At 46.8% G+C, this 144,179-nt stretch overlaps 2 protein-coding genes and 1 long non-coding RNA gene across 6 annotated transcripts in view; all 3 read left to right on the forward strand.

Annotated features, from left to right (window-relative positions):
* Positions 1–31,276: 31,276 nt before the first annotated feature.
* Positions 31,277–117,432, forward strand: LOC126536540 (sialin-like). Of its 4 annotated transcripts, XM_055074073.1 has the most exons (13): positions 31,277–31,577; positions 31,670–31,717; positions 32,773–34,559; positions 64,114–64,259; positions 79,500–79,762; positions 91,922–92,155; positions 95,615–95,798; positions 97,077–97,207; positions 100,593–100,742; positions 102,169–102,301; positions 103,184–103,342; positions 109,830–109,915; positions 112,299–117,432. In XM_055074073.1, exons 4-13 carry the CDS (start codon positions 64,172–64,174, stop codon positions 112,545–112,547), a joined length of 1,677 nt encoding a protein of 558 aa, XP_054930048.1. In that variant the 5' UTR covers positions 31,277–31,577; positions 31,670–31,717; positions 32,773–34,559; positions 64,114–64,171; the 3' UTR covers positions 112,548–117,432. The 4 variants fall into 4 exon arrangements, with proteins under 4 accessions (XP_054930048.1, XP_054930047.1, XP_054930049.1 ...); XM_055074072.1 differs by having other exon boundaries at positions 31,277–31,717; XM_055074074.1 differs by lacking the exon at positions 31,670–31,717.
* LOC126536541 (clathrin light chain-like) lies at positions 104,040–107,991 on the forward strand. The gene is made up of 2 exons (XM_050183553.3): positions 104,040–104,584; positions 107,434–107,991. Exons 1-2 carry the CDS (start codon positions 104,292–104,294, stop codon positions 107,807–107,809), a joined length of 669 nt encoding a protein of 222 aa, XP_050039510.1. The 5' UTR covers positions 104,040–104,291; the 3' UTR covers positions 107,810–107,991.
* A 25,215-nt stretch (positions 117,433–142,647) lies between the features above and the next one.
* Positions 142,648–144,179, forward strand: part of LOC140217355 (uncharacterized) — a 255,033-nt gene continuing 253,501 nt past the window's right edge. Inside the window, exon 1 of the long non-coding RNA XR_011893886.1 lies at positions 142,648–143,126. This is a non-coding gene — a long non-coding RNA (uncharacterized lncRNA). The remainder of the gene's footprint in view (positions 143,127–144,179) is intronic.

The following is a 144,179-nucleotide window of genomic DNA, read 5'->3' on the forward strand; positions in this document are numbered from 1 at the left end:
TTCTTCCAGTACGGAATGTGTGAATAAAAACAAAAACGTTCAACTTTTACTTGTGTTGAGTTTTGGCTGACTGAGAAATTTGCCAGCTTTAGTCGATTCAATTGACAACACACGAACAAAATTAATGATTGATGGTGCCAGGAAGTTATTTTCTTTATACTACCCCACACTATATCTGCGGACTAGTTGAATTGTAGCCCTAAACCTAACCACAAGTTAGGAACTTCAAAGCGACTACTTTCACGAAATTACGAAATTTAATATAGTACCTAATATTCGTAATTAACGACGGTTTGAAATATAAATATTATTTATTATATTTGCTTGGCACTGGTGTGTGCGAGCGCTGTCTGAGTGATTTAAAAATGCATAGAAGCTTCCAAGGTAAATGCTGCAGAAAAATTATGCAGATCCCACGCACTGTGGGAATCGATGTAAGCGAAGTTTACCGTGCTGGATGCTTTGATTAACAATAATTAGCGATGATTTTGACGGTTAAAGCTTAATTTAATCAACGTTTAGGCTAACATGAGAGTGGTGAGTTGATGTCAAACGTTACCTATCGTGCACCACTGCTGTTTGTCTGCGTAGTACACAGAACACACAGGGAGCGGTGTTTGCTTGAGGCGTTGTTGTGCGCCATATTTTATAACCTCTGAGAGGGTTGAGCGTCATTGCCTCACATGACACATCGCATTGTGGCAGAAGTATTACACTTGAATTGGATTGTGGAGCTGTACGTCCCAAAACCACACTCGGATTATGAGGCACGCCGTAGTGGCGGGCTCCGGATTAATTTTGATACCGTGATGTCCTTTAACGTGTTCCAAAATCTAAGTGCACGTGCGTTTTCTATTTCGCCCCCGTGGAAATGCGGCTACCGCGACTGTGATCAAATCCACGACCTCTAGCAATGCCATGGCCGCAAAGCTAACGCGGCGGGCACAGAAGTGTTGATTTGACGGTCGACAGCTTCCGTAGTGCCTCCTGGATCCTGTGGTGCGCTTGGCGGCTCTGCTTCTGCACGCCGTGTGTAAGTTGCCCGCTTGACATATTTGCATGGCGTTTATTTTTCAGAAATAACAGCAACGTACTGTACCGTACCTTGAACTTAAGCTTATCCTGTTTCCCCGCTCTTTGCCTTCTTACGTCACCTCCCCACTCTCTTCTACGAGAACTGCCTTTTCTCCTCTCTACAGTTATATCTGCGTCACCTCTGGCCTCGCACGTCACCGTCCCTCTCCGGGCGGATTCGCCGCGAGTGAAGAGGGAAACGGCGATTGTATTGAAATTTCAGGCCTTTCCGCGGCGAGTAGCGATGTAATTCTTTGCAAACACGATCGTTGGCGCGCATTGTATGCTCTGCGCCTGTCAGCTCAAAATGGCCAGACCTGGTGAGGGGTCCTTTAAAGAAGCGCTTCGTAACCACGGCACATTTCAGCGGGTCCTGCTCCGCGATTTGGGCAATGTCGCCGAGCGGCCAAAGGACCTGCAAGAGAGCGCGAACACAGCTGACACAGCCGACACAGCCCGCTTGCATGCGAAGTGGGAAAGGAGGCTTCGCGGCAAGCCTCCTCCTCCCGGTGGCACGCCCTCTCCCTTTACCTTCAGAATTCATCAGTGACGTCACTGAGGCATTGTTTTGTTTGTGAATTATTTCCAGTTGGAGATCCGGCAACCGCCAGCGCTGCCGCCGCGTATCGGCTAGTATCGGCATGGGACCAAATGTCCCAAGGGAGGTAAAGGGAGTTTCCGCACACTGGTTTGGTTCCAATAATCGCTGGGTGTTACATCTGAGAGGCGCAGAAGAAGTTTTGTTTGCTTCGCAGTTTTTATTTGTTTTTTTTTTTAATCTTGACAAACCAGGCAAGTAATAGCGCCAAGTGATTATACTGAACGATTTGCGACCTTGCTGTAAAGTTCTAGCGATAACGCATTAGCGGTAAGCGCAAGATATTTTTATATGATAAACACATGTACCAGTATTTAGGGCTCTCTCAAGTTTGCCAGTATGTTTTCTAGGTTACCGAAGTACTGGACCCACATTTAACGCAAGAACAATGATGAGTCTAAAAAAATTCACCAGCGATTACGATACTCTCTTATGCGAAATTAGAGCGCAGCTCTATACGTGTTTTCATTTCGCGATATATTGGCTGGCGCGGACAATCTGTCTCGTAAGGCACGTTTCAATCGGAGCTAAGTTAAAGTGAATAGGAGTGTGGCGCGAGTGGCGCGCTTGTCTGGAGATCGCGAGAGCCAGCGCGTGGGTGACGCGATCAACGGTGACGCATGCGCGCGATTCACAGCAGCCGCCGCCGCCGCCGACAAACCTGCCAGACGACGCGCGCTACTCTGGCACCATCTCGTAGCCATCGTTGCCGCACAACGTTTTCCTTTTTACGCTTTCGCCATACCCTCCTCCTCCGTTTTTCACTTCATGGTTCCGCTGCGCCCTTTTCCCCTGTTTTCCTCTTCGCGCCTTTTATCCCCATCTGCGCTCCGCGTTCACTCTCTCATCCTTCGCTGTGCTCGTTCGCTCGGTTACGCCGACGCTCGCTGCAGGAACGGGCGCCTAATAGCTGCGCTTTATTGTTATGTCAGAACTTCTCTAAAGGCACCCTTTGTGACAAAATGTTTCGTAATTTCCGTAACTGTTTTATTGCGGGAGGGGAAGTCGCCTGTTCCAGGAGCGGGCGACACGCGGCAGCCGTCCCTGAACCGCTGCTTTCTGCACATGGTGGCAGGTGGCGACACAAGTTTATGCTTGCGCCGTCGCGGCAGCAGTTCGCGTCCCCATAAGCGAAGGCAAATTCGCACTTTTTTCTTAAAAAGCAGGCAATTAACTGTGCCAAGTGTTATACTAAACGAAGTCGACGCCAAAGTGCGATGGTTCTGCAAAATTTGAGCAAGAACAGCGCAGCGGTGAGCGCAAAATCTTTTTTCGAACATGCGTAGCGAAATATTCAGGACCCTGATATAGTTGCGAATAGACAGACATAAGTTACCGTCACGGCGAAGCACGTCCGTGTTCGAACAGTCTACGAGACAAGAAAGCATGTCGCGTCGGACGCATGACATCGCTCTGCTTGTGCTTGAATTCCTCAGTGGCGTGTAGGTAACAGTTGGAAATTCGAAGTTCATGGTTTATACGCTAAAGCCTTTCCAATGTGCCAGCTGTACTCAGGCACAAAACGGGGAAACTGTGTCGTCTAACAAGCCTCCTAAAGTCCGCGCTCTTAGACCTGCAGTCATTAGCATTCCACTGAAGCCCAGCTTTTAGAAACAGTTGTCCTTTCTACGAGCATACAACTATTTTTTTTTCTTTTGCAGGGCGAGATGTTCTAATGAAAGAACGGCACTCACCTCGGGACAGCTATTAGCTTGTGGAAAGACTCGCAGAGTCGTCTTCAATGCGATGACAACCGGCATACCATTTCGATGTGGGTTGTTTGTGATGCACATTACTTATGTCTACAGGGATTAGGACAGGCGAAAACAGTTCGCTCATGGAGGTTTTGAGTCGTTGAAGATCTCACTGCCTTGTTATCGCGTCCTTAACACTTGGTGATCGCCATCGACGATCCACCTTAGCGCTACGTTTGTTCTTCTGTTTCATGGTTGCCATCGCATAAGACAGCGGAGGTGTTTTCTTATGTTACGTTGAAATAACAAGAAGTAGATTCATGGTTTGGATCAGGTGAGCCTTGTTTTAGAGTCTTTCCCAGCAATCTCTCCTGACGTTTGAGTTGAGAAGCCGCCTGATGTTTCGCACACTCAGCATACAATGGTGTATATGGTTGAAATTTACAGTTTGCACACTTCGGCTGGTTTCCATGCACGTTGTAAATGTGTTCTAATGTTGCTTGCTTTAACGCTAGCAATAGTTCTCCAGCTTTCCCTACAAAGATGGTTCGGTGAAACTCAACAGCTCTGCGGCTGCAGCCATCCTGTATAAATCCGAAAAAAAAAATATCAAGTCATCGAATACTTTATGTATTACCACATTGGGGACGGGTACAGAGCTTGCTGCATTTCGTACTGTACCAAATTCACCAGTCAGGAGCCACCGCAACTACAAGCAGTTTTCTGCGACTCCAAAGCAGCTCTCCAAAGCATACAAAAAGCAAAGTGCCACTGACCCAATAAACAACATGTCCCGGAGATTCGACATGCCTATAGTTAGTGGCGTAGCCCCGAGAAACGTTTTTAAGTATGCCACTTCCTGTCATCGTAGCCATGACAAATGAGCATGACAATTTTTCCGTGGATTCTGGGACACTGCAATTTCAGCGGAAATGATCATCCGCCCGACTTGCACGTGAGAGCGGTCGATGAGTTTTGGTTCCGCTTTCTCGAATATAAATGTGCGGCTGTGCTGCGTTCGATGTCCCGTGAACTTACATTGCCTCTGTGGGACTCGAATGTATTCAGCATGTGTCGTTTACGTTGGTTATCCCCGGATGCACAGCTACATTTTCCAATTGGGTTACCACGTTGCGAACATACCATGTATCGTTTATGGCTCGGCATCTCATTTACTACTCCTAGCTCAAGATGCCTTCTTTGTTGGAATGCCCGACAGCCACACCTGCGACACATGCAGCTGTGACGAGACACATCACGCATTTTATCTGTGCCTGTCCACGTAGTTCCTAGGGGCAGGTGATGTGCACAGCGCTGGATCGACTGGATAATCTCTTCCTATCAGAAAGAAAGGTTCTAGGGCAGTGCTCCCAAAGAAACTCCACGCAGTAGACTTTGTTCACGCTCATCGGGTGTCTGAGGTCTACGGGGCTTCACGATTATTATTATTATTATTATTATTATTATTATTATTATTATTATTATTATTATTATTATTATTATTATTATTATTATTATTTAATGGCATCCCGGCCCCTTGAAAGGGGGCGGTGACAAATAGTAACCCTGCCTGCACGATATTGTTATTTGTTACGTGTAGCTGATGCACAAGTCTGCTTACAATATCTTTACACGCAGACCAACGGTAGCCAAGATGGCGGTCCTAAATCAATCGGGAACACGTCATCTTCCTTCTCTTCAGTGCAGCCACACTGAGCCGGCTGTTTCGTATCATCAAAATATACTAAGAGCGCCACCTGCTGCTGCTGTATAATTACCTTGTTTGTGCTAATCTCTCTTTCTTTCTCTCCACTTCTGTCCTTTCTCTTTTTGTCCCCCATACTCCTTCTCCCTGTGCTGGGTAGCCACCGGAATTACTACTAGTTAACATGCTTGCCTTTGTATGCATCCCTACTTTCTCTCAGCTGGTTTTTAGTTGTCTCAGCGATTGAAACGATACTCGATCGGAGCGCATGGCTGTGGGAACTTCTAGCGCCTCCGGTGAGCGCTCGATGATCCCGAGGAGCCACATTCATTCACAATGTGCCACGAAGGCTCTCGCTTTCATAGCATAAAAAAAAAAATATGCAGCTTCTCGGTGTACCCAACGCCAGCTGGTGACGCGAAAAGTGCCGATAGCCCTGCGTTCCGACTCCTTACCTTTTCTTTTCCGCTCTCTCGGTCTATTTTGTTTCTTCCGCTTCTCTTGATCCAACTTGTGAGTTCGCCAAATCTTGCAATGAGCAGTTTCGCTGCAAAGTCTGCGCAGGAGCACACGACTACAAAGCCGCCAAGTGCTCACCCATAGAAACGCGATACTCGGAGGCGTGGCTGAGCACTTAGGGGCTTCGTAATCGCGTGCTCCTGTGCAGATCTTGCACCGCAACTGCCCATTGCAAGCTTTGGCAAACTCGCAAGTTGGATCAAGGGAAGCGGAAGAGACAAAATAGACCGAGAGAGCGGAAAAGAAAAGGTAAACAGGAAGAACGGAAGAAGGAAGAAATGAAAGCGACAAGAAAATGAGAAGGAAATAATAAAGGAGGAACGCAAGCATAGTTGGCACTTCCTAGCGACAGTGCATGTGCACGAGGTATCTTTACACCGACCGTTGCGGCTCGTATCACTTTCAGAGAGAAGGCTCACCTCATTTTGGAGCGCGATGCTCGGCTGTTGTGCAAGGCGCATATCGTCGCTCGCTGTTTATTCCCCTTTTTACGAGCGCGTTCTCCAGTTTCCGCAGCTGCTGTTCGCACGGTGTCCTCGTCGAGTGGAATTCGCACTTTCAGTTTATCCACACCCTCACGCTACGGAATGACCTGTGGGCCATAGACAAGCAAGAGGAAAAACACCACTCCTCATGATAGGGGTCCTGCCTATACAGGCACGAGTAGGTGCCCGTAGCGAGGAGCCTGACCTTCCTTCTACGGGCAAAGCAATCGGCGACGGGTTGGCTTCGTTTAATTGCCTCGCTTCAGGTGCCAACAAACCAAGATGAGCGCGGACGCGTAGCTCGCTAGCTGTTCCTTCTCGTGTACACAAAGGCACGCGGTTCGTGATGCTGTGCGTGTTTATGCATTGTCCACGATGACGGCGATGATAACAAACGAGCTTTTCAATCATGAACGCATACACTGGGAGCTACATTGCAGTAGGATGGGGAATCAAACTTGAAATCTCGTGCTCATCAGCAGAAATCCATAGCCACTACGTGTTGCATGGTACGTGTTGGCTAAATAAGTTTAATCCGGCAAACTATTGAAAGAAAAAGCGAAACGAGAAAGAAATATTTGTCAGTAATTCTCCATGCTGTACGGTATGCGAAATGGCCAGTTTGAATTCACCTTAAAATGTCGCGATACCATAGAGAAAGCAGTATGGGGTTCCATTGAAATTTCCTGCTATACTTTCGGAAAGATTCCCACTCCTTTTTTGGTTATGCGGAATATGTTGTGTGAGGTATGAGGTCAGCAACATGTGCGTGCTATGCGAACGCTATACGAACTTCTTTTGGTTTACCCTGTCGACCACTTAATCACCTCTCATGTAACTGATTTTGAAATCTTCCTGGATATCGCCTTGCCATATCTTCTTTCGCTGATCTGGGTTATTTCGTCACAGTAACCACTGATATGCCCTAGCCCTCGTTCATTCTCATGACTTGGCCATATCGCCCCAGCCTTCACGTTTGAACCTTTGCTGCAGCGTCCGCGACCTTGATCTCTCATCGGAAGTGGTCGTTCCCGGACCCTGTCGCTTCTTTTCGTCGAACACGTCCACCTCAGCATCATAATTTCATCCACTATAGCGTCCTGAGGATTTTATGATTTCGGGAAGGGCACCTGCTGGTAATCTGTGAAATCTAGAGAGTGAAAATTGGCTCTGCTGTTCAATGTTAATTTTTTTCCCTGCACTTCAGTAAGACATCACCTAGCTATCGCGGCTGCTGCAGTCTTGCTTATAAACAGTTTTTTCTTTCCCCTTACGTTTAGAGTTGAACAGTCGCTTGCAAAATGGAACAATGATGGACAGTGCCAAATTGCAGCAACTACTAAACCGAATTATTGAGCGAAAGGCGTGGGAACTAGCCTAAGTTTATAAATGCACCCATATTGCAGACTATTACCTGTACTTGAAGGATGTAAACCCAAACATCGGAGCAGATAATCAGTGCCAAAAGTGCAGCGTTTACTTCTATTTCTTCGCGAGCAGTGACTGCTGTTCTGCGACCCACGAGAAGGGAATCACTGATCTTAAATCTTGAACCTTTTTTGAATTGACAATGCTGTGCTGTGCTTCAATCTGTGTTTGGAGGAAGTGTGACTCCGTCTTCCTTCCTCGAAACGCGCAATGCTGCAGTCGTGTAAGTGCAGCAGGTTGTCAGGACGTAAATCTATTTAGAATCTTCGTATTCAATATACAGTCCGATCCAGAATTTTTATCCCGGATTGCTGCCTAAGCGGTGAATGACGCCGCTCTTCATCCTTCGCGAAAACGCAAATCCCACCTTGTCGATATTTTCGCAGGTTATTAATTTGGTTAATATTGTATCAGCCTTCTCTTTCTTCTCCACACTTCTCCACACTTCTTAACTCGCTGAACTAATCCACCCTTCCTTCCCTACACTCGGTACAGCTGGACCACTTCATCGCAAGAGCTATGAAACTATGGCAATTTCTGGTGACCCACATGAATCGTGTTAATGGCTGCAGATGAACGAACTCGGCACCCATACCAGGAATCTTGCTGGACTCTAACAGCGACGACTCGGACTAAGAGTCGTCAAGATGTCGAATAATTCAGCTGTACGCTGACACAATATTGCCCTCTGATCATTTCAGCTGCAGCATACGCAGTTCGCTCAGTTGGCACAGAAAACGAGTTACAGCGCTGAACAACGGGACGTGACTGCGACACACAAGCGCTCACTTTCAACGAATATTTTATTGCGCACACAGCAATAAATACAGGGGCTTGAATTGGCAGGAGGGATATGAGAACATATTATAGTACGAGCGCACTGTCAGGAAGATAGCCACGATGGAGAATGTAAAAACAGCACAACTAAATGGTCGTCACCATCGACGTGCAAGGTGCGCGAGTTCCTTTGTGAGGAGCGATATCGAAGGCACACTCACGCACATATCGCCTTTATTGTCAATGCAAAAGGCCTCGTATATCTCGCATGCACGATGGTCACCATAGCGCCTTAATATTTCGCATTTGTCAAACAGTGCACGACAGCCACTACGGAAGCTGTGCACGGCTAGGTGGCTGCCAACACACCCCTTCATTAAATTGGAATGTTCTCTGAGGCGGTCATTAATACAACGGCCAGTTTGGCTGATGCAGCATCCACTGCACGAGAGGGGAATTTCGTAAACCACGCCGTGGCAACAATGAACAGGCTTTTCAGTGTTTCTTATCACGTGCGCGAGGCCCCGTGTCTTCCCTAGTCACTTTTTGGCACACACTGCAGAATTTCCCAACCGGACTCTTGACTGGTTAACATCCCTGCTTCCTTATATTCCTCTCTATCTCTGGACAACTTGTATTTTGCTGAAAAAAAAAACAAAAACGGCTCTAATGCCTGCGTTATGTGCTACCTTTTTTATACAATGAGACATTTGGTGCAAATAGGGAATGACGATGGTTCTTCAATGCGAACTTTTATCTTTTTGATTGTTATGTTTGTCAGGTTTTGGCTGTTTTAAGTATACTGAAAGACATTCGGCAATGGTGGACAGTAAATTGTCCGGGTAGCCTGGCATTCGCAGTCTGAACGTCTGGGAATCAAAACTGCTGCGCATTGTGTGAAGGCACGACCGCGAAAAGGCAGCCCCTAAAGAAGATTTGGCAATCGCGCGCTTCACAAGTTTCGAATGTGCCGAGCTGTAAGGTAGAAGGCTTTTCTTGGAGCGGTGAGCATACTGCCGGCACACATGGTCAGATAAAATAGTTCAAGGTCAAGGAACCTAACTTTGTTATTATCGTTAAATTGCGTAGTTAGTTCTAGTTTCTTCATGCAGGAACGAAACACGTGAACAATTTGTCCAGCACAATGCTGAGTGTCACAGGGATATGGAAAAAAGAAGTTGTCAACAAAGCTGAACACTTTTACATCGCTTGTCTGTTGCAGGCATTCCATGAGGCATCTGCCATAACTTGCTAACAGAAGGTCGCCAAGAATCGGGGCAAGACATGATCCTATGTATACACCGTATTTCTGAATAAAAATTTGCCATTGTCCTTTGTGAAGGTGGAACGAAAATAAAAATTAAGAATTTCTAAAAAGTTACCAACGCTGATTCCGCACGAGTCCTGGACACGGACACATCCACAGTGGTCGATGCACTCGCTCGCGTCAATGCAGACTTGGTCCAGCGGTAATGAATAATACAAGTCTTTTATGTCGACTCAAAAGCAGCTCACCTGTGGCGGACACTCGTGTTGAAGATAGTCGGACACTTCTTGTGGCTTCCTGATAAGGCAAAGGTCTTCCACATCCAAAACGGATATGGAGCGCTGTAGGTAAATTCCCGCAAGGCGCTGCCAAATGCCTTGTTGAGTAAGGGAACCTCTGCTTTGTGAGTCTTCGCCGAGAAGAAGACTGATAGGTTCAAGCCCTTCGTCGACCACACTGAAAACGCTAGCTTCTTAAGTCCGGCCTCGTCACAAAGGTTGGCAGCAGCCACCTTGACCTCTGAAAGCTTGACGTTGGCGACTTGGAAGTTGCTTGCAATGGCAACGTCAACCTTCCCGTTGTATGCGACAGTGGGCTCAAGAACAAAGCCGTCTTCCTTATCCGCTAGGGGTAGCTTGAGATCCGCTGCACGTAGCGACGTGATAACGGAGGTCGGGTGGGAGGCACGGACTTGCTTCGTGTGTAAAAGGCAGTCGACACCCTCTTGAACACATCTGTCTCTGTCTTCAACTGTCGCACGTGCAGCAGTGTTCCTTACCAAGCAGGGGAACTCTACCTTGTCAAGCTTGCTGGTTCGCAGAACTTGGGCCCTTTTTCCAACACACCTTTTACGCCTGGTGAAATGCTTCCGTTTCCTAGCATCACAACTTGATGTCCAGAGTGGTGCTGCAGCTTCTTCCTCGATAGACTAGGTAGCAACTACTTCCAAAGGAATTCCACCCTCTGTAAAGCGATACGCAGATCCCTGTGGAAATCCTTCAAGGCGCTGTCTTGTGGTACTTTTCCGTACTCACAGCGTACAGGCAGTCAACAAAGAGGCGTACCTGACGCCAGGCCTCTGGCCGGAGGATTCGGCGAATCCTGTCCTTTCGATGTGTCCTTTCGATGGTGTCAACCCACCGAAGAGCCTTAGAATACCCGGCGCTAATGCTGAATTCTCCAATGCGAATATATACGGGCGTGTTTTACACAATGCACCAACCAGTGCAAGTTAGCACGTTATTGCAGTTGGCACAGAGGACAATTTTTCTCAATTCTCGAGGGAGCCACATGGGTTTCTCATGCGGCATCTTCAAACAGAAGGTAGACGTTAGCATACTCTTCCGTGAAACCATCTACACCTCGCGGGTTTCCGGACATTTCGTTTGATTAGTTATTTTCGTTTCACCCAGAGGTATTTCGTGAAAAATAAGAGATCAAAGGAAATATCAAATATTTTTAAAGATTAATAAGTGCGACAAAAAATCACGAAAGCTCGACCGACGGAATTCTTTAATTCTGCTAAAAAAGTTCGGCAGCATGTTACACTCCCGTAACACGTGAAGGTGAAAGCCTGCTGCACACTTGGTAATGAGCCGTCTCGCATCGTCGCGTTGCGGCTTTCACAGTTCGGCTTCTTCACCTCGTTTTCGACGCTTAACTGAGGCTTCGCGCGCTCGTATAGGGGCTAAGACTCGCGCCAACGACGTTTCTCTTAGAGCAAGTTGCAGTGGCGCTGGCTCTGTGCGAGCCATTGCATTTTTAGCTTGCGTAGGGGGGCATGAGCCATTGCTGATGATGATAGTTTTTGTACCGTTGGACCGGACGATGGGATGCGTTTTTTTTTTTCAAGACCATCGGGGGTGTGAGCCACTTAAGGCTTTCGCATTAATTTGCGGATCCCACGCGCTATGGAAATCGATTTAAGCTTGCAGTGCTCGCGAAGGACGCTATTCTGATTGGCGACAATTCGCAAGTGTTGAGCAGGCGAACAAAGTGGACACGTTTTCACCGGGCACACCTCCCCTCGTCGCGCGTGTGCGCACAACGCTCATGCCTGCAGCGGAAGCTAGAACGCTGCCCTCAATCTGGCAGAGCCGATTTAGTGGAGCGTGAAGATGCGTCCATAGAGTTTCCTACAATATACTATAGAGGTAACTCTGGCGCTGCAGTCGCTCTGCCACCATGGGAATGATGGGAAGTACATGGATTTGTCTGATCTTCGTGCTTGTGGATTCAGACGTTCTTGTGGCCTCGTTTATTAGGCTTTATATGCCTTCATTGTCGTAAATTTCAGAGCAATCTATACTCTTCGAGATGCAGTAGACGCTGCGAACACGCACAATCGCCACTAATTGCAACGATTGAGCTTGTTGAGGTGGTCGAGCTTGTCGAGCGTCTCAAGGCACTGGCTTGCCCGTGATAAATGCATAAGGGCGTTTCATATCACTTGAAATGGTTTAAATATCGGGATTCTGTGCTAGAGGTCTTGTGTTCGAATCCTTTCGTCGGATAATCTTAATAATTCTTATTTAATTAGTTATTGCGCAGTACATTGTTGAAAAAGACGAGTTTACAAAGTCACGAAGCCATTTGAAGCCAGAAGGACGAAGTTTAAGCAAATCCATGCACATGCATAATTACCACGTTAGCTCAACCGCTTCCATTGCAGCTCCCGTAGACACTAGTACCCCAGTTCTCTCTAGTAATTATTATATGAAACTCCATGGATGCGTCCACTTAGCCAATAGGATGATAAAATTCGAGACACGCGGCCATGCCGTCGATGCACCATCGAACTACCGCAGTGCCTCTCTCCAGGGGCAAGCTGAAACCTATTTGCTGTGTTATTTTTTTATGCAACAAATCATTACTTCTACGTTTCAGTTTTGTTCACCGACGTGTAACACATATTAAGCAGTTCCAGCCGCAGCTTTAGGTGCACTTGTTTTTTTTTTTTTGGGGGGGGGGGGGGGTCGTGAGCGGCTGGAAGCGCTACATAGAGTAACATAGTAAACGACAAGAGTGGACACTCGAGCCGTTTCGCGGCCGAGCTATGGAGCTTCACCGATTCCGCTAGATGGCAGAACACATCAAGAAAAATGCGGCTGCGGCTAGCAGCTTGATAGGCGGCACGACCACTGGGCAGAACCCAACGCGTGCGAAGCCTAGTCAGGCCGCGCCGCCGGGCTCTTTCTGTAAAATGCGCCTGAGGATCGTTGTCGGGTTCTTCTGCCAGCGTCTGCTTCGTCGCCGTTTCATGGTAACGCCACAGCAAGTTCTTTTGCGCGTTGTTAACGACTTATTCTCTTCGCATTTCGTCATGTCACTGTTAGCCGCATGAACGAGTGACGGCGGCCTTGCAGCCATGAACAGCTGCTGAGCATTTGCTACGCTGACTTTCATTTCACATGTTTCTTTTTTTTTTTTTATGCGCAGCAACGAGCGCTGATGCTAGCGATAACAGCGACGCGGTAGCGTCCGAGCTGCGAGGTACGTTTGATACAATGACAGAAAATAAAATGGTTCGTTGAGAAATGCGGCCTATGAACACATGCCGTTCGTGGCAAAGAGCCTTATGTTACGCGCAGCGACTGCTGAAAAAGCATGGTGCTCTACTTTTTCAAAAGAAATATAGCTATTTCTAAAGCGGTACACGTGCAATATTGCAGTATGGCAATAATGCACTCTCTCTCAACCTCTGTAGCAGGCTATGTGCGCTGGAGCGTTGTTAGCTGTTCTGCATTAGGCTGAAGATACGTGTTTTCATGTTTAATTGTGTATGGAGTCGTTACCGTAGAAAGTTCCTTGTTTCTTAGCATTTCTAACAGTGCTTCCTTAACCAAAACATATGCATTGCATGAACGAACGCAGCATCTCCATCATAAAGCTTTGCAGGCTCCAATATTGCTTATACGAAGGAACGTAGCGTCTACATTCAATAGCTTTGAAGCCTCCAATATTGCTTATCTTCTGTCTGTCATTCTACGTATTGCAGGAACTTCCATTTCTTCAAAATACACTGTACAGCGACAGGACATCACGCATACTCAAGGGCAAAATTCCAAGTAACGGAAGACTTCGAAGGCTTCGAAGTCTTCGAAGGCAAGGCTTCGAAGACAGCAGGTGAAGACCCCAGCACAAAGTTCTTAATTGCAGCTGTTTTAACGACGGACATACTGGCTTACACATTCGAGATAAGATGTTGGTGCGTGCTCAATTATTTTTGCAGCCATTTTATTGCGGCACGCAACCAATCACATAATTTTGCTACCCTAATTCACCCTCCTTTGCAGAAGTACAAGAAAAAATCATTTTTTTCCCTTCTAAAACAATCCCACTTTGAGCAAATTAATTGCTGGCGTGTATGTGCAGTCTTTCTTTTTTCATTGTCTGGATAGTTGCAACACGTCTTCTATGTGTTTTGCTTGTGCAAAGGTATTGCCATCACGCCATTAATTGCCGACTATTCTTCATTATACCGGTGTCACACGACCTTTTTCGATCGCGATCAAGTCCGATCCGGATCGAATTTCTCCACTGCTATTGGCTCCATCGCGCAGCTTGCGCAAAAGAACCAATCGCGACCGAGAAATTCAAATCGGATTGTGCTTGATCGCGTTTAAAAGTGTGCCGTGTGACACGCGTATTACATGCATTTCGCAGTTTCTTCCCGTTTTCATGTATTTACCTCTTACCATCTTGTTGCAATAAATTGTTTGCTATTTTCGTGTTCTTGACTGTGTAGCAAGTTGATTTATATTCAAGGAACATGGCACATTTGTTTACGATACACCTTTTGGCGTGCACTCTAAAAAAAGTTTGCACCCTTTGGAGTGTATCTCTGCCACACAATGATAATCGTCATCTGCCTCGATGCGTTTCCTTTCTTGAAAACGCCGCGGCCGCTACTTTCCTGTCGGGAATGCTATGTCATGCTGATAACGCGCATGCCGTTCGTTACTGGAAAGTACCGGGCTCGCAGCGTTAAAGAAAGGAAACGCATCACGTCAGATGACGATTATCGTTGTGTGGCAGATATACACCCCAAAGGATGCAAACTTTTTTTAGAGTGTGAGTTACTAGACGCACAATATCATGAGCGATAAAGTTCTGCTTCCCCAACAGTTGGCATGCTTGTTGCGCTAAGTTGCAGCTTGAAGCAGCAAATATCAATTTTAACGAAACTAACATGAAGTGAAACACCTTTGCGCGCTCGCCGTCACGTCGTCACAACATATAAGCAGCGGCACAAGCGCATCCATTAAATCACTCGATTTAAGCGACGTTATGGGTCATAAAAAAAAAGAAATAGAAGAAACAAAACTGAAATTAGGACCTCCGAGATTCGGCGGCGTGCGCGACCATCTTGGAGGCTGGTGCGTTTCGCCGATTCCGCTAGGTACGCTGAGAGCCAAAGTCGGCTAGTGTTACTGTATATGCTACCTTTGGTAGCACATACAGTAACTCTAAAGTCGGCCGCAGGCGCCTATGGGAGTGTCCACATTTTACGTTTACTCTGTTACTCTATGAGCGCTAGACCACCGGCGGCACTTTAAACGGGATGAGGAAGTGAGCGGGTGACGCAGCGATGCACCCTGATATGGAAAGCGGCAGAGCAGACCGCAGAAAGAAGGCGTGGTAGGTGACGCAGACAATTCGCCTTATCGCTGCAGTTCCGCGTTGACGAATGTTTCTGTACCGGGTCATTGCCAAAGCTTAAACGGTGCAGCTCGACTAGCTTTCTTGCGGGCACGGACGCATTTACCACGCGTACTGGAGCGCATAGTGGTGTGACAGCCCCGAAAGACGACGGAGCAAGCATTTCTTCAGTGTTCCCTCGAAGTGCAGGTGCGTAGTGACATTCTAATTATGAAAAATGTACACAGGACTACGCATTTTCACACGTAGATATAAACAGTTTATTACAAGCGCCAGATCTACCGCGTTATTGACACTTTACCAGCACACCACCAAAGACGTTGTGCTGGAAACAAGATATGCACGCGCCTGCGATAATGAGATAATGAAGTACACAGCGACATAGCGCGAAAGACGTAACGCAAAGCGAATGGAAGCGCCGACAGAAGCGCCGACAGCACGAGGACGGCGTGGCAAAGGAGCGCGGCCATGTTGGGTTTGTTACGGATTTTCGCGAGTGGACTCGGCTATATACGTTCTCTGCTATATGCCCACAGTTTCCTAAGTCAGTTTGGTGTAAAACATGCATACGAAGCCCAATGCGCCACGGACCAAATGAAAAACTGGCCTCAGAAATTCGACACATATATCATCAAAGTCATGACAAGGGACACAACCTAATCTTTCAATTGCTTCCAGGGAATTGTAACATCAGCGGGAATGACCACGCCGACGAAGCCGCCCGATCTGCGCATGAAAGTGGTTAACGAGTCTTCATTCCACTTTCGCGAACAGGCGCTGCTGCTGGGCTGGGATTGATGTCCTGTGATTGTACTTTGTTCCCGTGGGACTAGAATGTTTTCACCATGTGTCGTTTGCGTTGTCTCCGGATATACGGATGCACCTCCCGCCTGGGTTACCACGACGTGAACACACCATGCTGTACCGTCTGTGGCTAGGCGTTGCCTTTACGGACTCATATGCTTTCCTCATTGGAATGGCCAACAGCCCCACGTGCGACACATGCAACATCGATGAGACGCTCGCACATATTATCTGTGTCTGCCGGCGATATAGCGCCCAGAGACAAGTGATGTGCAGAGTACTGGACCAGTTGGACAATCGTCCACTATCAGAACTCAAAGCTTTAGGTCAGTGCTCCGAAAGAACATCCGCGTTGAAGGCCTTACTCGCGTTATTAAGGTTCATGCGGTCTGCGGTGCTTCACGATAGATGTTAAGGACGTCGCCCCCTTCTATAGTGTACACGCTTTGTTCGTGCTTGTCTCTCTTTCTCTCTATCTCCCCCTTCCACTCTCTTTCTATGCCCCCTTAACCCTTCCCTCCGTGCAGGGTAGCCAACTGGAACTACCTCTGGTTAACCTGCCTGCCTTTGTCTGCGTTCTTCTCTCTCTCTCTCTCTCTCTCTCCTGTTGTAAAACATAAAAACGAAGCCATTGACTTCTTCCAAGCACTGGTAAACTGAAGAGACAGTTATAAGGAAGCAATGAAACCAAATCATCAATAAACTTACTCTTTGACAGAATTTATGCGTTTGCCTCTGCACCCAGGAGGCGCTCGTGGCATAAGAAATATCGTCACCATTAGCTCTATGAATACGTAGCCAACCGGACTCAGCCCTTGTTAATCTTCCTGCCTTTCATTTATCCTTTTTTTTTTCTCTCTCGCTCTTTCACTCCCCTGACTTGGCTTCGTTGCTTTTGCAATCAAAGGCACTACGCGTCCCTGGAGACCTTCACTCTCTCCAGGCGCGGGGTGCGCATGCGCTGTCGATACCGTGACAGCACTGCGACGGTGGTAACGGATATGGTGCGAATGCTCCTCGAGCGTATCCTATAATAAACATTCTTGATGACTACAATGTTTGCGATGACAATGACGACGTCGGTGTGTGTGTGTGTGGGGGGGGGGGCTGTTTTCGTGAGTTTTATTCAATATTTTATGCTTATTTAGTTTATTTCGGTAGCCCCTCAACATCGTCGCCACGATGACATGGTAACGATAGTATGTTGAAGCTAATGAACAGGCATCACCGAGAGGCTAAAGAATCCACAACAGGTACCGTCTTTTAAAGAGTATCGCGATGCATATTGACCATAAAACACGTGACCATGACCTACGGAGCGACCTTATCAGCGAGTCTGTCTGTGTGCGCTTCGCGCTAGAAGAAAAAAAGCAGCGCAAGCTAGCGTATACACGGCAGTGCACCGTCAGGATTGTTGTCGTCGCCGCTGCCGCTTTAGTGGCTTCTTTTATGCCTCTGCATACATAAAGATGAAATTCTCGACAAATGTGATAGCAACCGTCGTAGCTTGTTTTGCAGGCGAAGTGTAGACGTCGTGATTTCAGCCGTCCCGTACATGTTCTTCGAGGTTCTTTTGTTTGCTCCACAAGTTATGCATGCAAACACAGGAAGGCCAACGTTCGATAACTGTGTAAGCAAGTCGGGAAGGTCGTATGCATACCTTTGCCCACGGGCAAAATAGCTAATAAAGGTGACTCTACATGTTGCCGCATACAACGGTTGATGCGTGAGAAAAATAAAAACAAAATTTATTGCATGCGAGTGTCGACCCTATACGTTGCTCGACAAGTTACTGGGAGGCAACCTATTGTCATTACTTCCACTTTCGGGACGTTTCGTACTGGTGGTGGTGAAAAGCTGCCCGAGATTCTCTGCGGGGTCTGTGGCAACGTCCGCGGTCTTCATGATGTCACTTATAGTGGCTATCCGCGCGGAAGCTACTCCCGCCACATATTGTGACTACTCCTACGACAAATATTGCACGCATCTCGCACTTAGTGTAGCTTCTCTGTGTGTGAGTTTCGGCCTCGGAAAATGGCGTCGTGTGAGCATGAATTTCGTAGGCAAAACTGAATAGCACGCTCACGCCGACGTCGCGGTGGTTGCCCGAAATTTGTAGAACTGGAACTACTGGCAATCGCGTATTATTGGATGAGAAGAAAACAGGAAGTCGAAGGTTACAACTGCCACCAGGATGCAAACGCCCATCGGCTGATTCCACCATGTCTCTGCAATGACCTAATGACTTTAGCACAGACGACTTTCAACGATCGCATGTTTCGCGCAGACGTGTACATGTTATAGAAAAGAGTAACCAATTGCAATTACAGTTACCTCATTAAAAATGTAATTGATTACAGTTACTAATAACTGACAGATAAAGGTAATTGAGGAATAACTAAAAAGTAATCGATTATTTCGGCGTTACATTTATCCGGAGCTTCAATAACATTGGACACATACTGCAAAGAGAATGAGCTAACCTCAGCATCAAGTGCGTCCTATGCAGCGCTTCATACATCGCTTATCTTTACAAACACTATAGGGTATATGAGAAATTCCGCAAGCAGGTTTTCCCACGCAGCTACTAGCGGTAACCAAAATGGCCGCGTTTCAGCTAGTATTACTGTTAAACCTGACACGCCTTTTCTGAGCTAGGATGATGCGAGGAAAGGAAGGAATAAGGAATGGTGTGAGCACAAGTCCGCCATCGTGGTAAGGCCAAGCTATAAGCTTACAGAAAAGCGCACATGCAGAATTTTCATATCTCCAATTGCTTTAAAAAATTTCATCGGTCATCTTCCCTCGTTTTTGTCGTGAAGACATCAGCGGCGACACTGAAAAATTGCTCGATGAGCGGGCTGGGAGGCAGGGCGGTGTTGTAATGTACGAACATCTTGCGCACAAGAATGTTGTTGCTGAGCGTCAGATTCCTCTGTAACGCGCAGCGTTCATTGTTGCTGTTACTTGAAGGAGGCGCTTCTGTTTAAGCTAATGAAAAGCTCTAAAAAAATAATCGTCCGTAGGTGATACCTTGACACTAACGTCCTAAGCGGGCTTCTCTATTGGGACATACCCGCACCAGTTCGATTGGTCGGTCAGCATCTGGTGGAGCAGTTAACATAAGGAAACAGACATTGAACTCCCGGTTTTGCCTGTTGACCGCTGCGCGGCACGATCTACTGTAGTTCCCGCCAAATTCAGGTTCCCCAAACTACGTCCCTTGCTACAGCTTGCCTCACCAATAAGGTAACTTACATATAACCGGTTACTGGAAAAAAAAATTTAACTACAGTGAGCGTTACCCGGCAAAATATATTATCGTTAACATACAAAATTACCAAACGATGTAATAAATTACAAGTCATTAACTACATGTAATTCGTTATGTGCAAGTCTGGCCTCGCGTAAGTGCATTCGGTGTGCCGCAGCATTCGCGCAGGGCGCTTACGACTGCCGAGCGCTGGCTGTGCAAACACAGAGGCGAGGGAGTCGAATCGGAAGCTGAGATGACGCGACCCGACTCGCTAGCGTCTTTTATGAACCCGACGAACGGTTTTAGGTCGGACAAGCCGACCCGATCAGACCCGACCCGTCTTTATTACGTGTAGTACAACGCTATCGACTTGTACTATATGTTTCATAAAACATGTATACGACAATGACGTTCAATAAGGAAGTGTTTAATGCTTACACCTGCTTCCGTGTATACGGTGTTAGCTTTTGGCTGATGTGTTTGCGCACACCTTGAAGCAGCAGTATCGAAAAACGGCTCTGGTGAGCTTGATGTCGCAGGTTCGATTCCGAACGCGGCGGCCGCATTTCTATGGGGGCGATTGAAAAAAAAATGCTCGGATTTTATTTATTTATTTATTTATCATACCCTCAAGGTACGGTTGTACATTGCAGAGGGGAGGGGCAAAGTAAGTAAATACAGAGGCAATCACAAAATAAGGAGGGAAGGCAAACAACATGGCAAAAAACATCGTATACAAAACAAGAATGGTAAATAGAAACTTGTGAGCGTGGCAAAAATACATGGCGGAACAAAATAAAGAAAGGAAAGAACATACGATATAAAAATACAAGCAATAATGTAAAACAATGGCATAAAAGCAGTTATTATACAGAACAAGCAAACGCAACAATTATTTATAACATGAAGCTTTGAAGTGTGCTTTTAAAGTTATTGGTGTCAATAATGCTTGTAAGTAATGCGGGTAAGTTATTCCAATCTTTGCTCGTTTGCGGAAGAAATGAGTATGAAAAGCCGACGGTGTTGCAGTGCGGAATGTTTACCTTTTGGCGGTGGTCTATGCGAGATGAAATGTATGGTGGTGGTTGGACAAAGATAGAGCGTAAATATGTGTTATGGTAGTAGATTTTATGCAAAAGACATATGCGAGATAGTTTTCTACGGGTTGATAACAGCGGGAGGTGAAGGAGAGCTTTCATGTTAATGACACTCGCAGTTCTTTGGTAGTTGGTGAGAATGAAACGGGCTGATCGATTCTGTATTGCCTCTAGAGAGTGTATGAGGGTGTCATGACCGGGGTCCCATACTGATGACGCGTACTCTAGTTGTGGGCGAATGTAAGTTATGTACAATAAGAGTTTTAGTGATGATGGTGCTTGAGAAAATTTTCGACGAAAGTATCCCAGCGTGCGAGTGGCCTTAGATGTTATGTGATCAATGTGAGTTTTCCAGGATAGATTGCTGGCAATGTGAACCCCCAAGTATCGATATGACGTTACACATTCTAGTGGGATGTTATTTAGCGTATAGGTGGGGCAGATGACGTTAGTACGAGAAATCCTCATAGTCTTACACTTTCTAATGTTTAATTCCATGCGCCATGTACGACACCACTCATTTATGTTATTGAGATCCTCCTGAATTAGTAGAATATCTGAAGAATTAGTTATTTTACGATACAAGACGCAGTCATCCGCAAAAAGACAAATGTTCGAGGAAACGTGAGTGGGCAAGTCATTAATATAAATTAGGAATAATAAAGGACCGAGCACAGACCCTTGCGGGACGCCGGAGTCAACTGGGGCTAAAGGTGAGTTAGCGTCATTAGTGGTTACATATTGAACACGTGATGTCAAAAACGCGCGAATCCAATCAATTACGGAGGGGTCGATGTTTAGAACGCCTAATTTATGAAGAAGCAATGCATGGTTCACTTTGTCAAATGCTTTAGAGAAGTCGAGAAATATACAATCTGTTAAAAAACCAGAATCTAAATTGGCATGTAGGGCATTAGTGAAGAGGATAAGCTGAGTATCACAAGAGAAGTTTTTACGGAATCCATGCTGCATAACTGTGAAGAAGTTGTTATGTGAAGAAGGTGCATGTTAATTAGAAACAGTAGGTGATGAAAATTAGACTGGAGTGCCCCACTACGTCGCGCCTCATAATCAGATCATGGTTTTGCACGTAAAATCCAAGAAAAAGAATTATTTCTGACTGTTTATTTTTCCTAGGAAACATAAGGGAAGATCAAAATGCGGATAACTGCTGACAAAAGTGTTTCTAGGTTCCTTATAAGGCTTTTATTTTGTTGCATTTTGTAAAGCAAATTATGCGCATTTGCGGCTTGTTCCAACGGCTGGGATGATTCGTGACCAACAAACTCCAGAATAGCACTGATGTAGCTGTAGCTGAATAACAGCTACAGAATGTTCTGTAGCTGTCGATGATGTAATGTGAGACCTTTTGAATTAGATGATGATAGACTTCGCGGGACTTACCACGGCTTCAGCTGAACTTTTGGACGAAACGAAACCGCCCGTGTAAACGGGGAGGCATTCTCTGTGCTCCTCATGCATGAATGAAAGTACGGTTTGTTTCAGGGCGAAAGATGAAATCTCCTTATTCTTTTATGATTAATTATGCACATCAGGCGCATTTTTGTCGTCGGCGTCGGCGTCGCCGTGATGTTCCACATAAAATCCAAGGGCGATAATACCGTCGCCACGCGCCGTATGCTGTATGTATACTAGCGAAAGCTTGCGAGGGTCAGCCTGGGGTCGTGGCTCAATCTCGAGCGCGCTCAAGAGGAAAGCGGGCAGGAAGCGCTCGGTCTTCCGTCGTGCGTGAGGCACCGGGGGAGGATGGCAGGTAGGAGGGGGGGGGGGGGTGTTCTACTCCAGCGGCTGCTGCGTACGGCGCGGCGTGCGGGCGCCCATATCTTCAAAGCGATCTGCCATGTGTACAAAGTGCGCCGAGTGCTGGTAGCTTCATATGCCTGTGCTTTCGGCGCTTAGTTCGCGTTGAAGCGAGACGCAGCATGAAGGTCAATTCGCTCACTGCTGCTGCCATGCTCCTTCACTCCAGCGTCTTGACAGCAAGCATCCGCGGTCATCGAGTGAGATGTGTTCATGTTTACCTGTGCGCGCGTGACACCGTTCTTGTTAATTTAGTTATTAAGCGAATATGTACAAGTTAATACAGCCGATGAATCGACTATCCTTAGTTCGTATAGCTGTCTACTAATTTGCTATCGCAATAAATGCTTCGCCTTTCGGGAGAAACAGCGTTTTTTTAATGTTGAGAATGACAAGAAGGGCTTGGATCGGGTGCAGGCACCACAGTAGAAGAGATGGTCGTGCTGCAGTAGTGAAGTTCGCCGGTAAAGTTCCACGGTTGGGGGCGATAATCTTGCTAAACGCTGAACGAGGTCTAGCGGCAGGAAGGCAGGCGTGATGATGTGACGGAAGTCCGGAGAAGGGCCTGACGTGCATCCTTCAAACGTCTACTTGAATATGCGTATGGATGACGTGGTCATGCGCGATGGCTATTGTTGCTGCCGTGGATGCACACCTGGGAAGACGAAGACATAGTCGCAGAGCTTGAGTTTGCACAGACTGCAGGGCACAGAGGTTGATCGTACCGGTTCCACCCAGTACAGGCAAGCTATAGCATACGAGACCCATGAATAGTGCGTATAGAGTTGGAGCATCGCTCTCACAGACGCACCCCATGACTTTCTCGCAAGAAATCTGAGGACGTGGGCTATCATGGTTAGTTTCTTTTTTAGGTAGCAGGCATGCGGACTCCGGGAGAGGTCTCGATCGATTATCACTCCTAGAAAGCGGTGTGTCTCCTCGCAGGTGATTGGCTGTATATTAATTCTGACGTCGTATAGTCTCTTTTGTGAGTGCTCCAGTGTCCGTTGTCCCCTTTCAACCATGGACCTAACGTGCAGTTAGTCGCAGACATCCGACTACTTCACCATCACGCAATCGACAAGGGGCACAGCATCATCTATGAATGGTTACAGGGCCACTGCGGAATTTGTGGTTACAATAGTGAGGATGACGCTGCCCGACCGGCCCACGAAGGTGTCCACTGTATACTGTTATGTCGGCAGACAAGATGCTGTTTGTCACGCGTTAAGAGTCGAATGCGAGAACTACGCTGGGAAGATAATCGGAGGACAGTTCCCACGCGATGCCGGGCGTGCTAATTTTTTCGTAATGAGCTCTCCTTGTCAGAGAAGAAGCGCCACAAAGGGAAGAAAGAGTTGCCACTACAGGGGAGGCCCTGCAGATACGACGCGAAGGACTCATGAACTCCCGCGGAAGAAAGCCGCCTCGAACTGGTGCCTGCCTTGTATACTGAGAAGCAGCGGAGACCAGTTGAAAGTAACAGATATCCTCTCCCATTCCCACGGCCATACCCTCTCTCCGCCTTTGCGCCAGCTGAAACTTGGTGGGGCCGCCTTGTCCGATATTCCGTCTGCAACAGCGTTTGCGCTTCGTTGTGATTGGCTGTCGCCCTAGTGGGCTATGACCTGTGTTTGATTGGCTACCCTCAGGAGGGAGGGTTAGAACAGAAGGGTCATAATGACCGTGCGGAGAGAAAACAACTGCTCTGGGCCAAGGAGACGAGGCTCACCCAGACGCTTGTTGCTAAGCACTTGACCTTTTTGTGTTTTTCCTGTTCAACGATGTAAATGTTTTGTTCAAGTTGCAGTAAACCTGTTGGTTGTCAATTTCCCAACTTCCGAGCTTCTGATTTCCTCAACACGAAGTCTCCGCTACTCTGCTATATGGGGCCGAGTTCAAGACATAACCTAACGCCGCAACAACACCAATACTTCGCGCGCGAGCTCACACTGACACAGTGTAACTCAAGTGAATTTACCAGCGCACGTATACACAGGTTGAATCCACATCTGCAGCACCGTCTTCCACCAGGGATACCACGAGTGGAAGAAACATTGCTGTGCCGCCTGTGGCTCGGCGTGGCATTCACGAATGCCTATTACTTCCGCATCAGAATGGGCGACAGCGCTGCATGCGACAATTGTGGAGACGAGGAGACTATCAAGGACTTCTTCTGTGATGATCCTCGTCACAGTGTGGCAAGAAAAGTGCTCGAAATGCTGGACGATCACCCCTTGACGGAGGAAAAAGTTCAAGGACACCGGTCCATAGGGGTTTCGTCACTCAATGCCTTAAATGCCCAGCTAGGGTTATTAAGGACTTGTGAATGATACAACTGACTTTGAAAGCTATAGCGCGTAGCATCGCGTTATTATGTGCATTTTTCTCACTTTATTATTTTGTTCCACACTTTTTATTCCCTTAAACCCTTTCCACAGCACAGGCTCGCCAGCGGGTACTTGCACTGGCTAACCTCACTGACCTTCCCTCCCTTCTTTCCCTACCTTGTTCCAACGAGTGGAGCTGAAAGATACGTGAGAGCCGAAAACATCTATTTGGGAACTCACGACACCGCCTTATCTGCCTGAAGAACAATACAAACGAGGGTTCGCGGAATGTGCGCCAGCGGTGAGGCAACGGCGACGCTGATGCAGCAGGCGAAAAAAAAAAAAAAAAAGCGACTCGCAACAAAAATGCACCGGGAAGCAATGAGAGGGACCCACTGCGAAAGGGGTGTAATACTTGTGTATGAGTGCGGCGGGGGCACAGGAAGAATGCTGGCACTCGCGTTTACCGAGCCGGCACTTTAAGAGACACTGCTATCTCGCTCTTGTCTTGCTGACGGTGGCTCGTAGAGTGCGCAACGTTGAGGAGACAACGACTGCATATCAGGCCGATACGGGGATAAGAAATCTGCGGCTCGTTTTTAACGCCTTTAATCGCACGGTCCGCGCACGTGGAATGCACGCAGGGTCATTGAAGGAATCCCCGGCTCGGTGGACTCCTTTGCGAAACCGGGAATAACGTAACGTTCCGAAATAACGTGTACTTCGCGAGATTACGCACTTGAGCGAGAAGTACAATTCGGCTCGGTCAAGTGGCGGAGGTGCGTTGTGTAGTGCGTTTTTTTTAAATATAGCATGTTGACATGTACATTGCAAAAGGAAACACGTAACAGTGAAGGTGACATTTACTTTTTTTTTCTATAGGATGTCATACGTGCCAAGGATCACGCAATTACGAAAGAGTCCGCGTAATGAAAGTGAGTTTGAAGGAGAACTGTGAGAGTTTTACCTAAATCTCAATAATTTACTTGTAGGTACTGCGTCGAAAACGATAAAGCCCGCACCCCATGATGTGTTCTTTGTCGGAGTATCTCAATTCTTAGACACTGTGCCAGGGATGCTCGCTTTGCAGTTGAGGAGTTTCGGTTTGTTCCAAGCTGGTTTCTTTCGTTTCTTTGTTGTTTATTTTGCTGTTGTCTTTCTTCGACCACCTCCCTTCCTCCCCGTAATTTGTCCTTGCTTTTCACTTCTTAATTTGTTGCTAATAGTAGCTGATTCTTGACCAACTCCCGATAGGCGATATGCGTCATTACCAGAAGGAAATCAAATCAAATCATAAACGTTCTCTCAAAGCTTGGAAACTAAACGCCACATCCTGAGTTTTCCTATCTATTTAATAAATTCCAGTCATATATAATTGTTCATGTTATGTGTTTCTGCTCATGGAACGAGGCAATGTTCGGTGTCCTCAAAATAAATGGCTGAGCTGCGGGCACATGATAGGTCCAGGGTTAAAGAGTTTACCCCGAAAAATGTGTCCAGTATTGGCTTCCTAATTTTTTTATGTAAGTCCTTGTTTCAAGTGCATTCGGGGCTACGAATGCACTCAATTATCTTGAAATTATCCTTAGGAACGCGCGTTTTCCTTTTGTTTAATATATGATGTTCAAGGATGTGTTGGCGCATTTAACTGGCGCCGGTTAATCTTTGTAGAAATACGTATATAACCGTATGGCTCAGGTATGGAGAAGCCACTGAACTATACATTCAAATGTACAACGTTCACAGCAGCTGTGGGCGGATGCCCGTGCGTGCATGAAAAATGATTAACTGCTCTAAGAGAAAGTTTCAGCTCTGGACCAGGCCTAGATTTCTCTGTTCAAATACATGTGAAACGCGGAATGTCATCCATTCTACAACCACTGAGTTGATTTGAATGAAATCTGTCGCATGCGAGAGAGAAAGCATGCAGAATTGTGGTGTTTCTAGCAGTGAAAATTTTTATTTAGTGCCTGAAAATGTTTCTACGGAAATTGCCGAAAATGAAGGAAACTAAAAACGAAATTGAAGCACAAAATTTACTCTCCCATAACTCTGCACCGTACAGATATCCCAGTTTTGTAAACTGCATCTGCCAGGTCGTCTAAGAAGATATATAATATGTATTAGTTCAGTGGTTACTTGAAATTGTTACACTGTGTGCGGTTAAATGTTGTTCACAAATTTTTCATATGCTTCAGAGCGGGGTCAATGTATCGACTTTTAGACATTTAAATGTACCGCTACACGCTGCTTACACAACTGCGATATCACTGTTTACTGATGAGTCACCGAGCTGTGAACATGACAAACTTAATTTAAAATTGCAGTTTTCAGCAATGTTTATGGAGCAGTTGGTGGCCGTAAAAAAAGAATGGCCCCGCAGTTATAAAAAAGTAAAAATCCTTACACCAGACCATTTTGTAGGAGCAGGTATCCGCCGGTCGTGATGCTGGACATATTAGTGAGGATGGTCCGCCAATGGCAAACAGCTCTTACGGCAGAAAAAATTTGTGAATTCAAATCAAATCATGCACTTACACTTCCCAAAGCAGCAACACAAGTAGCACGAGGACGCCGTAATGGACGGTTCCGAATTGATTTCTAAGGTCGTCCTGGCCCACGTGTTAGGCAGAATCGCTCGAGACTTGGACAGAGCCACAACCATGCACCACTGAAGTGAATGCATTCTTTCTATACTTTTCATCATCACGATTCCCGCCTTCGTCGCCGTCTCCTGTTTCTGCTGGCGAAGACCAACCTCACCCGGTTGAGATCTTGTCACTCGAAAGGCACGAAACGCGACAACGTCCACCTATGCGTACGGACACCTTAGATGAGGGTGAAGGTGCAAATCAGTCTTTGGTCAACTATCGCCGCAAAATTATTTGCTTTGTACGGTCTGCGTATTGGGTGATATGGACACAGACGTTGCTTAACGAAGTGCTTTGTTTCTTTTTTCCCAGCGCGTGTAGCCTCCTGCATGCTCCTCCTAATGTCGAGGGGAGGGGTTGAGAAGGTGTGTGAGAGGGTGATCAGAAAAAAAAAAAAATCTAGCAAGAAAAGTTAAGAGCGCTACAAGAAAACAGACGATAACTGTATTAACCAGTGAAACAATCACAAATGTTAAGCGTGTTACACCTAGCATGAAAAGCTGTCACTTTACATGAGTTGTGTAAGCCCGTCTTTTTTGCTGCGCGCCGCTAATGTCGGAGACAGCATGAATGGGGAAAGGCGGCAAGCTATGCAAGTGAGTCAGAAGTACGGCATTCACTGTAACAGCTGCTCATCTTACATATATGGATCATTTCGCGATTGTAACGGTCTTTCCCAACCTTCACCCACTGCAATCCTGCGTTTCCGTGACAGCGACAGCTGCGCTGACTAGTGGCTTTGCGGCAGCGTTGCCAAAGCGAGAAACGATTCCATTTCGTTCCTCGTGCATGCGTCGATGCGCTCTCGCTTGTCTGCCGCAATTGACGGGGTCGCTTGTGCATGACGCGACTTCCCTCTTTGCAGCTAGGGATCTCATTGTGGCTTCGACCAATTGTCACGCGACGGCGACGGCGCGGCGCATTCTGTCCACGAGGAGATTCGTAGATTGACCGCCGTTGCTCGACGCAAACGCCACCGAACGCATTGCATACTTGCGCCGGCGATTGTCTGCCGCCGCTCGAAGAAGGAACAGCGACAAGAGCGAAGTGTCATATACATGTCGTCTGGGTGCAGTTATTTGCCACGACGAATAGACTCTCATATTTAGAAAGACTGGCTGTGACAGAGCATGACAAAGGAATGACTCATGTCACGTTCACAGCACGTGGCCATAGAAGGATATAAGCTGTTCATTGCTGGCGCTGGAGGTGTCTCGGTGGAACCTGCCACTTGGTGGCAGGTTCCACTGCTGGATTTCCATGATCTGACTTTTCAAATAGGACTAAATGGTCAACAAAATAAAAGTAGAAAGGTTTAATTGTGTGGAAAGATTATGATGACTACTTATCCAAAGGAGTGGAAGGCAGTTCTCCTCCGGTGCTGGCTGCTTTGTTTTGTGTGAAGTTATTCTGAGGTGTGAAACTTCCCATAAGTCAGTCTGCTGTCATTGCTAAGGAGATCTAATGACTTCAAAAACGTTTCTTCCTTGCTCTTATCTTTGGTCATCAGTGACATCATTTCTTTATGCTAACTATGTCTTTACCTGACCAATGCTGCTCCGCCCTCCTCTTGACTAGTGTCTTCCAGTACTTTCCTACATATTTCAACTATTTATCTTTAGAAAAGTCAGCACAAAATGCGTAATATAGATAACAGATAAGTGAACCAGAAAGCACCAGTCCGTGTCATCCGTTATCCTTAATGTGCGATCCTTAATGTGCAAACATTAAGCTCTCCATGAGCAGGCAATATTGAAGCGCACTTCATCGCCTATGAAACCAAAGGTGAAATCCAGAGTCAAACGCTTTTTGAGCCGACCACTAAGGACAAAAGAAACCATATATTTCAGTTTGTAATTGGTATAATTCAGATGATGCACATCAGTGTATATAACGCAATCCACGAGCAACAAGAACGGATATGTGCTGCATGCCGGAAGTGAAAGTGCTGACCTCGGGCTGACATCTTGTGGGAGGGTGAATACTGTCCCTCGCTTTTTCTACCACGTTGACGAGAACAGCGCATCTCTAAAGCGGTGCGCCGAGGCAACTGCGAAACACCGGTAAGGGCACCATGTGTTTGGTTACCGTTACACAAAACAGACCATATTATCGAACATAATTCCCCTGCTGACTTCTATTCAAACTTCCACAAGCCGGTATATATATATATATATATATATATATATATATATATATATATATATATATATATATATATATATATATATATATATATATATGCAAACGCTCCGCTCATCGAAGCTCGTATTAAATTGGCCATGCCTTTTGGTTTCGGCTGCAACAACTGAAGATTTTTTTCTGACGTTATACTATATCATGGCATACCTAGATTATAATATATGAGTTAACAGGAAGACGCAGGATCAAAGTGATCAACAGGTGGTCGAACACGGAATATCACTGCAGCGAACGTTTCGACAAAGGCACTCGTCTTCGTCAGGGCAGGTCCCACCCTTACCAAGACAAGTGCGCTTGTCGACGCGTAGGTATACAGCGACATTCCTTGTTCAACCTCTGTTTATTGCCTAGATTGAGATCATATTGCTCGGGGCTATAACCAAGGTTCACCTTTCGCTCAGTCGACGCTTAGTTCGTGCACATGTCACTGACTCCACGAAGGCGTGTCACCGAGATTACTTGTGCTGTCACGTAGTTCTGCACGAAACGTCTTGTTCAGGCTCGTATTCGATGTAGGCTCACGAGCGACCTCTGTCCGCCTCTCCGCTCTTCGTGTGGCGGTGATTCGGCCGAGAACGCGCTCCTCCGCTGCGGTGCAGACAGCGCCGTGTTCCTTATTCTATGGAGCCGTGCGCGCCGCTCTTCCTGTGCTTCCGGGCCGCCCGCCTGCGCTGTCGTGAGCCACAATGCACGAGCCACTTCCGCACGGTGTCTACACGCAGGAACCGGTGGACTCAGCTCGGCGATGCGGCTGCATGCTCTAATTAGCTCTGTTTTGTGGGATTGGCGGCCCCACTGTAGCCCGACACGTCGCCTCCAGAGTTCAGGCAGGGAAGACTGAGGTATGCCTGATACAGCAAGGCAGAAGGCGTTCTGTGAGGATATACAGATGGGTGCGCAATGTACTTGACATGACTTGACTGACTTACGAACGGATCGATAAATAGGCAGGTGAAACATACGAATAAAGGGAGTGATCGATGGTTGTGTTGAAGAATTATCAACAAGTGTATGTGCAAATGGACCTGGGCATGGAGTGGATCAGACGATGCTGCTGTTCATACCGGGCGGACATCGCTTGTGAATGGGCATGTTCTCTACGACAGCGTGGAGTGGTGTGACGTTTGCAGAGATAAGGGTTGGGAATAGGTGAGCTAATCTGCACAGACTCGCCGGTAGTTGGAGCCAGGTGAAAGATTGACATCTGGATGACGTAGAGCAATAGCCCAGTTCGCTATTTTTGGGCACTAGTGCCAATGCAGTTGTGCGAAGGTGTTTTCAAAGGCACGACATTGTTCTTAGCGGAGCCTTCAGTCGAGAGAGTACACAGGATAATTTCAGGGGTCCGCTGCTTTCTTTTGGGAAGAAGATGCCGCCGACAGATGAGCGGCGTCTTGCCAACTTGAATAAACGTACAGTATGCTCCAAGAACGACAGTGTGTAGTTTCATTTGATATTGACGACTTTAAGCAACGCTTTGCAATTTTCTTCATTCAACAGGAGAAGGAAGCAATGGCGAGCAAGAACATTCTGTGTGAACTTGCCACGCCGTGAAAACTGAACCTCATCATGGCGAGTAAACCACACTCTGGCTCAGAGGCGTCAATCCGGGACCGTATTCGTGATTCGTTCGTCTCACGGGTATCACATTCAGTGAACGTCGATTAGCTCTTCCAACGCAAGCAGAAGTGAGGAAAGGAGCTTGGAGAGGGGGCACTGTAAGCGTTGCTACTGCGTCGGTAGCTGTTAACAGTGCATGATATTCAAGGGCGTCGACAGAAGGGGCATCAGAAGGGTTAGTTCCCTCACCCATTCCCTTAAGCGTTCACTCAACGATCGCTCGTCGCTACATCGCTCTCCATCTTACGTCACGGGAAAGTGAAAGTCCAGCTGGTAGTGACCGGTTTGGGACACTTCAGTCAGTGGCAGTGTGGCCGAGTGGATAGGAAAGCAAGCAAGTCCGTGCCGTGGGTATGGTGCGACGTTCGGGAAGTCGTCGTTCAGCGTTGCACGAGGAACGTCGGGTCGCCAGCGAGCGGGAGAGGAGTGGACGCCGTTCTGGACGAGCGCACGGACGTGGCCGTTGTTATAGCGGCACGGGCATTCATCGCGCGATAATAGCCTGGCACGCTGCTTCGTGGAGCAGGCTTCGTCGTGTGGAAGGTTCCTAGCGAGGCATTCAAGATGTGCCCGCAAACTACGGGTGTGGTGAGGGGTCATTCGTCATGCTCAAAATTTGTAACGCCACGTTCAAACTATGATGCCTGTACGCAACCATTTACTGTGGAAATCCTTTCTAGTTGGAAAACCTTCAATTAAAGGTCATAAGCCGCTGAAGAAAAAACATGGTAAGTAATTAATGCGACGAATTGAGCATGTTGGTACATATTTGAAAAGTAAGCGTTTATATGAACAAAAGTCAGATGAAGAGCTTGATGAGCAATGGCGATGGCTGTGAATTATAACATAAAGGAAGTAGGGTAAATCTGTGTGTCGGCTGTCTGTACAGGCCCCAACGTTGAGCTACAATCACGTGATCAAGTAGCAGGTAAGGAAGGAAAACATGGAGAAGGAAAGGCAGGGAGGTTAACCAGTTTAGCTCAACCAAGTGGCAGGTAGATAGAGTATACTAGATACTATCTCCCTCACCGAGGGTGTGCAAAAGCCTTTCTAAGTGTTCAGATGAACCTCCCGCCTCTAGTGGGTGGACACGACCCAGGCGCTGTGCCTGAACGCAGGGGTTCTTTGGAACGCGGTATTGCATGAAATTATCACTGCAATATTTCATCGCGTTCTCTGTGTGACAATGCAGAGCTATTTCAACTGAAAGAGTCTGATACCTCACATTTGACGTATACAGCAGTGACGTCGTGCAGCATATGTGCCACGTCTTTTTTTTTCTTTTCTGATAATTTTTTTTTCGTTCAGCTGAAATCTCATGTGCATTTATGATGAGCTCGCTGGCGGGTGAGGGATGCCAGTCTAGACAGGTGTGTGGCACTTGGCGAATGCCAGTAAGGGTAAGGTCGGGAACGCTGACCACTTCAAAGCCAGCTCTCATGTACATCCGGCCGCAAAAGCTCACAGGACATGCGTTCCACGACAAATCCGAATTTCTGCGCTGTTAAGGCATGACGCCTCCAAATTAATGGGTCATTCTGTATAGGTTGCAAATGCTACTGCAACGTGAAACTTTGAATTCAAGCCTATGTACGCTAGCTACGCGGGAGTTAAACTTTCTTTTTTTGTGTGTTATGCAAATCTCGTGTCCCTTGAACTTTTGCGGTCGTCTTTACGTGCCGAATGGGTCAGTGGGCAGATCGTGCGCGGGGCTGTACAACCCTGTTGACACCGGCTCGCCGCGCACTTTTGCAACTTTTGCCGTTCCGACTTATTATTGCAGGACCAACATTCCTGCGTCGTCTACTTCCGAAAATGCGACATCGACGGACAGCGGCGGCAATGGAGGCAAATGCTTTCACAGATGAGTTCTCCTATTGCTAATTTAGCTTATTTTGTAGGAGGCTGTCACGCACGAAAGGCAAGAACTAAATCGGCAGGAAAGAAATTACAATTGCGGTTGGGTGGAGGAGGAGGCGACACTCACCTAAGGTGGCAAGTAACAAAAAGAAAGAAAGAAAGAAACAAACCTAGGGACTAAATAGGAAAGAGAGATATGATAGGGGATAGGGCACATTTAAATTTAGTATATAATCACAATATCCTTACTGCGCAAATAGGGTGCATGACAGACAGCAAATGGAGGTGCAATGAACGCCGAAACCTGCATAGGTTGTTGGAAAATGGATGTATTTATGAGTGGTGGTGAACGTTCATCTGAAGTCGCTAGCGAAGACGGCATTGCATATAGTAAACTATCTGATTTTTCTTAAATTCAAGGGTGTTTTTCTTTAGCGTTTGTAGAACCACCCTCTTTCCTACGGTGACCTGAAGCCGACGTTATCATGCAGCTACTAGTAGGTATGTGTGTGAAATGAGGCATCGCCTAGTTTCATTTAATTGCACGAGGTCGGAATGCCCTAGGAATGACAACAACAAAGCGTGATCATTCTTCTAATTTGCGTATGCTTCTGACCGAGGTAAGATGCACAACGGCAGGAAAGTCGAGAGCCTAATACACAAAAGAAAGACAAAAAAAAAAGAAAGAAAACAGGCGGAAAAGAAAAGCAGCACCGCTGCGCTCAAGATAACGCGGCTAACGAATTTCACTTAAATTAGGAAATTCTGCCCTCGCGTGTGACAATTCTTCTCTTGCAGTTCTTTTGCACTTATTTTGCACGCGCGGTTGTCTTTTGCTACTTACATCTATTTATGCAAGATTTTCGACTCTCCGAACTGGTAAGGGTACACGGCCCACGGTGCCATTACATTTCCTAGTATTGTCCCAACAGCTGCGACGTATCGGTACTGCACTAAATCGCGGAGCGACGCAACCAAGCGCGTTCTTTTCTTTTTCTTTTTCTTTTGCTGACGTGGGCATGAAGTGGAAACCGCGGCGAACGCTTTCCAGACATGCCGGCTCTCAAGGTTGGGTAAGCATCATCGCTCAGCCGTCCAGGTTAAGCTTCGGAAGCGCATAATCGTGGTATGCGGCGGAGCGCAATAAATGTGACGAACCGCGAGAAGCGAACAGTCGGTGCACCGCGAGCCTTCCCGCGAAAGTGAGAGCATAAAAACTCGCGCGAAAAAGAGCGAGAGCGCGCGTTTTCTCTCTTTCACCGATAGCGCGCGGGGACCCGCACGGTTAAAGCCACGCTCTCGGGCACTCGCGCCGACGTTGCGGAGTCGTCGTCGCCCGCTGTCGCAGTCGTCACAGGCGCATCGCGCCCGACCTTTTTCCTGCCCGCCTTCAGCGTCATCCTTTCTCCCCGCAGAAGGCGTGTGCCGCTCTCTTTCGCCGCAGCGAAGCGCGAAGCGTCGGCGTCGTGAGCGCGGTTCTCGGCTCCGTTCCCTGGAGCGTTGTCACTCTCGGAACGTGGAGGTCTCTGGCGTACCGGTGGTGTCGGTGGACTGCGTGCGACTGGTGGACTTCCAGTCTGCTTTTGGCGCCGGTGAAGTTTAGTGCGCCGTCCTAGCCCCATAGCTGTCTCGGCTGCGCTCTCCTACTACTGATGAAACGGTGACGCAGCCTCGCGGGAGCAACACCTGTCGACTCGAACCTGTTCGAAGGTGAGTTGTTGTTGTTGTCGTCGTGTGTGTAGCCTCTATCCCGCAATCGCCAGCGGCCGGATGCATAGCGCGAAAGTGCGATGGCATTTCGGCGCTACGGCGCATTGTGTGACATCGATTCGTAAGCTTGTGAACGCTCATTGTGACTAGACCTACGCAATTTAGAGCGATTCTGGCGCACCGTAAATGATTCAGAGCTAATCACAGCAAGTAGGAAGTGGAGTATGCCAAAGTGCGACACATATCTTCCGAATCTTTAAATTTTGCAAACGTCTTGTTAATATAGATCAATCACGCATGCGGTCGTTGCGGTGAGTTTATATATACGGTGTGATTTACATCCCGGAATAACGGATTTAAAACTTTTGATGCTACCTTTTATGTGTCCGATGAAATCTAATATTTAAATTAGGAGATAAAGATTAAAACAATGTTTCTTTGCTTCAGTTCCAAAGTGCTCGTTTCGAAGTGTGTTTGAACCAACGATTCCATTTAATTACGATTTTTTTATTTCTTCTTGTTTAACGCTGGTAGGGCTTCGACGCCAGATACTAGCCGGATCCGGAAAAGTAGTGTTGGGGTTAAATGCTATCGCATTCAAAAGAACGTGCCTAAGTTTCAGCTTGCGCGCCGATGGATCGCCGTCGTGAAACGAAAGTGATTCGGGAACCTTGAATAGAGAAGGAGTGAATAGTAACATCGCGGTCGCCTTTGCGTCATCGCCTTCATGCATCTTCTGCTTTTCGCAAAAGAGACAGCGGCCTCTTCATGCGGCCTGATTTGTTGGCTCTGTGTGAATGCTTCAGCCACTTCTAAAGCAACGTTTCCTTCGCGAACCCCTCCTGCGTTTCCTGACCGTGGCGGCTGGGTGCTGCTATTGTCTGGCTCAATGGTTCACACGTAAGTAAAGAAAAAAGAAAAAAAAATCATGAATCACGAGTCTGCTGGTGGGACCGAACCTCTGCAGCCAAGCAAAGCATGATGATGATGATGATGATGGAGTCTCAATTAATGGCACAAGCACACTGAGGGGGGATAGGCCACGAACCGGGAGGTAATGTTATCTAGAAATGAGATAAATTATTTAATAACTAAACAAGTAATAAAAATAAAAGTAAATGAATGATCAAAGATGAGGAGTGAACCAATAATAAATGAAATAAAGTAGTATGTGTATGTTAAGGTAGTCAGCCATGCTTAAATCGAAATAGTAAATAGTCAAGGATAGACCTAAAGATGAGCAAGTTAAATTTTGAATAATATTAATAATGTTATAACTGTGAATTGGTGTTTTTACTTTGATTTTTCTAAATTTCGAATTTATTAAAGGAGAAATAGATAAATCATATAATAAGCGAAATATTAATAAAGCAATCTTTTTGTGTCACAGAGGAATTTACAAAAGGCTAGTACAACATCACAATGCTCTAACCATTAGGACACAACCGCTTCTTCTTCTTTATTTTTTTTTTGTTTATCGTCCGTACAACTTCAGTGCAATACCTTCACAGTAACATACATATTTCCGTTCAAGCGGCTTTCTTCAAACGCACACACACCAACATAAGAATTGTTTCTTGCTTCCCTAGAGGCCAAGACAACGCATTTTTGCTTACAGTTATGCAGGTGCGACTGCGAAACACGTTGTCATAGTGCATTGTCTCGTCATGCAATACAACGGCCAGAAATGTCGCCGGGTATTTTGCACAAGTTCAGTCCTCTTTTTCGCATTCTCAAGATGCATTTCTCATTGCAACACCTATAGGGTCTGTGAATCGTAAGCGCCTGTATAAAGATCTCGTTAGTGCGTTACTGCCGCAAACGTCAGTGTATATAGCTCTCCACAGTGAAGGTCGAGGACACACGTTTTAAAACGAGTCAAGCGAATGCTAATCAAACCAGCGACTGAGGACTTTTTTATTTTGTGATTACATACCGGCACGATTCCAGTGAAAACTTGCTTGCAGGACAAAGGGTTCCTTGGGGCTTGGACAGTCAACAGCACCCACTGCGAAAAATTGAAAACAACAGGACGCGCATGTACAGGTTTCTGGGATGCAACCCTTCGTTATGATATACATCATCGTTCACTTACAAAGAACTTTCCAACCGCACCGAATCGTATTCCTAATTGTAGACAACGAGAACGGCTTCCACTACGGCGTGTTCACGCTCCTCGGCCTTCAGAGCCTCTGGAAGACAAAGAATGGAAGTGCGTCACGCTGACGTTAACGCACGTTCTGCAAGATAAAACTTTAATGAAAGCGCTGCGTATACATCCACGATGCTATACAGAGCTCAACCTGAGCAGCCGCACAGGCTCGCCGTTTTAGGGGAACTTGCATGTTTGAGGAAGTTCTTGCATTGTTTCTTAATCGCACGTATACACTTCTACCGTGCCAACGCCAACTGCCTCTTCGACCGACGGCGGCCACATTTCGATGGGGTGCGAAAAGCAAGAATACCCGTGCACTTAGATGTTGGGTGCAGGTTAAAAGAACCCTTGGTTGTCGAAATTGCCGGAGTCCCCCACTGCGGCGTGCCTCATAATCAGATCGTGGTTTTGGAACGTGAAACCCTGTAATTTAATTTAAAAACCTCTTCGGGAGAATCGCCGCGTGTGTCACATTGCGTATAGCACGAGTGTCCGAGAGCACACGGGACGCAAAAGGCACAAAGACGCAGGAACGAAATGGGCAAACTTATAGGGTTTGATCAACCCCTTCACGAACGTCTCGCTTCATGTATATTCCAAGGTGTGTGTTTGATGATGATGATGATGTCCTTGATGAGATTGGCGCTTACCCACTCGCGGGGATTGGCCAAGAGTCGGGCAGACTTTGCTTATTTGTTCAGAAAATGGAGGTAAAAATCTAAAATTTTGTTACATGAATTTAGGCGAGGGAAAATGGAAATGGTTCAGTAGATTGTCATGCTACGTAGAGGAAAAAAAAATAATTATCTATAATATATCAATGAGGCAGGTGTGTGTTTGGGGGTATGCACATTTAAAAAAAAGAAAAAAAGGTGTGTGTTTGGGGGGTATGCACATTTTTTTTTTAAATCTTTAAAGGCGTTTTGATACGGCCATTTACTAAAATATTTCTGTCCTGTTCTGTTCTTTTATACATCGGTTGCTGTAGAGAGATGGAGGTAGAGATTATTTCGGCTGCTCCAATTCTCTGTGTTCACAGATGTCTCTTTCTGTGGAAATACTATAAGCTCGAGTTTTCCGCGGCTGGAGCTGTTTTACGTCTGTACCATGTTTCCCGGTGGAATCGTTCCAACGCTTTTTTTTACTTCTATAATCACTTCTCTCTCTCTCTCTCTGTCTGTCTGTCTTTTAATACTGCCCCTATGGTTTTGGCTAGTATAGTGGCGCCGACGCCTTCCTCGTCTTTCAGATTCACTTGCACGCGCTTCTTCATGTGCCATGCTCGGGGCTCCTCAAGCGGCGCGCTCTCCCGAATAAATCAGTGGCTTCCGGTTGCTCGTCCGATCGGTCGCGTGTGCCTCGGCCTCGCGTATGCGACGCGTCATTTAGCTATAGGACCTCACTTTGGTCTCTGCAGTTAGAAGTCATAAGACCAAGTACCATACTCAAGACGCGCATTAGATAAGCAGCGCGCATAATAAAAACAAGCAAAAGAAGCGCCATGACAGACGAATCAATGACACGCAATGTCTTACGTCCCCAGCATCATCACTTGGGGATTCGACTTCCTGCGACAAGCTGTGGGAAAGAGCGGCTCGGACGGCACCCAGTCTTTCAAAATTTCGTCAGATCTCCACGCAAACGATGGCAGGCCTTTAAACGAACTGCTATAGCTTAAGAGCCAGCCATAGCATTAGAAAATACATCTGGTCTAGTTGGTATAGCTTCACCGTTGCTTGAAATTTTGATATCGATGTTGTTTTCTTAACACACGGCACTCGCCGAGGAAGACGATTGGCCACGCATCGAAAAATGAAGTGACTAACGGGAAACGGCAAAATTTCCGAATAAAGGAACAACAACAACAAAAAGAAAGATATTTCGTGCGGAACTACACGAAAGTCAGAAATACCGTTACGAAACAGTCAGGAGCACCGCAAAAGACGAAGTTCATCTGCAACAAAGAAGGCGATTTGGCGGGAAGAGCGAGATATTACTCCTGTTTTGGAAGCTGAGCTTCTGGCGATAACTCGCACTGCGCAAACTTCCTCTGAATGGCCACATTCATTGCTGTGATTGTCACAGACTCTCTTTCTATTTGTTCTTCACTCACAATTTCATCAAGATGTCCACCCTTAAAAGCATTCCTGTCATTAGTCTCCACTGAGCGATATATTGTCAAATTATGATGGATACCGGGTCACTATATGGGTTGCATTTAAGCGAAATCGCCGAATCATTAGCGCGAATATTCCTGAATGAACCAATAATGTCTATTCTCCTAGTATCGACGTACATCACAACGATTAGGCACCGAAAATTTTTCAAACGTGCAAATTCTATGGAATCATCAATAACGTCCATGGCAGCAATCAAATATATCAGGTCTCCCTGAAAAAAAAATCAGTGGTTCCCATCAAGGAATATAGAGGTTATGATTACTAAGTTAACGGTGCCGCATTCTCCCGCTAAAGGCATTTTTACGCAGGGCTGGTCTGGTGATATCGCCCATGCTAGTTCTGTCAGGAAATTGAATCTATTGATCATTATTTCTCAATCTTTCGACAGTTTATATAATAAAAAAAGGAATTTGTGAGGCGCCGCTTAGTCATCTATAGGCTTGAATTTAGTACTACAGTATTACTCTCTGTTAAGGCCTCGGCACTTGGTTTTAGTCTTAGGGACGTGTTTGACGCTGTGTGTGACTTTGTTTCAGCAGCAAAATATATATCATGCACACCATCATCATCAATAACATAATTATTTGGGACTCGTTTTGGAAGCTATCTTCATTTATGTATAATTGTCGAGCTTGTAAATAACTTGTATATACACCACTATATGTAATCCGTTCATTAGTACCGCCTTTTCACAGTTATATAATTACATAAGCTGGAATACAACCCGACACTCTTACTCTTCTTTCTTTTTTTTTCTCTTCCCACTTCCTTTGTTTCTGCTCTCGTTCTGGTAACTCGCTGCATCATAAAAGTGGCGATGAATAAAGTGGCCGACTTTGTAAACGACTCGGGAAACATTCGCTCACGAAAGACAGCCAACAGCCGGATGTACGGCGACACCTTCGCATTCTTGTTTTCCCGCAATCGTAAAAGGGCTAGCCGACGCCTTATAGTGGGCATTTGCCTGACTGTAATCTTTACTGCTCTGGAATTCAAATGCTGCATGTAGCTGTAATATGTATATGGTAAAGGGGACGTTTCAAGGATGCAAACAAGCAAAAGTAATTTAGACATGAAATGCATAGTTCCCTACGTTGGTTGAAAAAATCGGGATCTTGCAGTGATGGAGCCAGGAATTTCCTTTCGGGAAGGGGGGAGGAGTGTTCGGCTACCCTTTCTGCCCCTATTGGACTCTGAGACAGACAGACAGACAGACTCACTCACTCACTCACTCACTCACTCACTCACTCACTCACTCACTCACTCACTCACTCACTCACTCACTCACTCACTCACTCACTCACTCACTCACTCACTCACTCACTCACTCACTCACTCACTCACTCACTCACTCACTCACTCACTCACTCACTTATGGCCACCCGCTGTGGTTGCTTTGCTTAGTAGCTATGGTATTGGGCTGCTAAGTACGAGGTCGCGGGATCGAATCCTGGCCACGGCGGCCGCATTTCCATGGGGACGAAAGTCGAAAACACCGGTGTACTTAGATTTAGGTGCACGTTAAAAGACCCCAGGTAGCCCTAATTTCCGGAGTCCCCCACTACGGCGTGCCTCATAATCAGATTGTGGTTAAGGCACGTAAAACCCCACAATTTATTTTTTTAGACGTATGGCCGAAAAGACGGATGCAACATCTAATCCGACGCACAGACTGATCATCAGGTAGGCTGGAATAATGAAGTGGCGGTAGGACGGAGGGACGAACAGAAGGACAGACAGATTGGAGTCAGATGTGGTTGGCTTGTGACACCCATGATTTGGCTTATGACGTCGCCAGCATTTACTTTCAGCCAGCGAAACTACCGAACGGTTAACACAATCGCACGACAGCTGATGGGGAGTATGCGACGATTAGCGCTTATTTCCGAAGTACCTGTTTCCAAGGCAGTTGAAAAGTGACTTCTCATACCCCCTTCTACAAACTGAAAACATTGTATTATCACAAAGATGGGAGGCAGTCAACAAAGGGATCGGTTGATTGGCTCATTGGTTGGTTAACATGTTTGCGTTAGGCGGCGCTGAGCAGAAGGAAGCTAAAAAAATGTAAGCGGCGATTGGAAGATTGGCGGAAGAAAAGTAGGGAAACGACGAACAAAGGAGGCGTGCAAAAACAAAGTTCACTATAGGGATTCAGAAAGTTTGGTTATGAGAATGCATCGTGTGTTGTTTCTTTCCTTTTTTTCTTCTTTAACATAGGTAGGACATTAGGGAATATAATAACAAGAGCTTGGTGGCGCAACCCACAGCCCCGTTTCAAAGGGGACGCTCATAGCATCCATCCATCCATCCATCCATCCATCCATCCATCCATCCATCCATCCATCCATCCATCCATCCATCCATCCATCCATCCATCCAAACATCCATCCATCCATCCATCCATCCATCCATCCATCCATCCATCCATCCATCCATCCATCCATCCATCCATCCATCCATCCATCCATCCATCCATCCAAACATCCATCCATCCATCCATCCATCCATCCATCCATCCATCCATCCATCCATCCATCCATCCATCCATCCATCCATCCATCCATCCATCCATCCATCCATCCATCCATCCATCCATCCATCCTAAACATCCTAGTAAGTACAACCTATAAACAAGGAATTTTTAGAAGATAAAGGGGGGAGACATCGCGCAAACTGGGTGTAAGCAGTGACCCATGTAGGGGGGTGGAGGAAGAGATAACCGTACAGTCGATGCTCATATAACAAGACAGAAAGATATAACAATGAGCTTCGAAACCAAACCAGACTTTGAAACCAAAACTTGAACAGCGTCTGTCGTAAATGGTGATAAGTGGCATTGCACGCCTTCACAATCTCGAATGCCCTGAGAAGCTCTAGGTGTTTGGGTGTTTATCGACTCAAGCACTGTATGTCTGAAAATGAGGTGTCGAGGTTCGCAGCCTCCCTCTCTCTTTCCTGTAGGAAACCGTGGTGGGCGGACCTCCTGCTAAGAATTATGTAATGGCATCATGCATTATGATATGCGTTGATTGTTGATTGAGTTGAATCGATATGAACCATTACCGCAATGTTTGGGCAAATGACAGAAAGAATCACATTACGAGTTACACAGAGTAACCGGGAAATATGCTACCGGCGAGAGCAATTTCTCGTGTCATAAATTGTAGCTTCGTGCGTCAAATTTTTTGCTGACACTTTGTACTTAACTGGGTGGGCTCCCAAAATCCCTAGGAGGATTGGCGAAAAAAAAAAGAGCGTTGTCGTCGTAATAACTCCTTAGTTGATGGCGTCAAGCATAGTAGCGGAGTATTGTCTCCTGGCAGTGTTCTTTTTAATTGATTACTTACAACACACATGTAGAAGGAGGTGCCATAGCCTAACAACTGTATGGGAATCTCCTATGCCGAAAGATCGCGTGGGTACTACAACAGGATGCAATGGCATTGCAAGAAAGCAGTATAAGAGAATACGAAAAGCGAAAACTCAGTTTAAGATATGACTCAAGTGAAATAGACAGAAATAAGGCGCAGTTTCCATAACTTCGAATCCTGATGAAAATCCGTTGAGTCTTGTGGTGCCGCGTTATAGGCAAATGTGACAAAGGGGTGAACCTCGTCTTAGTCTGTGTTTAATGCCGGCGTAACATGGCGAACACGATTTTCAAATTCAGATTAACGGCTTTACTGAACAGTTGTTCAGTAAAGCCGTTAATTTATGAGTGGTAGGTTATTGTTCTGCGACGACTCGACTCTCGTTGGCAATTCTGTTTCTCTCTGAGTGATGTCTTGCGCTGTGCCTTGCTCTTCCTTTCCTTCCCTTCCTTTTTTCCCCTTCCCTTCGAGCAGTGGACGTCATGTGTTCCTTTCGGGAGGCAGTAGCTAGCCCTGCTTCTCTTTCTGTTTCCCGTGGTGTCTATATGTTTCGACGAAGGAATAATGAATTACTAGAGGAGGCTCAAAATTTGTTGCGTTAGCTCTGGCGTGAACTTCATTCCTTGGTCAGTAGCAAGGAGTTGCGGCGCGCCATTTCTCAAGACAATCCTCCCAATAAGCAAAGGCTGTCTAGATAGCTCGTGTATTTGTTAGTCTTCTGTCGACGATTTAATTGAAAGCGTTGCACCAATACTATCATTCATACTTATGTTTTTGGTCTAAAGTGCAAGTCATTACATATGATTCATTGATTCGGCAGAGATGACGATAGTCTCAGTCACCCGTTTGACAAACTTGTATACCTTACGGAAGCGACACCTTACTCTCCGCTACAACGATTCCAATCTGCTCCTAGAGGAGCGATCTCGCCACTGAGAATTGATCGCTTGATTACGCAACCAATGTATCGCTGGTGTATAGGCCGCATTAATTTTTGTGGAGTGCTTTACGAAGCGAGGTCGGCGAGACCGTGCCAGCTGCTACTGCGCGCGCGAATTCACGCTGCCGTGATTATATAGTCCACCGATTGGAACATAAATGGCTTTAGCACTTCGCGATACATTCAACAGGGTGTACTGAAAAAATAAAGCAGAAGAAAAGAAAATGAAAAGTTTGGCAGCATTCACAGCGCTGCTGCGCATACCCACTCGCGACGTGAGTAGAGTGTGATATAGTTGGAGCCGCAGGTAGCGCCAGACAAGCAAGCTGTAAATCAAGCTAAACTAACGCGTAAACCCGTAATTCTTTTACTACGACCGAGACGCCGCGTTCTTTTCGAGAACACCAGTCGACGAGGGAGCACGCGAACTTGTCTTTACCCGTAACGTAGTAGCCCAGCGGCTGTGGCGTCGCGAGCTTGAAGTCGCGGGTTCGAGCTCGACTGATGCGGCTGCATTTTGATAGGGCCTAAATGGGGACTAAAAGGTCGTGTAGTTTCACTCCGGTGTCTTTTTTTGAGTCCGACTTGCTGTCCATAGAGTCTACAGAGTTAATGATATGCAGTACGTATCCGACATAAAACCAAGGTTTGTATCTTCGCCATTGGGCGTAGAGAGACAGAGAAAGGCAAAAGAAATGCCGGCAGGTTAACCAGAGATTATCTCCGGTTGGCTACCCTGTACTGGGGGAGGGGCAACGGGATGCAATAGGTGAGAAAGAAAGAAGGATAAAAAAAGGAAAAAAAACACTAAGCACACACACGCACGTACACACGAACTATTTCTGTGGGCACTGTCACGCAGCCCGCAAAGGCGTTCCTAGTCTTACGCAGTGTCACCGTACAGTCCTACGTCACACAGTGTACAGTCACAATTTGTCAGAAAGTGCCGTGTCTTTCAAGTATCGCAGCAGCGCCTTCATAGCGGATCGCGCTGATGTTCGCGTAGGCCAGGTTCCAAGGATCTTGTTTTCTGTCATTGGGCGCTTGTCCAGTTTGTCTAAGGTGGCTGAGAGGACTGCTCTTTGTGGGTTAGAACGAGAGCACTGACAAAGAAGATGCTCGATTGTTTCATTGCACCCGCAGAAGTCACACAGTGGGCTGTTGGCCATTCTGATAAGGAAAGAGTAGGCATTTGAAAATGCTACTCCAAGCCACAGACGGACAAGAAGGGTGCAGTCACGTCGTGGAAGCTCGGGCGGAATACGGAGCTGTAAATTAGGGTCTAGGGTATGGAGGCCTGGTATGGTAAGCAGATAAGGAATGTGGCGTAGATCGCTATTGGGCGTACACGATCGCGCCGCCTGCCGCCAGCGCCTGAATGACGTGTAATGTTGGCGCTGAAGCGTCTGCTTCAGTGCCGTAGTATGCTTCGTGTTTTGTCGTACTGTCGCGCGGAATTTCTGCTGGTTGTAGCGGTTTCACGCAACAATGCTTGTTTAATTCGATTTTAAGGTTTTACATGCTGTCTGAGAATATGCAGCAGTTCTTCGTGCCAATTTGGGCGAAATTTCGCTCTACGAACAATCACACAGATAGAAAGCACGGTAACTTCTAACACCAATTCTACGATCGTTAAATACAGTTGGCAAATTTTGAAGCGCCTATGCAGTTGTACAGTGCTCAGTGATTCAAGCAATGTACGCGGAGTACATTGTTTCCGGCATTTCTTGCGTCACCACTGGGCACTGGGGACACCGACCTGATTATATGAAAGTGAGAGAAACAGAGACAGTGAATTTAATGCAAAGAATGGAAACAGAAAAGACCATCGATATTTACAAGAATGGGAAGAAAGAAATTAGAAGGGAAAATTTGTACGATAACACAAAGGGCTGTGCCTTGCTATTCGATGCACGAGCTGGTTGCCTAAGGACAAAAACATACCGGAACCAATATTCGCAACAAGATAAGGCATGCGTATGCTGCAGCATAAATCTGGAGACCACTAAGCACATCCTAATGGAATGCGAAGGGATTCAGCCAGTGAGACCCGGAAGTAACATACACCTTGCAGAAGAGCTTGGATTTAAAGTGGATGAAAGCACCAACCGGTCAGCAGTCGAGCTAAGTAAGAGACCTTTAGAGTATCGGGGGGGGGGGGGGAAATCAGGGAACAAACTGATACACAAACGGATCCGCTACAAGCATCGGTAGCGATACAAGGTAGAGAAAGAAGTTTAGAGGGAAAAAAAAGATTATGGAGGTGTATGTAAAAATTCTAGAATGAAAAACGTATGCAGTATACCTGAATAAATCAAGCGGGCTAGGTGACCATTCACCGTCCCGTTTCAAAGGGGATGCCAATAAATCATCATCAACCATACCTAGCTCAAATATGAATGTTCTGTCGAATTCATTATACTATAAACGTGGCCTGTATGTCTGAGTAGGGCGATGTTCTTTGCACAGCGCCGCTACAATGCAACGTCACGAAGTTTAGGCGTGCGATGAAACAGACCTGCTCGATGGCACAAGCATGCGATATTGCACAATGTATCAATTCTTGGTGACGCAGCGCTACTGACCTCTAGTGCCGAGCCTTGTAAATTTCGTACTCTCTCACTCTCTCGTGTCGCTGCACCGCGTACTGAATACCGCTTTCACATGTTGCGTCATTGTCTGCCCGCACTTCGTAGCATTGCTAGCAGTGGAATACCTTCGTTATTCTGCACCTGGTCGGATTGAGCCAACTTTCTAAATGAGTCATCCCTACCGTTATACTGATGGGTGCTTTATTTTAGTTCACTGTGTGTTTTTCGATTTTTGCATCGCTGCACTTCTTGTTTTATTTGTTCAGTTCGATGTGCCTGTGCCTACTCTTTGTTTCAGCTGTCTTGTCGTATTTGTTGCCCGGAAATGTAGGACTCGGGAGCCCATGAAGCGCTGTTGAACTTTTCCTATCGATGTCCCTCCACTGTTGCGAGTGGCAAGTAAATGTCATTCATTCATTCATTCATTCATTCATTCATTCATTCATTCATTCATTCATTCATTCATTCATTCATTCATTCATTCATTCATTCATTCATTCATTCATTCATTCATTCATTCATTCATATTTCATTCACCTTTTCGTTCAAATGGCTGGCGTCGACAGCTATAAGTGGCTAATCGTAGCCCCCTATGGAAAGCCTTGGCTGCTTAAGTGGTTACTTCGAAAAATTGACAAACATTCGCAGATATACCGACCGATTGATTGATCGATAGGGATTAACGCGCCAGATCAATACAGGGCTTATGGAAGTCACCATAGTGGATGGCTCCGGATTAATTTGGACCGCGTGTGGTTCCTTAACGCGTGCCCAAAATTTGGTGCGCGAGCGGTTTACTGCGCACAGCTGTAATTTCATACGCAACCGAATTTTTGCCACCCTGACGTCACGCCGTGGTGCAAGGCTCAACGCAAACCTCAAATTGTTCACTCACAGGCTAATAGAATTTGTATGCTGAGATTCAGTAAGCATAGAGATAGTTGAAGAACTGTAAATGAGATGTTCAAAATTTTGAGGTAGGTAAGTAATTAGCATGATCGTATACTCCACCCTGGCCCCATTTCCCCAACGGGCAGAGGATACACCGAGTTACGTGGCTTCTGCCGGTGAAACGTGTTCTGCGACAGGAAGCTTTGTGCCCACGAAAGGATCCACAGCTGAAGTGGTTGACTTGCTGTATCAGCACCTGAAACACACACACCGCTCATAGAAAATGGAGCATTCCTCCGTGAGACAGGTAGTAGGGGAAAAAAAACGAAAGAAAAAAAATCAGACTACTTGTTTGTTTATCAAGAGTATGGTCTCTTGGAGCAATTAGGAAGAAATGAATGAATGTGTGGTTTTTATTGGCGCAAGGACCAGGTATGGCCAAAGAGCGCCACGCTCTTTGGCCATATTAGGAAGAGTTTGCATGCCTGAGTATATTTTTCTTATTAACGACAGTACAGTGAGTGAGTTGCTGCGAATTCGAAATATGAAAAAAAAAAAGAAACTTTGACAGACATGGACTCAAAAAGAACAAGGACAAAACAAACGCCGTTTCTGTTGTTCTCTTCATTCCTCCTCTCTTCGTATTTCAATGCGATTCCATTGTGCGGATAGTTCAAGTCGGCTGGGCGTTGTGAGTTATCATAGAGAACAGCTGGGATAGAGGGGCGGGTTGTGGTGGTGAAGAGGAAGGAAGCTGGTTGGCGAGGTGAGGAAGAGGCGAGCGTAGGCGATTACGTCAGCGTCACGGAAATGTTCTTCTTCTTCTTCTTCTTCTTCCCTTCTTCTTCTTCTTTAACTTCATCCCCGATCGCGGGGTTTCGCCGGTCGCGTCTCAGAATGCTTCACACTCGTAGCTATGCGCGCTCAAGGCCGAAGACGAGGTGGCAGTTGCTGCAGCGGAGACGGCGTCGATAAGGCGAAGCGGCGCTCAGTTTCATGCTGCGGAAACGTCCGAGGAATGCGCCGTTCTCTTGAAAGTCGCTCGGGCGTTGAAGATGCATAGTGTGGAATATGCGACGGCAGAAGAAAGCGAAGCTCTTTGCCGTGTTGAGGCAGAGGCCACCAGGAAGCGGCAGCTACATGAGACTTCAAAGCTGCACGAACTTGTACACATGAAGCGTTACAGGCCTGCGAGGAGACAAAGAAATCAACGCACAAGCAACGATCCTTGAGAGTTTCCATCTACTCCAATTGAATGCAATCGTCGGCTCATGGAAAACGAATCCGACCGCGCCTTCGGAGCGTGTGACAAACTGTGACTATTATAAAAGTTGCTGTTTAACCATGAAATACTACTCGCCGAAAGGGATTCTGTATGAAATGGTGGGATTCTGGAGGAAAATAACTCACAGTGCATTTCGGGGAGAACTTGAGGTTTACTCAATGCGAATGTGTTGTGGGAGATCGTCGGTGGATAGAATCCTCCCATAAGCTATCGCATTACTTCTCTTTGGGGTGATAATACGAGGATTCCTTGGCATTCTTTGTCGCCTGTCCTTTGCTCTTTCCTTTTTTTTTTCAAATTCAGAACCCTGATCCTGATATCCTATAGTCCCGGACACAGCCATTGCAGGTAATGAATATCCACGGCAGGCGCACGGGCTGGGCACTTAGGACACATTCCAGGATTTTCAGCTGACGATCTTCAGGCCCAGGTGATAGCCGATGTCTGGGCGATTCCAGCCTGCAGGAGCTTTCCTCGAGCACGCGCACAGTCGACTCCCGCGACAGCGGGTATATACACATATCCGAGGACGACGACACGCCGCGCAAACTTTGTGGACTTGCAGTTGTGGCGTTGGTCGCGAAAGCGGCTGTGCGTAAAGGCTCGCGCCGGGCCATTTATTCATTACCCTTTCGTGTCGAGTGACGTAGGCGCTTTTGCCGTGTGCGACGTTCGTGTCTGAATGTCTTTCCGGAACCATCGTTCTTTTTCTGCGCCTCTGTTCGTTCCGCTTTCCGAACCTCGCGTGCAGCTGCACGTCTTCCACGCCGCACTTCACGCGAGAGCTCGCAGGGAGGTAAGAACGCGGCAAACTGCACAGCTGTTCGCTCCTCTTGCTGCCCCTGCTGCTACTGCTTTCCTCGCGTCGTTTCTTTTTGTTTTCTTGTTCCTTTATAATTTTTTTTTCGCGCACAATTCATAGCGTCTTAACTACTTCGGCTCGACTCATTCCTTTCGCACTATATGTTGCTGCTGGCACGCTCGCAGTCACTGTTTCATCCTCGTAAGCTTTCTTGATGTTTGCATAATGGGATTTGTCACCGAGTCCCTCTCTGTCTCCGGTTTGTTTTGCGGTGATAGCTGTTTGGATTCTTGGCCCTCTTTAGGCATTGCGTTTGGTGTCCGTTGGAGGTATCGCTCACGCTACGTATAGCCGTTTCAGAACTGCGTGACATTTCGTCATCCCGTGTCTTGCCTAGAGCTTGTTGTTTTGGAGGCCGCACACCTGTGGACACATGTGCGGACACTGGTAAAGACGAACGCAAGTGCCGAGTTTGTCTTTGTAAACAAGCAATAAATTGCCCGTGGTGTTGCACTGCGCTGTAGGCGCCCTGCAACGTAATTTATGGACTTTTCTAATGCGTTCCACACTGTTTCCACGACGCAATATGCCAAGACACCAGTTGAACGCCGTTTGTTTGCGGTGCTGAACGCGAGTACGCGACTTGCCCCACATCACTTCTCAGCCTCAACTAAAATGTGTACTCGTGTTGACCGACAGAAGACCACTGGACTAATTGGTTTACTTGCATCTTGAAACTGCAAAAGTTCACAAAGACTGGACGAAGACAGGACGAAGCGCCTCGTCCTGTCTTCTCTCTTCGTTCTCGTCTTTGTGCGTTTTTACAGTTTCAAGATGCTCGCGTAGACCTTTAGTCTATATCTCTGTCTTCCCATCTCTTTGCTTCTATAGCACAACGGCCATCAGTTATCGTATCGGAATAGGTGACAAGGGAAATGAAATGATGGCCACGAGCCGCGGATGCTTTGATGGAGTGACAAAATTAGGACAACCTTGCGCTAAAGGGCGGGCCTTAGTTGACGCCAGAGAAGGTCGGTCGGTGGTTGTTGGGACAGCCGCATCTTCCATAAAAATTAAAAAGAAAATTATGGGGATTTATGTGCCAAAACCACGATCTGATTATGAGGCACGCCGTAGTGGGGGACTCCGGAAATTTGGACCACCTGGGGTTCCTTAACGTGCACATAAATCTAACTATCTATATACAAAGATATATGTGCTACTATATACTATCTATATACTATCTAAGTAAAATCTATATATATATATATATATTGCCCCGTTAAATATGCATGCCTTGTTATGATCACTTTCAGTACATATTAATTCAGGCTGAGCTATTTAATTTTTTTTTCGCCCGTCACATAAGTTTATCATGCACAAAGTTAGAGACGAGCCACCAGAGGATAGTAAATTTGGCATATTTTAGTCCAATCCAAGAGGGCTGCTTGGTGTTTCTAGTGTTTTTTATTACAAATTTGAAAATCATATGGGGGGTACAAACACACAATTCGTGGCCAGTTGCCGCCATGGGTACGTGCCATGTCTTGAAGTCTCATAATCATCATCATCATGACCATAGTATGATAGCTCGCTTCAAAGTGCCGCGGCTGTATTATAATGATCTTCCTCTTCCTTAGAGTGAGCTTCTCACTGAGGTTTCCTTTTAACAACGCTACCAGCGAAGCTCTGGACTCAGTAAACTAACCTCAACTCTCAATAGGTTTTTCTTTTAATTACTTCAAACGAGAAAGGGACTTCTTTTTCTTCGTACAACGTGCATTCTGCAGGGCTCGCGCAGGAGCGTGGGCTGCAGCTCAGAGCCGCTTCTTGCCAATCTGCGACTTGGCTGCTTTAGCATCTCGCAATTCCGTGTACGTGAACCCTACGGCGACACTTCCAGGCTCCGAATATCATGAAACGCAACCAACAAGAGCGTCGTCACTCCTCAGAAGCACCACCTACCGCTTCGGCCAGTCTTCCGGACGTTTCGTCGCCGTCAGTAGCTTCACACCGCCGCGAATCGCTGTCGCCGGTATCCGAGACGTCCCCTCCAGTAGCTCCTGACCCACCACCAGACGAAGTCTCACCGGTAAGCTCTGAAACCGAGTCCGAACCGCCACCGATGGTTGCCCTGTCGACGACAAAAGCCGATTTGCATTACGACCCTCACCAGGGGCCACCGCCCGCCGTTCGCAAGGCAGCCGCCGCCTTCAAGGCCTTGAACAGCGCCAACGTGGCCAGCGCGTCTCATCAACTCTCGCCCCCAAGTCCTACATCGCCAGGAACGGCCATGGATATGTCTCCTTGCACGGACACCGAAGAACAGGTCGGCGAGGCGCCCGTAGACGCACTCCAACCAATGGCTGCTCCCGACGCAGTCTTCCGTCAGGTGAACCAGAGCTCCGGAGCAGCACCGTTCGTGGTCTGCTTCTTCATTCTGGTAGTGCTGGCGATCGCCGCAGTGCTGTCCGTCAAGGCGGTTTTGCAGTTAGGGATCGCGGACAGCGACGACGGTGGCTCGCACTTCTGCTGCGCCGAGGAGGTCAAGGCACTCGTCAAATACGTCAACGCGACGCTGGACCCCTGCGACAGTTTCTTCGAATTCGTCTGCTCGAACGTCGCTGAGCAGGGCGGCCTGAGCGAGGGACTCTCGCCGTTTATTGCCTTGAGCCCGGAATTCGAGCGCAACGCCGTCGTCGAGTCCAACACACCCCGCAGTCCGGTGGGCGCCTTCCTGAGGTCCTTATTTGATTCTTGCCTCAATGCCGGTTCGGACGAAAACGCCGTGACGGGTAAGCTGGCAGCATTCCTCGTCAGCGCGGGCGGAACCTACCTGCGACACGCGGGAACGGCGAACGCGCTTGCGTTCCTCTTGCTCAGCAACCTCAAGTACCGAATTCCCTCCGTCGTGTCGATTTCACTGACGGGACACGGTGCCATTTCGATTACGCACAACACAGACTATGATCTCAACGATAGCAAGTTCCAACAATGCCTGAATCACTCGTTGGCCAAGTTCAACGACTATGCTGAGAAAAATGTCCGCGTGGAAGAAGTGAGCGCTTTCGCGAAGGCTCTGCGCGCTCGTTACCCGGCAGAGGTCAGAACCGAGCACTACTCAGGGGCCAATCTCTCCGCGCTTTTTGAGAAGTGGAATCCTATGGCGGCTCTAAATATCATCCCCATAGGCTTGGACTACCTCACCGAAGTAGACGTGAGCGGCACAGTTCAGATAGACGCGCTTTTCGACGCCCTCAGATCTCCCGAAAACGGCACCAGTGGTGTCGGCGCTGCGTACCTCCTCGCGTGCAGCGTGTGCGGCGCCCTTGTGGAGCTCGCCTGGCCTTCCGTGCACTCCAAGTCGAACAGACTCGCTTTCTGCACGCGCCAGGTCGAGCTCATTCCCCTCGTTCGCGACGCCATGTTCTCGGACGAGTATGTCACGCCGGCCAAGAAGCTCCAGGTGACTCGCGTCATCAACGCCGTCATTGAGACCATCAAGTCGGACTGCGCTGCCAGCTCGCTCTTCGACTCGACCGACGCTGGACGGCTGCAATCCCTGTTCGAGAGCATGTCGCTAGTCGTGCCCGGAGAAACGGCTCGTCCCGACGTCAGGGAGGCAAGCCTGAAGGAAAGCTTTATCGAGAAGCTTCTCGAGGGACGCGCGTACGAATTCCAGGCACAGCTCGCCATGGCGCGGTTGGGCCTCCCGGTAAGGAACAGCGGCGCGAACACCGGCAAAGGAGGACGCCCGTACCTGTCGCTGCACAAGGGAGCGAGCATCTTGGTCTTCCCGGCAGCCTTTGCGCTTTTTCGGGACGACGCCGCGCACACCGACGCCTTCAACACACCAATAATCCCTTGGGCCTTGGCTGAATCCATCTGGCGGTTCATCTTAACAGAGACGACTTTGTGGTCTCAAGGAGCGACACTTCGCATTGAGAAGCTCGTCAACTGCTTTCGGGAGCGCTACATGGCTTCGCCTAGTAGTAGTGGGCAGGGAACCCTCGGCGATGTCGACATGGTGGTGGGTTCGCTGGGCCTCTCTACGGCGCTGAGAAGCTTCTCTGAGCGCCTCTGGTACAAGGTCGAAGCGGCAGGGAGCTTCTGGAGCTTATCGCACAGCCAGTTCTTCTACATGCGTGAGACCTTCTATCGTTGTCCAGACGCTTCTGACCCGGCGAGCAGGAGATATGTGGATGTGCCCTTGAGGCATGATAAGGACTTTTCCAGGACGTTCCAGTGCGAAAGCTACAAACGCATGGCCACGACGCATGCTTGCAATTTCCCTTGAAGTGATAATAATTAGTAAAATAACCAATTATGCAAAACGGCAGGAAAAGCCTCATGGAACTTTTTAAACATTATTTGAGACAGTCGATAGTAAAACCACAGCGTTCGCGTTCTGCTGTTGAAATTTGTTACTGGAAACCAGTGCACATTTCAGTTACGCGTACTCGCCGTATGTTGGACTAACGAAACAATAGCTGTCTTCCCTTTTGCTAAGAGTGCCTTTTCTTGTCATGGTGTCATGGGCAAAAACATGGTTTCACTTTTGAGTTTGTGTGCACACTATATCTGGCAGTTCACTGCCAAATAGAATTTTTGTGTCAATAATGATATAATCGATCACCTGCACCTAACTCACCGATACCATTACTGTGATCATATAGTTATATTCACGCATAGTCACCTGACTTATGGTGGTGACCTGTGCGTAGCCTGCAAAAATACTGCGCAGTATACAGGGTGTTTACATAAACCAAACTTTAAAAATATGCAAATGCCACGTAGCTGGACAGAAGCAAGGCAGCATCTGCGCCGCGGTAGCCCAGATGCTATGGGCTTGAGCTGCGTAGCTCTATACGTCGCAGATTTGCCGTCGCTTGAAGATACTCAGATTATTTTTTGCATTCCGCCTAATTACAGAATTAGTCTTAATTAATCAACTTCTCAATTAATATAACTAGATGAAAAGTGCCAATGGGAAAATTGTAGAGCAACATGAAAAACTTCCGATACAACTTTTTATTGCTCAATACGTGCCACATAAAAGTGTTTTTCAGAGCGTGAAAGAAGCTCGCGGATACACGCAAATTGCCTCGAGCGGCCAGTCACGCGGCAATTTGAGCCTCCATGTACCTGCATCCAGGTACAGGGAGGCTCCCTAACGCCGCCGCGCCCACTGTAGGTGTTGCACGGTCTCCGTATCGCAGGGACATGTTCCGTTCGACGGAACATGCTTCATTCGATGGAATGTCGCATTATATATGCCAAAGTACATAAAAGTGTGGTCAGTCTCCATATGGTCTTACAACTTAAAGTGCAGTAATGAGAGCGCATGCGCCGCGGTAGCCCGGATGCTATGGGCTTGCGCTGCGTAGCTCTATACGTCGTAGGTTCAATCCTGGCCGCGGCGGCCGTATTTCAATGCAGGTGAAAAGAAAAACGTACTCCTGTACTTGCATTTAGGTGCGCGTCATTGAACCCCAGGCGGAAAAAAAAAATTAATCTGGAGTCGCTACTAAGGCGTGCTTCATAATGTTTTCGTGGTTTTGCACGTAACACGTCAGAATTTAAATAATGAGAGCGGGAACATTACCGTGGCGATCTTAAGGAAGAGACGATGGCGAGATTGATGGCGCATAATTAAAGAAGAACAGAGTGACGCCGAATAAATATAGGTAGATTGCAGCAGGGTCACGTACCCATGCGTCCAAGCCTCTTCTTTCCTCCACGTGAAGCCTTGCGCTGTAAGCATGGAAAGCCCTCGGATGCGAGAGGCGATAGGGGTGAAGGAGTGAAGGAGTCGGCCACGCCCACCAACGAGATTGCTCTCTCTCCATGTGAATGGAACGGCCCGAGCAAAGCCTGCCAGCCGGCGCTAATTGCGGAGGTCATGGCGCAGAGCTAATACTACAGTAAACAAGTGCGTTCTACTTCGCTGCTCGTGTAAATTCTCGGCAGTGGCGTAATCGTGTTGCAGCCGAAAATTGACACCGATAGCTCGACAGGTCTCAAGAAACAGATTGGCGAAGATTGCAAACCAGAACGTTCCGAAACCCAGTACACTTAAACAGAATAAATTCAACACAATATCCAGACGCAAGCTGCAAGCTCTGCAAACACGAACACGCAGACATGGCACACATCTTGTGGAAGTGCATACAGATCTGTTCAGTATACGTAGAGGACAACATAGAACCGGACCTTCTCGAGGAGCGATGGCTAAGCGCTCTGACTAGCTCAGAACTACACGACCAATTATGGGCTATCCAGCGGGCCCGGGCAGCGGTGGAAAGGCTATGCCTCACCGCACACAATGCCCGGGTGGCCTGAGCCCGGGCTGGCAACCTCGCAGGTCCTTTTTCCATTAAAGTTTTTTCCGTCCGTCCACCGATAGCGAAGTAAAACACACTTGTTTAGAGCAGTAATAGAGTTTTCACGTGTCGGGTATTCCGATAAACTCAAGCTGACTCGGCGTTTTACCGGATGAGCGGAAGCACAAATGCGAGTGGGCTGCACAGTGTAGCCACCTGGTGGCGTAGAGCTTAACCAGACAAACACGGAGCTAGTATTGCAGTAACCAAGTGTATTTTACTTTGCTGCTGAGGTAAATTTTCGGAAGCAACACAGTTACGCCGCTACCGGCAATTTACGCCAGTAGCGACGTAGAAGACACTTGGTTACTGCAGCATTAGCTCTGTTGTTTGTCTCGTTAGCCCCTGCGCCACCAGGTGGCTTCACCGTGCAGGTCGTTCACGTTTGCGCCTCCGCTCATGCGGTAAAACACCCAGTTCGCTTGCGTTTACCCGAATACCGGACACACTAAAACTCCGTATTAGCGCTCTGTTTGTTTGAAATCTGCGCCACCAGGTGCCTGCAGCGTGCAGGTCACTCTCGTCACACACGTTTGCTCCCCCGCTCACCCACCATTTCGCCAGATATGGTAAAACGCCCAGTCCGCTTGCGTTCATCCGAATACTGGACATGACAAAACTCTCTGCTTCTGACAGCCAACGTTTTTCAACATTTCTGAGAGCGTAGGAACGCGTTATGCTGCGTCCGATATTGTGGCAGTAAATTGACAAAGATCAGGTATTTGTGCCTACTTGTAGATGTGACTCTCGTCTCTTCTGTATGGGCAAACCACCTGTCGGACTCCTTGAATATTGGGCGCGATGTTGGCGAGCTTGATGATAGTTTCTTGTATGTGGTCGCTTCTTAAGCTCTATATTTCTTTGTCACTTCTCACGTCAATCGCACCTCTACTAATTTGAGCCGCTATAACGTTCTGGATGTTGGAATTTCTACGTCATTGGTTTCCCATTTGTCGCTCCGAGTTGCCGTAACGTCCTTCACATTCTTGCGTCTTGCCTGGATTCTGCCTGCTCGCCGTTGGAACTTCCACGTGGCCTTGCCTTGCGAGGAGACTCTTGAACACATACTGTGTGACCGTCCTGGCTACAATAAACAGACACGAGGCCGGGCTGGCAACCTCGCAGGTCCTTTTTCCATTAAAGTTTTTCCCGTCCGTCCGCCGATAGCGAAGTAAAACACACTTGTTTAGAGCAGTAATAGAGTTTTCACGTGTCGGGTATTCCGATAAACTCAAGCTGACTCGGCGTTTTACCGGATGAGCGGAAGCACAAATGCGTCATTGGTTTCCCATTTGTCGCTCCGAGTTGCTGTAACGTCCTTCACATTCTTGCGTCTTGCCTGGATTCTGCCTGCTCGCCGTTGGAACTTCCACGTGGCCTTGCCTTGCGAGGAGACTCTTGAACACATTCTGTGTGACCGTCCTGGCTACAATAAACAGACACGATCGCTTACGACTGTGGTAGACCACTTTCATCGCAGGCAATTGATGGAAGAAACCATTCTGGAATGCCGTCCTCATAAGTAATCTCAGCAGTGCGTGACGAAGGCACTGCTACGATTCTTGAGAACAACAAAAGCTGGAGAGACATCAAGGAGAAAAAAGGCAGGGAGGTCAACAAGGCGAGCGCTCGGTTTGCTACCCTGCACAGAGGGTAAGAGAAAAGGGTGGATAGAAAGAGGAAAAGGCGGAGAAAGTGAAGAGCGGCAAGCCTGCAAAAAGGGCTTTAACCATTAATTGGTCGTTATTGTGCTCCACGTGATCTTGTGCTGTGATAGTGTGCAGTTATCGTTAGCGGCTGTCTCTCGACCCTCTGACTCTTTCTGTCTCTCTCTTTCTTCTTAAATTTCCAGCTCCCGTTCCCCCATCCCTCGGTGTATAGCGTAGCAAACCGGATTTTCTGGTCTGGTTTAGCCCCCACTGCTTTCCTCTTTTCCCTTACACTCTCGCTCTTCACGCGGCGAATTACACAAACCGAGTTTTGATCTCATTTGTTTACTGTCGAAATTAAAAGAAAACCTCCGTTGCACAGCGCTACATCGACAAGGCTGAGGAAAAGGAAAGTTGAACGTCCCATATTAGTGTTTGTCACAAATAAAAAATAAAAAATAAGAATAAAAAGAACTCTGGCTCACGTGTAGGCGTTAAAAGCGCCCGAGCTGCCTGCGACAGCCGCAGCTTGTGCTCAGTGCCCGTAAACCGATCGTCGTCTAACGTGGCCGCCGCTCGCTTTGCACGTCTCGTGCGACTAAGCAGGTGTGCCGAGCTTAAAGGCTTTCATTTTTTTTTTCTGCGAGCACTTTGTGCTCGAGTGGTTCGTGCTGCCCATTGCTGCATTTATGCCGGCGCGCGTCTTCAGTCGTATGATGTATGGCCAAGGAGAGCTGACGTCCAGTTTGTGCCCGTTTTACGAAGCCGCAAGCAACTGCAAAGGCATGGGCTTCGGCGCGCGTCTAGGTGCTTTCGAACGTTCCTTCATAGCGGATTGCGTGCGTTGCCAGAAAACTTCGGTCGATTGTGTCTTGTCTTGCGTTCGAATAAAACAAACTAATTTTGTTCATGACAAATTCGTACCCGGTTTCTAAAATGGTATGTTGAGCTTGGGGCAGCGCGGGGGATGCGTGGCCATGACGGTTATGGCGGCAGCCAACACATCCTGCATTGTGTCGCAGCCGTCATTATCATGATGCAGCCTGACACTGAACGTTCCACCCTCGAATGTGAAGTGGCACGCAGGAGCGGGAGCGATGAGAGAATGCGACCGCGTAGCGATGATTCATTTTATGACAAAACACGCGCTTCCTGGAGGGATGGATTCATCAGCCGATGAAGTTGCCCTTTCCCGCTGCTCTCACGGAGTGCAGCTAGTGCTTTCGACAATTACAGAATGGCATCGGAAAGGAAGTCGTAAAGGAGAAATAAATAAGCCTGAGCATGCAGCATTTGTATCGCTCCATGAAATATTATACTAAGATTACCCGAGGAAAATCTGGCACTATAGGTGGTTGCGTGCGCCAGAACTCGGGGATTTGCCAACTTTCTGCTTCTCTCTCCGAAAAACCTTGTGTATTCTTATATCAGCGTTCTTGGGAGGAGGGTTGTTGGAAGGTGTAATTGTGATCCTGTGCTCTGATCTTGTGTGCGCGCTTTCTGCATCCCTCTCTACTTTGTTCTTATCCATTTTCTTCTTCTCCGTTCTCTAGTGTAGGGTAGAAAACAGGATCTTTTTCTTTGGTTCCCTGCCCTTTTCCTTTTTTCTGGTTGTCTCTATTTCTTGGGAAGGGGGGGGGGGGGGGATTTCATTTCTTACTTCAGAATATGCACATAGTAAGAATGTTATTTAGGCTTTTGATTTCTGCCATGTTCTGTTTTCAGAGTATTCAAAAAGAAATCGTTTTATAGAATATAAAAATAATCGCAGATGGTGAGTCTTACACTCATCATAAAGTCAGCGACACGCATTGTGGTCATCGTTCAATTGTGCGCTGGAAATCAAACCCTAAAATGAATTAATTGTGAACAGAGACACCTACCGGCTCAAAATAAATGTTGCGACCTGAGCAGGCTACATAAATAACTGTGCAACAGCAAACAAAGAAAAAAAAAAGAAAAGAAAAGCTGCTCTGTCAATGAATTCTTGCCAAATAGTTGAAAAGAAAAACCATCTACTAACCCCAGTTTTCTTGGTGGGTGAAGGACTGGAGTGCCTGGTTTCTCTAAAATAATTTTAGTTTGAAATTTCACGTGTGAGTCACCTCCGTCCAAGTATTCATATCAGCTGCGAACTAGGTCAGTCGCTCCAAAAAACACTCGCTTTGAATGCCTCTGGCGCTCTTTGGCCATACCTGGCTCTTGCGCCATTAAACCCCAAACATCATCATTGAATACCTTAGCCCAGGTCTAAGTCACATCAGGATGACCGCAGACGAAAAGAGTTCCATCGGTATGCATTAACGAAGCGTGTTTATGAGCAAGTGCGTGCTATAGGGTGTATAGGCTGTAGTGGGCTGTGAGCAAACACGGTGTTACAGAGTATAGGCTGTCGTGGCTGTAGTCTCGGTTTGGAGGCGCTGACGCGCTCATCCACGAGATCCCGCGAACCATGACGCATGCACGTCGCGATGACCGATCGAACAGCTGTCTCTGTCGTCCGGCACATCCCGCGGCTTTGCTGCGTACACTGCTCGCACCGCCGACGGCGACCCATTTCTTTTTTCTTCGTTCGTTTCCGTCTAGCTCGTGCACGGCGGGCCTTAACATTCGCACTGTAGTCTTATTCGTGTCGTTTTGTGTGGCGTGCCTAAAGTACATCACCTGTTCGCGACCGTCGCCCAATTTAGACTCTAGGTCGTCGTGTGGGTTATTGGTAATGACTGCATGCACCGCTCTACATATACATCGGAGATAACCGCACTCAGTCGCGTTCAGCGCGTGACAGTGCGACGGGACGTATAGGAGCCCGATGGGGACAATAGACGAGGAGCAAATCTAGAAAGGCGGCGTAAGTGTGGCGCTTTGGGCGCAATGCGTCATCGCTTGCAGTTCCATGCCTTTTTCTGCTAATGAAAATCGGCGAGAGCCCAGAGTGCCGCCTCTCTCTCTCTCTCTCTCTCTCTCTCTCGTGTAAGTACAGAACGCACAGCAGCTGCAGCGGCGTTGCACATTCATGCGATGGCATCTGAGGTATACGATAACAGCCGTGTTTTCTTTTTGCTGTGTTTTTTTTTTCATCGCGCAATTTAAGTTTAGAGCGATGCTGCTGCTGAGTTCCCTCCTAACACCAGCGGGGCTGACATCGGTCGGCTAGTTTTGCAATTGGCTGTTGATCCGCTCCCTCAGCGTCGCCTACTTCTAGTTGCCGCGAAGAGGAGCAGACGAAGAAAATGGCCGGAATGGCGCTTGCGTTGCCGTATATTTGGTTAATTGTTCTACGACATTGCCTCGTAACTGCGCGTCTTATTTGTGAAGGCAATCTGTTACGGCTGTAGTTAATGTGTACGCGCCGCGTCGCCCCGTAGTTCGAACGTAGACACTACCCACACTACCCAACTAACGACTGACTTGCACTTTAACATGGACTGCAACCTTCAAACTGACTGTATCTTTCTTGATTTTTCTAAAGCTTTTGACCGCGTGCCCCACTGCCGCCTAATTTCTAAATTATCTGCCCTACGACTTGACTCTTTAACATTATCCTGGATTCGTAATTTTCTTTCTTTTCGAAAACAGTTTACTGTTGTTAACAATTTCTCTTCCCCGTCTTCTTCTGTTAGCTCTGGTGTGCCACAAGGCAGCGTCCTCGGCCCCTTACTCTTCTTAATCTACATTAACGACTTACCCACACAGATTACTTCCTGCATGCGCCTTTTTGCCGATGACTGCATAATCTACCGTCCTATTCACACGACTGACGATCACTTGAAACTTCAAGCAGATCTTAACCTTATCGCTAACTGGTGTAACAAATGGCTCATGACACTAAACTTTACAAAGTGCGAGTTGATGTGCTTCAGCCAAAAATGTGTAAATTCTAAATATTCGTATCACCTTAATAACACTATGCTTACCCACACTTCATCATATAAGTACCTTGGTGTTGTTCTTACAGATAATCTTTCATGGGCCCCACACATCACTTCTACATGCGCGAAAGCATCACGTTCTCTTGGCTATCTACGACGCAACTTGCGAAATTCGCCGCCAAACATTCGAAAACTCGCTTTCCAAACATTCATTTTGCCACAGTTAGAATTCGCCTCCCCAATTTGGTCTCCTCATCAAAATTATCTAATAAATATGACTGAAATGGTACAAAACAGAGCAGCCCGGTTCATATCCCGTAACTACAGCATAAACTAAAGCATTACACAAATTAAACTAGACCTACTGTTGCCGCCTTTAGATATCCGCCGCAACATCGCTCTTCTCTGCTTATTCCACAAATATATTTACACTAATAAACGAACCCGGTTACAACTACAAACACCCCACTCTTTTTCACGCAGATTACATAATCAGTTCAGTTTCATGCGCATATACGGTAAAACAAATGCATTTAATTCATCTGCACTACCACGTGCCATTTGTCTCTGGAATGACCTCCCCGATAACATAGCCTCCATATCTAATCCCGACACGTTCCGCTCTCAGTTACTCATGCTTTTCCCATTTAATTCCGTTCACGAGTAACCAATCTAGTGTATGTTATCGTGCATTTTTGCCATGTTGTATATCATTTTCACAAACGGTTTTCCTTTGCTCTGTTAACAGTAACAAGTGTTCGTGTGCCTTCAGATATTGCTTTGTATTCCTAGTGCCTTCAATATTGTGTAACACAGTAATCTTTTTATAGCACTGATCCTGTTGGAAATTTGTACTTTATACCTTTACTGTTTAATATGCCCCCCTTACTTTATGCCCTGCCATAGGGCCTGTAAGGTTCTCTGAAAAAAAAAAAAAACCGTTTTCTCTGTTTTTGAAAATATATGTATAAGCTATGTCCTTGCTTCTGTATATAACAACGTTGCACACGTAATGATGTGCTGTCGAAAACAGACTCCATGTACGTGCGCTTCCGGAGTGTTATTTCCTTTCTCTGCAGTGCTTATCGTACTCGGGTACAGTTATTTGGGTTATATAACACGAGCGATAGCGGTTGTACGAAATGTTATGAAATTTAAGCTCATTTTCTCAAGCCAGCGCCTTTTAGTACAGCTCTTTTTTATCAATCAGAGGACTCGCCTCAACATAATACAGGCATTAAGGGGTGTTATGCAATTAACATCGGCGCAGATTTTGCAGTGTATAGTAAGATCTCAGCTTGAACAAAATTGCAATGAAACGGAAAGCACGTTTATCACAGCAGATGGTCTTATTATAATTTGACAAATTGTTATCACATTTGTTCTGCGTGTTTATGGGAGTGCCTGTCACCAAGTACTTGTTACATAAATAGGCGACAAGTACTTATAGAAGTGTGTCACCACAAATGCTTATAGTTAGGCACCTCAATCTGGTGAGGTAACGGCCAGCTCCATTCGCTGGCAACCACTTCTTTTAAACTTCTCCTTTTTCTTTTTCTCTCTCCTTTTTGGTTGAGACGGTTACCGCTTGTTCTGGTCACCCTGCTCCCACGTGTTTTGCGCCTTACTTAAATATAAACTGTCAACTCATAATTCCTCTATTGGCACGGCGACTTTCTCCGAACCAGCAACGTTCAGCTGTGTAATCATGGTGACCAAGCCGTAACTGCTTCGATTGAAAGTCTCCAATACAACACAGAATACTGCTTAGCCTTTGTTGTCGTACATAGCTTAGTTCTGTAATATTGTTACGAGCCACTTATCCTGCGGACGAAGAAGACGTTTCGTTTCGTTTACGAACGCTGGCGCATATCCACTAAGACGTTGCAGAGCTGACGAGAAAGAGGACAAGCTGTTCTGTATTGTTTTGTTTTGTGAGATCTTTGTTTTGTTGCTGTGCCACTCACTGCCACTATGTAAATATTGTAGATAAGCCTTTTTTCACATCTCCCCGTAACATCTTTGGTGGAGGTGCGGCCCACAGCTCGTGCTCTTTTTCGTCTGCTGTGCAACGTCTTAACTAGTGGGTATGCGCCAGCGTTTGTAAACGAAACGAAACGTCTTCGTTGTCCGCACGGTAAGTGGCTCGTAAAATTAGCCTCCGGCGGCAAGAAGTGTTGGCATACGTGATTTCACATTCGAAAGAAAGTTCCTTATGTGACAAGCTGCCAGCTTGCACATACAATGCATTTAAAAATAATTAGAACACTTAAAAAAAAAGAGCCTAGAATTTTTACCGAATCGCGTACGTCACTATAGGTGAATTATCTGCCCAGGCGGACATCATTTGCTAGAAAAAACAAAGCAATTCATTCATTAATTGAACTAATTACGTTAATTAACTTTGTTAGTGAAAAGCCTTACGGTACATGTCTGCGTGGTGAAGTTGTAGGGAATTGTCATTAAAGGTATAGTAAATGCAGTCCAGCTCCATTGTGAATGCAGCCCACGGGCCGAATTCCCAATGCTCTTCGTTAGCAAGAGCTGTTAGCCGCTAGCCGTTTGCCTCTGCCAATTCGCATCACAATTTGCCATTGCATCACAATTTCCTAGCACATGCTTGTGCCAGCTGAAACCAGCCAAAAATAATGATTCGGGAAAGGCAAAAAGGGCGATGTTCATGCGATGGTCTAACTAAGCGAAAGTAGCGATGCAAAATTTACTGTGTATTCTTGAACTTCAAAAACACAGCGTGCATGCTATAGTATACCGTTGACATCGGAGCAATAAAAATGGGTCCGATTGACGTTTCCGGTTGATGGATCTTTTTGCTGCGTACTTCTATCTCTCTCGCACGCACTGTCCCTTGCATGTTAACAGCATGCGGCGGTATGGAGCGTTGCCATAGGTGTTCCGCAGTGCTCGGAGAGCTAGAAGCGTGCATTGTGCGTCGCGACGGGGCAGGAAAAAAGTGAGGCGGCCGATACGCGTCGCTGAGGATGCTGACTCGACTGTAGCTTCCACGATTTTGCGCAAATGTAGTACATAAACGTTCGACGTACCCGAGCGGCATGCCGCTTTATCCGTGCGACACTGGCACGTTGCTGTGACAACGACGACTGTAGGCAGGCAGCTGCTAAACATTCGTTCTGGATCGTCGCACGGTTGACGTCGCGTTGTCTGCTACGCTGGTTGCTTCACTTGTGGGCTTTGCTATACACAGTTGACTGTGTGTCCCTGCATAGCCTCGTGTCTCGTCAGGACTTCTCGGATAGCGCTGAATCTTTGCGGAGAGTGTATAAATGAGGAAACGTTGCTGAAATATTGCGACTGGACGCGTTTTTTTTACCCCCCCAAAGCAAGAAGAAAACGTTTTAAAAAATATACGCACCTGCTTGTGATAGAGAAAGACATGACTTTGACGTCTGGTCACAGGTCTTCGTCGGAAGAAAGAAGCGGAGACGTCTTCTGCTCTTCCAGCAGCAACAGCGCCATGACGGTAGCGGTCATCACAAAAGATGGCCTGGCGATCGGAGCACCGGACAGCGGAAATGGGAACAACGTGAAACATGGAGATAGACGTGAGTATACGATCGAAAATTCTTTAGACCTACAGTCGTTCAAGCTACTACGACTGCTGGAGTGATACATTGCTTTCAAACATAAAGCATATTTAGTACATCTCAGTCCAAAGGCTACAACTTTCTTACTTTTATTTTAATCCTCTTCTTATACATATAACACGGCTCTTCGACTACCTGCCAAATGTGCGACCTTGGGCCCACCAGAGAAGTGCCTCAGTTTTCGTGTAGGAAATATCTTAAGTAAATATCTGATTCGAGAGAGTTCGATAGGGTGGGCGCTGTGAAAGGCAAGTTATAACGTCATTTGTGTCGGCAACCGAAGAGCACATTATCAGTCAATTGCCTCAAGACGTTACGCACCAAAGCCTTCGTCCACGGTTTATCATGACAGCTAACCGCAGGTTGCTCTTAACTGATACGCGAGCAGTTAGTCCAGGCGAATTACGTTGTCTGTAAGATTGGAAAAAAGTATAGGCTGAACTTCCTGAATACAGACGTTACGTGGCAGGCGTAGCAGAAATGAATTGATAGTTGCACACACGTCAAATGTTAACAGTGACAAAAAAAGAAAGAGGTAAAAATAACGACTTTTCTTCCACGTTTGTATGAATGCTTACTGCAGTTCTCTCTGACGCTCTCCTCGCACATCTTTATATTTCAGTTTTATTCTTCGCAGAACAGTAGTTTACTAAATAATAAATCCTAAATAAATAAATAAATAGCTCGTGCAAGGAGAAAGACAAACGAAGTGCGGCGATCGAGGGTGCGCGGCACGGGAGTTCTTCGTTTTCTTTGTGGGATAACCGGCGGCGTAAGACGCCAATAGACACAAGGACCTCAGACCCATATCACTCACGTCGTGCGTGGGTAAGGCGGCGGAACACGCCGTTCAGAACAGAATCTCCAGATTCCTCGAAAACAAGGGACTGTTACCATACACCCTCATCGGATTTAGACCCGGTCTGTCAACTCAAGACACCATGATTTTAATCAAGCACCAAATCATTGATGACCTCATTAGAAACGCCAAGGCCATTCTCGGGTTGAATCTTGAGAAAGCGTTCGATAACCTCTCTCACCAATACATTGTGGACAGCTTTTCCGAACTCAACCTCGGAGCCAGACTCCACGCATACGTCAAGTCATTCTTGGATAACAGGACGGCTAGGCTCCGATTTGCCGACTTCTCCACGGAGACACTCTCGCTGGGGAGCTGGGGCACCCCACAAGGCTCGGTCATCTCCCCTATGCTTTTCAACCTTGCCATGGCGGGACTTGCTGAGAAACTCGGACAGATCCACGGGCTCGAGCACACCATATACGCAGATGACATCACCATGTGGGTCTCCAAAGGAACCCCAGGCATGGTGCAGGACATCTTGCAAGAAGCAGTGAACACCGTAGAAGAATTTCTAATTCCCACAGGACTCAGATGCTCGCCTACCAAGTCGGAGCTGCTCGAACGCAGACCCACGCAGAATGGCCGCAGACCATACTCGTCAGACTTCGATTATAATCAGGAAATTACCGAACGAACCAATTCGGGACACGCCATACCGTGCGTCGACAAAATCAGAGTCCTGGGTATGATCGTAGAGACTAAAGACGTCAATGCCTCTACGGTTCAGAAGCTCATCACCAAAACCAACAACGCTATCGGGCTCATCAGAAGAAGTGCCAATAGACACAGGGGCCTCATGGAACATAATCTCATCAAACTCATACACGTGTTCGTCACCTGTCACTTCGCATACGTTGCGGCAATGCTGAATTGGTCAAGATCTGCAAGAGACAGACTTAATGCCCAAATCAGAAAGGTCAGCAAGCAAGCCCTCGGCATTCCAACCAGCACCAGCAACGAGAAGCTGGGGCACCTAGGCATGCACAACACCCTGGAAGAAATTGCCGAAGCCCAGCAGCGCGCCCAGCTTGCTAGGCTTTCGACGACGCCTCCGGGACGCGCGATCCTAGGGAGGCTAGGCTTTGCTCAAGGAGACATAGAAAAAGACTCTGCGGACCTCCCACGGGACATTCGAACCAAGATCACGGTCCGACCTATACCCAGAAGCATACACCCCGAAAACAACATGGGCAGACGACAAGCGAGAGGACAAATCCTCTTTAACCAAGCTTTGGCGAACCGCGAACGCTCAGCTTTTGTGGACGCGGCGGTATACGCAGGAAACAAAGCTTTCGCAGTGGCGGTTGTGGAGGGCCGTGGATCCACAAGATATGCAGCCACGTTAATTGCAAAGAAGCCTGAACAGGCCGAACAGGTTGCGATCGCTGTTGCCCTCACCGACAACAATCTTTCCCATATCTACAGCGACTCCATAGCCGCTATCAGAGCTTTCCAAAAGGGCACGGTCTGCGCACGGGCTCTCAGAATTGTTACAAAGAAAGAGATTAAGAACCACGTCATATACTGGTTTCCGGCACACTTAGGACCAAAGATCGGCGACGTCCCCAACCTTAACGAGGCGGCATACGAGGCTGCGCGCGCGCTTACAGACCGCGCGGCTTCACCCGACCACTCGGAGAACAAGGACACCCCAACTACATAAAATGAAATCACTAAACACTACTACCTACAACGTGGAGAGTATAGCACGACACACCGCACGCGTACTCGAGCTCAAGCGGTTACACTCAGAATGCTACAAACAGACACATACCCCACGCAAAACAGACTACACCATTACATGCCTGAGCTCTATACGACAAGACTTGTACCAATTGCAATACATCTCTTAACGTATATCATTTACTCTGGTCGTGCTCGCAAGCTCACATAAACTCCGAACCGGACTAGCGCAAGTTTGAAGAAGCAATCCGTAGCGAAGAACTCGTTCCCCAACTTTGGGCCGTCCAGCAGGTCCACGACGCCGCCAGGAAACTCAGCCTCCCGGTTCCGTCGTGGGAGACACCCACTCCATGAGAGCCCAAAGCTCTCGTGGCCTGCAGGACCTTGAATAAAGTTGATTTCCTTCCTTCCTTCAGTCAGCCCAGTGTGCCAAATCCACCCTGTGTGAGTGCGAGCCATGTTTTGAGGCGGCGGCGGCGGCGGTGGCCACGACGACGACGACAACAACAACAACAACAACAGGACGCGCTGCTCTCGGCTCTCCGAGCCTATTGTTCGCCGTGCTTGAAGACTGGTTCACCGGACAACGAGGTCTCCGGGCTTTTAATCCCTCTCATGTTTTTATTCAATTTCGGATTTTTGTGGCTACAGCAGTAACTGAATCTCTATCGATGGGAAATTAAAAGTCCCGTGCACAGGAACCTTAAGGTCAACCTTCAGAAAAAACTTGCATAGAATAGGCTACACCATGTGCCCGATTAAAACCTTCGCCGCGGTAGCTCAATTGGTAGAGCACCGCGCGCGAATTGCGAAGGTTGTGGGATCGTTCCGCACCTGCGGCAAGTTGTTTTTTCATCCACTGTCATGTTCAATTATTTTATCGTTTCTTTATTTTCATTTATTAAGCACAAGTAATTTCCCCTATGTTGTCATTGGGCTCAGTGTTTGTTGGCTTCTTATGATATGACTAATAAATATCGGGCCCCTCGGTTAACCCACTTTCTTCTCGTTTATTACATACCGAGTGTCCCGAATCCGGCAACATTGATGCCTTCAGGTAGCATGTGTGGGCTTATTGACCGGTTGCCTTCGCCCCAAAAGATCACATTCTCGTGACGCTTGCGGCAGAAAGGATGTCCCACATCTGCCGCCAAGGTTTGTGAGTGGTGGCGCTGTATTAATAACACATAGGAGGAGAAGGAGGAAAGAGAAAAGTAGAAGGCAGGGAGGTTAACCAGAATAACGTCCGGTTGGCTACCCTACACCAGGTGAATGGGAAAGGGGAAAGCAAAGATCACAGGGAGAGAGAGAGGAGGGAAGGAAAGAAGGAAATTGCGGCAAGTTCGCTGACGCATGTGGTTTTACAGAAATTGCATTAATAGTCACAGACGGTCGCACAAACCCGTCGTCCTTAAAAAACACAAAAGCGCCTTCACCGCTTTATGGGCCGACGGGCGATGGGGGCGGTGTTCCAGCAGCACCTGCACAGAAAGCGGCCGATTGTACAGTTTTTGGAAAGCTTTGGTAAGTTCTTGTCTCTCTAGGGCATATCTTGGACAGTGGCACAGCAGGTGGTCGATGTTTTCTTTGGTGCCACAGACCTCGCATGCTGCACTGTCAGTCACTCCAATTAATGTAGAGTATGCCTTTGTGAAGGCAACTCCTAACCAAAGGCGACAGAGAAGCGTAGCTTCGCGTCGAGGAAGTCCGAGTGGAGGTCGGAGTAGCAGGGAGGGGTTTAGTCGATGCAGTCGTGTAAGTCGTAAGTTTGGCGAGTTCCACTCGGTCACTGTGAGACTGCGTGCCAGGTGTCGAAGCTGCCTTGCAGCGTCAGTCCTCGAAAGCGGAATTGGAACGCTGTGCTCTTCTTGATGTGCTGTGCGAGCAGCGTTATCGGCGGAATCATTGCCACTGATTCCACAGTGGCCAGGTACCCATTGAAAAACGACCTCGTGGCCTTTTTGTTGGACATCATGGTAAAGTTTCACGACTTCGTATGTCAATTGGTCATGACATCCGTGTCGGAGAACTGACTGCGTGCGCTGTAATGCCGGTTTTGAATCACACCACACAGCCCATTTTCGAGGTCTTTCAGAATCAATGAATTCCAGTGCTCGACGCAGGGCCGTTAGTTCTGCCGCCGTTGAGGTCGTGACATGCGATGTCTTGAACCGCAGTGTCATTCCTCGCGTTGGTATAACCACGGCACCACGAGAACTGCTCGACGTAGTCGATCCATCGGTATAGATGTGCACGTGCTTGCTGTATTTTTCATGCAGAAGAAGTAAGCTCAGCTGTTTTAGAGCAGGGGCCGGTAGATCTGTCTTCTTCTGTAGTCCTGGAATCATTATATGTACTTGTGGACGGCTCAAACACCACGGAGGAAACGCTGGCTTGGCCGCAGGTGCGTACCCTGAAGTAAACGACGCACGATGTGCACTGACAATACCGCTGAATGTCGAGCAGGGCCTTGCAGCAGTGAGGTTCGCCAAGTGGTGGGAAGGGGTCCTAGCATAATGCCTGAGATGCATACGCATTGTCTCAATGGTAATGTGCGTCGTGATTGGGTAATCCTGCGCAAGGGCAATGGTTTCAGCCGTTGATGCACTGCGTGGTAAGCCAAGACATATCTTAAGGGCTTGGGCTTGAATACTCTGAATCGTACGCAGGTTAGTCTTGTAGGTGTTGGATATTGCAGGCAGGCTGTATCGCAGGAATCCAACGAACAACTCCATGTACAACTGTAAGATAGCGTGTATAGATACTCCCCAACTTTTTCCTGCAAGGAACCTGAACAGGTGACAGATAGCAGTCAGCCGCTTTTTCACGTAATTGACATGTGGAGTCCAAGACAGGTCTCTGTCAATTACGACTCCCAAGAACCTGTGACTTCTGCTGTATGGTATAAGTTGTCCGTTAATAGATACGCCGTAACCAGACATTGGCTTCCTCGTGAATGCCACCATTGCATACTTTCCGCTTAAAATTTCAAGTCCTTGTTCACGAAGGTAGCAAGATGTCATTGTGGCTGCCTTCTGAAGCCGAGCGCGAAGCTGAAGTCGTGTCACACCTGATGCCCAAATGCAGATGTCGTCCGCATAGATGGAAAGTCGTACGGTGCTTGGCAGGTTGTAAACTAATACACTGAGGGTGAGATTGAAAAGAGTCGGGCTAAGCACTCCGCCTTGAGGGACTCCTCGGCTACCGTAATGCTCGGATGTCGGGCCATTTTCTGTGTGCACTGTTAAGAACGGCCAGCTGCAGTGCAAGTTTGCCACCTAGTTGCGACTGTGGAAGCAACATCTCGGGAGCATCGCCGCCAACCTCTAGCCACAGCGCGACTAAATCGACTTTGTGTCGGGGAACAAGACGCGCATCCCCCACTCTCCGTCGCTTCAGCTAGGATGCGTTCGATGAAGCAGGCTTTGTGCTGAAACCGCCGCCAACCTCTAGCCTCACCGCCGTTGTGACGGAATGAGTTCGGCGGGCCAACTATTGTTACCAAACTCCCCAACGCGGACCTGATCAGCTACAGGTGCACGAGTTGCCGCGGGAACACCGTTTTGCACTGCTTCCCACGCACCGACCAAGACGCAAGACAACGCGCTACTCGGAACGGCTCCGAGTTCTACGGGGCCCCTCTGACGTCGGCTCCGGACCTTCGCACATGTGTGCATTTGTGTGTGTAGACCGTCCTGCGGGGAGGCGGCTAGTTTTCGATGACTAAACGAACGTTCGCATCACCTTGTATCGGGAGAGGACCGAGTGTTTAAAAACCGCTGTTGTGCGGCTGCTCAGGACACTCTCTCTCAAGCAGTCATGTTAGACTGATGTACTTTCTCAAACAGTCATGTTAGACTGATATAAATACTGTAAATAAACCCATATTCCTCGTTCTCGATGAGAAGCAGTCCTTCCCTTCATCAACGTCCTATGCGTGGATAAGTTGGACGACGGCATGGGCCAGCTACCTTCTAATTCATGCCCGACTCCAATCTTGACAACGGATCACGAGCGATGGGATTGAGCCCCCAATCCTGACAGCACGTAGAATGGTCTCCTCTGTAAGTAGTTGCACACCCACATATACATTTTACCACCAAGTCCGACGGCTTCTAACGTGCTAAGGATGGCTTCATGGGCGACATTATCATAAGCTCCTTTAACGTCTAGAAATAGAGCAGCAGATAGTCGCTTAGAGGCCTTTTGGTGTTGCACAAATGTTATCAAGTCAACAACGCTGTCTGTTGACGAACGGCCCCGTCTGAATCCGGCCATAGCATGTGGATAGATTTCATAGTACTCTAAGTACCATTCCACACGTGTTAAAATCATTCTTTCCATTGTTTTTCCGACACAGCTGGCAAGTGCGATCGCACAGTATGAGGAAATGTCCAGAGGCGACTTGCCAGCTTTGAGAAGTGAAATGAGGCGAGTTGACTTCCACTCTTGCGGAACCGTACCCGTCTGCCAGGAGTCGTTGTACAAGAGCAAGAGTGCCTTCCGAGCTTGGTCTCCTAGGTTACACAGGGCACGGTATGTAATACCGTCAGGTCCTGGCGCTGAAGAACGCCTGCACAAAGCCAGCGCAGCTTCTAGTTCTTCCATAGAAAAAGGGCATTCCATGCGGGGATCGCGTGAGAACAGTGGGTGGTCGAGTAATAACACATAAATAACTAAGAAGTGTATGGGGAAACGGCGCCGCGGTAGCTCAAAGTGTATGGGGAAAAAGGGCATTCCATGCGGGGATCGCGTGAGAACAGTGGGTGGTCGAGTAATAACAGATAAATAACTAAGAAAGTGTATGGGGAAACGGCGCCGCGGTAGCTCAATTGGTTAGAGCGCATGCGCAATGCGAATGCGTGGGATCGTTCCCCACCTGCGGCAAGTTGTTTTTTCATCCATTTTCATTGCCATTAATTAATTCAATTGGTAAGTACAAGTTATTTCCCCTCTCTTTTTCTTGGTGTCATATATATGTGTGTGTGTGTGTGTGTGTGTGTGTGTGTGTGTGCGTGTGTGTGTGTGTGTGTGTGTGTGTAGGGAGGCAGTACCGCCCCAGTATCTTTGAAAAGCACATTATAAAGCAAACATGTTCGTTATTTGAGAGAAAACAGCTTCTTTGGCATCACTTTCTTCAGACTGAGTGATCAGCAACCTTATTTCCGAATTTTAGAACATCTTCAGGCTTTCCTCAAAATATATTGCGATTTTCCATTCATGAGCAGACTGCGCTATTCGACGATGTCGATTGAGAGCTCTGAGTGCTGACTCCGTATAGGAACACAGCTTGGTAATAAACACAACTCGACGGATTGATGCGTGTACCGGCCTACACACTAAAGGTGAATTTGAAGTAATTTTAAGGAATGCAGATTTGCTTGTTTCAGAAGACTCTTTCTAAACCCTAAGGGGTCGAAAGTGAAACCGAACTCATTGATTTCATATCAGAACTGTCTCTGAAGGAATGAGCGTTGTTGACATCTGCGAGAAAATTGCCATCACAGTCCTTGTTCAAAAAAGAAAGTTAGAATCAAACATTGAGCAATTGAATGTTTGAGTCCAGCCGTATGGCAGGATGTTAATCGTTAAGGTTTGGTGTGGTGAAGTGGCTTGTAGTGACAATGACGATTAGATATTCATACGCTCTACGTAGTTCGACCCAGGAGGTCTTTTGGTTCCCGATCAGCCAACGACCTGTACGAACAGGGCAGACCGATATCTAAGTACGAATGCAGGCTACCCTGGTTTTGGAAAGCACACGGCTATGTTTTGTCGATACTGGTAAACTGAAATTGCTAAATTTTAGACGAATTAATCAAATGAAAGTGTGTCGAATTGAAGTCATTGCACTTGAGGCTTAAAGAAATAAGGAAAAAGGGTTATTTTTCTGGCTGAAGTAATTTTCTGCATCCTGTGTGGAAAGCCCAATACGTACAATTACAGCGGATGTCGCTTCGAGACTGCCTTATTAAGAAAACAAATCAGGGTTCAACAACACTACAGTGACATCCAGGGTTGCTGTTTCCCAGAGTCTATGTCAGTCTGAATGCTCATGTGGAGCTTTCCGGTGCAGCACAGAAATACAATGTTCTGCACGTCTTTCTCTCTCAACGTGACCAGTATATTTTCAAGCTGAGTCGGTGTATTATAACTATATTATTATTCCCTTTCGCGCTTTGGAGTGGGGGGGGGGTGATCTGGGTGGCGCTCCGCCTACGTTATTGCCAGGATGGGCAGGTCGAGAGCGGCGAATGGCAAAGAAGGGATAGAATTAACGGCCAGGCATCCTTACACTGTCCTAGTCATGATCTGCGCAATAAATGTAAAGGATCATCTACTTATCCTGTTTCGGCTTATTGTTTTAATCCACTATCTATCGTGTACCCATTACTGCAAGTTTAAGTATGAGCATCGCTGCACATTAGAGCACGAGATAATCCAGCAATCATTGAGACGGCAAGAATATTAACTTCAAGCACTGGCAAGTGCGGAATGATCCTCGATAGGACATCAGTGTTTATACAGTACTATACAAAGTAGAAAAAAGTCAGCACGTGATAAAAAAAAGTACGGACTGCCAAAGAAGCCGTAGAATATACTCTGTCGGCAGTTAACATAGAAACATTACACGTGGAATTTAGACCCGCGCGAGGAACAGCTGCGTCACGCAGAATTTAAATGTAAATGCACAGAGATTAAGATAGAGAGATACGGAGAGAAAGGAGGTGCGGACAGAGCTTGTTTTCATATCAAGCTGCCAATAACGTTCTATGGGGACGCAGTTGAATACATTTGTTCATTAAGTAGAAGTTGATTATTGGCAAACGAGAACCTGGTGAACTTGAAATATTCTTTCTCCTCTTCACTGCCGACTCGTAGACCTCACCTATGGCCAGAAATGTCTTGACAGAGAACGCGAAAAACCGGGACGTGGTAGTGCGTTCGCGAGCTTGATAAACGCTGTCGCCTCAAATAATACGTCAGCGCTGATATTGCAGTCGTCATGCGTGTACAGCCGTGTCACCTGAAAGCGAAACATAATGTAGAAAGGGAAAAAAAAAGAGAAACGGCAGAGAACAGTTGGCTGAAACTGTTTCACGTGAGTGTGCAAATGTGCCAACTGTACGCGCCGGTCGGACGCGTGCTTACTGCATGTGGCATACACCTGCAGCGTGGCCGAGCTTCGCCGCGCTGCGCGGGCCGCCATAACGCGTTTGTTCCGAGTGTAGGGCGCACGTGGCTTCCTTTTAGTGTTTTCGTCGTGGACAGAAACACGAGTCATTTTTCATGGAAACCGGAATAGGAGCGTCATAGTTCAAGGGAGAACATATGAACATATGGCAAACGCGGCGGCTTCACTGAAAAAGCCTATAAGGAAAGTAAACTTGGCAACCCTGCTGATTCATGTTTTAAGGGTAGCGCGACAGTTGTGCACGGGACGAAAGGCACAGAACGACCGGACAACTGGAACGCCTCGTTATTCTCTCTTGTTTCTTTCTTTCTTTCTCGACTTGGTGGACCCGCCGCGAGGCACACGTGGAAAAAAAAAAAAGCACGATTAGCAAGAGGCAGCGAATACTGTGTCTTTCGTTGTGTGCAGGCTTTCGCGCCACCTTTCCAACAACAACAACAACAACAACAACAACAACAACAACAAGACATATGACCGCTTTGAGACAGCACGCTTCGCGGCATCATGATACAGGCCGATTCGTTGGAGCGTCCCCTCCTGAATTTGGCGTCACTCTGTCCACGCACGTGCCGTCGACGGGAACAGCTGTGCCACGCGGTATCAGTACTCGTTTCGCAGCGCCGTCACAGACGCTTGGGTTACAGCGCCTATTCAGCTTTACAGACGCAGTGCTCAGCAATAGCATGTGCATTGTCCGGTCAGACATTAATAATAATAATAATAATAATAATAATAATAATAATAATAATAATAATAATAATAATAATAATAATAATAATAATAATAATAATAATAATTCCATTTTGAGTTTGCACATTGAAATATTGGGTCTGTCAAAGCTTTCACAGCGAGGCTTGCGCGACAGGACTCCGCACAACATCGGCAACGAAAAAATTATAAGAAACATTGAACAGGATTGATATCACTCGCCACTACCTAGTGAACGAGATAAAAACAGAAAACTACCTGATAACAGAGACATGAGGTAACAGTCGACAAACAAAGAGACATCATTACATGAGTCAAATATGATTTAACATATTACGTTGGGTGAGCTCTGAGGTGGCAGTGAGAATATCGTCTGCTGAGTTCATTGAAAATGTGGGTAACGTAAACACACCTTCTAGTTTGCTATATTTAGTAGCGCAGCGGAGCAAACGAAAACGAGGAACTTTTAGGGCGTGATATCGAGGCACTGTGTGTAGGCGTGCTTGAAATCGGAGTTCCTAAAGTGGTTCGAGACAACTGCTTGCACAAACGGGGAATTGAAGGAAGGCAAGCACGGAGCCAAAAACAGATCTGCACTGTTCGCCGCAGGAGAATTGTAAGCGGCGCCTTTCAGGATACCCTTTCAGATGGCATCGATTTTGCACGGCCAACAAACAGAAGAAAGTTCAAGCACGGTTATACCGTACGTGAAAACACTATACGCGAGCGAGTGCATGACCGTTCTTTTCACTGACATCGGAAGAAAATATTTTATATTAATTTATAAACACTCATCAGTCTAGTAGAGATGTATGTTAAATGGCTGTGCCAGGAAAGGTCATTATCAGTAAACAATCCGAGGTATGTTATTCAATACAGATACCCTATTCGAAAGCAATGACATAAATGTTTGATGTGCGACTGCAAAAAAAAAAAAAAGAAACACAGCGGTATCGCACTAACTGCTGCCATCAGCGGGTTTCTAAAATACACAACTTTTGTTTTCGCTGAATTAACTGTAAGACCGTTATTTTTAAACCATGCCATTGCATCGCACACATTTTTTTCCAAGCAAACTAATCGCTTTCCCGTAAGATATATATGTTTGTTTAATAGCACCGTGTCATCTGCGCATTGAGAAACTGTACAACTGGATACAGATGAAGTGAAATCATTCATAAATACACTAAAAAGCAAAGGAGACAAACTTGACCCACGTGGAATGCCAGTTCTCAATTCAAGCTTGCGGCTGACTGGCGTTTGATCTTCTTAGGCAACACCTTGTGAGCTCAGTGAGAGTGAGTGAGTGAGTGAGTGAGTGAGTGAGTGAGTGAGTGAGTGAGTGAGTGAGTGAGTGAGTGAGTGAGTGAGTGAGTGAGTGAGTGAGTGAGTGAGTTAGTGAGTGAGTGAGTGAGTGAGTGAGTGAGTGAGCGAGCGAGTGAGTGGGTGAAACAACTTTATTCGGTACACAATAAACGCGAGTAAACTCAACGTCACCTGGCTAGGCCCACTCGAGGACCATCAGGTAAACCCAACGGCCTTCTCGCGGGCCCTCTGGACTGCCAGGATTTGAGAGGTCTGGTCCTGGGCCCTAATAAGCTTCATCATTTCCTCCTGTGTGAAAGGGGTACCGGACATGCTCGAAGTCCGCATATATATATAACCACCACACAGGGGGCAGTCCGGAGTTGGGAACCGTTTGGGGTACATTGTGTGCAGTGCCGCGGGGTTCGGGTAAGTGCTTGTTTGCAGAAGTCTGAGAGTGACTACCTGGGCCCTGCACAGCGTGGAGTGCGGCAAAGGCAGGAGATAATTATGCTTGCAGATCTCGTTGTACGAGCAGAGAGGCTCGGGTCGCCCAGGAGAGGACGCGTTACCGAGATAACTTTTTAAGGAATCATAGAATTGTCCTCTGAAACCCAGCAGGCGCAGCTCCTCAAGAAGAATACTGTACCTGACCGTGTCGAGAGTGACCCATGTATCCAGAAATAAAGCACACGCAAACATTCTCGTTCTAAAGGAGAATACTGCTCATCACAAAATTCCTCCGAACAGGATATGGTCCCTCGTCCTGATATAAAGCCAAAGTGGCAATCTGAGATAATTGTAAACTTCTCTTGAAATGAGGTCATACATTCGAACACAAACTTTAATATTTGCGATAATGCTGGCAGTATTGATAAAAAAAATAGTTGTTGTTGCTGTTGTCGATGTGTCTAAAGCTACGTTGAGCGTACGCGGGAATAATCCAGTTTGTCGCCTAAACATATGGCGGAGTGGTGGATCCGTCAGGTGAAGACTCTCCCTTTTATTAACGAAATTAACAATTTTGAGGCAGTGGATAATATTACCACTAAATATAGCACGTTGTCAACCTTCATCGGTGGCGATGAGGTAACGTGTCTGCATGTCACACTACATCCCAGGGCTCGATTCTCCGTCGCAACGTACTGCTTTCTTCGTTTTATTTCTCTACCCTTTTTCTTTCTCTCTCTGTTTCCTTTTTCAGCAGTGACTTTGATGTGGCGAAAACACTTTCGCAACTTAGATGTGAAAATCGGCTACTCGACAGCCAGATCTAACGCACCGTTGGCTGTTTTACCATGTGTTCTGTAGCGCATGTAAGAACGGAGCAATAAGCTTGCTTAAGCGCATGATCCGAGAGTCCGACGTGTATGGCAGTACGGCAACAGTGGTGACGCACATTTTTGTGTCCTCTTTCCTCTACACTTTTCAGATGTAAGTGGCAAAAAAGGCATTTGCCACGTCAGTCAAATAGTTACAAGCAAAAAAAAAAAAATAGAAAGAAGAAAGGAGGACAAGACAAGAAAGAGAAAAAAAAAGCAAAAGAAAAGAAACTAAAGAAGAATACATTTAGCAAATTCGTATCCAAAACAGGTAGCCAGCGTAGCAGTCGGAGATTTCGTCGCAATGCTAGCATAATTACGGACTTGCGAGAGTTTGTCTTCTAATATTAACCACTGACTACAAGCTGTTCAGATTTCTGCCGCATAATTGATGCAGATTTTGGTGTTTGTAAAAACGAATTCTTATGCGCTTTACGAATATTATCAATAGCGTATTGAACACAAATAGCCACAACACGTCTAGTTAGAAAAGCGAGCCCTGAGCCGCGTTAACATCGAAGTTAGTTAATGCACGTGTATTCTCGATTACATTTGCCTCCCCCCCCCCCCCCCCCCGCCCCCATTTCATTCTGCAGAAGCCCAAATATACGGTATTCGCCATTTTAAGTAGACGAATCAACATCAAAGTAGAAGTGTACATATTCGATTGATCGCGCGCTGGAACACGATAGAAAATTGCATAGTTTCGTTGTTTGAGGCGTGACTCTACGACGTGAGAACGAGCAGACGAAACGGAAGTACATCTCTCTTGCTACGGTACGAAGTGAAACAAGGTCACGCAGACATTCGGATTGTAGGTTTTATTACTTCTCTAAACTTTAATTCGTCCATTGAGGCAACAGATCGAACAAATAACGTCTGTTGCCTTCAATAATTCACAAAGTCCCATGTCACTGTGAGTGACATCACGACACTGCGAATTACGAAGGCGCGCTTGTGCCAATGACGTCGACTCTCAGGCTGGAGGAGCGGCGCCAGCGAGGAAAAGGGCTCACGTCGTTTGGTCTGAAATTTCAGCTGTTTTAGCTGCTCGTAGCGGTGTAATAAATTACAGACGCGGTAGTTAGCGCGCATTGTACGTATTGCGTTTGTCAGCTCAATATGGCCAGAGCTGTTAAGGGACCTTTAACGTCTTCTTTTTCAATAAGGTACTCACTCACTCACTCACTCACTCACTCACTCACTCACTCACTCACTCACTCACTCACTCACTCACTCACTCACTCACTCACTCACTCACTCACTCACTCACTCACTCACTCACTCACTCACTCACTCACTCACTCACACACTCACTCACTCACTCACTCACTCACTCACTCACTCACTCACTCACTCACTCACTCACTCACTCACACACTCACTCACTCACTCACTCACTCACTCACTCACTCACTCACTCACTCACTCACTCACTCACTCACTCACTCACTCACTGTGTGCACATGTGCTGTCAATGTCGTACATCTGTATTTTTAACGATGTTCTTCATTATTTGCTCTGTGAAACATTCTTTCTGGTTTTGTTTTTCGTTGTAGTGACTGCACAGATAGTGTCTCCCTTGGTAATTCGCAGTGTGACTGGACGTTGGCGTGTTCCCGATATATCGCGCTCTCACTATAAATGTAGTAACGCAGGCTACGCCTTACCTATGTGATATTTTATTCCTCCACTGCCTCTATTTCTTTTTTCCGCACTTGTTCCTTCTCTCTGGCGACCTTCGCTGCTGGGGTTTATTTTAGATGATTTGGATAGATGACCCTTCGGCGGGCTATACTATTAGGATGCCATAATTTACCGAACCAATAAACAAGCAAGCAAGCAAGCAAGCAAGCAAGCAAGCAAGCAAGCAAGCGAACAAACAAACAAACAAACAAACAAACAAACAAACAAACAAACAAACAAACAAACAAACAAACAAACAAACAAACAAACGAGCAAGCAAGCAAGCAAACAAACAAACAAACAAACAAACAAACAAACAAACAAACAAACAAAAACAAACAAAGAAACAAACTAACTAACTAACTAACAAATTTCCGATCGTGCGTTGCACCTGGTCATTTTGTACCCGGTACACTTCCTTGTTCCCTCTTGCGCAGGACTGAGCGATGCCAGCAGCCATGGCGGCCAGGGATGCTCGGTGCAGTGTCGCTACGTGCTCATCGTGCTGGGCTTCCTGGGCCTGGCCAACGTGTACGGCATGCGGGTCAACCTCAACGTGGCGCTGGTCGCCATGGTCAACCACACGGCTGTACAGGAGACGACCAAGCCCAGCGACTGTCCGCTGCCCACGACGCACCTGCACGGCGTGGCCCAGACGCCGGCCAACGCGACTAGCCACGGAACAAAAACTGGGCAACAGGTATAGGCACGCTGCTGCTTTGTGTGGTGCTATGTTACAGGCGCGACACTGCAACTGCGAGGCAGACGCGAAGCTTTATTGACACTTTCGCATAAACACGGCGCTTGACAGTTGACATTAAGTGGGGCCTATTTTGTAATGGACCTGTCGGTCATAAAGTTGTTGGGGGGAGGGGGGTGTCGGACGCAAGTTCCGAGAAGAACAACTTAATTACGGCGCAGCCTGTGCACATGGCCTTGAATTCAAAACGCTGCAATACCTTTTACGACTTACAGTGTGATCGAGTAAATTAAAAGCACCGGACCCTAACGGAGCAGAAATTCACGTTTGACGTGGAACAATGTGCCACGGAAACTTTTTTGACCGTGTCCACACACGGTTGGGGTAAGGGAGGGGGGGGGGAGGAGGTGGAGGCGGATTCGCCTCTTTTACTCCTCCTCATCATCACTTCCTTTTGGTATATTTTCCACTTTTTCACCTTCTTTCTTCACACGGGCTGCATTGGGCTTGTGCTCTAGTTTATGAACTCTGATTGTGAGCTTGTACTTTTTGTGCCACGAATTGCGAACTATACTCAAGAGAACTCGATACTGAGTGCTTTTGCATTGCCATGGCTTTGTTCTTCCCAGATTGCTCCTCTTTTTATTGAAAGCCGAAGCAGTGGAGGCGCCAACATCTCCTTTCGTACATTTTATATTAATAATGAGAGTGCAGCTGCTTGGTTCGACCAATTTGTCTTTGCTGTATTGATTATATAAAGACCGCCGCTCTTTGCTTATCCTCTTATATATCCCCATGCAGCGCTTTCGCCGCTGGCGCTGCATGCTGGCTGTTATCTTCTGAAATGGTTCTTAATGCCGGACATCGCTGCATTGGGACATCAACTATGCGTCTCAAAGTGAAGCTGTACACACCAATTTCCCAATGAGGCTATACATTGCGGGAAGTCCGCATGTCTGCATCCATCATGCCAATGAATATATTGTAAGGTTCACCTCATCGACAACGAGTGTTTACAAGATACCAGAAAAAAAAAAAAAACGCGTGAGGGTGCGCATTATACCTTTAAGTTACGTGTACGCTAAGGGAAGGTGATGAGGCTATATAAAAACGTATTTCGCGCTAGTCGCTCGTCGTGGGTTTTCCGTAGCAGGCTTGTCGTTTACGCTGACGACAGATGATGACTTGCAAGTACTTATTTTTAAACTTTCCCAGAACGCTAACGAACACTGTTAGGGGCCGATTTCAACAGATTTTGTTCAGTTACAAAAGGGAATCTATTCTCTATTTTCTTGTATTGTCTTCGTACGTTTAAATATTAAGAAGTTATAGTCAGCCACTTGAGTTGGATCCCCGTACGGAGTTACTTGGTCAGGGGTGGTGCTAGGCTCATTTTCGTCTACGTGATTTGCTTTTGCGGAGACGTTTGTACCCCTCCTCTGTTAGTGCCGACAGTGGCCGCGTCAGTGATAAATAAGAGCTTGACTATGTGAGTAATCGAAGATTAAACCAATCTGAGCCTGGCAAACTGAATAGGTTTTAATGCGAATGCATCAAATTGCCCGCTGAGCTAAAAAAACCGATGTCTGTCGTCTGGACAAGCGAAAAACGGCGCCTCAATTCCCGTTGGCTGCGACGCCACGTCACGAGCGCGCCTCGACGGAGAGGAGCGGGCGAAAGGGAACACCTGCTGCACGACAGCGCGCCAGGTATTGCGGGAGAGGAGAGGGCATCGCCGCGGTGCCACGTTACCCTGGCTTTCGCGCTCGGAAGCCTGTTTTATCCACGCGTACTTTGTGCGTGCAAGCTGTCGCATGCGTTCTAACTGCGGCTCGGTAAGGCCCAATCAAAACGTACCAAGCGTCTCAGTGCGCTCGCTTGCCCACGACAACTCATAAGAAGTGCTTAGGTGTCGTCGGTATCTTAAAGGGCCCCTAAGCCACCCAGAGGTCGACATTTAGTTGTGGTGTTGCAGTTGTGCGCGAGCCTGCAACGAACGCGCAGCCGCGAGAATTTTTCAAAATGGTGTCGTAATAGCGAAGTTGCACGCGTTTGGTGATCGAAACGCGGCCCTCGCTCACTTTGCTCTTTCCTTTCGTGCGCTCCATTCGTCGGCTGTTCTCCTCCTCGCCGAGTGCTCCTCCAAATGTCACTTGACATGCGTCATTGCCAACGCGCTTTTCAAAACACTGTCCACTTCCGGTTACCGCGACTCCGCGCTTCTCGGCTGCCCGCTGTTGCTGCCATGCCGGCCCGTGTTCCTGCGAAGCGTACCGCTATGCACCATGTGGATATCGGTTAGTGGAATACATTTAAAGCTTATCGCAGTCAGGAAAATCAAGAAAGCATATTTCTACGCATTAGTTTCGCCTTGTGAATTCGAACCATGTGTGCAAAGAAGCCCATACTATCTCTTCTATCGAAGCACAGATATTTCTTGGGTAAGATTGCTCAATTATCCACAGTGGAACGACCGAACTGGATGGAATTGCAATTGAAACTTGATGACCAGAATTAATCTCGTGACATGTCGACAATACCGCCATTCTGCTGAAAGTCCGGTTCCGAGGAATGGACAGGGTTAAAATGTTTTATAAACAGTGAGTCAGCCAGTAAAGCAGTATTTGAAAGGATGCCTATCTGGCTTAGAGAATGTGAGGGAAGAAGGATGGGTGAAACTAGCAGCGGACTTGTATCCTGGCTTCGCAAGCCAAGTCACATAGTGACATGAGCATGCGCCGGACGTCACCCTGGGCAGCTCGTTAAATCCAGGCGGGCCTCATGTGTTTCTCTCTCCGAGGTCAGAGCATTTTCACAGCAAATGGTGGAGACCGGGGCTTGTTCCCATGCCGTAGGTCCGTTCAGCGCATGTGTGCTAGAAAGGCCGAAAATATTAGTGTAGAAGTCAAAGCAAGCAGGCAGCGAGTAACAATGAATCGAACCGCGTTGCGTTGAACTTCTTAAGTTGAAGATCTTGGCCTCTAGCGGCGGTGTAATCTCGGAAGGAAGAGTGTCGTAACTTTTGGAGTCGCTGTCCCGCCTCGAACAGTGTATATCGGAATTACACTTTAGATATTTTGTTCTCCTCCGTTAGAAAGACGCGCAAAAAGGAAATTATATAGGAACCACAAATTCGATGTTCCCCGGAAAGTGGCATAGATTTGGCTCAAACGTTGTGACGAACAATGTAATTACGTTAGCAGGAGTATCAATCAATGATTTATTGCTTAAGGGCAGCTTGAGGAGGCAGCCGGGCGGCAGCGCTTCCACAATGTATCGCTTGTTACGAATTCTCAATGCACAATATTAATAAACTTCATGGGCTCTCCTGATTGGCTCAGAACGTCGGCATGTGGCCGCTCCTGCAGGGATGTTTTTTTCTTTTTTTTTTACCTCATGCTGATATTGAGGACGCAGGCTTGCTTGCAGAACGTGCCAAACGGCTGAACATGCACTTGCAGCTGCAAGTAGAAATGCATTTATTTAGCGATATAAAATAGGAGCCAGCAAGCAGGAAGCGCACGAATGTATAACGTCCGGTACCTCCTTTCTGTTCGCTTTAAGCAACAAAACAAAATTACGAAGACAATGTATACTGTTGATGTTATTTATTACATATGTGGGGTCAAAACACAGGACGCGGCAACGGAAATGCCTGTGACAGAATGATTCGTTGTGCGCAGTTTCCGCATGCGAATGCTCTCTAATGCAATGAGTCTGCGCGCACGTTTTCAACTGCGTTCTTTTTTTTTTTGCGCTTTCTGTAGCGCAACTACAAATAAGCATATCCTGGCAGCCATACTTGATGAATATTCGACAAGCCGCAGTGATGCCTCTCGCGAAGCCACGCAGATTCGCTGGAATCGTGCGGTATTGTGGAAGCTATCATCTATCAGTTCTATCATCAGTTAACTCCGAAGAAAATAGTGCTAGCTGAAGCAGACGATTATTTGAGTGGGACATTGTTTATTGTCATCAGATGACCCACGGGCGCTGAGAGACTCCGCGCATGAGCGGTGGGGGCTTAACACATGTATCGGTAGACGAGAACTTGTTCCCTGTTCTCTTCATTTTGTAGTACGGGGGTTCCTGCGTTATAAACACACGGACAACAGAAGTGGAAGTGGACAGGACGCGCGCAGTCCTGTTTTCCGCGTGTTTATAGCGCAGTAACACCCGTATTACAAGGTGAACTTCCACCAACTAACCCAACTTGTCGCTCTACTGCAACCCATTCTCTTAGTTCTTGTTCCAACACACAAGGGCTTGGAATACGAGAGTTATCACATTTCGCATCCATCGGAATACGGCTTCTGTTGCCGAGATTTGAAACGACCACTTCGCGCTCGGCGCAGAGTGCCACGTCTACCCTCGGCGAGTCAGACCGCGAGAGGTGGTGCGGAAGTAAAAGCGAATGAATGACACTTGTAACTAAGGGCTGTTATGTCTTTGGGGATGTTTGTTGAAGAAACAAAAATCGGCAAAGTTAAGCGATCCCTGTAACTGTGAAGTTAATTACTGCGGCAGCATCAGGATGTCACAACAGCTAGGCAGCAACGCCATATTGCTTGTTCCTTCCTCAAACAATAGCTGTGGCTCCTCAAAACTTCTTCTTTTTTTCATCTGTTACGTGATTGCTTACTGTAGTCTGCGAAATACGTGTGCAGACGCCACTAGCCTCGGTGTCTCTATGGCTCACAAAAAGCCCGCCCAAAATTGCCAAGCTCGAATGTTGTGCGATAGCTGAGTGCTGAGCCAGTTGTTTCTTCAATGTTTCAGTTTAGTCAAATGATTGTTCATTTGTAGCACATGTATGACCCAGGTTTTTAACCTGACGGGTGCCGTCTCTTGACAAGTTGCCAGCCGTCGCCACTCCTTTAGGTGCAAAAATGCTTTGTTTTTCTGTTGAATGGTGTACACATCATGTTTACTAGGGCCTTTTCAGATCATTGATGTTTAACAAAATTACATTCTGTGGATTCACGCGGCCAAACCACGATCTTACAAAGATACTTGCCATGGTAGAAGACATTAGGATAATTTTTACCACATAGGGTCCTTTAACGGTCCCCTATATCTAAATTCACGAGCTTTTTTGCAACAAGGTGACCAGTCGGGCTACTTGGCTATGTTGAACGTATCTCGGAGCGCACTGGAGCAAAGAGAAAATTATACAGAAAAGCAGAAAGGACAGCGCTTCAACATGAGCGTTTTTGCATTTTGTCTCCATCGAAATGCGGCTGCCGTGACTGGGATCAAACCCGCTACCTCGACCTCGACCTCAGCAGCTTAGCTCCTTAGCCGCTAAGCTGCCGCGGCTCGTAAACCACTAATGTGTGCCCGCCGCAGTGGCTTAGCGGCTGTGGTGCTTTGCGCTGCTAAGAACGAGGTCGCGAGATCAAATCCCGGCCGCGGCGGCCTCATCTAGATGGGGGCGAAATGCAAGAACGCCCCTGTCCCGTGCATTGGGGGCACGTTAAAAATCCATCGGGGGTCAAAATTTATCTAGAGTCTTCCACTAAGGCGTGCCTGATAATCAAATCGTGGTTTTGGCAGGTAAGAACTCCATAATTCATTCATTCATCATTGATGTTTGACGTGTTGGCTAGTGCATACAGTGGATAGTGTATAGTTCTCGCATACAATTTTGCACTCAATACAACAAATGCAAATTAAGTAAATAGCGTAGCGGTGAACGCATTTGTCTGATACCGCACATTGCCTCTGGGGCACGCGTTTGATCCGCAGTGGCGGTGGTGGACGGTTTTCTTTTTATTCGCCAAAAAAATAAACAGAATACAGTAAGTCCCGTTATTACGGAATGAAATTTTTTCTAATTATGCAATGTTAGCTAAGGCTCCGAGAAACCGTTTGTTGTTAGAAATAGCAACAATTTGTGCAGGAAAGTGGTCCCAATTTAGGAAACGGGGGGTGGGGGGGTGGGTGGTGGGGGGGGTAATAGGTAATTAAAAAGAAGAAAAAAGAATTCGGCTTTTCTTTTGATGATCGGTGCGGTCTGACACAATATGGTGGGCGAGTAGTAGTGGTTAGGTCAACAAGAAAGTTGATACGATGGAACAGCTTGCGAAACAGACATAGTCGAGCTACCTTGCGGCAACATGCTATAGAGTAGAAGCGGAGATGTTAGCTTTTAGGGAATTTATAGTAGTGGTTGGGTTATCGTTCGGAAGGACAAAGCAGAATAAATTTTTGGCACCAGCTCTAGTGACGTAATCAGATTTCCATATTTGGGGTACTAAGATGAAGAGAATCTCAGTTTAAAATAAACTAATGTTTTAGTTTTATAGAGGATTAAATCAGAGCATCGTGAGAGTGAAGCCGAAGGTAAGGAAGTTCTCTTACGACAATGGCACGCCGCCGCCGCCAACAACGGCGTGATGGCATAAGGAAAAGGACAGAAGGACAAAGAAAAAACCAGTTTCGAGCTCTTACTTGATTCCGTATTTAAAAAAAAATAATCCGATTCTAAGCATATCCCCTACTCGGGATGAAGAAGTGCAGCCTAATTTCGCGTTCTCGAGTCATAAAAGTTTGAACAAGGAAATGCCCTCACCGAGATGAGCGCGCACCAATGCTTGGTCGCGAGCATTTTCTAACCACATCTATAAGATAGAAGCGACATAAGTAGGATTACTATAAGGCTTTCATAAAGAGTAGGGAAAGAAATAGAAACACACACTCTGCCCGCACTTGCAGTAAGCCGACTGCAAATTGTAATAATTTCAATCAAAGCGGCGCAAGAACCTGATGGAAATTGAAGCAACAGTATCGAAATTTCTTGGTGAGAACCTCATTTGAGCAGGAAACTATTGTACAAGTTGATGAGGCCGACGTAGCTCTGAAGCTCCTTCTTCTTCTGGGGCTTAGGCGCCTTGAGTACAGCATCAACATTGTGGGGAGCCGGGGCTAGGCCAGCCTGGAAAATGACATGTCCCTAGTACTCAACACAGGGGGCGAGGAAAATGCACTTTTGCAGCTTGAGCTTGAGACCGGCGTCCTGCAGTCGTGCCAGGACGTTGTGCAGGTTTTGCAGGTGGTCCCCGTCGTAGCTGCAGTAACTAGGATGTCATCCAAGTACACCGCCACGTGCCTCATGCCCCTGAAGAAGTTGTTCATCTCGCTCTGAAATATGGCTGGGGCTGAGGCCACGCCAGACGGTAAGCGCGTGTACTGGAAGAGCCCCAAAGTTGTCGATATTGTTACATACTTCCGGGAGGCATCCTGGAGCACCAGCTGCTGGTAAGCATCTCTGAGGTCGACCTTGGTAAACTTCTGTCCACCGGACAACGCTCTTCAGAGATCTTCAATCCGGGGCAGCGGGTACTTCTCGACGGTAGCGACGGGGTTGATGGTAACCTTGAAATCCCCGCAGATCCTGACACTGCCGTCTCGCTTGAGGACTGGTACGATGGGAGCAGCCCATTCACACGTCTTGACGGCCACCAGGATGCCCTCTCACTGTAACCGCTGGAGCTCCTGGGTGACCCCGTCCCTCAGGGCGAACGGCAGTGGGCGAGGCTTGAAGAAATGTGGCCGGACTCCCTCAGGTACATAGATGCCAGCCGTCGTGCCGGCGAATGTGCCCACCCCTGGCTGAAACAGAGACTTGAACTCGGGCAGGAGGCTGGGGACGTCTTTCACCACATGCAGGCTGGCTTCCTGGTACTGAATCATGCATGAATCAGGTTTCGGTGGTACCAGTGCATGAATCCAGTTTCGGCCCAGCAGCGTCGGCGACGACCCCTTGGTTAGGTAGAAGGAAAGGGTTGCCTCTCTGTCGCCAAAGCGAACGCTGACCTGTGCCTGACCCTGGACCTGGGAGGGCTGTACGGAGTAGCTGCGCAGCATCACGCCCGAAGCCTCGGCGGACACGCAGAGGAAGGTACGCTTGAAGAGTTTCCCGGCCATTACTGACACGCTGGCCCATGTGTCCAGCTCCATGGAAACGGGATGGCAACCTCTGGGCGCAGATATCGACGGCAGCACAGACGACAGAAAGAAGCCTGTGTGCCACATGTCGAAAATCGGCGGGTCCTCGGCCACGACGTGGAGCCTGGCCGCGGAAGAACTCGAGCCTGCTGCCGCACGCCCCCGCCGCGTTCCTTTGCGACGGCTACCCTGGCCGCGGATTTGTGTGGTACCTGGGCTGCTGCTGCTGTTTGCGGTTCGTCTTCCCCCTTCGGCATACCCGTGTCAGGTGCCCAGTTTTCCCGCACGTGAAGCATTGTGCTTGAGAGAAATGGCACTGTGAGGGGGAGTGGGCACCACCAGAGCGACCGCAGGTACTGCCCTTTGTCGCCAACTTGTTGACCGTCGCTTCCGCCGACGGTGAGCCAGTCGCGCGGGCAATCTCGCCGGCGTCCTTGGCGGCAGCTTCCATTGCCAGCGCTGCCTTAATGGCGTCGTCCAGCGAGGGCTCGGGAAGCTCCAGAAGTCGCGTCTGCATGGCGGGGTTGTTGATGCCGCAGACGAAACGGTCCCGGAGCAGCGAGTCCAGCTGGTTTCCGAAAACGCAGGCACTCGCTAACCCTCGTAGCGCAGCAACGAACTGCACGAGGGTCTCTCCTTTCCGGCGGCTCCGGTTGTTGAAGCGGAAACGCTTCATTAGTGTGGACGGTGCTGTGTTGAAATGCGAGAGCAGCATGGCGAGCAGCTCACCCAGCGTCCTAACATGCGGCGTGGCTGGCTTGAGAAGGTCGAGCAGGAGACTGAACACGCGGGTCCCGCAGCTGACCAAAAAAATGTCGTTTGCCCGGAAGAACACGTGGACTTGCTCCTCGTAAACTGGCCAGGCGGACCCATCTCCCTCGAACGGCTCGAGCGTTGCGTACAGCGGCATGGCGGCAGCAACAGGGCGCGGTGTTTCGCCGTCGCGGCGGCGTGGGACGATCCGTGGGTACTCGTCGCCAGTGTCGCGATCCGCCCGGTTCGTGAAAGAAGGAGGGCTCGAGGCAAGAACCATTTGGCGTGTCACTCAATTCTCTGGACAGCCGAAACGAACAGGGCGATGTGTGTACAGAATCAGGTTGCGTGGCCTTTGACTGGCGCTTTTGTTTCGTGTACTGTCTCGGTAGGGTCTGCTCTACGATGTATTTGGCGGTCCTCCCGTGTGGCCGTCGACGGCGCTGGACTTATGTATGGAGTTTTAGCCCTACATATGCGTGTTGCGGTGCTAAATCACCCGAATTATTTATATCATTCTTGATTATTACCCTTGATAAATTGATGGCGATATCGTGGGACGCTATGTTAAATCCTGTAGTTAACTGTCAACAATTTATGATAGTTGACTAGCGGAAAAATTTGCTCAGTCAAAGCCACGCCACGAGGCTTTCAGCTGGAGAGTGCGATCATGTACCAGGCGCGTGTATAACGGAGTTCCAAAATTGACAGATGCCTTTGACGTGAACTCGTTTGGTACAGTTGATCGACGGGAAACACTATTAGCATTTTCAGAATGCACTCTAGTTCAGTTATTGCGGGACGCCGTTGAAGTTTCACTCATGACGGGCAACTGCCACTGAGTTCCTGATACGGCACAATGGCTCAGGCTCAGTTCGCCCGATGTCAAAACATGGAGCGTGGCCAGGTAAAGCATTTTTACAGTTACAGCGGAAACAATTCGGAGCCCCACAGGATAACCTGCACTCAACAAAATTGATGTCAGGTTCGTATGCATTCCGAAATCAAAAACAAGTTTATATACTCGTAAATTCCAAATCAAAAACAGGTTGCTGTACAGAACTTTGCACATGTGTTTCAGCCGTAACATCTGCTAGAGAGAATGGAAAATTTTACTTGGTGTAAAAAAAAATAAATATGAGGTTATATAATAAAAAGAACTCATCAAGGCAACACGGTAATGAGTCATGGATTGGATTACATTGCCGTATTCTCCAAAAAAACAAAAAAAAAAACAAAAAAGAAAAGAATGGTAGCTATCGTACTGACACATTCTTTCCCATTTGCGTCAAGCAGAACAAACATCTGCGCCGTCGCATTCCTTTAGTATGATGCCTGATAGAGAGTCACAATTATGTAATGGTTTCGCAATTTAGATTTCGCCAAGATTTCGCAATCTTGACGAGCTGTGCTTACCTGCCGATTACATCTACCGGCGATTTTCTTTGCTAAATATCAGAGGGGAAAAAATAACGATAGCGTACGCGATGATCAGGCGCTGGAAGTGTACAAAAAAAAGTGGTTGCAGCCAGCCACCTGCACGTGTTGACAAAGTCCAAGGCTCCGGTGGTCCTTTCTGATATACTTTTTTGTAATCGGTCGAGGCGAGTCGCACTAGCTACGTTTACATTTCTTTCCCTTACCCCCACTGCAGGGTAGCAAACCAGACGCTCTTCTGATTGATCTTCCTCGCTTTCCTCTCTTTCTTTTCTTTTCTCTCTCTCTCCCGACATGGTTGTTATCGGTTCGCATGAACACAAGCGGATCATGTTGAGATACCGTCGTAACGGGTTTAGTCAGCGCGCCTATGCAAGGAGTGGTTGAGTCTCTCGGCGCTCTTGGCAAGACTGATGTGCCGTGGTAAAGTTAGTCCGGCTCGGCGCGACTTCTGACAGGATTACCTCTCGTCGGGTTCGTTCAAACGAAGGCACCAACACCGCTGCTTTCTTTTGGCGTTGGCGGTGTAGGAAGGAGGAATGGGCTTTTTCGATACAGCATGGCGCACGTATTGAGAGTCATACCGTATATCCTTGCTTTTTTTTTTCTGTTCACAGAAAAGAAAAACTACGTTGCAAAACCAGTAAACGATTGCGATGTGCGTTTGCTATGAGTTAATTATCTGCAAAGCTCGGGAAGGACAGAAAGGCATACAGGAAGGAAGGCTGAGGGACAACACACAGACGACGATTCAGTGCTGCTCGTGGTCCCTTCTGCCTTCGCTCTGTACTTTTCGCGCTATGCGGTGAACTACGTCATAGCAAGAAGTCAAAGTGGCTACCTTCGTTACGATCGCCTGACTGACGTGATTTTCTGCTTCTATATGCGTGTACAATGAGTACATAAAGGACACCTGGTTTGCGTTTTCTGGATCGGTTAAAAAATGAAAAGAAAGGGAAGTAGTCCGTAGTGGGAGTCTGTGTCGTTTGCCTTTTCTGATCTTCGCGTACCCCCCACGGTGGCTCAGCGGCTGTGACGTTCTGCTGCTGAGCACGACGGCGTGGGTTCGATATCAAGCAACGGTGGCCGCCACTGATCTCTGCCATGTTTTGCTGGATGCCGCTTCGCCACTCGCCGAGTCGGGCGCAGGTGAAGTCAGTGGAAGTGCGGTGTCGTGCAGAGGGAGCAGGGTGTATGCTGCTAGTACGCTTGGTCAGATAACGTTGTGGCCATAAACATTCTTCTTCGTGGTTTTTCGCGTTTTAGGCGGTGTTGTTGTCTCTACATTTCCGGTAAAAGCGTTTACGATAATCTGAAGTTGTATGCGATAGCTTCATCTTTTTCTTTTCTTTTTTTTATACATGAAGCATTTTCTCCATCACCAGTGTCTCCAGCGCGAGCCACTCATGTTAGCGGCGTTGTCGGCGCTTCGATGGAAAATTGTGGTCGTCTTCCCAAAAGACTTCTCCCGCCTGCTTCGGTAGTTCACGGCGCAACGGGCAGGTATTTCAGGGAAAGAACGGAACAAATGCCGAACTGCCGTTCGCACAAAGTGCCTCTATAAAGTCGCGAAGCGCCAACTTCCCGGACAAGGCGGGCTTCAGTAGAGGGCGCTGAATGCGTTATCCAGCCCCTATAGTAGAGATAAGTGGGGCCGCACTTCGAAGGATACGAAACGTAAACATGCTCCTATGTACTTTGTTAACCTTATGTGGTCCAAATCAATCGGGAGCCCATCACCATGGCGTATGTCATAGCCATAGTGTTGCTTTGAAACGTTCAATCAATCAATCAATCAATCAATCAATCAATCAATCAATCAATCAATCAATCAATCAATCAATCAATCAATCAATCAATCAATCAATCAATCAATCAATCAATCAATCAATCAACTTCGTGTTCGTGGCTTTAATTCTTGCAGTGAACCTTTCTGTGATACAAATTTAGCAACCTGGCCATCTTCCACTGTTGCTTAACTTCCCCGTCAACGCTCGTCATCCCCTCCTCCTTTGGCAGGACGGCCCGTTCGTGTGGGACCCAGTGACCCAGGGCGTCATCCTGGGCGCCTTCTACTATGGCTACATAGTGACGCCCATCCCCGGCGGACGGCTGGCCGAGAGGTGCGGTGCCAAGTGGCTCTTCGGCTTGGGCACGCTGTTCACCGGGCTGCTGTCCCTCCTAATACCGGTGGCGGCCCACGCCGGTGTCTCCTACCTGATCGCCGTCAGGGTGCTCCAGGGCATCGGAGAGGTGCGTGCGTCCCTGACAGAGACAGCGACATATTTTTCTTTATTCATTGAGAACCCGCAGCGGCCAACAGGCATTACTGCGGGGGGAATAACCCAGGATAACACATATCAACAGCGTTGCTACTCACAATTTCTCTCGGTAACAAATTCCATTCCTTAAGGGTCTTCGGGAAGAAAAATCTCTCCTGCGAGGTACTCCTGAATTTTGAAAACTTGGTTTCTTCTGGCAGATATGTAATTAGGCGGTTCTGAGTACGACATGGCCGAAATACTTCTTTAGTTATTTTACATTTTATACAACAGCTTGAAGAAGATTTTTACGAAGTTCGCAAAGAGAAGCCCAGCCTAGCCCTTCATATTTGTTGCGCTATCGGACCGGCTGTACCGCCCCACAATATCTTGCGGCATTACATTCTATTTTCTCCAATGCACACAGAATGGGGCATCTCCCACACAGGGTGGGCGTACTCGTGTACAGGCCTAATGTAAGCTTTAGAGGACTTCAGAGGACCCTGAAACATGCCTTTCCACATGCTCCAAGGTCCTCTGAAGGAACCCCATTGAAGCACCGGCTTTCCGATCTGCGCTATCATCGTTCTCAGACTATGATCCATCTTCACAAAACATTACCCCAAGATACTTAGATGTCTATTCCTGCCGAATAATTATTCAAATAAATTTAACGCGGTTAGCAACCTTAGCCTTCTTCCTTCGCTTCGGAGTGTTGCTGCTACCGTCTGTGTAGATTCCGAAACGTCACTCGCACTCGCGAATCAAAAGCGCATGCGCAAGATCACACGATACAAAATAAAACAGCTTCATGTTATCCCCACTACGACGTCAATCACGACTATATATAAAACAGGTTACGGCGCTTCCCTTGCAGTTAGGACATGCCGCCTAAGAGGGCCTTATGAGCTCCCGAGTTAGTAGCTCCTTCGTATGTGCAGTTGGTAGCCAGCCCGAACTAATGGAAATCTGAGAATGGCCGCTATCGAATGTAAATAAGGCTCTCTTAAGTAATAAGGCGTGCCGCTACATCGCTTGAGTGCTAATCGCATTAACATCGACAGTCATCGTAAGATGGGTTCTGTCGGAATTTTTTGTTCCCTCTGCGTTTCCGTTTAGCTCCCAAATTCTTTCTAAAAAAAACGTTCAAGAGTCACACAATGTGTTCCTTCCGCGAAATCTCACATAGCCGTATTTGAAAGGCCGATTCTACAGGTATTACTTATATACACGGTTAAACTCAAATACTAGCCAGAAATGTTAAACAAATAATTTCAGTTGTACATATATTCGCTCTGCGAAACTTACCATAACACATGAAAGTAACGCGTGAAGAATCAAAATGCACGCACAGTAACTGCTCACTAACGTCCTAGTTTCCAGAAAAAGCTATATTGCTCGGACACCGCGCATTCTGTGTACGCCGTCTTTTGCTTGCCTCGCATTCGTGCTTTTATATATTTTTGTGCTTCTATATATATATATATATATATATATATATATATATATATATATATATATATATATATATATATATATATATATATATATATATAAATTAGCGCTGAAGAAGCAACGTTTATTGTTCGTGGTGATGGTACAGCTGTGGCCTCAGAGTTAGCTTTAGACGGACTTTATGACAGCGGTGCTTTGTATTTTTGTTTGAAAAAGTACTCCCGCTCAGAATGTTTTTTTTTCTGCGTGAGAGGGATGAGAAGCTGAATATTAGGGTTTTATATTCATGTTTTCACATGAGGTTGAAACAGCTGATAAGGCAATTACGCCGCTTTAATGGTGGTGATGGTATCGCTGTCTCCAAACGCTTTTTTTTTCTTGTACACAAAGCAGAAAAATGCACAGTAAAGATTACAACACAGTTAAAGTTGTCAGTAAGCAGCCCATGGCGACGCAGAAGAAACCACACCACAATAAATGACTTGGAAGCACGAATACGTACCTCCGTTTTGGACGATACGCAGGCAGTGTACTCAGAAACTTCACATAATGCCACCAAAGTCCCCAGAAATCATCGAAAATAAAGTGTTTATAGTCCTTTATGATGAAGCATCTTCAATGCATACTATAGCATGAGCACATATGTTTCGTGCCCTTAAATTAACGTAGAATGAACTCAAGATAGCGATATATCTTCGATCATCTGCTGTTTGACCACGGCGGGGCTGCTGTGGAGCTGCTTCTCTGCACAAACTGCCAGCAGAGTTGACTTCTCCGCATGAAAATGTTTACTAAGGAGAAGCATCCGTCGTTGCCGAGGTAAATAAGGGTGGCAAAGAAGAAAGCAAAATAACGCAGCCGTGTGAAATTTCTATACATGGTGAAGGATGCCGAAAGCACATTCAAAGGAAGATGTGCGAGTCGAAGACAACAACAACAACAACAACAACAAAACCTCCGGGAACTTAAGGCGGAAATAAATGAAAGGAAAAGCGTGTCAGGAGCTGAAATACGACTGCCATACAAAAGTCTAAAAGTGCCGTATAGTATTTCGTGCGATATTTCGGACACACAGTGCTCGAGACGAAGACAACATAAGTTCACCGAATGTGTGTGTTTAGGATGAACCCTACACCTGAATGTCATGGAGACTGCGCTTTATCACACGAAGAAACGAACATGCACTGTTACTGGGTTCTCAAGCTTGTAACGCTGCTGTGTGAGCTATGTCGAACACCTCTGGAATAAAATTGACAGAAAGCAGAAAGAAAGAGCAATGCAAGCATTCATGTGAGCAAATGATGCTAGCTATGTCATAGCCACCTTGCACGCATTCAAAAAATTTGCTGGCTGTCCTTTTTCTTCTTGCTGCAATGTACTCGTTGCAAGTTCGATGTGGACTGCGAACTAAACAAGTAACAGACATCGAAATCTCACGAAGAAACATCGCGTTCCTTGGTCACTGCAGTATTTTTCTCTTTTGTAAAGTCCAGGTCATTCAGTTGGGTATGAGGCGCTCCCCCTCGCCCGGTAGCTTGTGTCACTTGCCTTTTGTCTGTCGCACGCCCGTGAATCTGTGACAGTCAATAGTCTATTTTTTTGCCGCGTATCGATATCCGGAAGGTCTTTAAGGACCTTCCCTTGTGTCAGTGGTTGCTTTCCAAGGTACGCAACAACCTGCTTAAAAGAATGTTCTGGAACATTTCCGCGGCACTGACGTGTGCTCGCGCCATTAGCAGTGCAGTGCGATTGTGCATATAGCATCCATCTAATCTCTGTTCTCATCGTCACTCATCCCCCTCCCCCCCACCGTTTCCCTTTTCCCTCGGTGAAGAGTAGCAGGTTAGAGCACCCGAACTCGTGCCGACCTCTCTGGCTTTCATCAAATATAATCTACGTTGCTATCTCTGTCGCTCTCTCTGTACCCCTCTCTTGTCTTGCCGTGATCTCTGTTCAAGTTTGCACGCGTTGGTTTACCCGAAACCGCACCTGACAGGGCGTGACGTATCCGGCCATCGAGGCCCAAGTGGCGCACTGGATCCCTGTAAATCAGCGGGCCACCGCTGTCTCTCTCATTCACACGGGGGGCTTCTTCGGCGTCGCCATGGGAATGTACATCTCCGGGCTGCTGGCCGGCTCGGACTTCCTCGGAGGCTGGCCGTCCGTGTTCTACGTTTTCGGTGAGCGAGCTTCGCGATTCAGTCATTCCCATTCCCCTCTTCCGATCGTAGCCGGCTAATTCTGTCGTGTGTTCTTGCAGTGTCATTTGTGGGAAAAAAAGGAGACTGCTTTCCTTTCTCGGTACAAAAAAAAAAAAAGAAAAGAAGCGAAGAGCACACGCGGACTGAAGTTCCGAATGTCGTGTCCGAATGTCGTCTCCGAATGTCGTCTCCGAATGTCGTGTCCGAGTGTTCCGAATTTCAAGTGTCCGAATGTCGTGTTTAGGTAGGTAGTCACACACTAGGTGCGCCACGAATTGCAATTCGCGTCGAGCGTCGTGGCCATATCGATCCATGCTGGTGATGAGACTTTACTAGACCATGACGCTGACCTACCAAGAAGTATAACATGCGCACTAGCTTCGCTGGGAAAGCATCGAGTAGCGTTTGTTCTCAATCACAAAAAGTACAACGTTCAACCAACGAGTAGAGTAATTTAACAGCAGTTTGCGAGATGTGTGCCTTGGTTCTTCTGACCCTCGGATGACTACGGGCTGAGACTTCCTTGCTCCTTTTAGTCTATTTAAACTGGTATTTGTTTTTTTGCGCATCAGCGTCGTTGTAAAATACAGTGCTATCTGCGAATGGGAGAAATTTTACAGTGTCCTTGAGAGATGCATGAAGCAATTTTTATACTGAGGGAGTGGCGTCGATAACCTTATTTTAGCACATAATGCACTCAGATTTATCAGCTTCCACGATCTTGTTAACATATAAGGTTTTTAAAACAGAAAAGTGGCAGGGGGTTGTCAGGGATGTCCTAGAACAACAAAAAAGGCTTTTTTTTTACAGATAGCGGCTTGCTGTCTGTCTGACCGGTTGTTTTCACTTTTCTGTTCTTTTCAAAATTAATTGCTGTAGAGAGATAAAAAATGACATGGTTATATATTTGTTTTCTGTCCTACAAAAGGGCGCTTTGCTTTTGCCCTACTGAAGCTAATATTTACGGATAGAGATGTACTCCTATCGACAACACTAAGAGATTATGTCAAAGTTTTCACACTGATTTCGGTACAGACATTTTTGAAGACAGAACTGGGCGGACAGGAAACAAATATTTGCCATGTCGGTTCAACTATCGCTTGTAGGACGGACAAAAAAAGCTTGTTTTGTATAAGTATAAACGTACGTTGTAATATGGCGAATAAACTTGTGCCATTGAAACAAGTACGTACCATCACTTTGTGTTTGCCCACACGTGGTTGCCGTCGTTTGACGTCGTTTGCTTGCCGAACGCAGGCTTGTGGACGTGCGTGTGGTTTTTCTTTTGGATCTTGTTCACGTCCAACCGTCCATCCGACCACCGGTGGGCCAGTGCCCGGGAGGTACACATGATCGAGGCGGACCTCGGCGAACAGAAGCCCACGCTTGTGAGTCACCTGCTCTGTGTCGTGCAGCTGCATGCTGGAGAGCGAGATATAGCATTTGTTGGTCCCATAGGAAGTGAGGCTCCAATCTGGGCCTCTTTTGGCAGGCTCATGCCTCCTGGTTCAGCACATTCTTGACATGCAGCGTCAGAAGCGGTTACCGCCATGTTTTTTCTTACGTTCGTAGGGGAACGATCCACTCCTCTCTAATATCTCTAGATCAGTTTTAAAGTAGCACCATTGTCCCTTTTGCTGCTCTCCTTCTCCTACTCTAACCCTCCTCCTACACGGAGCGACGCTTGGTTCTCTCAAAGTGGTTCTCTACCTAAAAGGTTCTGGACCTCTAAACACGCGCGCAAAAGACAAATAGCTTCTAGTTTGTGTCGTACTACATTTCTAGATATGGTCAGTATTAGGACCGTCAAAGTGAAAAAAGAAAAGAGAAAAAAGTTGGTGTGAAGTGTTTGAGGCCAGTCACGGGGTGGAAGTATATACAGGGTGTTTCAGTGAACACTTTCAAAAATCTTTACAAATTTCCTGTGGCAGTTAGCACAATTCTGGTCCATGAGCTAGTTTACATAGAAAGGCGGGCGTCACTTGCAAAAAAGTCGAATTGCATAATCTACTAATTAACAAACATTCACTAATTAAGTTTTTAACTATTTACCTTATGCCATATATTGAAATTTACAAATTCTAGTAGGGAGCTCGCAAGGCAGGTCCACTTTTAACGAATTCTTAAGATGACACTAGTTTTGAGATATTATTTGCCGATATTTGCGGAGAAATGCAATGGCGTTCCAGATACTTTGTGTTTCAATGCATAAAACGACGTTTCCTTAAGAAAGTAAGTGGATCGACAGTGCATTTTTATCGCAAGTTCGACGGTGAACATCTCGAAAATGGTGTCATCTACAAAATTATTTTCAAGTGAATATTCGTTGCAGTCTCACCTGCTAGAATTTGTAAATTGCAATATGTGCGATATGGTAATTAGTTAAAAACTTAATTAATAAATTTTGTGAATTAGTCGATCATGCATTTCAATTTATTATGGAAGTAATGTCCGCCTCTTCGAGTACACTAGCTCATGGACTGGAATTGTGCTACCTGCCCCTTGCCATCTTAAAAAAAAAAATGAAAGTGTTCGGGGAAACACCGCGTATACCGGGTGTTTCTATGAAGACTCCGAGTAATATTTAAACCGAGCCGTTTTGAAATAATAAAAGACATGTCAGCCGTAGCGACCACGAGCAGACGCGTGACACGTGCTAATTAGTCATTAATGAACAAAAATCTGTTAATGAACTCTCGCACTTTTAATTTTAGCATGCTTATCGCTTGGGGGAAATTGAACCAAACTCCGCACAAGCCATATCGGCTTTTAGATCGAAAAAAAAAAAAGAAATGCTCTTACCCACGGAACTGTAGCACGACGGTTTTCGGCTATCAGAGCTCGCGAAACCGGAACTGAGAGGATCGAAGCGACGTTGTGCTTATGTCACCCAGAACCGGACAGTCGGAGCGCTTGCGGCTCCTTGCTCCACGCCATCGTAATGCTTGAACAACATTTTGCAATGTGGTGAACGCGGTTTAAATCTGCGAGCTCAAAAAGGTGTGACATGATACTAACGCATCTCTTTCGCGTTTACTGCTAAATCACAATTGATTTTATCTTTCTTTTTAAACTGCATTCCGTGAAATAAATCCTTATTCATTCGTATGCGTGCTTAAACCATGCTACGTGAAGAAACTTTGGAGCCTTTCAGAGATGCCAATGACCAGTGCGGTCACGTGGAAATACTACCTGATCGCACTAAGCCATTTGCACGTGGGCGATAGCGGAAGAGCGCGAAGATGAGGAGGATGGGCCGCTAGATAAAAGAATGGCGCTACCTTGAACTTATTTTTTTTTCCTCGCTTCTTCAGTGGCAATCTTTAAAGTATTGTGTTTTTGAAGGCGAAGGTGGCGGAGCACTGATACAAGGTGTGATTATTCGGCGCATTGTTTCCGCAGTGTCTACATGCTGGGGAGCCTGGGTTAACATAACGCGTATACTGTCGTGTCAGTGATGTGCATGTTTGTGCTTTCGAGAAAGCGCGCCCTCCTGACTGGGATTAAGCTACATGTGCAAAGTTTCGGCACTTGGCCGTAAAAAGAAATGCCAAGGAGCGGCCTTCACATCGTATGCCGTGCGTTGCTTCACCAAAAAAATGTGCACGATCGTTATATATACATATACATACATATATATATATATATATATATATATATATGTATGTATGTATGTATGTATGTATGTCAGGCACCAACGTCATGGCGCGCATGCTTTTTTATGTTTAGTTGCTCTTTGACAACGTGCGGGTTTGGGATGTCGCAGGCTCATTAACTTATTCATTTTCAACTGGTTCACTCAGGTTCACTCAGGCTCCAAGCCACCTTGAGTCCGAGTCTGAATCAAGAACCATTTCATTCATTTCAAAATAAAAGAAATACAGGTAAATAGATAGAACGGAGGTTCCAGAAATTAAAGATTGCACTGGGACTCTCAATAGAAAAAATAGAAACAAAAAAACAGACTAATACGCGATAAGCAGCGTACAAGTATTATGAGGATAACCAAAACCAATATAAGGCCAATTTGGGTTAGTGTTCCAAGTTAGTCCGAGTGCGTTCGAGTGAGTCGAGGTCAGGAGCAACATTAGTCTGAATCGGAGTGAGTCGAGATGAGTTGAAGCAGACGTGACTTGGAGCCGAAATGAGTGCCGGTGGATCGGAGCTTACTTAAGCCTTAAATTCAAGCAAGTGCCAATTACAAGGAATTTCAATTGTTCTTGGGCGCACGAGACTTCATTCGAGACAAAGCCCCCATTAATCCAAGTTAATCTGGCCCTTTTATCATCGAGCGAGGTCGAGCATAGGACTCTGTGAATCTGAATGAATAGGTTATTGCGTACGTCTGAGCGAGCCCGAGTCTCTATGAGTCCATCGGCCTTAGTGAGCTTGCGTGCGCCTCATTTTTTATGAGTCAGAGTCAGAGTGAGTTCGGCTGCGTTTTTTTAATGTGAGTTCTGAGTCTTACTGAGCCCTCAGCTAAAGGTGCATTCTCTGAGCACGTCTGTGCGAGTTCCGTTTAATTCGACGACCTGTGGGCCGCGGGATATCTAAGCAGCCCATATTGAGAAAACGGTCTTGCTAGGTGAGTGTTATTCTCAAGCGCGATCACAAGCAAGAATCACTAAATTCCTTTCTCACGTGCATTCGAGGGACGCATCAGCCATGAACGTCGTGTATCTTAAGCATACGCGTTTCTTAAAAAAACCCCGATTTAAGCACGTTGTGAGTAACCGTTGTACCCTGTCTGTACGCTTCTTCATTTACGTACAGGCTCGCAAGACGCCGTGGACCAAGATGTTCAGCTCGACAGCCGTGCTGGGCGTGGTGATGGCGCACTTCGGCACCCACTGGCTGCAGTACGTGCTCGTGAGCGAGCTGCCCACATACCTGGGAACGGTGCTGCACTACGAGATCGACGACGTGAGTAACGTGATGCGCAGATGGCACGGCCGCTTTAATTGTGGCTTACTCTTTGACACAAGTTTGAATAGAGTAAGAGGAACAGTCTGACAGTTCGAAAAAAAGGTAGATCTTTGGTCACTTCAAAAAGAATGGTAATAATAAATAGGCTGCGTTTCCTCTCAACAATAGCCTAATTCCCTGTCCCACCATCATACACGCAGTTTAGGTTGCGGATGATTTTGCGTAGCCATTGTCGTGAATCAGTTTCAATTTTGTCAGTTTCCGACGATTTACTTCTTTTTCCGTACTCTTCAATAATATATGCTTCACGCACCGTTTCAGCCATCCTAAATACATTAGATTTCTCGAAAGACCCACGTGCTACCGATCACTTCGATTTCAACTTTTCCTAGATTTTTTATGCATCACTAATACACTAATACATTTCGTTGGATCTTAAGTGCATCAAGCAAGTCACTTGACGGTGTGTCTCTGTTTTTTTTTTTCGTGAGGTTTACTTTCGGGAAACCAATATGTGCACTCGACGCCGAGCGTCGGTAAGCGGTGTAAGGTCTTATTCCTGACAGATAGATTGTGATATCGTGTCTTATTATAATTAGATATCGTTCCGTTTGCTCGATGTACGTCTTACCAGAACCTGCCGAGAAGCGTGAGCCACTTCTAGAAGAATCCACATTTCCTTCCGGTTCAAAACTCGCCGCGCGCATTCTTTATTGTCTCAAACCAGCAGCAAACCTATTACGCGAAAAAAGAAAATTAGATTGAGCTCACATACGATAAGACTAGCCCTGCCACGTCATTTACAGAACATTGAGCCCGCACCAGGAAGAGCGTTTCGAAAGCAATGTGACACTGTGTGCGATTGCGCATTGATTAACTAAACAACCGTGTTTTCTCCCACCACAAAACAAGCGAGCGATGATGATATTCCTTCAACATCTCCTGTTAAGGTGTCTTACCCGGTTAATCACATAGTGCCTGTAGTACAGCACTGCTGTCATTACGGTTTTTCATTGTCTTGGTAACGCTTCTGACGTACAAAAACAGTTTGTTGAGTTCATTAATGTTTTTATTGGCATTTTAGAATGCTACTGTTGCTCCGGTGTATCTGTATAGCGGCAGGTTTAATGACCACGTCGGTGAGGAAGGAGCTATGCGGAATGACAATGCTTAGCTGAAAAAAAAAAGGAAATAGCAAAATAAAAGAAATCTAGCGCTTATAGAGGAATAACCGACTAGATGATCAACGGGAAGTGGCTTAGCCTTAAGAAGAAACCGCTTATTAAAGCTGCAGGGTCGATGTATTGCAGCGGCGCTAGTCAAGCAAGATGGTAAGATTGAGCGGTCCACTAAACTAGAATTTGTAGTCTGTGTGAAACGCCACGTGTCTAAAGCGAATGTACTCTGCGCTTGTGCCACGCAGAATGGCCTCTACTCTGCGCTTCCGTACATCGGCGCCATCGTGTCTGGAGCTCTGTCGGGCATCATTGCCGACTACCTGCGTAGCCGAGCGCTGATGTCGCCGACCCGCATCCGGAAGCTTTTCAATGGGCTCGGTGGGTGGCTGTTCATGTTCTGTCGCTGCCCACATTCTATCACGCACAGTATCCTGTCTACAACGAACGTCCCGCCTATTCTGGCAATACATGTAGCTCTGTGGAACGTTGTCAGGTTCACAATGCCCTGGGGTCCCCTCGTACAATGCTGACACTTAATTTTCCAGTCAGTCCACATATACGACTGACTCGCACTTTACATGACACACACTTGTGCATTAACGGTATGCAGTGGAGCCTGACGTTTGCTTTGTAATTACAAAGAAACGACAACACAGTACAATAAACATGCATAAAAATACTACGTTTATTGCTCCTTCTATACAAGAAATGACAGATAGCCGAAATACATACAATGACTTATTGTTTACTTCGTTTGGAAACAAATACACGCTTGAAAGAGAGGAAAGGGGCCGCATAGAACGTTCTGATAAAACACTCTGAGAAATCGAGCAACTTTGACTCACCACGCAAGAATACCGAGCGACAATTTTTCGCCTGTGCTCCACACCGAGGCTTAAACTGAGGCGTGTCCTATAGCGATCGCGTTCGCCCATGAGAGTACCGAGCTTCGAAGGCGAACGGGATTAGTACCGCGGAGTGCACCTACGAGCGTGCGTCGTCGTCTCCCACCCGAAAAAAATGAAGCAAGTTCATCTTGCGCCCGAGTTAACTATGCCGTCAGGTGGCGCTAGCATCGGAACACTCGCGCCATCTTTCGTCGTAGCCGCGTAACAACAACACCCATTCCACGGTGGCCGATTCCTTCTACCGCGAAAGTCACGTGGAGAAAGCGAACTTTAGGAGACCCGGGAAGGTCGGGCGTCCCCATAATAATATCAAGTGCCCTCTGAGCGCACTGCGTACTGTTGGCACGTGCAGCGCACTTGGTTCCTTCGGTGATGCTGATGATCGTGCCCACGGTGGGTGGCTGCAACGGTCCACTCAGCCTGGTGCTCTTCGTGTTGGCCGGAACCGTGCGCGGAGTCAGCGAAGCGGGCTACATGGCCATCCCAGTCGACATGGCGCCAGACTACGCAGGTGAGAAACCTTTCTCTTAAAGAGATACTGTAGAGCTGTATTAAACGATATTAGGGAGATGCTGACCTTAATGACCGTTACCACAGCCATCACCTGCAGGAACTGGTGATGCTTGCCTGACACAATCTTCGCACTTGCGGGCATGCACGCACGCACGCACGCACACACGTACACCACAACGGTGCAGTCACACAAAACATGTTGCAAGTTTTCCGGAATATAACACACAGAACAGACAAGCGAGCACGTCCTCTGAATTTATGCTTCTGCAACGGTACTATGGTCACTGTCTCCTCCTCTGACTTTAGGCGCTCGCGCATTGCTATTTCTCTCCGGCAAGAAACCCAGCCACTGGCGCCAAACCACGCAAGACGAAAGCCAAAGGAAGCTGTTCGCTTTTAAATAGGGAGTAGTGGTAAATGGGTAGCAGTGGCAATACTTAATTTATTTCATGTCACTGCGTCGCCATTTAGTCCCAGACGCTTTTGTTATGATCATTCTTACGCAGATGCTTGCTCGACAGAGCCTCGACGCAAGTGGCGTCATCTTGCACTTTGTTCGCCCGAAGGCGCATCGGCATTATTCGAATATCGACACCGGCGCGCGATGCTTTGACTGCGACAAAGCACTCTTAATGAAGGCGAATGCCGTCGCTTTGAATACGAGAAAGAGAAAGCACGTGCACGCGGCTTTGAAACGCCGTCGTCATCGTCACCTCGCGCACCGGGCGCGTGCACGCCGCGAGGGGCCGCTGCAAACGCCCAGCCCTGTGCCCGGCGCGTTGCGCATTGGTTCACCGCAGCGTCCCTGAGGCTTCGTAGCGTCGTTCGACGGCCGCGCATCGTTTCCGGCAACCTTTGAGGCGACTCAAGGGCCACCCCGTTTTTGACCGAAGCACCACCCTGTTCTGACCCAACCGTCAAAAAGCCACAAGCAGCCCTAGATCGCGATGGATGAGTTCACGCCATTCGAGACGCACCACGACTCGCAGCAGTCGTCGCTGCTGTCGCAGCAGCACCAGAAGTTGGACAGCTCCATGGACGACCTGTTCAACGGACCGAACCCGATCGGTGGGGGCGGCTGCACGTCATTGGAAGGAGACATAAACCTGCTGGAAGGATCGGCCAGCCAGTTTCCCGCTGATCTACCCCCGAGCAATTTCTCTCTGGACGACATGATGAGCCCCGACGCACCTTCAAGGCCGCCAGCTGTGCCCAAGGATGAGCCGGAGACCATACGCAAGTAAGAGGGATATTTTTTTATCTCTGCAACTGTATAAAACGTTTTACAGGGTGTCTACCAACCGGGAATTCTCAGGGAATTTGAATATTCTGGAAATAGTCAGGAAAAACTCAGGGAATTCGCGCTTACATCAGGGAAAATTAGCTGTAATTCTATTGAAAGGGAACTAAAGTCGCGGTAATGCTGGCTCGCGTAACAAAGAGGGATCGTGATGAATAGGTCTTTTGACGCCGTGTCGTCAGCTGGAGGAGTTGTCAGTGTACAGTCAACGACTGACTTTCCGGAGGCCCGATAATTCGGACGGCTTCGCTGCATCACCGCGTACCCGATGGAATCATTGTATAAGAATGTCTGAAATTTTGGACGCAAGAGCCCTTCGCCGTCCGATTTTGTGGACTTCTTGCTGTGACCGCAGGTATCAGACACCACTGCCGCCGTTTTTATTACATCGCCGCCGCGGTAAATAGGACCAGCTGCTTAAACGCCTGCTGTTAAGCTTCTTGCCATTCGGCGCCGTGTTTTTCATTGAAAGAATTTGCCGCTATAAGCAATGGCACCGACTCTGTCTTTGTGGTCCTCATGATTGGCTTCGAAGCTCGGAAAGCATGGCACGTTACATCTTGCTTAGAACGACAGAAAGCTGAGCTAGTTGGTAAGGATTCATTATGCAAAATAGAAGTGAGGCGTGCAGACAGGACACAAGAGTAGAGAAGTGGACGGCGTTCGTGTTGTCCACTTCTCTACTCTTGTGTCCTGTCTGCACGCCTCACTTCTATTTTGCATAATGAATACGTTACATATTGCTGGTTTTTGAAAGTGAGTTTCGCCTCAATACGAAAATGTTAGACGGTGAAACATACGTAAAAGTCTTGTAGTGAAGCATAACAAGCGGGGGTAGGGGCAATTGTCACGCGACACAGTATGTATTCCTTAACTATGCACGCGTCCACCAGCCATCTCCTGTCAACGTACGAGCACCAATAGGCCTAATAAGTGTACAGGTAGGCCTTTTCGGATGTGCCTGTGGCGATTTGAGCCCTTAACGGCAGTAGAAGGCTTGGATTGATTTTTTCGAACTGCCCGATTTTACGGACGTTTTCGAGGCCCCTAGGGAATAAAAAAAAGATGGACGTTGACTGTACAACTGAGGAAGAGGATGCTTCAAATGGTCCGTTGGGCGAACGCGCGGTGGAAGGAGGACGAGAACAGAAAAAAACCTACGCAATGAGGAATGAACGGGAAAGGAAGCGTGACACTGCTTCTTTCAAGGAGCTTGAGCTCAAAAAACGAATTGTTGGCTGACGCCGAGATGAAGGTGTCCCTCATCCAAACCAAAATAAGCTCTTCAAAGCAGTGAAACGCCACATTGGGGCATTGTGTGCAGGCTCAGAGTATGTGAGGACAGTTGAGAAAAGTTCGGGCCTCATACCAATGCGCTTGCTATTAATTGATAAAAATATATCATATTCGAAAATACTTTTTTCTGCATGTAGCTCCTTTTTTATTTGTATTTGAGAATGTTCGACTCAATTTGCAATGAGTTTTACCTTTTTTTTCAAAGATATTTTGTTCGCTGTGCATTTTACTAACCCCTCCCTTCTGATTTCTTTTTTGAATAAAATAAATGCTTCTCCTTACTATTCAAGCAGGATTAAGTTTTTTGTTTAATTTTTAGCATGCTTACTAGAGAGTGACAGCATCGGGCGACATGGTGTCTGCCTGTCTTGATGTAAAACAAAGTTCTGTATCACTCAGGGAACTTTGCAAAGGCATTCAGGGAAAACCTGGAAAACTCAGGGAATATGGAAATGTCAGCTTGGTAGACACCCTGGTTTTCTCCTCCAAGCGTCGTCGCACAAACTAGAGAATCAGTCTATAGTCCTTAAAGAGGATGTTCAGCTCTGACACACAACGCGCCAACTAAACGCACTCTCAAGCAACTCAGCAGTATACAGCGTAGACTTGTGTCACGATTCGGTGATCACGTGAGTTGTCAATGAATCGAGCCGTAATGTCACAAAGGTGTCTCGTATCACCACGTCTCTTGATACGCCTTGCAGGTAGAATGAGCATAGTGTGGAAAACATCGAAAAAATGAGCTCACTCGGTTACTGTTCTCCGTAGACCTTACCGTAAAACGCTTACTGCACATACGGCATTACCCTGCAGTCCGCTCTTGTTAACAGCCAAAACCAACACCATTTTAATGTTTCAAACATGTGACATGGTTTTGGCTGCCAAGAATAACAAGCTGCGCACGATTCATCTCGCGCTCTTAAGTCGAACTACAAGTGCCAGATTATGTTTATCATTTACGGGACATGTACTTTTTGCGCAAAACTTTAGGTCCGGATTTGACTGGAACTGCCTGTGGAGTGTATAGCTTCTTTAGTACATGTGGTTCTCAAGGGCTTTCTGGATAACAGTGGTGGTCGTACCTTAGAAGACCGACTGCACGACCAAGTGACACAGTTACGGTAGCACAAATGGAAGCAAACATAACTGATCCTTCGTCGTTTCCCTGGGATCAAAAATATTCTCGCCTCGAATGGCAGACGTGGTAGTGGAGGGTTTTGACCACTTGAGGTCTCTTAGAGTCAACTAATTCATATAGTACATGGACGCCCTTGTGTTACTTCGGCGTTGTTCTCTCTTTTACACCATCTGTTCGAACGCGGCCGCCGCTTTATACGTCGGGAATGCTTTATGCTCAGAAGAAGAACGCATGTGACCACTCAGTCATCGCGGGGGTTCGCGCACACACTGAAGTCAAGGTCTCCCGAGTCTTCAGCGCGCCGAAATGGGCGGAGAACACGCTGCTGTGCTCACAGTGCTGCTTTCCTTCGCAGGTGGCGCGAGGAGATGCAGCGGCACCTGAAAGAGAAGGACGCCCAGGAAGAAGTCAAGAAGGAAGAGTTGCGCCTTAACGCGCAGCGCGAGCTTTCGGACTGGTACGCGCGCTATAACGAGTCCGTGACCAAGTGCCGCTCCGCCAACCGGTCTGCGATGATGTCCGACTGGCTGCCCGGCAGTGGAGCCAGGGACGGTGGGCCCGCGCCGGACAGGGTGCCCGAGTGGGAGAATATTGCGCGCCTCTGCGACTTCAACGCCAAGGCGTCGCGCAATGCGAAGGATGTGTCGCGCATGCGCGCCATCATCCTGCAGCTCAAGCAGAGCCCGCCACCAGGGGCACTGGGCGTCATCTCGCCGGTCATCTCGATGTGACGGGCGAAACCCCGGCTTCCGAAGCAAAGCGCTTGCTGCTGGTCCCCACTCGTAAGCATGCTGCGGCTATTGGAGCAGCGTGGCCTCTACGTTCCCGCTACCACAATAGACGGCAGCGCTTCGATCGGCTGGCTCCTTGTTCTGTCCACGTGTGGAAGAAATAAAAAGAGGTTGAAAGTTTGCGAAGGCAGTTGAAAGTCTGTAGGACCTATAGGTGCTGCTGACTGCTGTTGTCATTATACGGTGGCCTAACGAACGAAATTCCTGACTGGCCCTGGCAACCAGGTCTGGTTCCGTGTAAGCCAGCCAAAAGGTCCTTTCGACATACGCCGTGCTTGCTATTCTTTGCTGTGCGTAGCCACAAGCGTTTGCATTCTCTGGATTCAAGTTTTTGGCGCTGCACATGGGCGCACAGCGCTCGTATCATAACGATGCTCGTCTTTGCATGAATACGTAGTTAGTTTGAAACTACGGTTACCCACGCTGACAGCGGCAAATGGGCTCGAATGTGTTTTAAGAGCATTCTCGGTATGCCTTAATAAATCTTTCCCAATAGAGTTTACAGCCGTTTGGGAAGGCAAACGTAAATTTGATTACAACGTTGCGTAAAGCTTAATATAGTCGTTTTGTCGCGCGAGGATTGTACAGCACCGGAAAGCTTTGCGCGATGACAGTACTACTGCACGTCAGAAGAAGTCGCTAAAGTGAACGTGCACAACCGTGACCAGTCGATGCCTCGCTCTTTATGGCGACCCGGCCCCGTTCGCCTGGCGCATGCATTTAGTCAATGTTTCCTCAAAAGCAATGACCTGAAATCTGGAAAGAAGAGTATGGATAGCGGACCACGGGGTTAGAGGAGTCCTGAGATGTCGACTTCTTTCGAGAACTGGCAAGACCCAGTAATTTTTTTCTCTCCAGGAGCACGCAGGGTTAAAATCACTCGTCGGTGATTGGTGGGCTCCAACGTACTTGCGCCGCATGTCTTCGATCGCAGTGCGGCTACAGACCAGCTGCTCGATTAAAACTGTCCGCTGAGTCTTGTAGTTGTGAGGACCAAGAGTGCTGCTTGTGCGCTTTAGTTTTCACGAATATCATTTTGTTTGACCCCATTGATGCGTCTGAGTGCATGAGCCTCTTGAGCTTTGTGCGCACAGGTTGATCAAGTCTGTCTTCCCAACTGTGGCTCAATGGTACCAGAACGTGCTATAAAGAACGGTGTGCCCAGCCGCTGGATGGTGGCGATGCGCAATGCGATGTGTTAAGCCCAAACCCCATGAGAGCGATCTTGTGCGCGACAGCGACGAGCGACGGCTTCGAGCGCTCGTTCTTGTCGCTCTATCGCTCGGTTCGGGAAATCTACAATTCGTCGCTACGAAGTGCTACGAGCGGCTAGCCAATATTGCCAAGCCGCAACAGGATGTACATCAGTAACATACTACCGGTTGTTACACGGAAGGCGCAAACGAACGAATTTCGATATGTGCAATGATATAAAAACATGCTACAAAACCTTCAGGAATATTTTATGCGGCTCTGTGCAGCAAAACAAATCGGCTTAAGTTGTTAGAGCATGCGTCAGGCGAGTTTCCGTGTGTATTTGCTGCCCTCGTACCGTCAACAGCGGGGAGCCGTCGTTCAGAGTCGTCGCTCGCATGGCGTTCGACTAGCAGGCGACGAGCAAACGCGACAGCCATCTCCAATGCATCGCGGCAAACCTAATGCAAGATCGCTTGCATGGGGTTAATACTTTCCTTTTGCGCATATGTAAACAAATATTCGGGTGCTGTTATACAGGATAAGCGCGTTGCGCTGACGTCGCTACACCCATGCTGCCTTGTATAGAAAAGCGTAAAGTGTATCGTTAACAGAAGGGATCGTCTATGACGCGATACCTCTAGCGACGTGGTTTATGAGCTGTACAATTGTGGCTGCATTACAAAATATTCTGTCATTCTCATTCCACTGGTAACAATATTAACGCTCTGGCTTCATGTGAATTTGTATTTTCTCATTCACTTAGGGACAATTCTGGGTATCTGCGTGAGCATCGGCAACACAACCGGCATCCTGGTGCCATACATCACAGGTGTTCTGACAGAGACAATGGTATGGCATTCATTTGTTTTTCGCGCAACGCACACGCATGCTGTTAACGCGCCTTCACGTTCGTGTGGTGTCCTAAAGTCCTGTTATTGGAGTCGAGCACGAAACAATACACGGATCGGGGCCACTAAGTGCACGCGCCGTCCAAACCTGCAACTTATACTTGACTGTGACGATTGTGCGGCTTGCACGCGTAGTGGACGGTGCCACGTAACATGCACAAGGTATACGACGAAGGGCACCGAGTTTTACGTATAAGGCGACTAGAAGTGCTGATTTAGGCGGAACATGTCCCGCATTTACTGGCCGGGTCCTGCTGTCCCGCAGCTTACGTGGGGGACTGTCTTATGTCCCGCTTTGGGCTCTCCGGGCCCGGACTTGTCCCGAAGTGCCCGCACTGTGGAGCATAATTGGCTGTTCGCGTACTCGGGTGTGGTGGCGCCACCTTAGATAAGACTCGAGAGGCAGTCGGCAAAGCTAAACAGTTCCGAAAGTGAGGCAGCAGCGCCTGCGATTTTATAACGGTTCGTAAAGTGGACCGTTGTAAAACGGCACCACGCTTAGAAAGCGCGACCGCTACCGGCTCGTCAGTTTTCTCGATCGAGGTACAATGAACTTCTCTATGCGTTGGCTAACGAGCTGCACATAGATGCCAAAGCTCACTGACCACGCCGTCTCCATGTCGTTTCGGTTGTCACGCATGTGGTGTTAGAAGCGCGTGGAATAATGCCGAAACACAAGTACAAAGTTACCGAGTGTCTTGGAAAAGCGTTTCCCTTCACATGAGCAAAACTTGGAATAGACGTACGCTCAATCTCATTTCTATCTCATACGCCCCCTCTCCGTCCCGCTTTGGCGTTCGACAAATCTAAAAAAAAACAAAAAAACACATACACACATTTTGGCGGTTTCTGTGCCAAACCACGATCTGGTTATGAGGCAAACTATAGTGGGGGACTCCGGATTAATTTTAGCGGACACTCAACGCACAGCACAAGGGCGTTTTTTGCATTTCTTCCTCGTCGAAATGCGGCCTTCGCGGCCGGGATTTGATCCCGCAACCTCGTGCTTAGCAGCACAATGCCGAAGTCACTAAGCAACCACAGTGGATCGATCGAAAAATTTGGTCACAGGATATATTACTTCTCAAAGCTCGTAGGCTTGGCTGTACGGGTAATTTACTCAGACTGGAGATAAAACTCGATATCTAACGAAACCTCATAGTTTGCGAAGTTCCCGATCTGACGAAGCAATTTCGATTCCCCGGCAGGTATACTAGGGTTCCATGTTGCCATCAACCCGAATTAACGAAACTAATTTGGCCGCATTCGATTTAACAAAGTTTTTCCTGGATGAATGAGTAACAAACCGGTAATTTCTTTGTAATTTTAGCACAGACGGGTTTTTCTTCGAGCGGACGCTCTGAAGCTATCGCATTAAAACATCTAGGTACCCCAGTTACGGCCCTAGCTTTATTTTGACGAGGCTGCACGCCACGTCCATGCACGGAATTGCGGACTCAACACCACCTTGGGAGCGGTGGTTGTTTTGATTATTTCATGGTTAATGCGACAGATGGCTGGATCAGCGGCAAATACAATGCCGCGGTAGCTTTTGCGTCTCGCTACGTTACAATTTTAGATTTCGAAGGAGCAAAAATTTTCCTTTCTTGATTTTACGAACTTCCCGATTTAACAAAATAATTTTGTGTCTGTGTGCCAAAAGCGCTACGTGCCTACAAACTTAGGAGATATTACATGTTGTAATGTTACTGCAAATCGGAAAAAAGAAACGTTTCTATGTCTAGCGAGCAAATTACTAAGTAGGTATCAGTTTACACCTGCCCACTTCTGGCCATGTCATTTTGGCGTAAGGAAAATGCAGAAGTAAAATACAACGGTAATACAGTTCGCAGCGTTCTCAGTGCCGCACATTGATGCTTTTGTGACGCGCACCCGGACAGATGCAGACACGAAACCCAAAGGGCTGCATGCACCCTGCCTAGTACGAGCTGGGGTCTCGCTTGCCGAAATCAAGCCTAAAAGCCGAAATCACATGAACGGGATTTTTGAAGTATTTTCGGTGTGGCGTCGACCTTGTGCTGCGCTATGATTGTACTGTAGTCGCAGCCATAACTCTTTCTTTTTAGTTGCCGACTTTTTAGTTGTGACATGGCGCAAAGCGCACGCGTCGACACTACACGCCTCACGCCTAAAGTGTGCCAAATGTACGTTCCGTGCGGCTGGTATACTTAAATCTTCCACCCGCCAATCCACGTGCCAATATATTTTTTTACATAGAATTCCTTAGAACTTTTGGGAAATAAAAGTAAATTATTCATTCATTCATTCATTCATTCAATCGCTGCCTGCCTATTCTACCGCAGAACACTCTGGAGCAGTGGAGCTACTCCTTCTACCTGGCCGGTGTCGTGGGCCTGGTGACGGGGCTGTTCTTCCAGCTGTTCGCCTCGGCCGAAGTGCAGAGTTGGGGGCTCGCCGAAACGACGTTGGACAAGGCGCTGCCACGCGCCACAGAAAAGACGGCGCTGAAAACCTCCAAGCAAGCAACGCCGAGCATCAACGGTGCGATCGCACCGTTCGCCGACGGCAAGGAAGCGAGGACTGAGCTGTGATATACAAAACCAATGTCCATCCTTGCTCGCTGATTCATTATATCTTCCAAAGAAAGCGGGAGACTTGGACGAGTTTTGCACCGTGATGCTTTCTTTTCGATGCGTATGCCAAAGGAAGTCTGAAGGCGTTCGACAATGCGTCGCCGCATCATGTCCGTTCGCTAAAGGTTACCGGGGACAACGTTGTTTCCAATGAAATGGTGAACGCGGAATGCTGCAAACTTCTTTCGCTCGAAAGTGCAGAAGCCCTTCGCGCGTTTCGACGACGAAATCGCAGTTCCTTTATGACAGACATCCAACGTTAACCCGCTAGCTGCTCCGTGATAAAAGTGAATTCCTATGTGTGTTTAGTACTTGTGCTACATGTGACATGCTGTGCTGTAGTGCAAGACTGCGTGAAAGTTTGATGGATGCGCTTACGCTCAAGACAGGCAAAGACAGCGCGGTTCTTCCTGCATACGCACAGGTCAAGCCTTATCAAGCCAAAATCATCTTGACGGCCACCTTTTGGACGTGAACGGCAGCGTACCCTGCGGTGCTTTTACGACAGAACTACACGTCATCAACTACGTCATTGTCTACGTTTGTTCGCTGATGTGTGCTTGTGATCCCTTCTACTGGGCAGCTCAGTTTTCCCGTACATGTGCCACATGTGCAAGAATGCGTGTATTACAAAACTGCGTCTGTTGCTCGTAGCAGCCTGGCAGGTTGCAGAAGTGCGCGCCAACGCTAAGACATCGAGGCCTGTGTCCTCGACGTCGCGAAGTTTCGATACGTGTGTGAGCTTCGACTGCAGTTTACTTCTGTGCGTGAGTGATGCGCGCGTGGCTTTGAGGATGTGCTACACTCGTAGTGGCCGTCATGCTATAGCGCACAACAAGAACGGCGCTTTTGTCACGTGTCTACCTGGGCTTATGGGAGAAAAAAAGACGGCCCGTGGATAAAAGGTCCCCGTATGAAATGTCCCCGGAAGAAAGAACCCCAGTAGAAATGACCTATTGTATAAAGTAGGAAAAGATGGCCCAAAAAGCCAGCTAGATGGCAACTCTGAAAACTGCAGTATTGGGCTGCTAAGCACGAGGTCGCGGGATCAAATCCAGGACATGGCGGCCGCGTTTCGATGGGGGCGAAATGCGAAAACGTCCGTGTACTTAGATTTGGGTGCACGTTAAAGAACTCCAGGTGGTCTAACTTGCCGGAGTCATAATCAGACCGTGGTTTTGGCACGTAAAACCCCATAATATAATTTAAAATAATTTAAAACTGCTGCAGTCTAATGTGCCGTGGAAGTGATAGAATACGGCGCATCGCTATACAAAATTGATTGGCATAAGAAAACTATTTTTCTACGGAACGCTAGAAGCAAGCACGGCATAGCAAATTACAGAGAGCAAGCGCACAAATGTAGATAGACCGCGCGAACGACGTTGTAACCTTGCTCTGAGCGTCTCCGCCTTATCTCCTACTACGTGGACCATCCACAGTGCACTGTAGATGGGACGATAAAGAAAAAAACAAAGATATTTAGCATTCTGTTGGACGAACAGTGCAGCTTTAACTAGCCTGTGCGAAAGGACAAACGCACAACATTTCATGTATCGCCGAGCTGCTGCCGCTGCTGACTAAAACCGTACGTTATCTTACTTAGCAGTACATCTGTTGATGACAATTTCGCAAATTAATTGCCTGTAATGTTCAAACAGGTTTCTGTAGAAGTCATTTGTTTTTACGTGGGGCCGTGTTTCTTTTTCCTAGAAATTATTTTTTCCAGGTCATTTCTTTCGAGGACATTTTTTCAGAGGATATTTTTTTTCCCCCACATGGGTCTAATTGTGTTATACAAGGCGTGCACTGGAGGTCACGAATGTGACACTCACCGGATGCGCACTTTTTATGCAGTCTGGCTAAGATATAGTTGCAAGGTGCTTTTTTTGACCACCTGGGGTTCTTTAATGTGCACCCAATGCACGGTACACAATCGTTATTGCAAGCCTGGAGTTGCCTGTCAGGCAACTCCAGGCTTGGCTAGCACCTGCAGCTTTCGTTGATTTCCATCTCTTGCTCAGGGCCCACCGTGCAGCTTCGAGACGTTAAATCCCATAAATTAATTAACCGCATCGTCAGAACTGCGAAGCTCTTTTGTGTGAAGCGACAACCACATGGAGCGTATTTGGGGCTTATTTACGGGTGTAGCTTCTGTGCGTCTATTTCACGGGCGCTTTCACGGCCGACTACATGTCACAGAGTTAGCTTCCGGTACGTCTTGTTTCTTTTTCGTAGAGTGTGTGTTTACGTACATATGGACTCTATTGTGCTCCAAGGAAACGACTACACATAGCCGCTGCAGTGCAGTCCTGTACACCGCTTCATACATTACAGGAAACACTGTGGAGGCTAGAGAAGCTTTTCACCGTTCACGACCAGCGAATATTGCGCGTTACATGAGTCTAAGAAACAGGAATGTGCTATACGTAATTTGGCGCACCATTGCCTTCATACGCTGCAGTCGTAGCTTATGAAACATTTGTTAGACATCACAGATCTGAACCGAACGACGAGTGGAGGGACAAAGTTTTCGCAGCGCACTGCCGGAATTCGCGACCAAAACATAGTGCATCACGTATTGTGATTTCAAGGCACGCAATGAATAGGTTATTTTACGTATCATTAGCTATACACGTTGAGTTCCAGTGCGTAAAGAACACATTGTTCTGTTGAAGGCATCAAAGGTTAATCACAGGTTAATCCCAACAAAACTCGCGGAGGGATACATTTTTGTGACAGCACTACTCGCATAGCTTCCGAAGGGTTGTCTGCTATGTATGAAATGTAGTATACTATTGATCCTTATCGTGCATTTGTGCCGCGTTCGCATGTCTCTATTATTATTAAAAAAAGAGATACGACTTATTGCTGCGATGACTACGACTGCTGTACGCTGCTTTATTCATTAGTCCTTCTTGTCTATCTTTTCTCTCTCTCTCTCTCTCTCTCTCTCTCTGTGTGTGTGTGTTTATGTGACAGCGTAATTAGAGATATTGTGCGTGCGTACAGCAAGGCGGAGAGCCACGCATTAATTTTGTGTCTGTATGCGAAAGTGGAGTTTCGACTCATCACAACACGACTTAGAGCAGCTTGCGCTTATAGGAGCCGTTGTCTTTTGACCATCAGATTTGTTTTAGAATTTTTTTTCATTAGCATTAATGGAGCGAAATTTACGCACACTGTTAGAAATTAATATGGTAGGTATCGGATGTATATATAGCTATGTTCATATCTATCTGATGGCCATATAACCTTTTTTGAAAATATATCCACAGAGAGGCCTTATTTGCAGGGCATATAACGTACAACCGCTTGAAGAAATGCTCTTTCAAAGTTGCTTTACATTATTCCGAAAGTTGATCTGTCACTGTCATATCTGCTATCTTTTTTTGAATTCAAATAAATTCAGCTTATTTCATGTTCCAGTGACATCAAGGGATGAGACCAATAAGAAAAAAATCCTTCATGGCTGTTTGACGAGCTAGCAGACCCTGTACACAAAGTTTGTGCGCAAATGCAGTGGTGACAGAGACAGACAGCATATATTAACACCTCTGTCACGATTGACAATTAGGGCAAGCAATACAGACAGACGGGCTTGGGATCTGCAGCATATTTAACAGCATACATAATGGTTTAACACCTTAACATGTGCAAGTGAGACTTGCATATGCCCATTACAAAGAAAGTATCAAAATCTAGAAAATATCGAACATTTCGGGTTTTGAGTTTATAACTCGAGCAAACACAAGGTACATAATAAAATATCATATAAATGCAATGTTGAGTCACATTGTATGCTATATAGCTCAAGGTTTCTGATGAGCTTATACAAACTCGTGTTTTGGTGCAAACTGTTTAAAAATATTGGAATTGTGTTTGATAACACTTGAGTCCCATAATTCATTCTAGATAAAGTCCACTTTTCCATGTGTCTTTTCGTATGGATGAAGTTAAACGTTCGTATTGTGGCCATACTGTCAAAAAGCATTTATTCAGCGTTATTTTTTTTTTAGCAGCATTTTGCATAAGCATAATAGGGACAATGTGCACCTGTACATGAATTATATTTCAACCTGAGAGATCAATTCATTTTTGAGTGTTAAACACACTTCACGTTGTTTGCTGTTCTTGGGCACAAGTTTCGGCCCTACATCTGCGAGACCTGCCATTCGTTAACACTAAACGCAAGTCAGTCTGCGTCTCGGCCCCAGCGGATATGCAAGGACTGCACAGTAAATGTCGAACCAAGTAGTCTATTTGTTCCTCCTTAAAAGACATTTTGTCTGTATAACAAATTCCGAACGTGGCAAACCAGTGTGTAATGAACATTTGTACCTTAATTGCACATTACAAAACTGCGACTAATGTACAAATGCGTGGGTATAAACATATTGTCGCGCGCTACCATATGGATACGAATTCGCACCCGGGTCACACCACACGTTTGCACCGGTGCAAATGAATTGGTGTGCCTGTGTATGTGCCATAAATGTGAAAGTGGCGAAATGTGTCTTTAACTGAAAAAAGAAGCTCTAAGGGAAAGAGAGACAGAGACCTTAGGAAACGTATAACTATTTGTAACTGAACAAGTTGCTTCATGCTTTTTCGACGTTTAGGACACGAACTATAGAGGGGAAAAATTATGTGCATGTCAACTTTCTTTTCGGTATGGTCGGGGTCCTTAACGCCGATGAAAGAATTTGCGAAAGTTGCTGTATGTTTAGCTAGATCTCTGAAGCATTTCGCTTGCGCTAATTCCTGGAGAGACGTGCACTACATACTTTGCTGTTTCCCGTGCATTTATGCAGATCAATAAAGAACACATGGAAGCTCGTCACTTGCGTAGGTGGGCTGAACTGCGTCATTATCCCATCTTCAACAAACTCATCTTACCCGCTGTCACTGAGCCGAAAGTACCCTATTAAAGTCAACCTACAGCAAACATTCGGGCGCCGTCAAAAAGCATTCTATTTAGTGGTGATGCTAAAAAGCAGTCCCCGAGCAAAACGTTATTGCAAAAACACTCCAGGGCGGGTCACACAAAAGGTTCGCAAAAATCGACGTTCTTGATGCCGAAACTCCACAAAAACGCCGCATTTACCGCTCGCCGGAAGTGACGCATTAGACAGAACGCTGAGTACCAGCGCCTTCAATGGTCGCTCAGGAAAGACAGCGAGCTCAGCACGCATGTGCGCTCGTAACTTCTACGTCACATGCGCTTAACACCAGGTGGTGTTTGTGATATTGGGACAGGTGGCTTTAATCTTTCACTCATAGAGGAAGGAAAGAACTGGGAGGTAGTTTTCCGTAACAAGATCGAAGCCAAGGAAAGTTGGCCCAGCACGTGACCATGTCGCAGTAAGCTTTACCTGCCTTCCACAGTAGCACTCAGCGACCGCTTTTCCGTCAACGGGTGCGACAGCAAAGACGATACATTCATCGATACATTCATCGATACATTCATCGAAGACGATGAATGTACACGCTGAATTAAACGACCGATGTTGCACGAGCATGTCGGGTGAAAACGTGCGCATGGTGGTTGGCAGGGCAACTTGAAGAAGGGCTCGTCGATAAAAACCTACGGGGAGCCAAGCCCAATGGGGTCGACATATGCAAGCATGTTCACGTGTTGGGCTGGCGTTTTCTAGAGAGAAAAGGCGAAGTGTGTTGTTTCACGGAGAGTTGGCTCGCGAACGCTGACTGCGTGACGTGATGCCCCCTTTCTTTCTGCCTGATGGCAATTGAGGCCGGCAAGTTGTCCGCCTACAGCGCCTCTTTCGAGGTAAACAGTATGTCACCACAAGTCTGAAAGTCCACTGTCACGTAGGAACACATGTAGAATGCGTGATAGTTCTCTTCGAGCAATCTGGTGGCCTTTTGAAAACACTAATCGCGTGCACAACCATGTGGAAATCATCTTGTTTAATTTTCGTTTAAAATTGTTTAATGTTTCTTCCTTCTGAACTAGAAATGCTGTCTCAGTGCAGCGCCCCTTTCTGAAACCAAATTGGTAATCTGTTAAGAGGTTATATTTTCTAGTAAATTTCTCAATACGAGAATTAATCAATTTCTCGAGTCCCTTAGAGAATACAGGCAAGATTGACAACGGGCGGTAATTACCTAAACAATTCTTGTCACCATTCTTGTAGATTACTGAAACTCTTGCTACCTGCATGTTGCATGTCGAAAGAGACACGTTATTTCATTTCATTTGATTTCATTAATTTCATTTTACTACCTAAAAGGCCCCAATAAATGGAGCGTTACATAAGGGGTAGCAAGAATAAAAATACATAGTCACAATAACAGGAAGTTTTTTACATTTTCGATGAACTTCGATGGGCACATAATGACAGCAACGTCGTTAGGAAGGCCGTTCCAGTCTACACCTGCGCGAGGAAAAAAATCATTTGAAAACGTCACAGTGCGTGAGCGTGGACGGGCAACCTGTAGCTGATGGCTGGTGCGGTGAGATATGCATGTAGGTGGAAGGATGTAAGGTGCGATGCGCATAGCGCTGTGAAATAATTTGTGAAATAAAGATAGCCTGGCAATGCGACGACGGAGCGATAAGGGGGATAATGCGGATGCAGTTTTTAAGAAGGAAACGCTGATATCAAAGGAATATGACGAGTGGACGAAACGAGCGGCGCGATTTTGTACAGATTCAAGATCATTAATTAAGTATGCTTGTTGAGGATTCCAAATAGGCGATGGAAATTCTAGTTTTGACCTGACAAATGATTTGTAGGCTAAATATTTTACATGTTGAGGAGCATGATGTAGATTGCGTTTTAGCAATCCTAACGTCCTGTTCGCCGATGATATTAGGTTAGTAACATGAGAATTCCAGGAAAGATCGGTCGGAAGTGTTACTCCTAAATACTTGTAGGAATGAACTAGTTCACCGGAACTTCAAAGATTACGTAAGAAAACACGAGAGAAATACAGCGACGGTGAAGGGACAAATATTTACATTTACGTGGGTTAAGTTCCATTAGCCACTCGTTACACCAATCCTGGAGAGCAATAAGATCACTTTGAAGAGAAAATTGGTCAGCGGTGGAAGTAATAGCACGATATATCACACAATCGTCCACGAACATACGTATGCTAGATGTTACGTTTAATGGTAAATCATTTATGTATATTAGGAAAAGTAGCGGGCGAGCACGGATCCCTGCGGGACGCCTGATGTTACAGAGACTGAATTAGAATTCCTATTATTAATGGTGACGAATTGTGAACGATTAGTCAAGAATGCTTCGATCCACTTCGGTATATTAGGGTGAAAATTTAAGCGGCAAAGCTTTTTCAGAAGGCGTTTATGGGGTACTTTATTAAAGGCTTTAGCAAAATCTAGAAATATTACGTCACACTGAAGATTACAATCAAGGTTAGAGTGCAGATCGTGTAAGAAAGCGGCAAGCTGAGTCTCGCAGGAGTAACCACGGCGAAACCCGTGCTGGGTAGGATTGAAAAAGTTATTCGAGTCGAGAAATGCCATGACGTGAGTATAGATGACGTGTTCCATGATTTTGCAGGGAATACTAGTTAGAGAAATGGGACGGTAATTTAGAGGTGAGTTCTTGTTACCTGATTTGTGGACTGGAACGACCTTCCCTTGTTTCCCATCTTTGGGCAGTTGGCCTGTGAGGAGTGACTAAGTGAATAACAAGCACAACAGAGATGAACATGTATCTTTGGTGTTCTGCAGTATCTTAGCGTTGATGTTGTCAATGCCAGCAGAGGATGAAAGCTTTAAGTTTTCTATTAGGGACAAGATATCATCTGAAGAAAATACAAGTGAAGCCATTGTCTCCTGAATAATTGCGGGGTTTGAAGAAACAGCCGGATCGGTTTCATTAGTAAACGAGGATGAAAAAACTGCGTTGAAAATGTTGGCGCATTCGTATTCACAGATAGTTTCACCTGATGCATCGGTGAGGGAAATCGTGCGTGTACTCTGGGGATTAATGACTTGCCAGAACCTACGGGGGTTAGTAGACAACATGTTTGGCAGGTCATAATGGAAGAAAGAGTGTTTGGCTTCTCGCACATTTTGTAGGTACGTTTTTTCAGCTGCATAATACTTGTCTCAAGCGTTCTGACTAGGCGGCAACTTGGCTGAACGGAAAAGACACTTCTTTTTGTTTTCAAGACGTTTGAGTGTATTTGTGAACCAAGGGTTTAGGGGGTTAGTTGTTTTATTTATGCTTGGAATAAGCCTGTCAACCAAACCTTCAATTTTTGTCTTAAACAAGTACCAGTTATCGTGGATAGATCTTTGATTAAAGTCACATGTGTGCATATATGTGTGTAAGCGCTGGCGCAATTAAATCTATAACCTATTTGATTGGTTTTATTTCTAGATCATATACATCACGGCTACGGCTATTTTTAAGCTTCTGATACAATGTTGTTACTTCAGGGACGTGTGTTGGCAGTAAGTACATTGTGTGGAATAATCTTGGAATATGATTAGTAGCTTCATGACAGCATTTACTAGTGCCAATTTCAACAAAGAAATCGTTAAAAAGGTTAGCTAGTTCGTTTCCACCAAGCCTTTTGTTATTTATAACAAGGTTGTCAATCGTGGCATCCTTAGGGCTCTTGTTTAATACCTCGTTCGTTTTTCTCCACACTTTGCCTCTATCACGCAAGCAATTGTCAAATACACGCTTGTAATATTCGCTTTTTGATCTTTTTTATATATTTATTCAACCTACTTCGAAACATTCTAAATTCTGTTAATTTTTTTCATGCTACGTCACTTAAGAAAGTTGTAAAAAGTTCCTTGTTATGCTTAATAAGCTTGATATGTTCATGTGTGATCCATAGTTTACTCAACCAATTTTGTTTACGGTATGTGGGTAATTGGAAGGACTCAAAATAATGTTTCTTGAAGGTTTGTTGCTGTTTTCAAAAGTAAGTGTTTCCTTCCAGAGAGAGAGAGAAAACAAGGATAGGAAAGGCAGGGAGGTCAACCAGAACAGCATGCGGTTTGCTACCCTACACTGGGGGGGGAAGGGGAATAGAAAGAGGAAGAAAGGGAGCGACTTTATCCCTAAAATTTTCTAACATGATAGATATTTCCCGGTACGTGAGTTCAGGCCACTCCTTTTGTTTCAACGCACTGTTACGCTGAAGCATACAAAAAAGCAGGTACGTGATCACTGATGTCACTGTTTATAACACCAGAGAAAATTTTTATTTTTTATTTAGTTTAATTAGGCATACTGTTGGCCCGGAGGCCGTTACAGGGGTGGGGTACAGCACAGAAAATGAATAACATAATGTAAATTATACACAATGCACGCAAATTATACATAAAACACTCTTTTTGAGCATACATTCATAAAAAGAACCAGGAAACCACTAACAGCACAAATACAACAGCAATATGCAGAGACAATAAACACAATCTATGTTAATCTAACATAACGTACATAATTTTGTTTAGGAGATGATTTGCCTCAGATTGTTTTCAAATCGTGTTACGGTATCACATTGAATAATGGTTATTGGTAGTCTGTTCCATTCAATTATTGTTCTGGGGAAGAAAGAATTGGCGTATGCATTAATGTGCAGTTGAGATATCCGGAAATTATGTTCATGTGTACCTCTTGAGGTTCTGCCTTGTTTTGGTGCTAAATAGGGCGTAGTATTTATGTTGAAATGCCCTTTCCAAAGCAAGTCTGGCTACATGGCGTCGTTCGGCTAAGGAGGGTAATTTAAGTAATCGCAGCATCTCTGTAACAGAATCAGTTTGCGAGTAACGAGACAGAATAAATCGAGCAGCTCTTCGTTGGACTCTTTCAATCATGTTTATCAATCCTGTTTCATAAGGGTCCCATACAATACTGGCGTATTCAAGTGTCGGTCTTACCAGATATAGGTAGGCAGTTAACTTAGCGTCTTTCGAAGCAAGCTTGAGCTTCCTACGCAAAAACCAGAGTTTCATTTCTGCTGTCGAACAAATGTTTTTAACGTGCTCCTTCCAACTCAGATTCTTGGAAATAGTTACGCCTAAATATTTAAGGCTATCAACTGCGGCAAGGGTAAATGAACCCAGGGTATAGTTAAATGATATTAGCATTTAAGTTAGTAATGAATAAATCTAGCACAGATGCAGTTGAAAGAGTAACGCGTGTTTGCGTTGCTATAACATTCCGAAAACCATTACTCTGTAACACAAACAAAAAGTCATTCGTTCGGCTCGAGACCTTTTTGAACATCAACATTCATATCACCGCCTATTGTCGGCAACCATCTATTTTCATTGGCACAAGAAAGTAAAGAAGCAAGTAAGTTTAAGAACGTGACGAGGTTGCCGCTTGGCGGTCTGAACAGCACAGCGAACGCATTGTTATTTTTCTTAATACAAATTATTTCAATATCACTGGTAACGGTGCTAATTTCGTGTAGCATTTCCAAACCTGGTACAGCAACCAGAATAGACACTCCGCCGCCTCTGCAATTTTTCCAATTTAAAAAAGAAATGATTGCAACACACCCGCCGTGGTTGCTCAGTGGCTATGGTGTTGGGCTGCTGAGCACGAGGTCGCGGGATCGAATCCCGGCCCCGGCGGCCGCATTTCGATGGGGGCGAAATGCGAAAACACCTGTGTACTTAGATTTAGGTGCACGTTAAAGAAACCCAGGTGGTCGACATTGCCGGAGTCCTCCACTACGGCGTGCCTCATAATCAGAAAGTGGTTTTGGCATGTAAATTAAACCCCATAATTTCTTTAAATTGTAACGCGGTAAAATAAAGTGATCCGAGTTTTCACCATACCAAGTCTCAGTGAGCATGAGTGCATCAAATGTAACACTGCATGATTCTAAAAGGGCGATAATTTCGTCAAATTTATACTGAATGAATCTTACGTTTAAATGAAAAAGCTTAAAGAGATTGTCTGGATTCTCAGACCTGACACCACGTATGTTCTGAGGTAGCACACAATAGGTAGCCATGTTTGCACGTGCTGGAAAATCGTAGTGCTTGCGCCAAGCATGCGCACTCTTAGCCTGTTGCGGTAATCTTGTCCAGATCGCTCTCGCGTTTTATTGCCACAACGGCTGACGCTTCATCGCGACGGGCAAAAATGCCACCTTTTTTGACCCAGACAAACTTCCAGACATGTTCGCGCTTGCGCGACTGTCATACCGAGCAATCTCTTCAAAAATTGGCACAGGTGTTCATTTACAAAGACAGGCAAATTTGCCTCTGTTGTGGTAGCTTCCAGGGACAGACTCAGGTTTCTGTTCGCAAGTTTTGTTTTCTTTGCCTTCTCTAAGACTTTGTCTCGCTTTTCGCGCTTTAAGAACTGTACAACAATGTTCTTTGTTTTGTCTTTGGTTGTCACCCTGTGAATTACGTCTATATCGCTGGCGGAGATGGGCTCACTGATGGCCGCACCAATTTTAGCGAGTATATCGGTTAAACACTCATTCGGAGTTTCCGCAATGCCCTTAATCTCAAGGTTCCTTTTGGGCGAGTACTGCTCCGATTTTACAAGACTGGTTTGACATTCAGCCAGATCCCTCTCCAATGATCGAACTTGCTGCCGGAGCACTTCATTTTTTTTTCTTAAGAGAATTGTTCTCGGTCAAGGTGGCATCAAGTCGCTGGTTAGCATCGTCAAGACTTTTAATTATGAAATTCATGCTTTGCTTCATGTCATCAATATCGACCCGGAGCCCTCTTTCTTCTGCACGCATGTTTCTTTCAAGAGATTCTTGTTTTTGAATTCATTCCTTAGCTCATCTTCGAATTCTTGTACTTGTTTTGAAAGATCCCTATCCATTTCTAATTAATGCAGCAACGAACAACAGTGTGACACTTTGTGGCAGCGGTGACAGCAAAACTATATACTTATTATATTTCTAGAAGTACCTGAAAAGTTCGCTAACCTGCAATGTGCAACAGTCAGGGATTATACCTTCTGCTCCGCCACTGTCACCGCTGCCAAATGATGCGTCTGCGAAACAGCGGTAGCTTTATAGCCAGGGGGTGGCCTCGTGTTACGTCGTCCAGGCTGCGCAGGCAGGACTCGATGAACGAAGCCTGTGCGCTGCGATCTTTGTTGTAGACTTGCGCTGTCTTCTTGCGCAGTCCCACCTGCCCGTGACAACGATAAATGAAAGGTAGGAAGGTTAACCAGGACTGAGCCCGGTTGGTTACTCTACACTGGGGAAAGGAAAAAGGGGACGGAAAGATTAAAAGAAGAGAAAGTCCACTTGGGATATCGTTCGGTCAGTCAGTCCGGATCACAGACGCTGAATCAATCCGGTAGCTTTCAAATATCGCAGCAGCGCTCTTGCGGCCTTTTGTAGCTGCGATATGCGAAGGCATGCTCCTAAGATCTTGTTCAAGGGGAACCGTTTTCAATCTAACTGATTGAGAGCTGCGCAGAGGTCATGTCTTGCATTTTCAAAAGATGGGCAGTAGCACAGTAGTTGTTCTATAGTTTCCTTGACACCGCAGGCATTGCACTCGGCGCTATCAGCCCTTCCAATCAAAAACGTATATGCATTGGTGAATGCGATGCCTAAGCATAAGCGCCACAGCATTGTTTCCTCATTACGCGGAAGCCCTGGTAACATCCGCAGTTGCATAGATAGATCGAGGGAATGCAATCTATGTTGGATGAATTCAGGTGTGTGCCACTTCTCCAATGTCATACGGTGAGCTAGCTTGCTTAAGAGGAAGCTTTAGCTCGGGTGCTCCTATCTAAATACATGTAAAAGGAGAATTCGTTTTTCTCGGCAACCACAGGACCAACTTTGACAGGGTTTGCTGCATTTAAAAGAAAAACTTAAAATCTAGTGACTGTTGGTTTAGAACTTTTGAGTTAGGTGGTCAATTTTTTATTAAAAATTGGCAAACATTGAAAATTTTCAAAAAACGAAACTATCAAGTTTACAACTCTGTAACTCAACCAATAAAAATGATAATACAATTCTGTGAATTGCATGTAATAGTACATCTAAAGCGGACAAAATTGATATGTTACACATGAATATAAAAAAATTTAATCATAAGGAAATACAACTTTTGCAAAACCGTTGTAACCAACGTAACAAATTCACGTAAGATGTAAAATGACATATTGCATTTGTCCGCTTTGAATGATCTAATAGATGCCGTTTACAGAACCGCGATATCAGTTTTTGAGGCAGAGCTATGAATTTGTAAACTTCGTGCTTCTATTTTTTTCAAACGGTCAAATATTTGAAAATTGTTTTAAGAAAATGCAAGCCCTAAATCGAAATTCCGCTTCCAACAGTCACTAGAATTTAACTTTCTCTTTCAAATGCAACAAATTTCATCAAAAACGTTTTTGCGTTTTTACATGTATTTGAATAGGCCGCGTCGGAGTTGGGCCCGAGCTAAAGCTTCCTCTTAAGAGGAAGCTTTAGCTCGGGTGTTCCTATCTAAATACATGTAAAAGGAGAATTCGTTTTTCTCGGCAACCACTGCACCAAATTTGACGGGGTTTGCTGCATTTAAAAGAAAAACTTAAAATCTAGTGACTGTTGGTTTCGAATTTTCGATTTAGTTTGTCATTCTTCTATAAAAAATTGGCAAAAATTGCAAATTTTCAGAAAACGAAACTGTCAAGTTTACAACTCTGTAACCCAGCAAGAAAAAATGATATAGCAATTCTGTGAATTGTATCTGATAGCACATCTAAAGCGGACAAAATTGATATGCTACACATGAACCTCAAAAAATGTGTCAATGAGTTATTACAACTTTTGCAAAACCCTCGTAAATAACGTAACAAATTCACGTAAGATGTAAAATCACATATCAAATTTGTCCGCTTTGAATGGTCTAATGGATGACGTTTACAGAATCGCGATATCTGTTTTTGATGCAGAGCTATTAGATTGTAAACTTCGTGCTTCTATTTCTTTCAAACTTCCGAATTTTCGAAAATCTTTTTAACAAAATTCAAGCCCTAAATCAAAATTCCGCTTCCAACAGTCACTAGAACTCAACTTTCTCTCTCAAATGCAACAAATTTCATTAAAATCGGTCCAGGGGTTATCTCAGAAAAACGTTTTTGCGTTTTTACATGTATTTGAATAGGCCGCGTCGGAGTTGGGCCCGAGCTAAAGCTTCCTCTTAAGTGTTGGGCTACGTCAGTCCGCGATAAAGGTTCAGAAACAAGAGTTGCTCCTTCGTGGGCTTTCCTCGCAGCTTCGTCAGCGAGGTCGTTGCCGGAGATACCGCAATAGCCAGGCAGCCACTGATACACGACGTCGTGTCCTTTCGCGTTGGGTCCGTTCATAGAGGTAACTACTAGAGGTAATTGTGGCGCTAGTGTCTATACGGGAGATGCAAGCAGGGCAGTTTAGCCAGCCTGGGAATGATGCGTAGTACAATAATTTGCCTAAATATTCGTCTTTCTGACTTTAAATAGCTTCGCAACTTTGCAATGTGATCATACTTTAAGAAAGTGCTGCCTTATGAATAATTGCCTAAGCATTATTAAAATTATCCCACGGCAAGATTCGAACACATGACGTCTAACAAGCCGGACATTGAAACCATTGCGTCATGGACACATGGACAAGAGAGCCACTGCAAATAGCAGCGATTATACGCGCTTGCAGACTTTTATTACCCTCCGCGCTTAAGATAAGTATGAATTGCTTTGAAATTTCGGCCAATTTAGGCCCAGATATAGCCTAATAAACGAAACCGCAAGAACGCATGAAGCCCCGAGGGTGAAGATCAAACAAATCCATTTACTACCCAATTCCATTTACAAATGCATTTACTACCCATTGGACAAATCCATTTACTACCCATTTACTACCCATTTACTACCCATTACTACCCATTACTACCCTATTACTGGGTAGTAAATGGGCAAATCCATTTACTACCCATTTACTACCCATTTACTACCCATTACTACCCATTTACGACGCAAGTTGGCTGAACGATCGCAGCGCCAGAGTTCCCTCTAGTAATTGTAGGAAACTCTGTGGGTTCGCCGTTGCCTTTGTCTCATCTTCCCTAAAGTGTCGAGCCAACTGAGTTTATATCGTTACTTGCCCAATATCATTCCGTTCTCTACTCCTGCCGGTAAGTTTAGCAGCAATCAACACCCCTCATCCTCTTCCTTCTTTAACCAATTAACCAAGCCAATTTAACCATATCTTTATCCACCGTTCATCATTTCCATAGCCAAACAATGATATGGCGACAGCCCGTATGTTCGTCTCATTCACATTTCAGACGTATTTTCCTATCGCGCGGCCTGGCTGCCGCCCAAATACACTAATATTTTTGTTCTTGAGTGATCATTGCCATTGGCCGACCGTTCTCGCTAATAATATGTCCGGCATTTCGATTGGTTGAAATTTTCTCTGATGGACAATTCTAGCGTAAGAAAGAGGATTTGTGAGTACGAGCCCAAAATAACTTCAGCTATCCGGACCCATCGTTTTTTGGCAGTTAATGCGTAAACTTTCGTTCCTACACGCATCAACGCGTGATGTTCGGGCTATTTGCTTGTTGCAATGAAGTCGCACATACGTTTCACTTTTTCATTATACATGCAGGATGTAGAAATCCAGCTAACCAACGAAAGAAAGAATAGAGATAGAAGGAATGTCTTGCATGTTTTCTTGCGTGACAGCACCAATGAACCGAAAAGAACTTCGTCGATATCGGTGTATGGGCTGTCTTGGACTTCAGGCTGAAGTGCTTATGTTGTATTGTGCTTGTTCGCGCCTCAACGAATGCCAGTTACCAGTAATGTAAAAAATTCCACAAAGCCTTCTGCGTTCGCTCGAACATTTCGTCGTTGACCTGCCACCTCCGCTCCTATACACTCGCTATCACAACTGCGAACTTACCCACGAACTTAATCACCTAATTACTTAAGAACCATTCTTACGAACTGCTTCGTCAATACAGACTCCGAAGCGCGTATGCGAACCCGGAAACCATGCGAAACCTGTCAACGGTTGCTGCGTTCTTGCGCATTTTTTTTTTTCTGGCCTTGCAGCTTTGTTGTGCGCTCGACAAAATCATAAGCGAGCCGCTTCTCACTTACGATTCCTCTTTGAAAAAGAGAACGTCGAAAACATTATCTTTCCTTGTTCATTCTCACTTGGCGTTGGAATTCGAGGCGACCTTACGTTGCATACCCGCGACGCGACACGGATACGTCTCCTCGTGCGTTTATAATACCCCGTACACAAACACACGTCACACACACTCGAAGGAAGAACATGTGGCAGGCGCGCATTAACGGCGCGATTGCGAAGCTTCGTCGCGAAGGAAGCAAATAAGTGCTTTTGTGATTCGCTTAGCTGTAGGCTCGTATGTGTATACACGCTAGCGCGCGTGGCTTTTCACTGAAAGAACGACGTGCGGCGAGGACAGGGTAAGGATATTTCCTTGATGAAGCCCGGCGCGGCGGCGAAAGGGTGTCCTCCCTCCATTCTCTACACTACTGTTCCCAGCGTACGCCTTTGGTGGGCAACGCCCGTATACACAGCATGCGTCGCCCACGCGCTACCCCCCCCCCCCCCCCTCCATTCGAATGTGTATACAAGAGGATCGAGCCTTTTGTTTCGCGGTTAGGCATCGCCCGGTGATGCTGGGGCGGCCCATTGTTTCCTCCTTGCGGATGGTCGCGTGCGCATCGCGCATGCGCTCTGCCGCCCGCGTGCACTGCGTGTGTGCGTACGTAACGCGCTTGTGTGTACAGTGCACCGCGCACGTAATAAGCGCGGGCCTTTCGCGGCCCGTTTCTCGACCGCGCGCGTTGTCGAGCGCGGAAGAGGACGAAGCGGCAAGACGGCGAGAATTCCGGTGCCGAGGCGTGTAGAGGAACACGAACTAGCGAAATCAAATTTGCGCGTGCAGTAAATAAAAGTTCAGCGGCCATATCAATTAAGGTGGGGGGGGGGGGGGGATTAGGCATTGCCATGTGAAGGATGTTTCGACTGCGTGCTGCTGGCACGCGGAAGTGCAGTTCAATTTTTCTCGAAACCGCGCGACTCGCGAAAAGTTGGTGCTCAGATATCGGCAGCTATATACATAGAATTCAAGATGTCTAGCGCTCGCGTATGACACAGGTAACCCCTGCATGTCGATGGAGTTTGTTGAAAAAAGAATGGCCGCGAATTGAACGTATGAAACTGCGTGCGATATTTTGCTCAAAATCCGAACATTTCAATTTATTTTAGTTATGGCAGACACCGCTCTCTATAGGGAATAGCAACCTTGCTTTTTGGTGTAGACAGTGTTCATACGCATATAAGACAGATACTGCAGCTGCGAAGGCTTCTAGCGAGCTTTTATTGCTCTGATGAGCTGTTCTAGTCAAATATAGGCACTGTATAGGAATGCGTAAAGGAAAAAGTTAAGCGCGCATTTTCTATCAATTGCCTCGCTACTGTGGTCTCCGTTCTCCGCAACAGCAGGTCACAAAAAGCGTTTTCAGTGGTCGTAGTATGACTGCGTGTCATATATAGTTTCTACTACTGCGTATCGTATATATACAACAATCACTTCAGTATAATATTTTATGGTTAACAAAAAGTCTTAGCTCAAGGCCTATCCTGATTTCCCCATTGGAATACACGTAAAACGCAGAAAAACTTTCGTGGGACAACCGTTGGGCTGATTTGAACGTAATTAGTCGAATGTGAGAGATAAAGCTAATCTAGCAACATCTAGGAAGCAGAATTGTTATTAAGGACCAGCTTTTTGACCAAAATTGTCGAAGTACTGTAGTTTATAAAAATACAAATCGTAACTCTGTACCAAAATAAATATAGAAGTTTTGTTAATAGCCTCTGCTAGAGTATCTCAAGCGTACAAATTTTATGTATGAATTTATAGCTTACGCGGAATTCTTAGTGTTTTGTGAGATTATGGAATAGTACTACTCAGTTTGAGTGGTCAATTTTAGATCAGTGTACAGTACACCACTTTCGTACCCTTTAGATGTATATTTAGGTGCAGTTTGCAGAATTCTGATATTGTTCTTTTTTTCCTTACGGAGTTGTAGATGCAAACTTAATGCTGGAGTTTTCTGAAACTTAGCAATTTGCAAAATTTTTTTCAAGGTAACATTGTTTGCACTGATAGGAAAATCCCTTGCTAGAGTTATTATATTTAACATTCTCTTTTATATTCAACAAACCTTGTCAAAATCAGTGTAGTGGTTGCCGAAAAACAAATTAAAGAAACGATTTCTTCATTCCCATGTATATCGCATAGGAACTGCAGTGCTAGCTTCCCTAAGAGTGAGAGACAAGTCATTAAAACCAATGGGATGTTTAATAACCTGCAGTACAGCAGCGTTCATTCGACGATATAGCACACCCTTCTCGCAATGGCACTAACCAGCCGTATTATGGTGAGACACCTCTCACCCACGAAACCCAACCGGTTCACTGCAACTGTATCCATGACGTAGTCCTGCATAGCGCCGATACAAATGCCTTTAGGTAGTAGATCCCAAATTGTGCGGCTTTGAAGAAGAAGCACTGTAAGGTGCCTTGTGCAGCACGATGTTTCGAACCTCTTTGCTTCAAGTAGAAACAGAACTTTGTAAGTCCACAAAGCATCGCCGCACAAAAAAGACAACATAGGCCTCTAACGAATGTGCTTGATTTTGGCCACCTCAGCTAATAGTATGCTTTCAGTGCGTCTTACGTGACTAATGAGGCTTCGGCATCTTGTTGGCTGCAGCCGCATGGTCCGAGAGACATATCTATTCCAATATGTTGGATCGAGCAGCCTGTTCGAAGCGAATTTGTCACAACTGTTTGTGAAACAATATAGACCTGTAAATCCCTGACCAGAGTTGAACGTGCAGCATTAAAAGAGAATAGATCTGATTAAAAGAGAATAAGTACATTGGCCACTGCCTTTCCATTCTGACGACAACTGATATTCTCAGCTCGTTTAGGTCTTAGTTATTGCCTCTCATAAACGGCATATAGCCTTCTTGTAGCCTGCTGCTGTTTCGCAGTAAATGAGTTCCGAGCAGAAGGTATCGCTCAAGTTCGCAGATTTTTTTGTAAAAAAGAAGTCCTTCTTGCACTAGACTTCAGGTGTTTATCGCAAATAGAGAACGCGTCGCCCCAAGATCACCCAACATCCTGTAGGCAACAACACTGGAAGGCTGCAACGAAGTTCTGACATTTCGTCGGCGGTGTACTTTGTCCGCGGAACGGCGTCGGGGCGACTGCGCACGTAGCCTACACGTCAGAGCGCAGATGCCTGCGCGCCTCCAGATTCTCATACGCGCCAAGCCAATGACAGCAGCCCACGTACGCAACGCAATGCCTAATGTTGAAAACAATGTCTATTGTTTTGTATTTCTCGTTCCCAGTAGAGCCGCCGCCTATTTGCTGTCTCCCTCTCCCAGTACCGTTTCTGTTCTTTGACGCGCTTCACGTGGGCAACACGTGTTTCTCCGTGGCCGGTGATCTCAACCGCGCGCTGATAGCTGCCGCGTGGTTCGGCGAAGCAACCGGCGAGGCACTTTCATTTTCTTGGCGCCTCATAGAGAAGAAAGAAACACGACCTCCTGCTGCGGTTTCTGACGGCGGCGCGGCTTTTTGTATAGGAGAGATGTCTGCGCTACACGAATTGTCTGGGATCGCGCGGCAGGTGAACTGCCTAGCCGCGTTGCCCATCACTCCGCTGCTCTTGGAAAGAAAGGATCGCGCTTGATAGTACGGGCGGATTGGGTCGGACAACTCTGCCTCTACGGCCCCTTCCGCTCCCATCCCCGTATACCTCCTCCTCTTCTAGAAATTTTTCGGTCAGTTCTTCAGTACAAAGGGTTTGTACGAGTACTGAGTGCAATTGGACAGCATTGCACGGATGCCTGCATCACTCGGGCCCATGCGGATGCCTTCATCGCCCCATGCGAGTACGATTGCGGAAAGTCATGAGGCGGCGGAAGTCATTTCTGTCTTTTTTTTATTTATTCATAGCGAGGGTACTGTGACGCGAAGGGGGTAACAGCAGCGGGGACAGGTTCAGTGAGATCATTTCGCTCTTTGTGGGCGCTCCTGCTGTTGGCCGCGTGTATTGAACATTTGGCGGTGTGCTTAGTGCGTTCATTATGACAATGTACGTATCAGTTATTTAGTGAAGATACTGGTTGAATGGGAAGTGATTATACAGAGGCAAAAAAATGAGAAGATGGGAAGGTGGACGATTAAGCAGGCAACGCATGAAACACACGCAATAAGAGCGTATGTAGTCAATACCTACCAATCGCCATCTGATTCAGTTTCTTAATTCAACGAGCCGCAGCAAGGCACGGAACACCTATCTTCCCCTGCCGGCGTCATGTCATTTCTCAAAACGGGGATGGGACTTGGTGCGGAACGATAAATGCTTAGAAGGTACTAAGGCGTGTGTGCATGTGTGTTGGGGGGAAGGGGGGTGAATTACAATGTGCTCTGTTTTCTTGCAAACTCGGAGACACGAAGACTTCATTTGCGTATGAGTCTTCCACGAAAAGATTGATCTTAGTCGAACTATCAGCTTCTCCATAAAAAAAAAAACGAAGAAAACATCACACGCGGCAATTGAGCTTTCTACATAAGTTTTTGAGTAGACGGTAACTTCGCGGAAGTTGGGCAGCCAATCGCGGTCGACAAATTGAATCCAGATAGGCCTCGATGGCAATTAAAAATGGGCGTGCTGCACCCTTATAACATATCGGTAAAAACCGCGTGGTGGTACAACCATGGGGTGGTGTCACTGCTGTAGTACCGCTGATACCGGTGGTAAGTAAAACGTTCTCGCATTCTTCCCTCATGACAGCTAGCGCGTTTTGAGACGATATCATTGAGGCGATGCGCCTCATGGTCGCAGCCACTGTACGGGAGTTCCGAGTTGGTCATTGAGGAAGTGGAGCTCGAAGTATCGGATTGACTCCATGCGTACAGGTGCGTAAGACACGGTGGTAAGGGGAGCGCCACCCATAACAAACAGTGCGACGTAATGCCATGAATAACTGTCTCTCAAAGCAGGAGAAACGCATTCTTGGATGTCGAACCGCGGTTGGTGCTTCATATATTATTTTATTACATCTACTTCCCTTAGCGATACCTATATCGTTCCTCGGTGACCGCGTTTCACCCACTAAAGCAAATGTTGAAAGTGATCGATCAGCGCAAGACACGCCTGCCATCTATGAGAACGTTCTTGATCGTTCTCGCCGATTCTGTCTGTTGTGTATGTTGAAGCCGAGCCTTGTGTAATCAGAAGGCACGCGCAACCTTAATAATGTTGTACATATTGGAAGGCACGCGAGCACCGGGGATTACGATGGAATCTTCGACGAGACACGTGTGAAAAGCAGACGCGCTTGACCCGCAGAGCAGGTTTTTAGTTGTAGACACATGGGTAAATCACTGTCGTTATGATGAAGTGTAAATTGTTCTTTCTTTTGTGGGCACAGGTTCGGTCCAATAGAGAGTTAGTTTCGTGACTCGCCCTTGTGCAACGTTTGGATTCTTCGCCATCATGACGACGTGACAATACTGATAAATTTTACATCGTGTTCGTGAACGTCGTACGCTTTATGACTTATACCCTGGCTGCGATGGCTGTATTTGCGCATATACTATGCAAAGGCGCATTTTGCATTTATGATAGCTGCAGCACTGCGTCAGCAGTTACCTGTGGAATGAAAATATGTAGAGAAAGAGAGCACAGGACAGGGTTCACTACAAACAATTGACTGGGTCGTCACGTCCTAGTCAAAAACTTGTGCCCAATGCTCAACAGTTGCTCGTTATTTTTTTATGCGAAGCATATTAACGTAGGTTTCGGGCCTTCGCGCGACGCCCGGCGGTGGCCACCATTGACCCCGAAGTGGGGTCACGTGACATGACGTCACGTGATGACGTCACACCGGCTGCAGATGGGGCCTCATATCGCGCCGTCGGTCGCCTCCCGGCGGTGGCCACCATTGACCCTGAAGTGAGATCACATGATGTGACGTCACGTGATGATGTCAGACCGGCTGCAGATGGGGCCTCATATCGCGCCGTCGGACGTCGCCCGGCGGAGGCCTCCACGCTTCGGTTCGCGCCGTAGCGCGCGACGCGGCGGTGGCGCCACCATCGCTGCATCACGTGATATGTGACGTCATGCGAGGGATGAAGCGGCGCGCGCCCGCCGTCGCGTCAGTCTCTGTGCCCGCAACCGCGCCAGCGTCTTTGCGCCGGGCGTGTATGCGGTCAACATGCCTCCAAACGCTAAGGACGTTAATAATAGGAATGCAAAACGAAGGCTGCAGTGTGCTACGGAAACCGATGAAGAACGCGAAGAACGATTAACCTAAAACCACGTCTCCGTTACTTAGCCCCATCCACACTGAGGCAGCTGCTTAACATGCTTCGCATCCACTGGGCTTAACCTTGATAAGCCTCCAAGTTTTTTTTTTCCTTCAACAGCGAAGCTGAAAGTGCGGCGAAAATCACCTTTTTCGCGTCCGGAAGACCCATGCGCAAATAAAATCAATGTGTCAACTGACTAAAAGTAGTATCGGAATGACACTTTGCAACAACATGGAGCACATTACACGCGCATCGTGTGACACCCGTATTAGAATGCAATATCTTCGGGATTGTCCCACGAAAACGCTTAGACATTCACGAGAAATCACGGTGTAGCATAGCCATGGCGTGCTCGCAGTAACGCCAGACCAGTAAAGCATCAGCGTAGCCAGTAGAACAAAATGAACGTTTATTTAAAAGTGTAGAGCGTATTTAGAAGTACCCGAGTGGCAGGAAGATAGGAAGGAGCACGTGTTATCAGTGATAGTTCGAACTCTGAAGGGTCGCCAGATGAGGCGATAAAAGGTGCGCACACTTCGAAAACACACGTGAAGTTGCAACATTCCTTCCTCCTCAGAAATGAAAGCGTTGCGCTGCCTTGGATTATGGAAAGAAAAATAAATGTCACTCGCCCGAATGCTGCACGAAGCTACAAAGAAAACATTACGTAATTCCGCAGTGTTGATTTGCCATATTATGCGTCCCTGTGCTTCGAGTTGTCGATTATGTCCCCCCCGTGCTGCGACTGCTAGCCTGCTGGTCAGCTGAGACGGTAGAGTGACCGCCGCGAAAATGCGTTGGTCCTGGGCTCCATCCAATCCCGAACCAGGATGAATTTTTCCTCAACTGCGAAGCGTTCTTTCGGAGAAACCCGTACGGGTTTGCTTTGTAGCTTCCTGCTACATTCGGGTGAATGACAACTTTTCCCTTTCATGATTACTCCACCTTGTGCGATTCCTTGCAACTGATTTGCGAAATGACGGTTAATTTTCAAGGAATGCTAAACGCATTAAAATGAATTAGCTAGATTACATTAGACTGATTTTAGGCATGCAGGCGTAACACGGAGATGAGCTACCGCCATACATCATCATACCTGTTCACGTCACGTGAGCAGCTTACGGCCATATTCCTTGCAACGCGTTTCCAAGGCAATGATGGAGCGAATCGACGGAGTTCAGTGGTGGAGTTTAAGCGCTTATTTTCAACGTGATTCCGCGTGCCGCTTAAAATTCAGACAGCACACCGTTCCTTCACTGTCGTTATACATAACATTCGTAAGTGAACAGCGCTAGTAGCAGTTCTCACGAATAAAGTAAGTTGACTATGCAACCAGTTCACAGCGCTTATATGCCACCAGAGGGATTAATTATGCGGTTGCACGTGGAGAGAGTGAGAGAAAAAGCTATTTAATGAAACGCACAGAATTCTGCGGGCATGTGTAATTTCACCCGCATGCTACCTTGCATGGGGGAGGGAATGAAAAAAATGAAAGGCCCTAATAGAGGGAGAGAGGGCGGAAGAAAAGAAAAAGGTGTGATAAAGGTGGACTTGGTATTTAGATGTAAAATTGTGTCCAATGTATCACGTTCAAAATGAAGGCTAACTGAAAATGAAGTTTGGTAATTCTAAGGTGTATGCATGGCGTTTTCTAAAGCTTGTCAAGCAAGTCGATAGCCCGAAGATAAGCAAACGTCAAGCCTTAAGCCTGCCTCTGCCTAGAACGACAAGGCAAAGGACGTGGCTCCTCAGCGTCATTGGTGATGGCGTATAGAGAGGCCGTGCCCGCCGAGGAAGACAGAAGGCACTAACTTTCCTGTCGGTTCAGTTGAATGGAGTTAATTATGTTTGGCGATACATATTTACCTTGTTTCGTATAAAACGTGCCGTTCTGCAGCACAAACGATAGAGAGCACGACTTCGTAACAGAACACAACGCACACAGCGCGAACCGGAACAAATGTTTATTTCGGAACAGCGCATTTATCGAAACTAAGCGTGACCAACTGCAACTAATTTCAACCTTACTAATCTTGAATGACGTATTGAAGTTTAGTCCTGACGAAATGGTGGCTTGAAACTTAACGGCATTGGTAAGATTGTCCATGCGGCGCCACGAGGCGGCCATCAAGCGACACTGCGAGGAACTCCGCGTTGTACTCAAGCCCAAGACCGCTCGGCCGTTTGGCCAATAGATCGAATAGGATGCCTCCAACCATGTCTTCTTACACTGGAGATGGGAACACCAAGAAACATCTGGAACACCTGAATGTAGCTTGCTCAATTTTGGTGGCTAGAAACAACACAATGTAGTGAAGAAGAGCATGCACTCCATTACAATAACCTAATCTGACCGAACGATGACACAATCACGCGAAACAATACCAAATGAGGGTGGAAAGCTGTGCCACAACACCTCATCTAGTGCGGTATGTGTAAGTGTGTTCTCTGGGCTAAATCATTATTGCTGCAGCATTTTATACTGGTTCGATCAAGCTCACGGGAGAAAATTTATGTGAATTTTGGAAAACTGAGTCTAAGCACTCTTGTATTGACAGTGTTCTTTTTTGATAGTGTGCTTTATATTGTGTAAAACACATGCACACTATTTGTCAGAAGTACACGGACTATAAAATAAGTACATCAACAATTTCTCGCTCGTTTTAATGGGCGTTATTAGCACTGTTCAACGACCATTTCGTTCAAATGTATACGTATGTATGTATGGTTCATTTATCATCACATAACGCATATTTGCGTTTTTATTTAACATCAATACATGTGTGATTATGTGCGCGGAGTTAAGAAATGCGACACAGTATTTGAAAAAAAAAAACGGACTACAACGACAATGACGTGGCGAAAAGAGTGCCGACAGCGCTTCGGCGCCGGCTCACGCGCTGCGAGAAAAAAGAAAAGAAAAGAAGAAGATCTCCCTTATAATATATTAAACGGCTTATTACAGGACTAGTTATTGAGTTTATCTATAAGTACGGTCATTGCGACAGACGCCTCACAGTGTGAAGAAAAATCTGGAATTGGCATTTTCTCTCCCGCTCTAGACTGGTCATTTGCAATCAGGATTCCGGACTTCTATTTCGTATTTTTGGCTGAATTTCTAGCTGTAGTCCTAGCCTTACGCAAACTAAATTTGTCAATATCGGTGGTTGTAATAATAACAGATTCTTTATCCTTATGTTCCTCCCTCACAGCAAATGGTGTCACTAACCTTTTACGTACATTTCATTTTCTAGTGCCTGCCCACATGAATTTAATTAGATTGCTTTGGGTGCCTGGACATAAAGGATTAGTCATGAACGAAATGGCTGACACTCTCGCGAGAGAGGCCCTCAGTGGCCCTGTATTACCATTACTTCCTACAATAGCTTACCTGACGACTACTAGATTCAGGAGATACACAATTACTCAAGACTTTTTGAACCCAGCTGTAGCTAATTTTTCAGAATATCGACACCTCCTATTTCCTTGGCCCAAAAATTCCTTTCACACCAGAAAAACTCAAGTCATCTTTACTCGATTACGTTGTCGAATACCAAAATAAAACTTCTATCGTCACAGGGCTGGTCTGGTGCCCTCCCCTCTGTGCCCAGTCTGTGGAGAAGATGAAACAATAGATCATTTTTTCATATTCTGCCGCCGTTTCACTTCTTTAAGAAAAAATCTAGAATCAAGATTTACACAGCTTGGTTTGAGCTTTTCAATTATAAATATCCTTTCTCTAGGAGCCTCCTCTCTTGGAAAGTGCCACAGGGATATTTGCTCAACCGTGGAGGATTTTATAAGTGCTACAAAGAGATTGTCTTGAATTCTTAAACATTTTATTTTTGTTCATTTCCTCCAGTTAGCTTTACCAATTTTAGTCTTTTAATAAAGATAGCCTAATTTCACCCAAATCTTGGCCAATCCCCCACAGTGGTTGTGCGCCATCGCATAAGGAATACCATACCATACCAAGCAGGCGTGAGGGAGTCCGGCTGGGAGACGGCCATCATGGCAGACGTGGAGGAAGACGGAGAAAAAGGTGTCCAGGGCGCGGGAGTAGCGGCCTGTCGAGTTCCTGACCCAAGGCCGCTCCATGCACCTACCTGGGATCGACACCACGCCCAACTTCTTCCTGCGGCTTGCGGTTGGAGAACGAAGGGCGTCCGACCCAGGCGGCACAGTCTCCAGCGCCGTGCCCGAGCTCCGGCTGGCGAACACCGCAAGGGCGGGCGGCTCTTTCCCGTCTCCACCATGCCCATCTTCACAGCAGCATCGATCATTCTCACCTGATGAATACTGCACCAGCGTCGACTGGCTAAACATGTTGTGCATGACCCGGTAAACTTGCTACTTTTGTGGCTATGCTGTCTGTCTTTATATAGTTGGGCTTTCTAGACTTTCTGCATGGCTTTCTTGCATGTTGTGTACTTGCTTCAACTTGGCGCGTAATTTTTTTTCCTTGCATACGCTCAATATAGTGCGTGTCCATTTGTTTATACACTGTCTCGTCTTTCCAAATGACAGATGCCTCAACGTTAGTAGCGCCGTGACATGTATGTAATATGGTTTCTGCATTCACGTTCTGTAACAGTAAATTAGCGCCTTTCTGGCTGTGTCCCTCACATCGAGCACGCATATGTGTGATTTCGAAGAGAAGGTTTGGTTTATTTTGATTTAAAGCTTGGTTCTTCTGTACGTCTCTCTGTCGTTCTTGGAGACTACGACCAAGTACACAGCAATCGAAGTATACCTTGTTCCACGTTTGGCGTCGGTGGGCGATCATGCTTGGTCTGAGCGATTGCTAGTTGGTCGCAGCAAAAGCAGGACTTGTGATATACCTCCTTTTGTGGTAATGTGACTTTTCTGTGGACGCTCGCGGCTTATACGGCAAGGGCTAAAAGAAAAACAAGGCATAGCAAGGTTGTTTTTTTGTCTGCCATGCGGCACATGATTTTGAGGCGCTGTGCATAAAAGGTACGATCCCTAACGGCGTAGAGCCAGTTATACTTGACGCAGAGCCAAGCTAGATAATGTTCCACGCGGTCAACAAGAGTGAAACTACGCGTCTGTTTCTGTGAACGGAAAGATTCAGGCAACACGGGAATGCCAGAACAAGCCAATGGAGGCACAATAACCTCTGATACTTGCGATGTTGGGGCAGCTTTGGGAGGCCATCCTCGCCCGAGTTGACCTGGCGATCCAAAAGGGTCTTCTGAATGAAGCTGGGCGAGCAGCGGTAGCCACTGGAGTCCTGAAATAGGGAACCGACCCTTGACATTTTCGCCTAATTATATTTCTTGAATTCAATAAACGTTTATCCGATCATCCATTCATCCATCAGGTCTCTTTAAAACTTCATATGTTACTATTGCATGGTGATTTCGCTAGCACTGGTCTGAGCACGCCAATAGGCGGCACTCGTCGAGTGCCTGAAAAATGAATGAAATGACTTTTTGAAAACGCACCGCAAGTTGATTATTTGTCTTGTAATAGTGATATAACGAGTCCTTGCAGTTGAAGCAGTTGACATTGGAGTGGGACATTTGTGCGTAAGTTGGAAGAGCTTACTTAGGCCATAACTATTAGAGGAAAGGTCGTGCGTATAACTTTCGAAAGACAACGCATAAATAATGGTGAAACTTCATTATATGCCTCTAACCGTTAAGATTCTTCTCTAAGGCGCGTCAGCCTCTTGCTACTTTAAATGCTTGCTCCAAGAGTGCGCCAGGGTAAGGGAAGCGCCAAAGCGAACAGACGCCCAAGGCAGATGAATTGCGTCCGTAAATAGAAGTTGATAGCGGCTACGTACGCGATATGACTAGATTGTAAGGAAGCACTGACGGCTGACCACATGTCGTCGCGCCCACATAATAGGGGTCAGGAAAAGTCATCAGGCTGCGTTATCATTGTCAGCGTTATCGTTACGACCATTTTAACTGATGTAATATGTAATGAGTCTCCAATTACTCCTCGTTTGCGCGAACCGAACCAGTCCTATATACAAACGCGTAATTTTCCAGATTTCATCAATCCACCTACCACTCTGACTCATTACCTAACTTCTTTTATTTTCAGCTTCTCTTGGAGACCATAATTAAATAATGATGCATGACCTCTTCTAAGCGTTGCATGATCAGTTCAGCTGAATTACTTCTAAACAGGAACTATATATAGAATGTTATGTAACCTTGTTCGATCCCTCGTGCGCACTGCACGCGCTTTTTCATAAGTAGGGAAATGAAAATCGTGATTATTCCCGTTTTGAAAGCATGGTCAGAAGCACCCACGTGGGATGCATTTGGACCGTCACACTTACTAATAAAACATCTAAGAACAAGGAAACGTTCATAGGCACTTTTTCTGATGAGCGCAGAATATATTGTCGTCCTGAAGAAGCACGTCGACTGGCGTATCTTAGGACGTTGTCCTCACAAGGCCAGGACTAGACAAGACTCGCTACGATGCCAACCATATCCCCGTCAGCTTTACTCCCGGTTAGTATGTTTGGCTATGGACACTCGTTCGCAAAATGGGATTATGCGGCAAGTTTCTCGCCACTTGCAGGGGACCATTCGTTATATTCACTCGCTTGAGTGATGTGAACTATGTCGTCGCCAAAGTGACGGCAAGTAATCGGCGTTCACGCGCGACGCAAGTTGGTCATGTGGCCAGGCTCAATCAGTGCCATCACAGGTCCCTCTAGCTCGCTCAACGAGCTTCGGCTGTGCCGGGGAAAAATGTCGCAGAACTTCGCGACGGGGGCAGAGAAAGAATTAGAGTAGGTGCGCGTGAGCTCGACTGCACTCCGTGCCGGTTGGCCCTTCCCTGTGGCTTCCTCCTCGATATCGTTTCACAGTGTAAACAAACATCTTTCGTAACAATATATATATATATATATATATATATATATATATATATATATATATATTTCGCGAGGGTTCTCGCGCATGTTGCTGCAAAAAGCGGGACAGGGCAGGAAATTTCACGGCAGGGAACGGTAAAGCGTATACATGTGCATTAATTTATAATTTCTTTATTTCAATTAGCAAGCACATGATATGATTAAAAATCGGGCCCCTCTGTTACCCCCCTTTCTTCGCTTAATATATATATATATATATATATATATATATATATATATATATATATATATATATATATATAAGAACACGAACAGAAAAGACGAAGTCGATACGAAAGGAACCAGGCGCGCGTGTCTAACCATGTAACCATGTCCGCTGGCCCCGTTTGCTCATGCAACGAAACGGGGATGCAAAGCCAGCAGAAATGCTCGCGCGCGTGGACACGCTTTACTACTGCGCGTTTCTTTTTGGGCGTTCACGCCAACCTCTGAAACGCAGAAAGCGTTCGTGCCGCCCATCGCCGCAATGTAGAATAAAAGATAAAGGGTAAAAAAAGAGAGAGAGAGAGAAAGACAGAAAGGAAAAGGGACTTGTACAAAAGAATCTGGCGACACAAAGGAACCAGCGGCGCGAGGCCACTTCTCGTGGCGGCCCGCCGCTCGTCGCCGAGCTATTCATCTCCTCAATAGGCCGGTCCGGCAAGCACGGCCAGACTCGGCTGCTCGCGCACAGATGGCGTGCGCGCCGCCGCTGTGCTCACTTTGAGAGGAGTTTTCAAACGGGCCGAACCGGGCTGGTCGCGTGCCGTGCACCGAAAACACGTGACAGCGGCCAGCACACCCCCGCCGTCGGTCGGTTACTTGTCCCGGTCTCGGAGGCAGAGATCGGCGTCGCGCGTGGTTGTTCGTCGTCGCTCGTTCGCGCGTTTCCTTCGATGAATGCCGCGCGCCCCGTGACAACGTGCCCTCGTCCAGGAGTGTGACAAACGTGCCAGTCATGCCGCATCCTTTCCTCTGGTCGGCGTCGTCTGCGCAGCAGTGATGACTCGGAGATCTTCGCCGTAACGTGCCGAGCTACAGCGTGGTATTGTGTCCTCTGACAGCTGTCGTCTTAGGTGTGGTGCGCTTTTTCAGTGCTTTTTCAGTGCGTTTTGTTGGTGCTTCTTCTGGAACTGTGTGAGTGGTTTGCGTCGAACGCGAGGATTTTTCGGCGGCTTCCTTGCTGTCTGCTTCCTCTGAGCCGTTCGGATCTTGTGCTTGACTGACAGTGTGGTACTTCGGCTGGTGGTTTACAGGATCGATAATCGGTAAGCTTCAGCTTTCATGTGGCCGAGTGATTTATTCGTGACATTGAAGGATTACGCGCGATCCCACTGTAAAACGTTTATGTGCTCCGAAACAGAAGCACGAGGCACGTTAGCTGCCCACCGCGTTCGCAATTACCTCGCTGTGCAGCTGCGCGGCGATGACACGGCAATCGTCATCGTGACATCTGTTTCCCCAATTTTGCATGTATTGTGTGGCAAAGTGCAACATGGAATATCTTTTTACGGTGTTTCTTAAAGTTGGGGAACCGCATGCCGCGGGCCTCGTAACTATATCTTGCTCCAGGCGGACACCTGAACTGGTCGCGAAAGGTAACTTTGATAGTAAGCAAAGCTCAAGTGATACTGAACACTGGTCCCGCAGTGCTTCTACAACGAAACAATATGACTAACCCCTATAGGACGGGAACTTTCTTTCGCGCTCTTTACTGTCCCATTACGGATCCCACGGTGACATCCCTGGGATCCTTTCCAGGGATCGCGATCCGATGGGATACCAATTGAAATTCGGTGGGATCGTTGGGGTCCGGTCACGTTTCTGAGGTCGGGCACACACGTCGTCCGTGTTCCGGCCCCATCTCTGTCACGCTGCTTTTCTCTCCACGCCTCCCTTCTGTCCTTGCCCGCTGGCGCGAAAATAGGTAGCTCGGTGAGCTTTCTAAGGCGGCATTCACACTGGCGATAGGCAGAGGGCACGTGACCGATCGCGTGCAGAGGGCGCATGTACCGCCAAGTGCGAGCTGGCCGTCGCCACACCGAAATGTTTCGCAATTGGTGGTGTTGACGTCTGCTCGCACTATGCTCGCACCGTCATCCGCACGCCAAATAACCGTCATCGTATTGCGACGTCCTCCTTTCTGCGCCGCTGATAAGCTCAGCAACTTCGCGACATGCAGTCGCGGAGCTGGAAAATTGGTCCGTCTACTTCACCGAATTGGTTGTTTTTCGACCAATTTGCGACCGAATTCTTCGTGCAACCTCTTCGACTCGCCGCTGGTAATGCCGCTTAACCGAGATCGAGCTTGATATAGTTGC

The sequence above is a fragment of the Dermacentor andersoni genome, chromosome 4 (genome assembly GCF_023375885.2).
Source record: "Dermacentor andersoni chromosome 4, qqDerAnde1_hic_scaffold, whole genome shotgun sequence".
Classification (NCBI taxonomy): Eukaryota; Metazoa; Arthropoda; class Arachnida; order Ixodida; family Ixodidae; genus Dermacentor; species Dermacentor andersoni.

Excerpts from the sequence above, each read along its gene's own strand:
- LOC126536540 (XM_055074072.1), top strand. The coding sequence starts at position 64,172 with ATGACGGTAGCGGTCATCACAAAAGATGGCCTGGCGATCGGAGCACCG. Across the intron at positions 79,763-91,921 it reads GAACAAAAACTGGGCAACAG|GACGGCCCGTTCGTGTGGGA; the intron begins GTATAGGCACGC and ends CTCCTTTGGCAG. Across the intron at positions 100,743-102,168 it reads TGCACTACGAGATCGACGAC|AATGGCCTCTACTCTGCGCT; the intron begins GTGAGTAACGTG and ends TGTGCCACGCAG.
- LOC126536541 (XM_050183553.3), top strand. The coding sequence starts at position 104,292 with ATGGATGAGTTCACGCCATTCGAGACGCACCACGACTCGCAGCAGTCG. Across the intron at positions 104,585-107,433 it reads GAGCCGGAGACCATACGCAA|GTGGCGCGAGGAGATGCAGC; the intron begins GTAAGAGGGATA and ends TTTCCTTCGCAG.